This window comes from Pieris napi, chromosome 20 (genome assembly GCF_905475465.1).
Source record: "Pieris napi chromosome 20, ilPieNapi1.2, whole genome shotgun sequence".
Taxonomy (NCBI): domain Eukaryota; kingdom Metazoa; phylum Arthropoda; class Insecta; order Lepidoptera; family Pieridae; genus Pieris; species Pieris napi.
The window spans coordinates 4,959,519-5,084,559 of record NC_062253.1 but is presented as its reverse complement, the minus strand read 5'-3'; the positions used below and the strand labels follow the sequence as shown (position 1 = coordinate 5,084,559).

The 125,041-nt window shown below is 34.9% G+C and overlaps 7 protein-coding genes and 2 non-coding genes across 12 annotated transcripts in view; 6 read left to right on the top strand and 3 right to left on the bottom strand.

Moving 5' to 3' along the window:
• Window positions 1-1,681, top strand: part of LOC125060032 — a 1,740-nt gene extending 59 nt beyond the window's left edge. The window contains exon 1 of the mRNA XM_047664778.1: window positions 1-1,681. This exon is cut by the window's left edge and continues 59 nt beyond it. Coding sequence (XP_047520734.1) covers window positions 27-1,652 — 1,626 coding nt within the window. The 5' untranslated portion in view covers window positions 1-26 and the 3' untranslated portion in view covers window positions 1,653-1,681.
• Window positions 1,682-5,942: 4,261 nt separating this feature from the next.
• On the bottom strand, window positions 5,943-7,986 carry LOC125059895. The gene is made up of 2 exons (XM_047664578.1): window positions 7,624-7,986; window positions 5,943-6,723 (listed from the first exon to the last, which is right to left on the bottom strand). Exons 1-2 carry the CDS (start codon window positions 7,954-7,956, stop codon window positions 6,238-6,240), a joined length of 819 nt encoding a protein of 272 aa, XP_047520534.1. The 5' UTR covers window positions 7,957-7,986; the 3' UTR covers window positions 5,943-6,237.
• A 1,392-nt stretch (window positions 7,987-9,378) lies between these two features.
• LOC125059881 (zinc transporter 2-like) lies at window positions 9,379-35,157 on the top strand. Of its 3 annotated transcripts, none has more exons than XM_047664527.1 (11): window positions 9,379-9,422; window positions 25,917-26,080; window positions 27,045-27,149; window positions 28,532-28,652; window positions 29,313-29,492; window positions 30,550-30,640; window positions 31,700-31,855; window positions 32,577-32,708; window positions 33,890-33,998; window positions 34,830-34,987; window positions 35,019-35,157. In XM_047664527.1, exons 1-10 carry the CDS (start codon window positions 9,394-9,396, stop codon window positions 34,973-34,975), a joined length of 1,233 nt encoding a protein of 410 aa, XP_047520483.1. In that variant the 5' UTR covers window positions 9,379-9,393; the 3' UTR covers window positions 34,976-34,987; window positions 35,019-35,157. The 3 variants fall into 3 exon arrangements, with proteins under 3 accessions (XP_047520483.1, XP_047520482.1, XP_047520484.1); XM_047664526.1 differs by lacking the exon at window positions 9,379-9,422 and adding an exon at window positions 16,857-17,194; XM_047664528.1 differs by lacking the exon at window positions 9,379-9,422 and adding an exon at window positions 22,080-22,213.
• Window positions 35,158-37,100: 1,943 nt separating this feature from the next.
• Window positions 37,101-45,725, bottom strand: LOC125059723 (myrosinase 1-like). Its single transcript, XM_047664266.1, has 10 exons — window positions 45,593-45,725; window positions 44,992-45,101; window positions 42,898-43,090; window positions 41,964-42,135; window positions 40,764-40,971; window positions 40,081-40,175; window positions 39,596-39,727; window positions 39,194-39,364; window positions 38,170-38,411; window positions 37,101-37,270 (listed from the first exon to the last, which is right to left on the bottom strand). Exons 1-10 carry the CDS (start codon window positions 45,637-45,639, stop codon window positions 37,138-37,140), a joined length of 1,503 nt encoding a protein of 500 aa, XP_047520222.1. The 5' UTR covers window positions 45,640-45,725; the 3' UTR covers window positions 37,101-37,137.
• A 914-nt stretch (window positions 45,726-46,639) lies between these two features.
• Window positions 46,640-47,387, top strand: LOC125059795 (protein lethal(2)essential for life-like). The gene has a single exon (XM_047664412.1). The coding sequence runs from the start codon at window positions 46,739-46,741 to the stop codon at window positions 47,306-47,308; it is 570 nt and encodes a 189-aa protein (XP_047520368.1). The 5' UTR covers window positions 46,640-46,738; the 3' UTR covers window positions 47,309-47,387.
• Window positions 47,388-49,752: 2,365 nt separating this feature from the next.
• On the top strand, window positions 49,753-73,000 carry LOC125060044 (protein lethal(2)essential for life-like). 2 transcript variants are annotated; one of them, XM_047664799.1, is made up of 2 exons: window positions 49,753-50,211; window positions 72,828-73,000. In XM_047664799.1, exons 1-2 carry the CDS (start codon window positions 49,845-49,847, stop codon window positions 72,983-72,985), a joined length of 525 nt encoding a protein of 174 aa, XP_047520755.1. In that variant the 5' UTR covers window positions 49,753-49,844; the 3' UTR covers window positions 72,986-73,000. The 2 variants fall into 2 exon arrangements, with proteins under 2 accessions (XP_047520755.1, XP_047520754.1); XM_047664798.1 differs by lacking the exon at window positions 72,828-73,000 and having other exon boundaries at window positions 49,753-50,561.
• LOC125060042 lies at window positions 53,243-54,094 on the bottom strand. The gene has a single exon (XM_047664797.1). The coding sequence runs from the start codon at window positions 54,047-54,049 to the stop codon at window positions 53,384-53,386; it is 666 nt and encodes a 221-aa protein (XP_047520753.1). The 5' UTR covers window positions 54,050-54,094; the 3' UTR covers window positions 53,243-53,383.
• LOC125060055 lies at window positions 66,980-67,098 on the top strand. The gene has a single exon (XR_007118787.1). It is a non-coding gene; the product is annotated as a 5S ribosomal RNA (ribosomal RNA).
• A 46,944-nt stretch (window positions 73,001-119,944) lies between the features above and the next one.
• LOC125060053 lies at window positions 119,945-120,063 on the top strand. The gene has a single exon (XR_007118785.1). It is a non-coding gene; the product is annotated as a 5S ribosomal RNA (ribosomal RNA).
• The last annotated feature ends 4,978 nt before the right edge of the window (window positions 120,064-125,041 follow it).

The window sequence follows — 125,041 nt, the reverse complement described above, 5'->3', positions numbered from 1 at the left end:
GCTTTTCAAAACTCATTTTCTGTGATATGGTGCAGTCGTTTTCTGACTTTGAGCAAAGTAAACATGTAATAGCTGATGTTATAATTTTGGGATGCAGTCTCCCAGGAATCGTTACTGCTCACAAATTAAAGAAGAAGTTTGGGGATTCAATGGAAATAGTTGTTCTAGACCTTGCTACGACCAGAAAAAATGACTCCAAATGCAACGTTGCTTTCCAAGAAGATAGAGAAGAAGAAGAAAGAAAAGATGACATTTGTGAAGGAACAGCTAAAGAAAAACTAGACAATGTCGCTAGATACTACTTAGCTTTATACTCTAAAGAATTTAACATTCCTCTTCCAGACGCAATTATTGCTCCAGATTTCTTTAAAAGTGATCTTAGAAAGCTTTTCGAATGCACAAATGGCAGTATAGTTGAATGTAGAGATAACTTCTACGACTTCGACTATTTAAATTTCCTAGAAAGGTTTGAATTGAATCAATATCAGGAGTTGCTAGATCAACACATGAAAGGTCTTTTTCAGTCGCATAAAATAGACGATGAGTCTGAGAGGCGACAGTTAATGTACTATGATCGAACTGCGATGGAAGAACATCTCTGCAACTCTTTACTCTTTAGTTCATCTAGAGATATTATGCGACTAACAGTGAGACTCGTCTGCGGTGCATCTGCTGATTCAGTATCTCTTTTATTCTACTTACATCAATGTTATAGAAGTGCCAGTGCAAGAAATCATTTCGACGGAGACAACACAAAATTGCGAGAGAAGCTATTAGGATTCTGTCGAAAACGCCTAACAAGCAAACTACAACAGAGTGTGGCCAGCATCACTTATCCTGCTGAAACAATTAAAGAAATCCGTTCCTATTCTCAGGAGCAGGTTATATTAAACGGAATAAAAGGAGAGACGAGCTACATCTGCAGTTTACTTGCAATGGCCTTGAGACCTGATCAGCTGAAAAACATACAAATGGGCTCGGACTTGTTGCCAAGAAAGGAATATGAAATAGCATCGACAATGTGTTCCGGAAAGGCGAAGAAATTTGTTATTCAGTATGAAGATAACTTTTGGAGACGCTACGGTTATAGTGGTGATATTCTCAGTCTTAGAGGGCCAATAATATGGGCAACAGAACGCCCAAGAATGTCGACGACTGGTAGCCAAGAAAAATTTTCCGCGCTTGTTGGCTACTTGAAGGTTAAGGATAATATAATAAATAACAAAGAGGCTGTAGTAGACCAGCTAATTCGATTGTTTGGAGAGGAAGCGGGTGATTTGGTGAGCTATAAGGAAACAGATATTCATGACGTGTTTGTTCCGAAATGTGGAGACTATTTAGGGCTCAGAAAACTTACAACGATTGGATGTAGACTTTTGGAGTGGGGAGCATTAGATGTTTTCGCTGAAGGTGATGTGGCGGCTGCTTTGGAAGCTGGGCATACTGCATACTTGCATTTGTTGAGCTGTTTACGACCACAAGCGCAGACATATGAGGAACTCAGTGCAGGAGAGTGGCCAACGTTTTATACTGACAGTACAGTATCAAGATGGATTGCGGGAATTAATATAATGAAGGGTGTTCGTCTAAGTATATATACTACTTTGTTCTATGTTGGATTTCGTATATTGCAATCGTTTGTGCGTAAATAAATTCTGTGCCGGCAGCTGTTTCAAAAATACCTTGCACTTACATAATTATTTAGAGTCTTGAACTAATAACTAAATAACACACTGGCTAACTGAATGGTCTTACATAGACAGTTCCTACTTATATTTAAATTATGTTCTGTTCCACGTATCCTTTTTCTGTTATTTAAAGTTTATACTCGTACATGTAGATTTCATTGACATGTTTATGATGCAATGTAGATCGCACGTTACATAAATAATTCTCGGAACGTATACCGATCTTAGAACGATAGCTGCCTTATATGCGATCTGTCACCTGACCTCAAGTTTGAAGGTTCATTAAGCAATATATAGGTCAAGTTTATAATGTCGTAATTAAGGAAATGTTATTGTTCTAAGGAAGTTCCAGACGAGATGTGAGCAAAGTCAAGGTTTTGATATTTTGCTACAAAATTTTTGAAAGGAGCTTGCTGTATCGAATTGCCTAGCTTCGTTTAGTTGTATATTTCACATTCGTGAGGTCGGGTTCGAACCTTTGATTTTGTCAATTATTCAAATAAGAAAAAAGTAATTTTTAGGAAGTTGGCGATGTTGATGATTGAGCACGTGATGCGGTGAGTGCCTGGTCTAAATGTGGGACTCATCCATTTAGTCGTTCAGAATTATGAATGTGACCCGTATATCTATAATATATCTCATGAGTAGGTAGGCAGTTAGAATTATCAGGTATACACAAATGAGGAGAACAGCACGTTTATTCGCTGTTTCATTGGTCAACAGAATATTATTGTATATCTATAAATTTGAAGTACAAATTTAAAGATAAGTTTTATTGAGTGTAAGTGGATATCGTATTACAGTGGCCGGAGTCAAGGACAGTATAATGTTGGCATAGAGTATAATTTTGACATAATGTCAATTGTCAATGTTAGACTATACTCTACTGACTACTATACTTTTTAGTTTTTTACATTACAACATAGGTTAGGGGCCTCATGGCTCATAGCTTAGCGGTCTTATTAAGTGGCAGCTAGGTGAGGGGTACCGGGTTCGATTCCCGGTTCGAAGGCAAGTTTTAATTTAATTTAAATTTGTTCTCGGCCTTTGGGAGGGTTGTGCGGTACCGGGCGAGTGCTTAAACCGTACATGGAGGACACGGTCGAATTTCTAAGGCAAGCACGAATTATAAAAATCTTATACAACTTGACGCTGGCTAATGCACAAACCGTGCCAGAGCCATAAAAAACAAAAAAAAACATAGGTTTTTGAAGTTTATGGCGTCCGTTATACAACCGTTATGCAACTTTTTAATAACCAACAAATTATTACAATGAGATATCTATTAATTTTATACATTTATCCGGCGAAATTATTTAATTAATTTTACAATAATCTACATTCTTAAGCTTGTTCATCGAACTGTAGTTTGATCAATGGAGCGTATTAAATAAAAAATTAACTTCCTCTTCCCTTACTAAATAATTACTTTTTGCAACATTTTCCGTTTTCTTTGAGGTCACAGTTTTTTATTTTGGCCTTCTATAAATACAATATAAAATGTTTTGTCTTAACAAACAATGCTCGTGGTATTTAAGAATTTTATTCATTTTATATGTCATATCCCAGAGTATAATAGATCTTCTATTAATACACATTACACAGGAGCCTCTAATCATTTGTCTTTAACTGCCAGTAACTTAATTCAACATTGTTACCCCGGTCATCGAACCCGAGTAATAAATTATAACAATGACACTGTTACAATTGTATGTATATCCAATTTGATATAGGAACAAATTTGATATATTATGGCGTTATGTTTGGAAATATAAATTAAGTAAAACTTAGTAATATAATAAAATATAAATTAAGTACTTAATTCCAAGTTTTTCGTCGTTTGGTCGGGTTTGTTTAGATTTTTATAATACTAGCTGATCTGGCAAACGTTGTTTTGACATGTATATTATTTCTAGGAAACATGTTTTTTAGTTCAATAAACATAACTATCTACTATAATAAAAAATAGGGGTTGAATGTAGAGGGGTGAAAATTGAATATTGTATGTATTTTTGTATGTTGTATCATAAAAAAATAAAAACAAAAAAAATGTCTAAAAAAATAAAAAAATATTTTTTTGGGTTGGATACCACCTATCACTTATGGGTTTGAAAGATAGATAGTAACTGATTCTCAGACTTACTGAATTAGCATAAAAAAATTCATAAGAATCGGTTGAGCCGTTTCGGAGGAGTATGGGAACGAACATTGTGACACGAGAATTTTATATATGTAGAGATTTGACTTGGTTTTCTGACTGTCATGACAGTCTGCCAAAGTACAATATCTGTTACCATGGTAACCTTTTATAGCAATTATCGCATGACGAGCAAGATAATATCTTTAGTCCACATTTTAGAATAATGGCTGATTTACACAGGGTCAGTAGACAAGTCAGTCGCAGCGCCAACGTTGGCGGCCGCGACTGACTTTGGCGAATGCTACACGCTCGATAATTATCGTGATATTTATCGTGATATTTATCTTGTATTTTTTTAGTATACTACACACTCGATACGGATCGCGTCAGTACGACGGTAAATTTCATTGAGTACACTCGTACATTTCGTGTTACAATATGAGTAACAATATTAAGAAAGCTTGCGTTGCCATTATTATTATTATTATTATCAGTATATGCTGATATACATCAATATCCAAGACTTTGAATTGTAAACATTTTCCGCTGCAGCACCAGATCGTTTCAAATCTGTTATTTTTTAAATTATTTTCTGTAGTTTGCCTAGTTTGCATTTGAGGTGTCCCATATGGCCGATTTACACGTATTAAGTTGACTAAAAATTTACTAAATATTAACTTAATTTTAAGTAACTTAACCCGTGTAAACAGTGAATTTAGTAAGAAGTTGCAAGTTAAAATTTAGTTGCAACTAAACAAGGTAGAATAGAATTTTGTCTATTTTTCGGTTAAGTTGGTGGGCGTGGCTAATCACTTGACACGTTTGGACAGGCAAAATTTAGTTAAATTTAAGTGAAAAGCATAAGCTGGCGGAGTCATTGCAAAGCTATGCTTTTGCTTTCGGCGCTGGAAGCTCAAAAACATATCCAAAACTATTAGTCCGATATGCGTATACAACAATTAATGAACAGTAGTAGAACCCCTTCCCCAATGAATAATAGTAGCCGTTTTACTCCTTCGCCTTCTTCAAATACGTATTACGTTGAGTCCCCAGAACCTTCACAATCATGTATTGGAGCATACAATACAGTAAATCCCCAATCAGGAAGAGAAAATCCTATAATATTTTGTTCTGTGGTCGTCCATCTTGAGCGAATAAATGAGTTTAACTAATTATTTAGTATTTTTACGTGTAAACGGTTACTTAAAATTTAGTTAAGACTTGGCAACTTAATACGTGTAAATCAGCCTATACTTATAGGTAATGTTTCTAATACAAGTATGAATTCTCTATATTATTCCGCCTCCATATATGCGCGTCCTCTTCCATCGCTGGCAGAATAAATACTGACGCGATAAATATCGAGCAGAGACTAGACGCTCGATATTTATCGACGATAATTGATACGGATCGTGGATTTTTAGATTTCTAGAAATCCAGCGATCCGTATCACGGATCGTGATACGCATGTACTACACATCGTAATTTTGGATCACGATCCAAATATCACGATAAATATCGAGCGTGTAGCATTCGCCTTTAACTGTTTACATGAAGTAAGTAGTAGTGGTGCGTTGCTCACGATGAGCACACGTGTGTGAAGTCAGTGGGAAAAATGAATTCGCGAAAACAACTGAAACGACGATTTAATTATTTGTTGAAAAAATTATCAATGTTGCTGTTGAATGAGTTTATAGAAATGGTAGAAAATGAGATAACTAAAAATAAACGACAATGGGTAAGAAAATGGATTGACGATGGAAACGAAACTGGTGGCTCTGCTTTGTTGCTGAAGCAATTGCGATTTGAAGATCCTGCGGAGTACAAACTGGCTATCAGGATGTCACCACAGAATTTTGACGAATTGCTGTCAATGATATCGAGCTCTATTCAACGACATGATACATTCATGAGAGAAGCTTTACCAGCCAAAATTAAACTGGACATAACGCTGACATTTTTGGCTTCAGGAATGTACTATCGGTTCCTTAGTCACTTTTATCGTGTCTCAAAACCAGCAATTTCTCAACTAATACCAGAAGTGTGTTGGGCAATATATACGGCACTAAAAACACTTAAATTTTTATTATTAAATTATTAGAAAATGTTGTATTTCTTACAACATCAAAATAGTATTAAGAATTTTCATAGGCACGCATAATCGTGTTAACAGCAGTGTTTTTTTCACTTTCAGCTTCTTCGTTGATCGTGGTGCTGTAATTCAAAACTGAGGGTGTAATAATAACCTGCCTGGGGTTTACAAATGTGGGGTTCGTTGATCGATCGGAAGGATGAAATCCTAAAGAGCTGTTGCTAGTGGCAGGCTCGGCAACCTCTGGCGGGTAAAATGTTATAGTGTTGTCGCTTGATGCAGTCATTGGGTTGGGCTCCAGGGAGTAAAATCCCATGCTACTTGTGCTGCTTGTTGTTGTGTAGACTAGGGATAAAATAGTCAGGGGATGAAGATTGTGCATTTTCTGTATACTTCTTTTGTTGTATATCAGCCAATCTAGCTTTGGATAATATTTTTTGGATCTCTCCTTGTGCAATAACATATTGTTCTTCAGACAGTTTTTTTAGTTGAGCCGCCACATGTTTACCGAAAATATCAGCGTCAGACTCTTCTTCAGATGGTGACATATTAACATCATTTAACACACTTTTTAAGTCCTTTATCATGGCGGCCATCTGAGATATTTTGGAGCGTTTTGATCGCGGAGGCCCAGATTGATTGGGAGCTGTCACAGAATGTCGAACTGGCGTCTGGATGGCTTGAGTTGGCGTTTCAGTAGAATTATCATTATTTTCAGTAGATCTTGATACATTTTCAGCTCCGTCACCAACACCCTCAGCTTCACCCAACTCAGCGTCATCGTTGCTGGTTCCTGAGTTATCCTGTTAATGAGAATAAAATGTAATGTAATAAATCACTAGTTGATGATAATACGTATTTAGGTTGTATTTTTTTTTGTTTACAGATTCCAGAACGAGAGGAAGAATGGAAAATTATTGAAGACGGTTTCAATACCAAGTGGAATTTCCCTTCATGTTATGGAGCAATCGATGGGAAGCATATTATAATTAAAACTCCTCCAAATAGTGGAAGTGAATTTTGTAATTATAAAAAAACCAATAGTACAGTATTGTTAGCACTTGTAGACCACGACTATTGTTTTTCATATTTAGACGTTGGAGCGAATGGAAACGCCTCTGATGGAGGTGTTTTCAAAAATTCCTCATTATATCGTCGGTTGGATTGCTTCCTACAAATAAAGTAATAGTTGGTGATGCAGCATTTCCACTGAAGAATTATTTACTAAAACCCTATCCAGGTACGCAGCTAAGTACTGCTGAAAAAGTCTTTAACTACAGGTTGTCGCGTGCAAGGCGCATAAGTGAAAATGCTTTTGGTATACTGGTTTCTGGGTTCCGAGTGTTCGAAAAAGCAATTCCAACCCATTTGGACACAGTTGATGTCATTGTCTGTGCAGCCTGTGCCCTGCATAATTGGTTGCAAAAGCGTTCAAGTTCCTACATAACATCTACTTGTGTAGACAGAGAGGACAATGATGGACAAATAATAGAAGGAACATGGAGATCGGAAATAAATCCACTACCAAGCATTTCAGAACAACAAAGAGGCAACCATTCCATGACTGCTAAAGAAAAAAGAGACCTACATAGGAACTTCTTTATGACTGCTGGAAGTGTGCCATGGCAATTGGATAGAATTCATTAATTTTGTATAGGTACCTAGGATGGAAATAAAATAAATAAGTTACAATAAATACTTACCATTGTTTTTCTTTTTACAATAGCATTTTTTATAAAGCCGTCCAGTTCTTGAAACCACTTGACTTTTGGGACATATACGTTCCCACTAGCGCCAGATTTGGTGGATTTTTGTATCTTGTCGAGCTCTAAATAATATGTAGCCCTTATAGCTTTAATTTTATTTTTTACTTCAGTAGAAGTGAGCCCTTCGATTTGCATTTGTTGAGCCATATTTTGCAACGCTCTTGACCGCATTTCTTTATTGCGGTAATTTAGGGATTTAATATCCCAAAGGCACTCGTTTTCGCCATATAATTGCACCAATTTTAAGGTTTCGCCTACGCTAAGCTTCATTTTTATCGCCAGCGAAAAAAACGTGGTCACTCTACAACTCAGCGGCAGTGACTAACCACGCACTGACTTGTCTGTTTACACTGTCGCGGGGGTGCGCGGGTGGCGGGGGGCGCCAACTGACTTTAAAATATTCGTGTCCGAATATTCAAGTCAGCGCTGACTTCAAGCCACTGTACTGACTTCAAATCAGTTTACACAGGGTTTTTTACGGGTCAGCACTGACTTGCCTCGAATTTGTAGTCATTTACTGACCCTGTGTACATCAGCTCTAAGGCTTATTACGTTTGCCCATATATTAAAATTTTCGAAAAACTGTTTGCATTCATTTAGAACTTTCATCAAAAAGTCAATCAATGAAGTGTAGTCTGTTTTATTTATACTTTTATTTCAGAAAACTTTCGGCATATGTTGCCATAAAGACAAAAGTTATGAACTCAACAGTTACGATTCTGTAATCCAGTATTAATCTTTTGTAATCTTTAAATCGGGGTCAGATCGTAGAATAATCTTTTCCATGATAGATTTCTTTATCTATGATAAAGGCCAATATGTATTTTATGGGATATTCAGATATATAGTCTTTGGAATTCCATTCCTCTGCCACCGATGTTACTTTTTAAGTTTGACCTTTATGTTTTCTTTTAACTTTAAATTAAATTCTTTCACACACCCACAACCACTGTATGTATTGATGTTTTGTACATTTTCTGTCCGCGATGGAAGACTGCTGACCACAGGAATTCTATAGTCCTATTATAGGCACAAGTCTCTGACAAAGATACCTGCAGCATGTAAACCCGTATAATGCAATATTGTGAAGAGGTAAATAAAATAAATCAGTGGCGCCTCTGGGCCTCAGATCTGAATCTGTTTCATGATCATTTTTAAATCTAATAGGCAAGTAGCCTCCAGTGCCTGAACACGGCGTCGACGTTTTGGGTCTTAGACATGTCGGTTACCTCACGATGTTTTCCTTCACCGTTCGAGCAAATGTTAAATGCGCACATAGAAAGAAAGCCCATTGGTGCACAGCCGGGGATCGAACCTACGACCACTAGGCCACTAGGCCAACACTGCTCAAAAAATAAAATATATTATTATTATACTATATCTATTCCATTAAAACACTCGCTAATAATATTTGTGTGTCTTAATAATAATAATTCTTAATGATTGCTAGGCTAATATATAAATTCATACCCGCTGATTATAATAAAGTAAATATAAACTATAGAGTACGTCAAATATATCGCTTAATATACTATATTGTTTAAGGATTCGACGATGTATTGTGTAACTACTGGTATAATTTTCCGTGAAACCATTGTTATATGCCTCTCAACTTCGTATGGTAAACATTTCAGTATCCACTCGGTTCGTATACACATCGAATCTAAATTATGTTGAAACATGACTAAATATAAGTTAAAAGACAAAATGGACGTGCCACCAGTAGAAGTTATTGGGTAAGTTTAAATATAAGAACTTCAACTTTGAAGCAATTTGTAGGATAATATGTCTGTTAAATTACATGAATATTAACTAAGTAAAAAAAAATCAGCTGGTTAGTAATCATTTATGATGACCAACGATACATGTCGGAAAGAGGGAACTCTTTGATCAAACCATAGATTTTGTAGGTCAAATATTTTTTCGAATAAGTTAGATAATTGTCTTGAGGTTTAACAAAAAAAAATTCAGTTAGTAATAAATATTTGAGAATCATCAAATCAACATATTTTATCCTTGCTACTTCTGTTAGCTACCACAATCGAGAGTTTCGTACAGGAAATTATTGGGCGTCTGATCAAAATAAAGCTACTCACGGAAAATTAGCTTGATAGTAATCAAGTGCAAAAATGGGCGATGGATCCTGGACTATTTATAAAATTAAGATAAAAAGTCCACCCATGTCGAATTAGGACTCTAAACTGGAAGAGAGCATTAATGTTATAAGATCGATCAATTCAACGAAAAAATATTCATTGACATTTAACAATCATTTGTATGGACCCATTCTAAAGCATTAAACATCTGATATTAGTCCTGCTCTAAATATTTGTTCAATGTATAAAAGCTTGTTCTGTACAAAACTCTGCTGCGACCAGTGCTCACTTATGCTTCTGAAACCTAGGTTCTTAACTAGAAGGACGAGCTTGCTCCATAATTTCGAGCGGAAGATTCTACGAATAAATTTTGGCTCTATTTGCGATAACGGTGTTTGGAGTATTCGCTTCAATAAAGAACTTTATAACATCGTTGACGACGCCATCATTGTCCAATTCACTAATACAACAGGCTCAAGAAGTTGGGACATGTCCACCGAATGGCGGACGACTGAACCCCAAAGTCCTTACTGATCTCACAACCTGTTGAAGAGTAAACCCGGTAGACGGACGCTGCGTTTGAAATAATAGGTGTTCGAAGTTGGACGCAAGAAGCACGAAATAGATTGCGATGGCAAAATATACATGCTAAGGCCCACAAAGGGCTGATGATAAAAGGGGTTGCTCGATAGACGAAAAATATGGCACAGAGCGCCCAACGCTTTTTCACAATAATACTAGTATTTTTTGTTCATTACCATTTTCAGCCTAAATTAGGAATTATTTTTCACTTTTTAGTTTGATATGCTTTAAAAGCGTGTTTTTTAGTTTTTTTAAACTATTATTTATTTTTTAGTTAAATTTTTTTTATTTTTTTTCGGATTATTGCATTGTCATCGAGCTTTGACAGGTGCGCAAAATTTGAATAAAATCTGTCCGTTTAAAGTGGGTCAAAATCGAGTCCAAAGGAGTCGGTTACAAACATACATACATACATGCATACATACCTACAGGTGAAGCTAATATAAAGCGTGTAAAAAAGATGATGATAAAAAGTAACTGCCCAGTTTCTCTGATTGGTTCTACCCAATTTTTTAATCTCAAGTTTATTTATATAAATAGTTAACATAATACATAACAATATTCCATTTTATTTCTGTATATTGTTTTGTTGTAATCGAATTACATAATTTTCACGCAATTGCAATGCAAGGAATACACGCGTTTCTGTTATGTGTAACCGATTTCTTTTTATTACAAAGAAGCGATGTCAAATGGGATTTTTTTAGAAATATCTACGCCTAGCAGTTACGACTAGTGTACATTCCGTATAATCACAAAAATGATTCATAAGTCGTATCAAAAGTTTTTCCATATTTTCATCATGCTTTATTTGTTTTTCACACGTTTCCCATAAAGTTGTCTGTTGACTCTCGACATTTAATATACTAAGATTATTCATATATCTCATGATAAGAGACTGAGTAACTGTAATAATATATATGCGACGTAATGTTGACTTATATTACGAACAGTATATTTTGGAGTTCGTATTAAGGTATTATTTTAATAATAAAACCTTTATTTTAACGACTGTTCCAAACTCTTGATAGTGAAGGATAGGAACAATTGATTTAATGTAGATGAGTTTAAAATTCTATATCAATGAAACCTATTGTAAATAAACTGTTAAATGGCACAATTTATATAAATTAGGCTCAGTTTTAGGGTTGCACGTTCTACCAAAAATCGTTCGAAAGTTAATTAAAGATTATCTCTATGTATAAAATCTTATTAAACAGTAAACTAATATTAAAGCAAATACATTATTATATCTCGTTTAGGTATAAATTTTACTTAGTAAAAATAAAATTTCAAAGGAGGAGTTTGCAACTCAAAGTGTTGACGATTTAAATTTATTATAATTTAATACATGACTCTCTTGAACTATATGTTTGTACTTTGCGATAAGTATGATATCAAATAAGGTTGAGTGAAGTCCGGTAACCCAAAATAAGGACACATTTTCTGCGTTTCCGTGACATAATGCAAATGATCAACCCGGGCCGAGATTTATGCTATGCGACGTAATAAAATATGTAATTTATTTCCAACACACAAATGCACAAAAAAGAACAATAACTAACCTTAAAATTGAATAACTAAAATATATTATTAAAAGGAGTCCCTTTAAGCAAGTTTCGAAGATACTGCCAGCGTTCCCCCTTTGAATAGCTAGACTAACTAGAAAATAAATAATTAAAAACAATTATTATCCAATTTTTGTTTTTAATTAAGAGGCATGAAAAGCAGCGTATTTTTGTAAATGAAATAGCTGCGTGACATGTGCATGTTTTCATTTCTCATGGATGACGAATTTTCTTACATTTATTATCATCAGCGTCCTAATCCTATGATATGATAATTGACGTAGAAAGATGTATTTACCATTCTTATCTAGAAGTTTTTCTAGGTTTAGCACTAATTTCTCAGTGCTATTAACTTAATTATTCAACAAATTATTAACATAAGAAGTTACTTTTTCAAACGTTTTTGTTAGTAATTGCGCATGTATATTTTTTTATATAATAGGAAAGCAAAGGAGCCTATGGGACGCACAAAAAGGGCAGTCTTCGCAGCCCATAGACACCCATTTTTAGTGGGTGCGTTGCCGGCCTTTGATGAACTCCACACGAACATTGAATAGTTGGAGGTTGTATCTCTCAGGGAAAACCCCCACCGGGAATCGATTCCACGATTCCACAGTTCGCAAGTTCGCAAAAGATAATGCCTAGAAAACAGTATTATACCTTGCCTATTGATATTCGTTCTCGTAAAAACGAAAAAGGAAACATAAAAACGTCACTAACAGCGATGTCGCTCAGGAATACTATATGTTTAATCGTATTTTTTTTTAATCCGTTCAGAGTCCTAACTGACTTGCGCTCCAATACCTTTAAGGCGTACCTTTTAAGAGAAGTACATAGAACTTATATAAAAAAATTCGGTTCTGTATCACTGTCGCTGAAGTTACAGTGTGCTTGTTGTATTTTTTACTGTGGTTACCAATATTCTACAACTTAGCTGCGATTATAACTTATAAGTAGGTAATGTGTGTAAGTGTTAAATTCCATCCACAATTTTATATTTATTATTTACCGTTATTATTTTAAAAGTAACTAGATAATGTATAAAGAAACAAACCAATAATTAAAAATTAATTTGATATGTATTGATTTGATATTCACTGAAATATACGAATGTCATACACAAATTAAATATTTATTCGTCAGAAACAAACAGATACATGTCTTTAATAGTAACAGACAGAAGACAAAAAAATAAAAAGTTTATTAAAAAAGAAAGAAAAAAGAATATTGGATGTATTTATTTATGCTTTATTACCTTATTCACAAACATACACATAACAAAAATACAAAAATACAAGTAAACATGTTACAAAACTTATAAGGCAACGGGCGGTATGTATCAACAGTTTCACTGAAAAAAAAGTTATATACAAACATGACAGCAGACGGGAAAGTCAAGTAGACCGTATACAAATAATTCTAACAATGAAATAAGTTATAAGGCCAAATAAAAGTATAAGAGTTGTTTCTTAGATGGAGTGCAAAAACAGGTCAACATTCGTGTTCGTATCAAATAAGAGGCGCGCGGTAGACCAAAGACAATTAAAGCATTCTAGTAATACTCTTTAATTATCTTTGATACTACTTATGAGGGGAAATCTCTACTTAAATTATAGTATGCTATACAAAAAAATTAACAGTAACGTACCTTTTCTTCAATCAAGCAGAATAAAATCTCATGTATACCCACTCCTACTTTTTTACATAGTTAAAAAAGTTCATGCTCATAATTAACTCAATAACAATAGTACAAAGGAAAACTACGAAATTAGAATGGTACAACTAATTGCTATTAAAAGGACACGTGTAATAGTAATTTGTAACGCAAATCATTTATGTGTCGAAATGCATTGTTATAAATGGTTTGCAAATAGCTTTTACAAATAATAGAGGTTTCGCTCAAACTTGAAGTGTTCCGTCCGTTGGACTGTCGGCATCTCTTATTTGGATAAAATAAGTTAAACATGTTTGTTTTAAAGTACATATTTGAATTGAATTGATTTAGTTAATGACTCGTATTTCATTCTTGTTTTGAAAAGAAAAAAGCAGTGTTGGTCGCTTCAGCGAGCGACTCTGACCCCTGAGGTTGTAGGTTCGATCTCCGGCTGTGCACCAATGGAGTTTCTGTCTATGTGCGCATTAATCATGTTGACGGCGTGTGTCAGGCACAGGAGGTTGATCACCTACTTGGCTATTAGATTGATAAATGATGATCATGAAACAAATGCAACAATCTGAGGTTGTATTTAAAAAGGTTGTAGTTGTGTTGTTTTTTTTAGAAAAGTAATACCATTCTGTTTAATTATCTGTTGAATTTTGTTGTCGATTGACTGATCGCCCAACAATTAGATTTTTGGTGAATACCACAGATGAAAAAGTAGATTTTTAGTGTCGCATGTAGTGCATAATATATAACATATGACGTGTTAAATATAAAAATTATAACTCATTTCCGTTTATATTTTACGATGAGTTGGAATAAAGATAATCTCGAGAAACAGACAATTATTTCGTATACTAAATGTTTTAATTATAAAGAGATCAAAGATTTAAGATAAGGAATGACGAAATAAATGCTTTAAACGTTGTAAAAGTGTACATTTTATACTATTTTTCCTTAATGATAACAATAAGTAAAAATAATAATCTATTCCATCTGAAGAGTTGTCTTGGTCTACCAAGGTCTAAATAAATTGGAATACTAAATAAATATAACTAAGAAATTATTAGCAATTTTGACTTTAATAATAATCGTTTGTTGGTAGGTATCGTGACTTAATTAAAGAATCACTTTTTCTTATATTATTTATTCCAAAATATGTATGTATGTATAAAATTTTGCCAGTTAGTCTGCCACTGTATTTGCCACGTTATTTTTATAAATGCTGTATATAATGACGGCTCATTGGTCTAGTGGTTAGTAACCCTGACTGCGAATCCATGGGTCCCGGGTTAGATCCCCGGCTGAGACAAACATCGATGTGATGAGTATTTGGTGTTGTGCTTAGGTCTTGGGTGTTTAAATATGTATTTATATGTCTATCTATCTATAATATGTATGTATATCCGTTACCTAGTACCCATAACACAAGCTACACCAGCTTAGCACGGGACTAGGTCAATTGGTGTGAATGGTCCAATTAAAAAAAAAATACTATAATAATGATAAAAAATAACTATGTCGATTATGAAACTTATCCTATCTCACGTCTGTTCTATATATATATATAGGCTTTTAATTTATATATAATAGGCTTTTAGATTATTTACTTCTGTTTTGATTAGTGCACTGAAAGATTCTGTTGCTCTTGACCTATTATTTGGCGAATACAAATTACATTAAGGAACAAAACTTCTAACGGTTAGACAACTATACTCAATGGCAATATGCCGACTTCTTTGGAATCACACACCAAGACTGCAACATATACCTACAGCGCAAACCTACATATAAGCTACCCAAAAATGCACATTCTTCCCCCAACACTTTCTCTCTTTCAGAGGACCTTTCTTTAACCACTTTTTCAAAAACAAAATTTTCACTATTAATCCAAAACTTTATACATTCACTAACAATCTTAAGCAACATGTTTTAAACCTGTCCTACGCTGAAACCGAAAGTATTCTTTTTGTGCAACAGTTGTTTAATTATAAATTGTTTTATTTATAATTTATTCATTCAAGAACCTAAAGTCATTAATATGTCAAATGAAAGAGACTATCTGCCTACGACACAGGGTAACCTAGTGTGGGGGCTAGTGCATTTTCTCTTTTAACCATAAATCGTTTTTTATTATGTGTAATAAAGTTTTTATCATCCTCTTTTCTCTTTTTAATTATCGAAAATATAAGTAGGTATCGTTGAGTCAGTAACGCCATCGCCTTGATCAAGCAATCTCATTATCTGTACTTTTCAATGTAATATATTGTATTATTTATTACTCGAACTTAGGACCTTTACGTAGTTCTGTTCGAGAATGTGTCTGCGGTGACCACTGCGACAGTCGTTAAGTGTTGATAGTTTATATAGTATATAGATGGATATTTAGTAGATAATATTGGTGCTTACTAAGTCAAGGCACGTAATATTGAGGCCGCGTGGCAGATATTTAACCTCGAATGATTTTCCACTATACTCATGTAGCATTATATTTTCAACATACCTTAATTGTCAATTAGCCTATTTGCGTATTTCGATGTCAAGTGTAACGTTAAGAACGAAAATGTTTAGCCGTGTAGACGCGGCGTGGTCTAAAATATGTATATTATACCCTGATTACTGATATTGCAATTTAACGTTTTGTTATTTGATGGAGATTTTAAAAACGTGTGCATAAAAGAACAAATCCCATACATTATTGCCGTAATAATACAAAATGTTATATTATACTGATAAATACTAAACTAAATTCAATAGCTATTATGCTCGCTGTTCAGCTTTTGCTTTTTATAAAGTCTCAATTAATTAATACAATAGAATAACGGAATCATGTTATTATGTTGACGGGAGGTGTGGTCATAATCAAAAATATATTAAAAAGAAATGCTCAATTGTTTATTTGTTTGTGCGAAAAAGTGTTACAGCTAAACACTTCTTATAAAAGTAGTACGGAAGTTCCGCTATTTTTAGAGACACAATGAAACTAAAAATCATTGTTTGAATTATCGTATTGTTTCACATTTTCAAATCAGACCTTCGCCCTGTGTAGTACATTGAATAATTTTTGTGACAGTAAAAAAACTGTTTTATTTACAAGGTAGGCCGTAGCCATTAATTATTATTCGACAGGAAATTCTATTGAAGATCAATACAAAACAATAAGGTTGCGATTTTCTTAATTCGGTCGAGTGACTTTGTTTTGTTTGGATATCGGCAAAACGCTTGGTGTCTGTTTACGAACGTCAGTCTCTCCGCAACGTTCAACAATCGAGATTGACATTCAGTTGACAGCGCGCTGTATTTGTTTGGCGCGAGATGTCATCAAACAGTAATAAAGTTAGCAAAGTTGGTGATAATTATTATCAAAATGATACGAAGAATAATAGTTTGAGTGGTGCGTTCGCGGATAAAAGTGTTTCACAGCTGAATGGGAGATACAGATCAAAAAGTTTGTCGAGTGATAAGTTGAGTCAACTTAATGCAGATCGGGCTGCGATATTAGAGGATGTTGATACGGAATATTTAACAGAAAAATTTGAAACACCCGGCTGTTTAGTTAAAAATAAAATTATGGAACAAGATACACAAGCAACGATTAATGGGTATGTAAAAATATTTCGTTTTCGAGAAGGAAGTTTTCTACCTTCATCTTTAACCACTTTGAAATTTTTACCAAGTTATAGAAGAATCTAAAGCTAACAATATCTAATGTAATGTGGACGGCAAAATATTTCTGAGTTTTAATTAGCATTAAATAAATAATAAAAGCACATTAACTGTACAAGTTAACAATAAATAATTTTAAGAACTTTGAAATTAGAGTTCAAATAAATAATCTACATCTACAAGTTAATTTTAAATAAGTAATTATTAATTTTAATGTAATAAAAATAATTTAAATATATAAAATAAAAATCTCTTGAAGTTGTTACCTGATATTATACACACTTAACAAATTTTTAATAGTTAAGGAAATTCAAATTTTTCAATAAGTATTATTTTATGTAGGTAGGATATAGATGGGAGGTACTTTGATGCCTATTAAATAGCTGTTACCCTTTTTTTAAGTTTACAATACTTCTTCCCTTACAACAATTTCATTTCTGTCCATTAAAAGTTGCTATTTCAGTTGTAATATCATAACATTAATCACCGGTTCAAGTTAACTAAAATATTTTTGTAATGTTGTAATCTTCTGCCTTAAAGTAATCTTTTCTTTCTATGCATATGTGTGGTATGGTGTGTGGTAATAATACCAGTATTAAATAAACTCAAAGTATATTTTATGTCTCATCATTTGTTTCTGTGTTGTAAAACACAAAAAAGAAATTTGGATATCAGCCATATCATAGAATTTATAGAATGGGCCATTGTATTGATATTTTATTGTCTCTTAAAAGTAGCTAGCCTCATTTACATAAAACACCACACAAGTAATTTATCTTTACATCACATATTTAAAAAAAATACTTTTGTACATGTACACACAATTAAATATCGCAATTTTCAATAATTTATGAAAATTTTAGGTAATTTATATAGTAGTAGTAACTTGTACTACTTATATTTTAACTACAAGCAGGTGATACAATTTTCCTTAAACAGTATTTTCTTAAATTGCACATTAAGCTATTATGATCTATTGCATATTATAAAGTTATAACTTTTTCTGCTTCTTGGGAATTTAGTGTCGGGGTAATTGGTCATTACTTAATAAGCAAGTCATATTTAAAACAAAAAAATATGTGTCCATAAACATTGGATGCATCCCTAGATTATGCTATTTTGTTGCACAATACTTAACTATAAATATTTAAATAAATAATTAAACATTTAGTTACTGTTGCAAAGTGCATGTATTAGTATTATTACATTCTTCCATAAAAGTAATACAGATAAGGGGGCGTCCATAAATTACGTGAGGTGTTTTTTTTAATTTTCTGTACCTCCCTCCACCCCTGGTGAGATGTCGTGAGATTTTATTCAACCCCCTCCCCCATCCCCCAATCTCACGTGAGATTTTTCAAAATGTCGGTTTCTTACATAAACGCGTAAGAAGCTATCTTTTTGAGCTCGGAGAACTCAAAATAACACAGAATTCGTACTATTGACTCAAAAACAAACTCAAAACTTACTCAAAAACAAAATAAGTGAAATGTTGAGCGTTTAGGTATGGAGTTAGCGGGAAGTTGCAGAGATGGCCTTAAGGGTCAACCGTTTTCCTAAATTTTTTTCAATCAGAAAAAAAATTGCGTGATATTTGCCGAGACCCCCCTCTCTCCAACGTAAGATTAAATGAGATTTGACTCGACCCCCTCCCCCCCTTAAACACCTCACGTAATTTATGGACGCCCCCTAATGCCTTTATTATCTTAAGGGACATGAACAGATTTCTAATTTTTTGGAGGTAAACTTTTTAGGTCTGTTCCGTAAATTTTTAAGTCTGACCTGGTTATCACGATGTTTTAATAACCAAACGTAGTTTACGCACATACAAGGCAAAAATCATTAGGTCTGGGAATGGAACTCACGACCTAATGTTTGAGAATCGTAGGTCTCTGCTCGCAATCGTTATAAACCGATGATATTATCCACTTGTATACTTCAAATTACGTGAGATTACACTCGGTGCTATTCGCCGACCCTTCATAATGCAAATTGCTGCTCTGTTCACCTATTTGTAATACCTATATTCAACTCTTTGTAATACATATTATATTCAGCTATTTATAATACCTATTTTTATATGTCTATCATTAACAGATCGTTTATGTTACAATTGTTCACGTGTCATATAAACAGTATTATTTTGATATTCGTTCTTAGAAGTATTGACTGATCTTATGCAGGTGACCACGCTTTGGATTTCATGGCTTCTTTGGTCGGACTACACAGCATAATATAATAAACTAGCGACCCGCCCCGGCTTCGCACGGGTGCAATGCTGATACTAAATAGACCTTTTCAATGTTTACAATACTTAGTACATTATGTTGATAAATCTCGTAGGGTTCAGCCTGCGTTTGCAATGTAAGCGGAAGAAATGTAATTATGTATTTACGACATCACATTAGAAACCTCAAAAATAACAGTATTTCTTCACTATTTAATGGATGTTATTATACATATAAACCTTCCTCTTCAATCACTCTATCCATTAAAAAAACCGAATCAAAATCCGTTGCGTAGTTTTAAAGATTTAAGCATACATAGGGATATAGGGACAGAGAAAGCGACTTGTTTTATACTATGTAGTGATAAAACACCAAATACAAGACCAGAATAGCGTACTGCTTAAAAATAAAGAATTTAGTTCCTACAGTGACTTTTAGTTTTCGTTTTTCTCTTATTATAAGTTTAGTTTCGAAGTCACTGTATGTCAATGTTAATTCACTGTATTTAAATTTGTATTAAATCCTAGTTTCTTAAAACGAAACATCTAGAAACAGAATTTTATTTTTTCGTAATGTCGCCTGTGTACTTGACAAATATATTCAAAGACGCGTAAAGTCAATAAACAGTTATCAAATCACAGCCAGATATGGCATCTAGACTTTAATATTTACTCGGGACGCGATAAGTATGGTTTAAGCGTAAGAGATATTTATACCCAAAAAATATTAAAACTAATTCTGTATATAAACAGTGTTTTGACTAAAACACTTGTCTTAAAGATTGCGTTTCTGTGTGTAGCACAATACAGAAAAATACTTCATTTGATTAATTTTGATATATATATATAATTATATATGTCACCGTAAAATTGTAAACACCGTTAGATTGTAATCTATCTCGCGAGATTGTAAACTGTCGAAAGATTGTGAACCTCAGCGTACTGCTTACAATTTAACGTATTATTATTCGGTAGATTGTACTACACTAACTTAGTTATCATTCAAACTTCTTTGGTCAATTACAGATTAATTTTACTTCCCAACAATTTCATATAACTACCGAATAATAATATGTACCTTAAATTGTAAGCAGTTCGTTGAGGTTCACAATCTTTCGACAGTTTACAATCTCGCGAGATAGATTACAATCTAACGGTTTTTACAATTTTACGGTGACATATATATGTAATACATCTTCAATTTTGTACTTATAAGATTGTTTTTTTTTGTTCGCGTTGTCCCCTATACATATCTTGTTTGTATTACAAATATCAAATAAGGCATTTCCGTTCCCACAAAGTAACAAAATATCACATTGCAAACATACCGTAGGTACTTCTTAAATAATATACGCGCTATTTTGATTCGATTTATCAAGAGAAACAGTTTCTATGGAACGATTTAAATACTCCATGTTTTGTATATTATATATATAGAACTTATATAATTCATTTAAAGCTTAAACATTTCATATAACTTATAACAATGACATTCCGACATTTTCATGGCATTTAATGGTATGTAGATATGAGGATTTAGTATGATAATAATGACCTATCGGATAATGAAATACATATAACCATACTCAAAGAAATAGAACATTAGATTAAAATAATACAGAAAACTTCTTTCGGATATTTATAACCCATTACTATTAAATATTACGTATATTTTCAAAAATTATCACTGAATGCGGGCTCGAGGTTATATTACTTTAAAATACAGTTACGAATAACAATACGATTTCGACATAGATCGAATATTGATGTCATACGTACCTATGTTATAGCGATGTTGCGAACATAAAAAAAAGTAATTAAAAAGTATAAAAAAACATTTAATCATATAGGTAACATAATGACTTATGACTCGTCAGTAAAGAAAAACATGTTAATGCTTCTAATTTTACATTTACTGCCAGTTTTCAAATCAAGGGCGTAGAACGGAAGAGAAGAACTGGCAATAATCTCCCCGCCACTCTTTTTAATCGCCATTTTTTTACACAACGTTTGTAAGGAGCTGCAACCATTACACCATGTTCCACATGACATATTAAGTCATTAATAATAGAGTAATTAATTTATTCTTACGTTACATAAAACATACGTTATTACTAATTGCTTTTTCTTTTGGTTATTGTGTTGCTTTTTAGTTAAAATTTGCGTTTTTATATTTTTGTTTTAAAATGTAGACATTTCTTTCCTTGCGTGTTTGTAATTTTGTTCAAACATTGATATGTATGTGTGTAAAAGTAATGTTACATTTTCATGAATTTTAAAGCATGTTGTTTTAAAACTTATAAATAAATAAAATATGCGAATTGTTATTTCACTCGCCGGTTCAATTAAATTCAACTGATTCACATCGTTCAAGTATTACGTAACGCCTTTTTTTGAAATTCTTCTGTATAGACTGTATAAAATTTTAATTTTATACAGTCCTTAATATCACAATATATTAATATTTTTTTTTACTTATAACCTACAACCTCGCGTTCGAGCGCTCGTATACGATAAAACATTTTCTAATGTTATATGGGCGTTATCGGTGGTATTTGCATCACCTTATCTATATTTAATGTTAAGGAGCGCCCTGTCCAATGGTAACGTATTAGTATGCGCCACAAATTGCTCTGAACTAGTGATTTACTCGTCTGGTAATGGATTTGGCGTGATCTATTGTCCGATTGTTTGCAAACATGAGTGAGGAACAGAAACCGTTGGTACTGTAAGTGTTTTTATTGTTTTTCTTGAGAATTATGCCTTCCACGAAGGCATTCTCGGAGACGCTATGTATACAGTGAAACCATATCAGGCTTTAAGTACTTCTTTGAGTACATCTGTCTTCTTTCTTCACAGCGTTAAAAATTTGATAGAAAGAGACGCAAGAGTACTTTAGTATAATGAATTAAACTAATTTAGTTTTAATATAGTAAACTGTAGATCGGTCGGTTAGTCCGTAGCTGAGGTAAGTATTTACATTAGAAGTGATTTAATTAAGTACCACAGCTTATGTCTTATTCATAAACGTAGATTAAACCACAATGTTTTTGTCACGTTTATTTTACATGACATAAGTGTAATAAGGACAATAGTCAACAGTTGTAGTACACTGTTTAATATTAAAATAATTTGCATGAATTAATTCCATGAATAGCCTCTTTTGGGTATTAAGGTCTATTTCGGAGGATCTTGCTTTGACTACCATAGCAACCTCCAATTCAAACCACGTGGCGAGTACCGTTCATATGGTCACACATTACTATGGTCACATTTTATTAGTGGACGGACACGTGATCTTTTGCGATAACCGATTATTTAAGGACTTCAAAAAACCTGGAATAGGTTATAACGTCGACGTGTAGCAGCGTGTCTTTCTTTTTTAAAATCAAAATAAACAATTGTTTATTATGAAACGGACAATTAAGGGGCAGTAAGATCTATAACTATATAATTATTACCTATTTGTGGTTTGATAATTGCTTTATAGATTCTTGAACGCAAACAATTTTTGACGTATCACATTCAAACTGGTGCTAAGTTTCTGAATAATAGCCTTACCTTCAGTCGACTCTGTGGCATGACACCCTTATGTCAATCATGCATTAGATTTGGTATAACCCATACCTATTTGGGAAGCTACAGGTCTTCAATACCTTGAAATAACTTCTATTTCATAATCGTTTATAAATTCTGATGTACCGGACTATGAGATATAATAGTTTATTGATTCTATTGAAGATAACAAAGTAGCAAGTATAGTCTGTATTTAACTAATAATTAGTACTTAGGTACGTAATTGAATTGTTTTCTGTACACGACTCAAATTGCTAAAGTATATAAAAATAGTTTACACCTGCGATGATGCATAAAAGAACAAAAACCAATAACATTTTTTAAGGTAGTAAAGCAAAAATTCTAAAGCGAAAAATTATGGCACATTTAATAGTTCTATAGATGTATGGAAAACAAATGCGTCCACGCACTACACACTTTGTTATTAAGCGGAACGAACGTACGTCGGCAATATAAGTCCCGGAAAATTATGCCGTTATTACCATTATCGTATTTACATAAGTACCGTAAAGTTTCGGATAGAGTATAAAAATATGTATGAATAAAAGAAATGTTACGAAAAATTAATCCGTTGCGCTTTAACGTTTTTAGGTCTGGGCCTTAAGCTTAGGTTTCCTAGAAAAGCGGTGCCGTTAGCTAACGGCCGTCATTTTACGGTTGTTAATAACGGCCGTCTTTACTTTTTAACATAATGCAAAAAAAACAATCATTTTCGCCCATCCAAGTCATGTTCCCACTCATTGTATTAATTAAATATGGGCACCGCTACACGCGAAAAACGTTGAACAGTGAACTAATGTTTATTAACGCTTTGACGGCCGTCATGCAAATGACAGCAACGCTATTTGACGTTACGATAACACTCGACGTTCTCCAGAAAACCTACTCCGATGTTATTTATAGACAACGTATGGGTGACGTCACCCAACGTTACATTACGGCCGTTATATAACGGCACAGCTTTTCTAGGAAACCTAAGCTTTAGATGTCTGTATCTGTTTCATGATCATTTGTCTAATAGGCAAGTAGGTGATCGGCCTTCCTGTGCTTGACATACGCCTTTGAATTATTGAAGCCGGTTTCCTCACGATGTTTTCCTTCCCCGTTCGAGCAAATGTTAAATGAACACATAGAAAGAAAGTCCATTAGTGCACAGCCGGGGATCGAACCTACGACCTCAGCTGTGAGAGTCGCACGCTGAAGCCATTAAGCCAAAATTATATACCATATTATATAATATGCATAGGTGTGATCTAAATTATTTGCAGCTTATGCTTTATTTCAAACATTCTAACCCATCATTCAATAATTTGAATTCTTTATAGTGACATTTTAACTTACCTTGAAAGCAATTTTTATTCATAACTAAATCTGTCTAAATGATACTGTTGGAACATTTCTAATTTGTCTCTTTCTGTCAACTTGTGTAACTATTGTGATGAAACGGGATATAGTTTCATAGTTTAAACATTTATTAATAACTTATTAATAACTTCAACTTGTTATTGAATAAGTTCGTAAAAATATTTACTCATTACTGTGTATCAACAACTAATAGGCAATAAACAACTGATTATTTGTTAACAAGATATTGATAAGATAAATAATTGTTTCTCACACATCCAAAAGATAAATATTAAACTATTAGTGTCCATAGCGTCTGATATGATATCTGATATGGTCTGATGAGCCCATGGGAGTATATCTGCTCTGCACTTAATAATAATAAAACGTAGACATGGTATCGTTTTGATAATTTTTAGGTCAGGCTGTCTTTTATCTATTAGCCAATGGGTTTGAGGGGACCTTTTTGAATTGTACTTAACGAATAAACGAAAATTTTAAACTAGGATTTAAATTAATGCGCAGTGCGCTGACTTACGTGCCGATTAAGAAAAATAATTTAAAACGGATTCAGAAATCTGAGGCCTTAAACCTTAAAAAGTTGTAGCATGATTGTTTTTTGTTAATTTTAATTATAAAAGTTCGGTCTAATCTTTTTTTATGCTAACTTGAAACGGCATTACTTAAATCTAATATATAAAATTCTTATGAAATTTTTATGCATATTCAGTAAATCTGAAAATCGGACAACACCTATTTTTCATCCCCCTAAATGTTAAGGGTTGTCCCACCCCTAAACTTTTATTTTTATTTTTTAGATTTTTATGATACAGCATACAAAAATACATACACTCCTTAATTGTCACCCCCCTACGAACAACCAATATTTTATATTATACTAGATAGATATTTTTATTGAACTAAAAAAAAAATTCCTAGAAATAATTTAGATTTTTTTGCTTTGTGGCGTAATGGACTAACGAAATTTTTTATTCATATTTTGATTTAAATTTACGTTAATTTGATAAAATAAGTATTGATAAATATACTGTTAAGTTTAAAACAGTACGCATAAAATGGGCCGTTACGTCAGTATATTCAAGTAGCTGTAATTCTAAAACTATGTGGTTATTACATTAAATATAAACGAATTTTAATTAAATTAGAAGCACTAATCTTTCATTATAACACAAAATCATACATCAAATCCTTTTTATTTCAATGCAATTTGTCTAATTTAGTCCATTACGTCACTTTATTGTCTTTATTTTTTCTTTAATCAGTCAAAAATATAACGTTTGCCGGGTCAGCTAGTTTAATTATATATTCATTTTCAGTAATTATGTCAAATATCATTATTAATATAATCAGACATGTAGCCAAAACAACAAGCAATATGAAAATTACCCTAGATTATTAAGGTCTAGACTAATCTTGATGCTTTAACAAATAATAAACATATAATAATACACTTGGCATACAAATTAACACTGAAAATAAAACTATTTCAGCTACCAGGATGGTAAGGTGTCATATGGAACAGATAGTCCCGCCAAAGGTCGGCGAGTGATATTCTGCGTTCATGGTAACCCCTCCACTGGCTGCTGCGCCGTCATCGAAACCAATCCAGATGGCGAGGATAATGGAAGAAATGGCAGTATTACTGAAGTTGAAAGTATGTGGTTTATAGATATTGTTTGATGCTTATCTTAATATATATAAATTACGTGTCACGTTGTTTGTCCGCTATGGACTCCTAAACTACCGAACCGATTTCAATCAAATTTGCTCACAGTGTGCAGTTTGATCTAACTTAAAAGATAGCTTACATTACAATTTATACCCGCAATATTTTATTGCAAAATATTTGTTTATTATTTGATAGTCACAATTCTAACAGATGGCGCTGTGTTAAAAGTACCAACGTTTCAAATAAGCTACAATTTATTTGTTTATTTTTATTTATTTACACTTTATTGACATTACCACCAAAAAAGCATGGTGGTCCCCATGACTGGTGTTCTCCTACCGTTTACCTTGAATACGTAACTACTATGTAATAATATCTAAAACCTTAGCCACAGCGACGCTTGGTATTGATGATTTTTGAGCAGTGTTGGCCTAGTGCCTTCAGCTGCTTGCGACTCTCATCCCTGAGGTCGTAGGTTCGATCCCCGGCTGTGCACCAATGGATTTTCTATGTGTGCATTTAACATTCGCTTGAACCGTAAAGGAAATGATCGTGAGGAAACCGGCTTGCCTTAGACCCAAAAAGTCGACGGCGTGCACAGGACGCTAATCACCTACTTGCCTATTAGATTAACAAATGATCATGAAATAGATACAGACATCTGAGGTCCAGACCTAAAAAGGTTGTAGCGCCACTGATTTTTTTATTGATGATTTCCTTGATATGTTTATTCATACCTTTCTTCATTCGGTTTTGATAAAACATAGTCTATATATAACTATTCTATTATTATGAGAACTACTAAACCTTTCCTAATTTTAAATCATGATATATATTAAACATCTTAAGATGCTGGCAACATTCAATAAAAGAAGAACATTTCAGAAATAAATACTTATATAATGAATTAATTGTTAACTGTAAATAAAAAGTTATTATTGATTTTCAGGGCATTGTCACAGATCACGTAATGAAGAAATAGACAAACGCGCGAGAAGAAAACTTATAATAGCCAGTATATTATGTGTTATATTTATGATAGGAGAAATTGTAGGTAAGTACTCCTTTGTAACCTGTTCTATACTAAATTTACTTAAATTTAGTATCAATGTTTTTAAGGAAAAACATCCTGTGTTTCATTTTAATTAGGCTGAAAAGACAGTACTACTACTAGATATCTTTTTTTGGATACATCCAATTCGTTTATTTTTTGTTTTTTTTTTTTAAACTTCTTTTATTGTATAGAGTCTTTATGTGATATTTATAGATAGTCCTATTATCAAAAAAAAATGGCGATAAAAAAGAGTGGCGGAGAGTTTATTGCCAGTTCTTCTCTCACGTTCTACGCCCTTGATTTGAGAACTGGCAGTCAATGTAAAATTAGAAGCATTAATATGTATTTCTTTACTGACAAGTCATAAGTGTACATTATGTTAACTATGTGATTAAATGATTTTTTTATTTTATTTTATAGGTACTAGACTATTATAGGTACTCTTCCAAAGATAGCTTACGTAAACTTATGAAGATGAAAACTTGTAAAGATACGAATAAATAACGCTTATTTTTGAAGTACATTTAATGAAAAATTATTTAAGATTTGGATCGTCAATATCTTTAATCTAACTACTGACCTTCCGTCCTTTCATTCAACTCGTTCATAATCTAGCGAAATATATCAATATTTTCTGTAATTGATAAGATCCTCTAAGTGTCATCCCTTAGTTAACAACAATTCCATAGTTGCCTTTGAAAATTTGACTTGAGATACGAAATCCTATTTAACATACCAACAGCAATCGCTCTCCAATCTGCAATTTTTATGTTTTATTTCCTTGCTTGTTTAACTTCGTTCGCCTTAATATTATTTTTACGTAGCCTTCCTTTTTAATAGGTTACATACCAACATATCCAACATTTTTCTGTGCTACCCCGTAAAAACTGTTCGATTTTTTTAAGAATTAAAACCTCTAAAAGAAGTGCTAGATAAATCATTTTTTTTTAATATACAGTCAAAACCGTTTACGACGACATCATTTAAAACAACATAACGATTATATTGACCAAAATCAAAGGTCGCGGCTGAACTATATTGTAATAGGTACTTAATAATAACGTCATCGTTACGACTATCGGTTTTTACGATCAAAATATATGAGTAGTTCCTTCGATGTCGTTATAACAGATGTTGAGTGTATTTCCAATTTTTCACTCTATAAAACCTTCCTCAAAGATTAAGGAATAAATAAAAAATACTCGAATTGATCCCGCCGTCTTTGAGATTTACACTTAGAAACATATTTTGCGTTTTACTTATTATATAGATTATAATTTTTGTTCACTTTTCATTTATTTATTTTTTCTATAGACGTGTTTTGTCTCTGGTATTATATACATGTAGAGGTTTGCCATCTAAGGGTAAATTTCTCTTTTCAGGTGGCTACATGTCAAACAGTCTGGCAATAGCAACAGATGCCGCGCATTTACTAACAGACTTCGCCAGTTTTATGATATCATTGTTCTCGCTATGGGTCGCCACCCGACCCGCGACTAGACGGTATGTAATTTTAAAAAGCTATTTTTCCACGCTTAAATTGCTGAACTTTGTGTTTGTGCCCTTTTAAATCACGAGAACATTTTAACAAATAGTTTTTAATAAATAAAATCGGCATAAAATATGCCTTAAATTGTTTATCACTATATTTTATTGTATTACAGCCACAGGCGCCTGATCACCTACTGGCCTATTAAGGAGCGTTCAAGTATGACGTAACGAATTTTTTCTTTTTGTAAAACGTTACAATGCGGGGCGGGGATTGAATTACGCGTTATTGTTAATATTATTTTCGACTTTCCAGTACTTTACACCACATAATGGTTACCTTAGGTATAAAGAGTCACTAAATGGTCACGAAACGTTTTACTATACCCCAAGTATACAGAAAAACGTTACGGCGCGTTACATGGGGGGGGGGTCAATTATCTCCAAAAATTGCGTGACGTAATACTTGAACGCTCCCTTAAAAAGGAAGTGATCACGAAATAGATACAGAAATCTGAGGCCACGACCTAGGGTTTTTGCGAAACTAGTTATTTTTCACTAAAATTTTTACTATCAAAAAAAAAATGTATAAATATTTTACATCCGAAACCTTTTACTTCAGGATTTTCACCGTTCTAGTTAAAAAATAGTTTACTAAATGTCTTCCTATTCCAGGATGCCTTTCGGTTGGTACCGGGCGGAAGTCATAGGAGCCCTAACATCCGTTCTTCTCATCTGGGTGGTGACAGGAATTCTGGTGTATATGGCGGTGCAAAGAGTCATCTACAAGGAGTTCGAAATAGACGCGACTGTTATGCTGATCACCTCCGCTGTTGGTGTTGCCGTTAATCTTGTGTAAGTGATTTATTATGCTTTATTATTTGCTTAAAAAATTACCTAGATACAAATCCATTGGCCTAATACTTCGATAAAACTTTAAACTGCTTAAATTATAGTTAAACTGAAGATAACCTAAAACCTTAATAATTTTCTTAATTAAATCTAAGGGAAACGATTAAGTTACTCAATCCCCAGAGACTAAAGCTCATATATATATATATATATAAACTTTTCATACCGTTTGCATACATGATACAAATTGTAAAGTGAAAACAACAACTTGTAAACAAGTTGTAACTTGCATGCTACTAGCTTCAAACTTGTACGCACAACGCTCAAGTCAGCTCATTTCCACGCAAGTAGCAAGCGCAAGCGCATGCGCTCGTCTATTGAGGGAAGTTTGCAGGATTACCTTGTAAAAATGAGTTCTAAGTTGGGATACAGAGGAAACAATAATCTATATACGTATATAAAAATGTTATGTTGGTGTGTTGTGTTGTGTACGCTTCAAAAACTCAAAAAGTTGTGCACCGATCGAGCTGAAATTTAAGCATGATATAAAATCCGCATCAAGGATTGTTTTTATCTATTTTTTCAGTTTTTTTATTGTTTCATTATTTTTTTCCACAAGTATTGCAAAATTTAACTTATATGCAATGTTTTCTTTGATTTGTTTCTCATTTCTCAACCATTCAATCACAATGTGCCACAGCGAAGCGTGGCTGAGTATAGCTAGTATTTATATAATAATCTACTCATGATAAACACTGTTCAACTAGGAGAAATAACTTGTATCCCACTAAAAACTTGTATGCAAGCTGCAAGTTGAACAAAATCGTATTTCCAATTGAAATCACTTGCACACAATTGTGACGTCATACATGCATGCAAGTACTTGCATAATGGAAAGGGCTTTAGGGCTTAGTGACTCCCGACGCAAAAACCAGTGGAGCTACATATTTACTTAACTTTAGAGGAGTCTATCGATGACAACGAGTAATAAAATGATTAGTAAGAAACAGTTTTTTTTTTAATAAAATTCGTATTTACAAAGCTTTTTATAACTTGCCAGAATGGGTTTGACCCTCCACCAGCATGGTCACAGTCACGGCGGTGGTCACGGTCACACGCATGGCAGCGCTAATCCGGAATTGAATAACAAGGTCAGTGTTGGTTACTTCTTGTTTACTCAAATATGTTGTCTGTTGCTGTTGTCTTACAAACTAAAACTGTTGTCTTACATATATTTTACTTTATTCTAATAAGTAATAATTCATCATACTACAGTATTTGTTTGTTTGTATGATTGGACGCACTAAACCCAGGTGCTGGTCCAAACGATACTATTTTTGTCGAGAAACGCCGTATAATATAACATTATGTTACCAATTTTATACAAGTATAATCCTACCCACCTAGTTCAAAATACGTATGCGTAACATATGTACAAGGCCATTCTTAATAGATCTCTCGCCGTGAATAGACATGGAGAATAGATTTCATTAATTTTATAAGACTAATTCCACGACTATTCTGTCACTGGAAGAAATACAATTTTTTATTTATTTGTGGCCAACTTTTTACTTTATATTGATAGCCCTCACATAACTAGGTATTATATAAACTTTAAACTAACCTAATTATTAGTAGCAAGTACTTTTATAGACACTTGTACATCGACAGGTTCCTACTGTCGCATTTTGTACCAAACTATAGTTTTTATAAACGTGTGGGTACCCACACATTTACCAAAAGTTATGTTTAATTTTAGAAGTTTGTCGTATTCCTACCAAATTATTATTGTAATGACAGTTCAAAGAAAATTTTAACTAATTTCTGTCCTATCGTCACATAAATTTATGTTGTATTTTATTAATTCAAATTTAATTAACACAGTGCATTTGTCTGGTTAAATGTATATCAATTATGACTGATTAACCCTAAGTTTAGCTTGTACTTTTTTTACTATTATTTTTATATGTAAGTTTAGTATTGTATAATTCTAGTGTTAAGGTTTTTTTGTTAAGTATTTATGCACAGTTGTAGTGACCATCAGCATATTGTATTTCTTTTTTGCTATTTTTCCATAATAGTAAACCTATTCATTATAACCTGAAAGAAATCACTTGTTAGCAATAAGGTCGTTCCCTATGACTTATATAACCTGTTTTTTTATATGTATGTAGGTAAGGAAATATAAATATATAAAATTAATATTTCAGAAGGAACGATCTGAGTCGGACGCAGAAAGTGTGTCGTCGCATGCGCACGAAGATCACAGGGAGAATATCAACGTACGCGCTGCGTTTATTCACGTACTAGGAGATTTCTTGCAGAGTTTCGGCGTTTTGATTGCAGCTATTGTTATATATTTTAAAGTAAGTATACACTATTTACAGAAGGCTGATCTACTAATTTTTAATTTATTTTATTCACAGTTTTCCAAGGTATCTACAAATTACATATATATATATATATGTAATTTGTAGATACCTTCTCGCGAGATTGTGAACTGTCGAAAGATTGTGAACCTGACGGTTTCACTTCGATAGATTACAATCTAACGGTGTTTACAATTTTACGGTGACATATACATTAGGTACATAAAGAAAAATGCTAATTTTAATGTGGCAATTACAGGCTAATATTAATAAAAATAATAATTAAGATAACTTAAAAAAAAGGGTGCGTGTACTTATGTACGCGCGTAAGAAGTTATACTTCTTTGGCATTATTAAAAATACTTTTTCAATGATTTTCAAAATTAATTACAATTAAATAATCAAACACTGGAAAAGGAGTCATAGTCAATAAAGTTCAATTTACATTAGAAAAATTAAATAAATCAATATTTATTATTATTCTCTTACATTAAGTGTAACATAAATTCTATTATTATTTGAATGTTGTTTTTAAATGATGTCCAATGCCGTAGCATCTTCCGTGAGCAACTTCATTCTGTTAATTTTGTGTCACGGGGCGCGCGCATAGTAAAATTTCACTCTCATCAATTTTTCATAACGCGCCTAAAGAAGTATAACTTCAAAAATATAAGAAGGATCTAAATTATTATTATTAAATATAAATGTAAAATTTCAGCCGGATTGGAGCATGGTAGATCCCATATGTACCTTCCTCTTCTCAGTTCTGGTGCTGATCACAACATTTAATATTATCAAGGACACTCTGCTGGTACTGATGGAGGGATCTCCTAGAGGAGTAGACTTTCAGGTAATTAATGACTATCTATCTATCTATATATATATAATGAAAATGGTCTTCGTTTGAGGCTCAATCACGCCTAAACCACTGATCGTATTTTTATTGCTGTTTTACTTTTATGAAAATTTGTCCATACGGACTTCACCACGGAAACATTCGGGGAGGCTTCCTAGAACCTCTAAACGTCAACATCTGTTAAAAACTCGATTTTCGAAATATTTCAATTTTCTTAGCAGGAAGTTAAAAAGAAGAATAATAAAAATATGAAAAAAAATAAAATAATGAAACATAAAATTTATTTTAATTCGTCCAGCAAAGCGGGCGCGAAACGGCTAGTAAATTAATAAGACCAAAATCATCATTGGTGATGGAGATGCATGGACCGTCACCCTCCAATAAGGGGTTCATGGGCGGATAAAAATTTAAGACATAACTGAAAATGATTAAGACTATTTGTAACAATTACTAGAATTTTGATATTTATTGTAAAGAAATATGACGTTGACGACTCATTGGTCTAGTGGTTAGTAGCCCTAACTGCGAATCCATGGGTCCCGGGTTCGATCCCCGGCTGAGACGAACATCAATGTGATGAGCATTTGGTGTTGTGCTTAGGTCTTGGGCGTTTAAATATGTATTTATATGTCTATCTATCTATAATATGTATGTATATACGTTGCCTAGTACCCATAACACAAGCTTCACCAGCTTAGCATGGGACTAGGTCAATTGGTGTGAATTGTCTTTAAAAAAAAAAAACAATATTGTTAAATTTTTTTAATCGTGACAATTGTTCGGATATATGTTTGAAATAACTTTTAATTTATTATTTAATTAAAATGCACATGATGTGTAGCGTAATTACAGTTTAAGAGTATTGAAGAGCGTTTATGTTCAATTAAAATTATTACTTTCTTGACTATTCATTATTTTATTTTTATTATAGTATTTTTTACATTAAATTCAGTTGTTTTAAGATTTTATGTTTTAATGCTTATAACTTTAATTATATTATTATATTAATTCAATTCACTTGAAACAAGAACTATTATAAAATGTTAACAACTTTTAACTGGCCATTTCTTAAAATAATCATTTTAACGTAGAGGCAAAAACTATTTTTTTAATTTTTTTATAATGTATGCCCATTAATTGAACTTATTCACCTGTAATGTTTAATTTTTTTACAGGAAGTTGCGAATACGTTCCTATCACTTCCGGGCGTGGTTCGCGTACACAATCTACGAATGTGGGCGTTGTCGCTGGACAAGACTGCGTTGGCCGCCCATCTTGCTATACGTACGTATATTTATGGGTTTTTGTAGACATAACATAAGTGTTATTTAGCTTTTAATTTTATAGTAAAAATAAAAAATTTTTTTATAAAAAATATACTGTCCAACATGTACAACTATTTTAGGTTCATCATTTTTATACCAAGAAATATTCCAACATAAGTTCGTCTTTGAAAGTATAATTCCTATTCCATTAAAAAAAAGAGTGTGTGTACTTATGTACACGCGTTAGAAGTTATACTTCTTTGGAACAACATAGTTGGAATCAACAGAAGCAATAATTAATTAATATTTAATAATAATACATAATTATACATATACCGACAATTAACCTCAAATCTATAAATGCACTCAAAACAGTTTATTCAAATCAGTTTTATCACTAATATTCAATATATATAGATATACTAATAAATAATAAATTATTATTAGTAAATACTATCACCGTCGTATATGAAATTGATTTAATAAAAACACCAAAGTAATATTTATTTATTCATATTGTTTAATTGTACTGTTACGAAACACGTGTTCTAAATATAAAAATACTAGAATATACAACTTGAACATAGTTATTATCGATTTTCATGCTACCTAGAACTAACTTCATTCTGTTAATTTTGTGTCACGGTGCGCGCGCATCGTAACAATTCACTCTCATCAATTTTTCATAACGCGCCTAAAGTAGTATAACTTCAAAAATATTTAGATAACTAAAAGTAAAGGAGATCCAAATACCAGCAATTTTAACACGTTTATAATAATTTTTCATAAATTTTGACACAGTTTTTCAATACAATAGTAATTAAACTAAATTTTAATTTATATATTACAGGTGCCGGTGTTAGCCCACAAAAGATTTTGGAACAGGCGACGCGTTTGGTTCACGATAAATACCGTTTCTTCGAAATGACCCTGCAGATCGAGGAGTTCAGTGATGGGATGGAAGATTGTAGTCAATGTAAGATGCCTCAGTCATAAATGTGCCTAAAAAAACATAAAAAACCTTTATTTTTACGCGGTTAACCGCAAAACAGTTCAAGCTACATATCGTAAATTCTATTTCAATACACTTTAGTACTTAATTTCAAAATTACAACGGATTTTGCTGAAACTAGCGGTAAACAGCGCGGTTTCCTGGCCTACCCGTAACAATTACCACTATAGTCGTATTTTTAATTAGAAGACGTCAACTGACGTTTACGGTGTTGTCAGTTTTTAATGAAATAAAAATAGTGTTGTGACAAAGTAAAAACCCCTGAATTAATGATCGCCGCGCCGCGCTTTGTAATAAGACGTCAAAAAACTGATTAAAATAGAAATAATATTATTTTATAGTTTGAAATGATTAATTATTCACACTCATTGTTCATTCATCTGATTGAACAAGAACTGAACGCATCACTATTACTTTAAATATGGCAACATTATTTTGCAAAGTGATATTAGCTACTGTCAGTTGGCTTCGTCTAATTAAAAATACGACTATAGTAAATACATACTGTTAATGCTCAAGTATTTTTCTTGCATATTAAAAATATGGTTGTGAATATTCTTTCATAGTACAAAGTTTCATAGTAAAAAATAATTAACCTATTTATCGGGTATAGGGGTTCTTTAAATCCACTTACGCCCGAACCCAATAATAAATCCACAATCTCAGATTGAGAACAATCTAAGATACCGTGACAGTCGATCGATCTCCTATCTGCATCCCAATAACCAAACCCTACGAAGACAATCCATTTTTGGCGACGGATAAAGTGCTCTTTGTCGTTCCATTTTACCGAGATTTCACTCATATTTGAAAATCAATGTAAACCAAATAAACTAAATAAAACCATACATTAAAATATACATGTGTATGTTTAAAACATAACAAACAGTTTTTTTAATTATTTAAAAAACTGGTGTAAGTTAAAATCTGTTAAAATAATTAACTGTTTAAATCTAGCTTTCGTCAACTGTCATTTTCATACAAAGGTCTATCCATAGACACCGATACGACCTCCCATGGGTAGCTTGTATCGACAGATGGCTATTACAATCCGTCGATTGTCGTCGTCCGGTTATTGGCACATTTGTTACAACATCTGGATTAAAATTACTATCTCAGATGGTGAATTATGGATTAAGATAGTTTATTGGGTTCGGGCGTTATAAAGTAAAGTTCACCGCAGATTATTGTCAAAAGGTTTGCTTTACAATAGACAACAATTGTATGAATACATGTCTAGGTTGATTAATGGCCTTTAGAAGAGTAAAAAACTTCGAATATTTCGTAAATATATTCACGAACCTACTACGTAATTTTCGTTTTCGTAAGTTATCATTCTTAAATTGTATGAGTTTTTTATTTAATCAAATGAATATTTATTATCAACCGATGGATTTAATTGTTTGCTTTATTAGCACATATAAGTATGAGGTGTATTTAATTAAATGTACTTAAAGTTTACAGTTTTCAAATTGAAAGTGTTCAAATAAATAATGTTGATTCAAATAAAATTAAAATGTAAGGTTATACCTTATACAAAAAAATGTTCGTGCCTTAAGGCGATAAATGCAGGGTATAAGGCTATTTCACCAAATATTATGTGCCTTTGAACTAATTATATATATAAGTTAAAGGTACTATTTATAATTGTCAATAATTGTGTTGAAGATTATGCCTGACATAATCTCACTGTTTTTTCTAAATGATACTCTATGGATTGTCTATGGCAATATGGTGAAGTAGCCATTATTAATATTCTTAACGTTTGTTGAGCAAATATAATCATATTTAATTTGTATTATTATTCCCTAGTTGTAAGAGATGAATGATTTTGAAATTAAACAAATTTTATTGTTTCTTTGTGTTTATTTTTAACCTTCGCTGGAACATGTCTAGACTAATTTATTATAGTAAAATACAGTTTTTTGCTCGAATAGGTACATATTTTTCATACATTCTAAGAATTTATTTTATTATTAGAAGACAGTTCAACATATTATATTGTATAGCGCACTTTGTTTTAAAACTGGACATGGCGCCATCTAGCGAACACAAACGGAGACCAATATTTTTTTATTGAAAATTTTTAGTGAAATTAAAAGTCGCGACTCTAGTTCCAGTAAAAACAATATATTGTATTGACAAGTTAGTCCACAACGTACCAAGACGAAGGTATACATTTAGTACGCGCGATTTTTCCATAATACGCCGCTGAGAGTCGAGCCGTTCGAGTTTTATTTGGAGAATCGTAATCTACTTCGTAAAGGCCGAAGCGTTCTCTGTAAAGAAATTTTAATAAATTTGAAAAAGTATTTTGATTACCTAAAAATAATCTATCGAGATCTACTATGAGATCGACAGAACAACACTCAAATATGCGTAAAATATTTGTACGAAGAACTTAATTCTGCACCTCACCACTAGGGGCGCTGTAAGATTATTCGTTTAGGCTTTTGACCAAATTTCACGTAAAACTAATTTCATCGGTTCGAGACATAATTTAAATGCTGGAAGAAATTACCTACAAGAGTCATTAGATTTCAAATATTGTCTCAGGTGATCTTTGATCTGAGTGACGATTCTAAATACGGACTTAGAGTTTGTCCAAGTCACACATGTTGAGACTAAATACTAGAATTATTTCAGTTATATTTACAAAAAAGTATGCATCAGTTTTTTCTCATGGTAAGCCCCAAATAATAACAAACGCATAACTGTAGCCTATAATTCTCTAACTTCTAACGTGGGGCGGCGTGTTAAGCGGGGCAAGGTAATTGGACTCGACGTTTTTCATTATATTCTGAAAATTGTCTAGTGATTTCTTCCTAACGTTTATGTTTAGTAAGTGAAGAATTAAATTTTAATATTAAAAATTATTTATGTAACATAGCCATAACACACACATAATTTTAGAAAGGCTGAGATGGGGCATAACGAAGGTTAGGAAACACTGTAACATGTCTGTATATGGAAATTATTAATACAGTCAAAATCTGTTATAACGACATCAAAGGGACTACACATATTTGTTCGTAAAAACCGATAGTCGTAAACAGCCGATGATGTTGTTATTAAGTACCTGTACAATAGAATTCAGTCGGGACCTTTGACTTAAGTCAATATAAGTATGTTGTTCTAAACGGTTTTGACTGTAATTAAATGTTATTAAAATACTTACGAGAATCCTCTAGTCCATTCAAAATTATCAATAAGACTCCAATAAGTATAACCGATCACATTACATTTGTCTTTAACTATCGCAGTGTGTAGGGCCTTTAGATAACCATCAATGTAGTTAACACGTCTTGTATCCTGCAACCCTGGTTCTAGGGACATGCCATTTTCAGTTACCAACACCAGAGGATTATTATAAGAGTTCTTGATCCAGTTTAACGCTTTTCTAAAGCCCCAAGGGACAACCTTAAACGTAAAAACAATTGAATAGCACCGCCAAAACCGCTGAGGTAAAAACATGGCTGACTTTGTTTGCTTATTATTGGACGGTATTCTATATACTAGGTATACTAGGTTTGAAATACCAGTTGTGGTTCCGATGTTTTTGTATCCAATTTGAAGTCTGTACGGATCGTGTTGTACAATAACTCAGAAATGAAATCCTATAATTATGGAAAAGAAACTATGGACGCGATATCAATATATGTGACATTTGTATAAAACAGAGGTAATACGTGCTGGCTCACTTGGTAGATATTCTGCATATATATTTTATTGGTAAAGAACATTATTATGGCTTATTATTACCAGTCAATAACAGCCGATGTTGGAATTGTCCTGTTTTTTGTGCATCCTTGTTACATCTTAAACATTTCTTACTAATATAAATACGACTAATATAGTACGATGACCTCATACTATGTAGAACCAGTTGCCCACTGAAGTATTTCCGAACCAATTCGACTTAGTGTCCTTCAAAAAAAGCGTATGAATTCTTAATAGGCCGGTAACGGACTCGCGAGCCTTCTGGCATAGAAAGTGTCCATGGCTATCACTTAACATCAGATGTGTTTGCTCTGTTCTATAAAAAAACCCTCTGAAACGCGCTAACCAAGTTATTCCGGTTATTCCAGTATATACAACTTCTCGACCTTAGCAGTACACCCGTTCCTCCAGATTATCAATGTCATTGGTATACGCGAGTACGTGTATTTAGTGTAATTCTTATTAATACATTTACATTGTACCTTTAACCAGGTAGAATTGCTTTTAGGCCACTCCGGTTTCTCCTTTAATATTCCACCCATATCAGTATAAAACGATGGCTGTGGAGTAATTTTAGTATCGCTATAAACAGCCAAGGATGTCGTATAATGGTTCAAACCAAAGAAATCAGCTGATCCTCTAATAATTTCGACCTGTAAAATAATTTATGACGTAATATTCCTATCATTATACTAAAATTGATATCATTAATTTAATAAAATATTGAGAAAGTTACTACAACTGTACATAGACGAAATTTCACAAATAATTTTTGGATGGAATGGAAATTTCCGTGGAATAAAATAAATGTACCGTTTGTTCAATAGCATGACATATAATATAAAAATTTACGCTTAATTTTTTAGTACTGATTATTAAATTACCTCTTCTGGTGTAAATACAGGTAGGCGGGATCGATGAAAGTGTTGTCGTTTGGATATAATGTCGATGCGTTTGCGCATAATCGGCGGATAGTCCCCTGTTTGAGAGAAGATTGGGTGTGCAAACCAGCCAAACTAAAAAATAAATGAGACATTGGATTGATTTTAAATTATTTAATTTTCATATTCAAGTTAAATAACTATTAAAAAAATTAATTTTATTTGTCACTATATTTATTTGTTATAAAGTACAATTTAAAGTCTTATACAGATATTGATACAGTCAAAAGTCAAAACGACTTTTACGACGACATCGTTTAGAACAACATACCGGTTATATTGACCAAAATTAAAGGCTGAATTCTATTGTAATTAGGTACTTAATAACAATGTCATCAGCTGTTACGACTATCGGTTTTACGACCAAATATGAGTAGTCCCTTCGATGTCGTTATAACAGATTTTGACTGTATTTATGATATACTAACTGAAAATTGTCGTATGACTTCTGCCGCGCGTTGATCGTCATCAGATGTCGAAGCTGGCTCTATCCATCTAAAGTCTATTGTTATTCCTACTAAACCTTGGAAGTAAAAAGTAAAAAATTAAAATTGCCATTCTTTAACTATATATCGTTCACCGAATATTTTAATCCTATTTAACAAAATGACGTTTTTTATTATAGTATTTTACTAAAAACGTCTTGGTGATTATAAATTATTTGAAAAATTAAATAATTAAATCCACATTTACTGCCAGTTCTCAAATCAAGGGCGTAGAACAGAAGAGAATAACTCGCAATAAACTCTCCACCACTCTTTTTATTCGCCAAGTTTTTTAGTTTTACATAATGTTTGTAAGGAGCTGCAACCATTACACCATGTTCCACATGACATCTTAAATGATATATAACAATAAAATAAATTAAAAGTAAAGATTTGTTCTCTATCAGAAGGAGGCATGATGAAATAGGAGCACGCACTTAAATTCTCGTGGGAACAATATGCCAATACATAGTCGAAATAACTAACATAACCGCAAACATGAATTCAAGTCCGACCAGTCTGTAGCGATGGATTATTATTTAATTATAAATTACGTATAATTAAATTAAATAATTTACTTATATAACATTACGTAATAATTAAATAATAATCTACCTTTTACATACCTTTTTGTTGCTTAACATATTTCTCTTGATACATTCTATAGACCCGTCCATGTGCTATCAGTACATTGTGTCCGCAGAGATAGTCCTCGAACCCACTGCTTCTAGAACCCGGGGCGTCATCACCACCGTATCCATCCTCACAGAATGATAGTGGCTCATTTACAGTGATCCATACTTTAACTTTGTCACCGAAAGCTTCGAATAGAATCTGAGAAAGGTTAACACTAAGCCAAAAGCTAATAATAAAACGTAAAAGTTTACTTTCCATCAAACTGAATTAGGTAAAATATTATATTATTAATGTAATAAAATTATTTTAATAGGAAACCGTTAACTCTAATATTTATGCCTTCGCAAAAGAGCCTTTAAATTAATTTACAAATAGGCCTTTAGTCTTGACTCTAAAATATACTACAGATACCGGCAAACATCTTGAACAAATGTCCTTGCCTGCGCAGAAGCGGTTTTTAGGTATCACAGGGAGAGGGGGCGGCGCGCAGTGGTGCGCGGGAGCGCATGCGGGAGAGTGACGTGTCGATCGCGTGATTGGTAAATCAGTTGACGTTTGTGCCCGCGCTGCGCAGACTATCCCCCACTCCCTTGTTTAATGTTCAAAATGTTTGCCAGTATCTGTATAGAACATGATAATACAGTGGAATCTCTATAACTCGAACCTCGTTAAGTCGAAACAAATGCTCTTCCCTTGGTGAACTCTTAAAAATGCGGTTTCTCGAATTTTTTAGACTTTGTAACTCGAACAAAATGTTTTTTCCCTACGAAGTATTGATAATACATATTTATACTCTATAACTCGAATTTCAAAACGGAGACTTTACTTGGAATTCACCGAAATAATAGCAGTAAAATCCAAAATGAATGTTCGGGTTCGGGGCTTTCCATCTATTGTTTTTGTCTTGCGCATGCAATTAATTAATACATTCATTTTTTTTTTAGTGTATAATTTACTTAATTAATATGTTATTCGTTTGAATATGTAAAAAATCTATACTTAATTTAAGTTGAATTGTTATTCAAATTCGACTCTACAAATCGAAAAATCGACATAGTGCCTTTGTAAGTCGACATTTTAACAGTTAAATTCGAAGTTCTTGTTAAGTAGAAAACTCGATTTTTTTTTGCATTTCCCTTGACATTCGAGTTATCAAGATTTCACTGTATATGCCTATAATTTGTACTTACTCTTGCATAGTCCACAAAGTAATCTATTATAATAGGATTAGTCCAACCTCCCATATCCTGCAAACTCTGTGGTAGATCCCAATGATACATGGTTACTATTGGCATTATGCCATTACGAAAGAGCTCCTCTAACAGATCATTGTAGTACCTGATGCCGTCTTCATTAACTTCGCTGTAATATTAAAAATATGTATTTTAATATAGTTCTATACAAAATTTAATCTACATATATTGATATAACTTAGTGACCCGTTTGAATACATGTTTCTATTGAAATAGATACTAATTTTAAAGTATAGTCTGTTTGTATAAAAGCGATAACCTAAATACTACCGAACAGTTTTCAGCAATAGATAATTAATTCCTGAAGAAGATTTATATGTATAATTCGTTATGGTTTTATTGTTGATGAGGTCGCAAAAATCTTGTAAAAGTATGTATGTACAATGTACGTGCAATCCACGCGGGGGAATCTGCGGGCAGACTAGTAGAATACTACTGTTTACGACTGTAAAATACTGCCCATAACAGATAAAGTAAATATATGTCTCTAGTCGAGAACTTTTTTCGAGATTACATAAAAAATCGAGTTAAGCGACAGACCCGAGCTGTAACGCAAGTTCGGATCTGTACTTCGAGAGCAAACGTCTATGGCGAGAGAACGTATTTGCTACCGCGACTAATAAATGGACTGCCCAGTCAGTTATTAGATAGCTTAATGTTAAGCAACGTAAAAAACAAGTTGAAGAATTATGTCTATATGCATTTATCGCGCTCCTGCTGTTGTTACATTAAAACAAACCACAGTGGTTTTCAAATGTAATACACCATCATTTAGATCGTAGAATTGTGTAAAATAAATAAATTAAAAAAAGTATATAATTACTTAAACACATCTAAGAACTTTATATTTTGAATTTACAGTTATACGAACTTGGTAAGTCCATTTGGTAGTATCCTCGGCCAAGATATAGAGAAACGATAAAACTGAACACCAAGTTGCTTCATCAGTTCCACATCCCGAGGGAAATTGTGATAGGAGTCGGCAGCGACGTCACCAGTGTTGTGGTCGAATATGCGCTCGGGGTGCGTGTGAGTGTATCTATCCCAAATACTCTCTCCTTTGGCTGAAAGAAAATCAGAAATTATATATTTTCTATAGTGAATGTGACGTTACGAAGTCTAAAACTAATACAGTTATTTTAAAAGCGGTGCCGTTAACTAACGGCCGTCATTTTACGGTTGTCAATAACGGCCGTTTTTACTTATTAACATGATAAAAAAAAACATCATTTTAGCTCGTCCAAGTCACGTTTCCACTCATTGTATTAATTAAATATGGGCACCGCTACACGCGAAAAACGTCACCCAACGTTACATTACGGCCGTTAGATAACGGCACCGTTTTTCTAGGAAACCTAAGCTTTATGCCACTGTAACCACACCGACATTCTGCGGCTTCAATGACATCTAACGATAAAAATCAACCTCTCGACTTTAGCCACTGTGGCTTCCGGGTCGGCCATCAGTGGTGAGACTGGATGAGGAGGTCGGAGTTCAGAGGAAGGGCACAACATTTCCGAACCAATTCGAACCTAATCTTAAAAGTCCGGCAACGCACTTGCGAGCTCTATGGCATTGAGAGTGTAGTGGCGGCAGTATCACTTAATATCAGGTGAGGCCGTTTGGCCCCTGATCTAAAAAAAAATCCTAGATCCACCCTACAAGTTGTTTAGAAAATTGTCATTTGTTGTGTAGGTAAAACGTTGGTATCTCACAAATGGGGCACAAATCCATTTTGCAACAGGCGCGAGCCACTAACTAAACGAATTTGTTTGGCAATGGTCACGTGACCAACGCGCCAACCACGTGAGCTACTGTGCGTTTTCCAATTACAGCACTAGAGCGCATTATGCGGCATAATGCTCAACGTTGAATGTTCCAACTACAGCAACGCTTCGCACAATTGAGCACTCTCAAAACGAATGCTCTCGCGTGCTTCTCGCAATAAATACCAACACAGTGACAGAAAATTGACCAGTGTTTTTCTTCAAGTTGGCATTTATCGAAATTTTCGTTAGTAAATATTATTTATTGTTGAAAAATTTGTTTCGTCGTAGATTTTGAAAATAATAAAAGTTATTTCAAACTGCTAAAAAAAAAATATAAGTATGGATGAAGGTATAAATAGTAACTTTTTTATATTTCACATTTAAAGTATGAATACAATTTTATTTTAAAATTCGGATCTGTAAACAAATTTATTTTACAGGATTATACTCTTGTAGACATTGCAATGGTTTTGAAAAAGTATATAATTTTTTTAGAAATCATTTAAAAAAATTTACTCAAAACGTAAATGATGTAAACTTCTTACATGAAACTATATATTTTACTGTTAATTTAGCTTGTTAAAACCTTATATTCTTTAAAGGTTTTCTCTGATTTCAGTAAAAAAGTGTTAATGAAATAATTTGATTATTAAAATAAGCGTAAAAAGTTTTCAACCAATTATTATTGTTAACCAATTAATTTAACGTTAACATTATTTATACATTAATGAAGTTGCTAACTCTATTCAGAACATTTTTTTTTTCAACACTAGTCAGTGTTGAAAAAAAAAATGTTCTGATTAGCGCACTCTGCTGATGCATTTGAAAACTAATTCACGTTCCAATTAAGCTTCAGCATTATGCGGCATTGTGCGGCACTGAATCGCATTATGCTCTGTAATTGGAAAACGCACACTGCCATTTATTGGGTTAAAGTGGTGTTTCCCTGGAGGGCTTGTTTTGACAACAACTTTAACATCACTTTTTGTTATAGACAAGGAGACAATCAGCCTTCGTCGAATATTACGAGTCTAAGACGATTTCTTCACAGTACGAGCGCTAATTACGCAACTAGACATACATATTTTACACATCCATGATTTTGGGACTTCAGATTGAGGCCTAGTATGCACTAATCACCGATTAATTATAAGTAATATATTACAATAATATGGCGATAAAAAGATAATAGTCACCGGATACATTCCAAGCGCCCTCTATCTGATAAGCAGCGGTGGCCACGCCAAACATGAATTTTTTCGGAAAACATATTTTGGAGTCCGTCTCAAAAGCGTCACTTGAACTTCTGCAAATGTACACATATTCTTTATTTCTCATTTCTCTATAAAAGTGTCCATAGTCTGGCTTAATTTTCCTATGAACCTTTGAATTCAACTTTAGATGAATAAAATAGCACTCGCTGAATTCAAGTATTGTAAAGCTCTTAAAGTATTAGATATGCACTCTAAAGAACTCGTGTTTAATTTGGCCGAAGTTTTTAATTTTATATTTAAATTAAAACGTAAAACATATTATATGATCCTCAAAGCAAGACTTATGTAATATTGTATTAAAATGTAAGTATTTGTGTTGTAGCCACAACATCACCAAATAACAAAAATTAAATGACCAATGAATACTGATATTTCTGGAAGAAACGGATCTAATTCTAATGTATACATTATAATATTTTACAGAGAATTAGTACAAGTATAATGTATGAGTTCATCAGTACACCATAAGGCATGAACTCTAACACCGAAGGGTAATTTTGACAAATAAATGTAAAATTCATACCGAATAATTGCAAGAAATAAATATATAAAACACACACTGGCTGACATAGTGTTACAAAACAACTGATAGCCTGTGACCACGCTATAATATGCTAATAAATTATTATCAAGAGACCGGGATGTCAATGCCTGCGTTTGTCCCCTAGAGATCGGAATATTATCAGCATCAATGCAAATTGCAACTTTGCGGCGTATGTATATAAAACACCTTATATAATACGAAGTCTCTTTGATTATTTTCCGTAAAAACTAATTCCTAGACGAATGTATAAAATGTATACCTACGTAATTAATAATCTTTAACTTCACTAAAAATAAAATGGACCATATATAAACTACATAATATATAAAATTCTCGTGTCGCGGTGTTTGTGGTTAAACTCCTCCGAAACGGCTTGACCGATTCTCATGAAATTTTGTGTGCATATCGGGTATGTCTGAAAATCGGACAGCATCTATTTTTCATCCCCCTAAATGTTAAGGGTAGTCCACCCCTAACTTTTTTTTTAAACTTTTAAATAATTTTTTTTTTTAATTTTATGATTATTTTAAATTATTTATTAAAAAATACATACAACCCCTAATTTTCACCCCTCTAAGATCAACCCCTATTTTTTATTATAAATGATATACATGGCAAAACGACGTTTGCCGGATCAGCTAGTAATACCATAATATAGGCATGAAAGGGTATTTTATCTTTTCAATTACGCAACTAGATGATAAAATGATCAAATTACTAAAATTTTCTCATTTAACGCTGTAATAAAATTGTATTAAAAGTTCGTAAGTCAATGAAAACCATTATACTATAATAGTTAAGTATACTTAAAACAATATTACCCACATATTTTAATAACGTTTCATTTAAATTTATGGAACGTGTTCCTCTACTTGATACGAGAGGTCACTGTTCTCAATAATTTGTTTATACAGTTAAAGAGTAAAGATAATTCTCGAGCGCCTTGCCCTTTCTGGAATGTTCTCAGACATTCGAGTAATTTCTAATAGGTGGCGCTATTCGGTATATAAATCCCGAGCCGACGTCAGTCCGGCAATTGAAAACAAGACCAAACGGCAGTCGGCAAACTTCGAAGTGAGCTCGAGTCGCGAGTGTAGACAAAAGTGTTAATAAATATAAGTGAAAATGTCTTTGATTCCGCACTTTTTCGACGAGAGACCTCTAAGACTCATGGAAAGGGAAATATTTTCGCCAAGCATGATCCCAAACTTCCACCAGACACTCGTTCCTCATAATTTCTTGCGGAATTCTCCATTCCGGCAATGGGAAGATATGTACAGACAGATGGAGGAGCTCACGTCTGTTATGAATCAAATGGCGATGGAAGGTACCAAGATATCTTCAGATTCAGAGAAGTTCCAGGTCAATGTAGACGTCCAACACTTTGCCCCTGAGGAAATTTCAGTGAAGGTCGTCGACAAACATGTTACTGTTGAAGGCAAGCACGAAGAGAAGCAGGACGAACATGGCTACGTTTCCCGGCGGTTCATCCGTAGATATCCTTTACCTGAAGGATGTTTACCAGACACTGTGCAGTCTAAATTATCCACTGATGGTGTATTAACAATCACAGCTCCAAAGGTCTTGGCTATGCCTTCAACTGGCGAAAGAATTGTACCAATCACACCAACGGGACCCATCAAAAAACAAATTGGATCACCTAATGATGAACCATCGAAGGTTGAAGAAAATTAATTATATTTAATTTTTAAGGTTTTTTAATTTAAGACTGAATTTTTTCGTGATCTGTAATTATAGTGTCTGGTACTTGTTAAAAATTACTTTTTGTATAATAATGTATTTCTTTATCTATGTGTATGCTAATGTGGTAATAAAGAAATATTAACATGTATTTATGGTATATTTATTTTTCCTTTTTTTAGTTAAGACCAGTAGGAGATATTGGACAGAACTGTAGTATTATTATAGATTTTTATTACTCCAGTACTAAACACTAACCATAATAAAATATAAAAGCAGACAAAAAATAAGAGAAATTATAAGCATTTAGTCATACATATTTCTGAGGTAGACTATAAATGTAACTGCAATTTAACTGTAATAATAGATTGTCATGTCATTACAATCTAAAAATAGTAGTGTTTACAAATACTTGTATGATTACTAACTGCGTTGAATGCATTTTAATGACCTTGAGGTGATCTTTCCTTGTTTTCACCTGTTTATTAATATTAATTTAGTAAAAGAAATAAATAAGGTACTACTTAGGATAAATGTATTAAATATTTTTTATTGTTTTTCATTCCTTTTGTTATTGTTTGAATGTTTATGTTAAGATTATGTATTACTTTGGATAAATCTTTCGTAATATGTTTTTCATTATATTTTAATTTATATTAGCTAAAGGATTACAAAATTTATATATATTTATTTATATATTCATAACATGTTTAGAAATGAAAAAGCAAATAATGTTATAAAATATCTATTAAAAGGTTTAGTCAATTTGTTCAAAACTAAGAACAAGTTCAAAGATAGGCCCTAGCTGCTAGGGTAAATACTGTTTTCTTCTTTAAAACAATAAAAGGAAGATATCACAAATAGGTGGGGGCCTACCATGAGCTGTTATTGCGAGCCTATTGGCTTATTATATTACAACTGAGATGCATCGCCATCAACCATGACATCGAAAAAATCAGCAAATATAAACATATTTTTATATATGTATTTCATTGGGTGTCTTCTTCTCCAACATGTCTCTCACTTCATCGAGTTTGTCAAGTCAAGTTTAAGCTGTTAAGAAAATATAATTGTTTATATTACCTATATGAATTAGATAACTTATAAAGTCAATTTGTACAGTTAAAAGGAATTTATTTTTATATTAAAGTTAATTATGATTTTTCGAGTTAGTTGTTTTCCTTTTGTAGCGTATGTATTTATTTTTGTAAAACAAATTTATGAACAATACTGAAATTTTGTATACACCAAGATGAAGAATGTGTCAATAATCAAAGCACCAGAAAACATTACGTTTCAAATTTGTCAAAATAGTAGTTTTTTTTAATTAAATAATTATGTATACTAAAACATAATAGCTTATTGTGATAGATGAATTATTTAAAATATTTTAAAGATTTTATTTGTTATAGAATCATCTATCGAAGTATGTTTTACAGTTAAATTTCAAAACTTACATACCTAGATGATAGAAACCACAAGCAAAGTTATCGTTATTTCGTTCGGACAGCGGCCTTGCGATTCCTATACGTTTCAGTTTATAGGTCATGGTATAAAACATTCCTATTGAATTTAGGAACTTAAACCTAACTGGTTGTTTTAAGAAAGACGATCCCTTGAAAAAAATCTGATTTTCCAATCGACAATAAATAGATTCTACTCTTACATCAAAATACATTGTATTAGGTCTGTTTATCATAATAGTCTAATGATAACGAAAAAGAAAATATTACGATATTCAGAGTATTTCAGAGCCATCTAGCGTTTAATATAAAAATATAGATTTATTTTATATTAAAATTTATTAAAACTTACAATAAAGTCCTTATTTCATGTACATATGAAGCAATTGTTGGTTTCAAAAAATTACATCCAATGACCAATCCCATGTTCTACTTTAAAATGCACTAAAAGAATTTTCTGGAAATAGAATATCATAGAAACAACATGCGACATCTATTGTCCAGTAGTAAAAACCTTACGTCATAGCTTACCAACATTTTAAATAAGTTTTATCAAAAATATTTTTTTTAATGATGTAATTGTCCGAGTAACATTATTTGGTGTTCACGTATTACAATTATAAAAATGAAACTCAAATGGTAGTAAAAACTTATACAATCAAAACAATAATAAATATACTAATATATTATTAAAGTTTTCTTAAATTTATGAATACATTTTAATTTTTGAATAATAATTAGAAATATTCAATTTATTTGTTATTTGTCTAAGAATGGCTAAAAGCAAAATAAGAATCTTTTAATGTTAGCCAAATGTGCAATATCTCTGTTTTAACTTAAACTATAGAACACGCGCGTCATGCCTGGAAAGTTCTAGCATAACAGTTTTCTTAATATTCTAGATAATTCGACGTGTTTCCATTCGCTACCAGATGTCGTTGGCATGTATAAATACTTTACCGGCGTTTTATAGCGTTATTCTGTCAAAAGCTAAGCGGGGGATACTGTTAAGCGATATAATTTGTTTTTCGAAAGTTTTCTGTAAAAAGTGAATTAATTGATTCAAAATGTCTATTCATCCGTTCTTCATGGATTTTGAGCGTCCTAGAACACGACAACACTTAATGGATCAACATTTCGGGTTAGGACTGACGCCGAATGATTATTTGACGATTGTGGCTGTGCCGCAAACGAACAATAACTACAACAGACCATGGCGAAATCTAAGGGCATTAAACCTGGATGAAGGATCTACAATTAAAAACGAAAAGAACAAGTTTCAAATCAATGTGGATGTTCAGCACTTCGCTCCCGAAGACATTTCTGTGAAAACTGCTGATGGGTTTTTAGTTGTTGAAGCCAAGCACGAAGAGAGGCAGGATGAACACGGATTCATTTCACGAGGCTTTACAAGACGCTATCAACTACCAGAAGGTATTGAGGAGTCTGCTGTGATCTCTAAGCTGTCCTCGGATGGTGTGCTTACCATCACAGCTCCATTGAAAGCACCACCAAAGGGTTCGAATGAGAGAATTGTTCCAATTGTGCAGACCGGGCCGGTGAAGAAGCAGCTTGAAGGTGTTAAGACTGAGTAGGCGTTTAGGTCTTTCTCTCTACGAATTTTCTGAATGTGTAAATTTTGTGAGACTTCGTGATTGTGATTGTTTCGTGGGCTATTCTTGCTCTGATTTCAGTGAGATGTCATTGAAAAAAGAGCTTATTTTTAATTTTCACAGCAACACCTCATTATTAATCTATAATATAATAATAAACTTTTCTAGTCATGTGGTGGTTTTTTTTAAATTATATTTGAAACTTAGGTTTATATATTGGTAGTTGTATAAATTTTAAATGAGACAAAACTTTGGTGGATTAATATCTAGTTAAAATAAATAAATAGTAGTCCGTTAACATTAATTAGGCAACTGCATTTCAGTTGTATTAAGATGTAAGGAGCAGTTAGTAGTATAATGTTTATTGTTTTGTTTCTTACAAAAAGATAATATAAATAAACTGTTCAGCGATATGTGTCCACGTACGTTGAAATTACATAATTTATTGTAAATTTGTCGAACCACGGCTCTACCTTAAAACAATATCTTGTTTATAAATTAAAGTAAGATAAATAATAATAACTCGATAAATGCCATCTGTTAGTAAATTAAAATTAATTGTAACTGCTAACTAGCGACATCTGTAGCGCCATACATAGTTTTCTATTCTGTCCTGAATGTTTGAATAGTTTACTCTTAAATCGTTAGATGACGCTGATTACATTATAATCTGTTGTAGGAAAATAATTATTTGTACGTTACATTGAGTCTGAAGTGTTTTATTGTTTGATACACATAAGAAGTTAAATGTTACATTTTTAAAGGGTTTTACTTTTTTATAACATGTTATGGTTTGCAATTTTATTCGTGCATTTCCAATATAAAGTATATGCGCAAAAACAATGTTGCGTTAGTATACCTATCACGATTATAGATTATTATGTTAATTTTATGACTAACTTTTTCATGTTCTGAGTCATACTTTTTGTAGAATGTGTTTTTGTTAAACTGCGAGCTACAAAATTTCAATCATTAGACCTTGTAAGACTTCAGATCGGCCTATTTTTTATTTTGTCAACAAAGTTCCTTTTAATTATTGTATAGGTTTTATTGCCTGAAGATCGTAAGATCGGACCAGTTGCAGTGTGGGATTTGGTTTCTTAGGTGTACAGTACTAGTAGGTACATCATTTTTACAACCGGGGCACTAGACGATTTTGGGGTGGGTCATGGGTGCGAGGTACCCCGGGGTACGTAATGATATGATGCTATTTCCTCTGTGTAGATGTGTATAGATATAATGTAAAGCCTATAGTTCACCTTGCATGACATTGGTAGTGTAGAAAATTACATTTTCCTGTTCATAATAACTATGAATGATGCCTACGGAACATAACTATTGCTTTCCGCTATCATGAGATTTATTAAAAATATTAAATTCATACATTCATATAAAATATAAGGATTTTACGTATTTTAATCACTGAAAGGATTCCTATAAAATTAAGATAATAGGACCTGTATACTAGACGTTGTAAAAGGGTTTACACATAAATGGGAAAATTTAACTAAGGCAGTATGAACCGCTAAACATTAGTGCGTTGCTGGCCTATCAGGAGTTTTAAGGACCTAATACATATTTGTAACAAACAGGAGGTTTAAACGATGTTAGGTGATATTATTTAGTCTATATACACTATGTCAGAGGACTCGCGAGTGCGTTGCCGGCCTTTTAAAATTTATAGAGGGTATTTTTAGAGTAAACAAAATTCAAGTTAATACAGAATAATAACTTAATTGGTGATAACATTTTCCTTAAGAGAAAATAATCTGTGTATTTTATCAGTGTTGTTATTACAATTACATTGACAATTATTGAGGAAAATATTACTCTAGTTATCTATGTGCGTCTACAAATTAAAACTTGCAGTTCCAGTAAAGCTACACTGCCTTGTATTATATTTTTTTATGTATATTCCCTACACTTACCTTTACTCAGCTTAATTCATTTTCTAAACATTAAAATATTTGTATTTTACTTACCTGAGTATCACTCAATAAAGATTATCTTAAGTACCTACTCCAATTTTTTTTGTTACTTCATTTAGCATAATGATATGTTAATTAGAAAGAACGTGTATAATTTGGATTTTAATGATATCATTAAAGTAAAAAAACAATTAAAAGAATATGACTGGAATTATAAAAGTTGTCTAAGCGCTAGCAAACTATCATCCCGTTTTTTTTCAAACAAAGGCACTAATGGCTGTGATTCAGCGTGCGACTCATCCCTGAGGTCGTATCTTCGATCCCCGGCTGTACAGTGATGTACTATGTATGTGCGCTATTTACTCGTACGGTGAAGGAAAATATCGTAATGTAAATATAGTTACGCACTTCTTACACTTTCCTCTGAGTATTTTTTTTTCTTACTAGAGTTGAATGGGGTCGCTTTTAGCGATAAGGTTTCCCGTTGTTTTTCAATCATTAAGGTTATCTTTCATTTGTCTTAATACATGGAAGTGTTAATTAATAAATAAAAATATTAAAAATAAAAATATTATTTTTTACAAAAAACATGCAAAGTATTTAAGTTGTATCATTTTTTTTCTCTTGTATGATTGTCGTTGTACCTATTGTTGTGTAATTATCGGTACACGATTCATATAAAACAAGATAATTAAACACTTTGGTTCGTGACAGTATGTAGTTATTCACCGTTTTAATTGTTTTTAAACGGAAAGTATTTAAAATTTCTTATAAAGAAAGAACCTATATTATATGTATTTAACATAAATTTTCCATTGCCTTCATAGGATTAAATTTTTTTTTTGACTAAATACGTAACGAATCTATACTTATTTTATAGTTAGCGCTATCATCAGAAACACCTGGTTCAAATAATACATTTAATTACTTTTGAAACAATGTTTTTAATATCACAATCACTACAAACACTAACCTTTGTTCACATATTCTATTTTTATACGGAATAACAATATATATTTTGTTTCAAATTTTTATTATTAAAATTTTGAATCACTATAACAAAACTTAGTACCTAGATAGCGGCACAAATTCAACATCGTCCTTCAATCCCTCGGAGTAAGTGGTTCCTTCTACCGGGCTCTTCGACGGTATTTCATTGGTCATTAATTCAGAGTCTTGTCCTGATCTATCCAACCCAATATCAGCGTTTGCACCGTTGTCTGTGTTGTCTGTTTCGATTTCTTCACGGCTGTGATTAGGCGCAACAGTTTGTTGATCAGAACCTTCATTTGCACTATTGTTTAAGGGGAATACTATCTTGAGGATGTCATTTTCGTAGGTCCAGTCACCGTTTGCTCCCACGAAGGCGGGCAAGGACCTAGTGATATAGTAGCTGGTTGATCCGGGACCGTTATTATGCTTTGCCACAACTTTCAGTAGTCCCGGTCTGGCCTTGACGGAGATGTCGCTTTCCAGGAAGCCAGTTAGGGGAATTTCTATTTTGTACTCGTTACCCTCGACTCCCTCCTTTGTGACAATGTGGGGTAAATTTCGTGACATTTGCGATATGCTTTGTTCGAGTGTCGCCATATCTCTGCTAAATTGTTGCCAGAAATTCTTCATGCTGAATATATCATCGTTGAACATATTTTCCAGGCTTGTTTCATCGCTGAAGGGGAAGCGTGGGGCTGCGCCGGCGGCGGCCACCAAACCGATTAAGATTAGCAACATTGTCGCTCTGTAGCACTGTATAGACTGACGGCTGCCGTTATTCTGACGTATATATAGCTGCGAGCGGGTCATAGTGTATCGCGTTATCAGTATATTCTGGAGTGTATAAACATCAATTGCGACTAAAAGTAATGTCCGGGGATTATTATGGAAAATACTGTTTATTTAAGAAATAGTTAAACAAGAAATTTATTATAATTATTTAAGTTAATCATTGTAACAAACTTTATACCAAAACTTAAGGGCTTTGTATCATATTATGTATATTTGTTTTACTTTTCTTGCTTTAAACTACTGGACTGATTTTTATCAAGTTTTGTTACGTATCAAATTTATGTATGGCACCACAAAATAAATAATAAATAAAATATGTTTATTATGGAACATAAGATACATGTATCACTTATTCCACGTCATTAAATTTGAATTTGTAGGCATCCCTACTCATCGGCAAAGAAGACAGAGGGTGTAGGCTGAGAGAAAAAGCCGGCGTAAAAAACCCTCGGTAAGTACTCTTTTAAAATACACAGATGCCAGTCTAAACATATTACCTTGACATTATGTGAACTCCAGCATTATTTCTCGTATTTTTTTCTCACGGAAGTCAGGGGTAATGAATACAAAATAGTAGATACAAATAAATAAATACTTAAGCACTGGTACTACATACTACAAGACCCAGTCGTAAAACAATTATACGCGGGAACTAGCTATCAATGATGATATTATTGAAATAAAATGAATGAGTTGAAGAACTGCAACAATATGGGTAGTTAGTTAGCTAAAGTATGATACCGATATATTATTATACGACAGTGGTATTCGGGTCATCCATCGACTGTTTTAGGAACCTACCTTTAATATCTTTAATTCCTTTAAATTATAAAGACTCAATTTACACCACATATTTAAAGAAATGAGATTTAACAAGTCGTATAAATTAAAATTATGATGGGGAGTAAAATTGAGATTAAATGATGTCTGCCTACTAATAATATGTGTATGTAAGAAAGAAAAAGAAAGAAAGAAAAAACTTTATTACAGATCATAATTAAGAATGTATAGTTAAAAGAGAAATTGCACTAGTCCCCTAAAAGAGAAATTGCACTAGTCCCCTAAAAGAGAAATTCACTAGGATTCCCTGTCGTGGAGCTAGTCTCTTCCATTTGACAAATTAATGATTTTAGGTACTTAACTTAATAAATTCTAGAAAACAATTATAATTTTATAATTAAACTACTGTTGCACAAGAATAATACTTTCGGTTTAAGCATAGCACAGGTTTAGAAGATGTCGCCAAATATTGTTAGTGAATGTATAAAGTTTTTAATAGATACTGATTTGATTTGAGAAAGTGGTTAAAGATGAAGGGCCTACGAGGCGTTGGGCGAAGAAAGTGCGTTTTTAGGTAGCTTATATATAGGAATTAGTGGTGTGGTCGGTGTAAGTTATCAAAAAAGTCGGCATATTGCCATTAAGTATCGTTGTCTAACCGTTAGAAGTCTTGTTTCATTGTACTATTTTGAAGTTAGGTAGCGAAAAGGTTTCATATCTTAAGAATGGCGAATAGAATTAAAACTTTGAAATTCGGATTTCGTTTCGACCGAAATAAGTTACTTAGAATTCTTGCGGAGCGGCAGTTGTAAGAATATCGCGAGGCTGAACTGGCTGCCAACAGACCGATCGAAATGATTACAAACATCTTTAAGTGGTAGTTCGACTATGGGTAACATTTTTCGGACTGCATGTAAATCCAAAAAAATACAGGAAATAATTTAAAGTTATGTATGTATTTAAAATATTTAAAAACATGTAACAATTCTGTCCAGTCACCTCTAACCTAGTGATTATCACGACTCCTAGATACAAATACTTAAATCAGGAAAAAGAGGTATTATTTCTTAAAAAATGCCGTCGAATTGTATCTCTTCAGTTTTTTATAAATCGGCCAAAAACAGCCTAGCATTGAAAACTTGTGTATTTTACATACCTATAAATCTTTTGTTGCTTACTATGGAAGAGTTTAATTGCAATAAATCAGTTATTAACAAGTATTATAAATAACAGTAGCATGCAACATGTTATTCCAGTATAAAGTTCATTGATTATAATTGATAATTATCAAATGAACTATTACATAATATTTTGTCCATATAAACAATTTATCTTTACATAGGCAAACCCATGTGTCGCAATTAAAAACGTATACGTTCGGTGTTCTAATTATATGTACCTTAGTACTATAGAATTTAAAAAAAAGAAAATATATAATGCAAAAAGAGAAAAGGGCTACACTACAAAAATAAGAGACTAAACATCGTAACCATGGTAACGGATATGGTAATAATTATTCTTATGTATCCCTCAATAGTAATACCAATCCCGAACTTATTATTGAGTTTTCGCCAAGCCATCCCACAGTTCTTTAGCGCTTTGTGAGAACTATATACAAAGTTTAAACAAAACAATATATATACTGATTGAATTTAAAGAGGAACGGGCCTCTTAATGATAATAATTGTTATATGTACTAATACCATAGTAATTTAGATGCTGAAATTTTCGACGAGATACATAATAATAATGCACCATGTATTATTATTATGTATATATACTTGCCATGAACTTCGGTCAATAACCCCTAGCTCTATGGGCCACGTTTTACACAGATTCAAACTAAAGACAAGCCCCGCGTGCGATTGTGAGGAAAGAACCGATCAAGCGGTGGTTCATTTACTTTTTGACTGTCTGATATCCGAAAGAGCCAGGATCTGGAGTTGGAGACTGGCCTGATATGTAACATGTTGCTTGAGCATAGATCAGAGCTGGACAAATTTTGCCATAAAATTGTCAAATATGTCAGAAAGATACACAAGCACAAGAGGTAACGTGGGTCCCGCCAGCGGGCTCCGACTCGCCCATTAATATCATGAGGATATTTCCGGAGTAGTGTTCGCCTGGGCCCGGCGGGAGACGCCAAGCTTTATTTTAAGCAAATAAAGTCCCTTTTTAGAAAAAGGGAGATTTGACACTCACCGGCTGCCTAGCTTCTCAGCCACAGATCTGCTATTCTATAGATAATATTTAAAATAAAAACCTAGCTATGCGACCATTCTGGACTGGGTAAGACCCACTTCTCTATGCGTCATTGTGTATAGTATCTAGAAATTAATTTTTTGACTGGTATAGAGTAAGTTTAGATTCTAATCTAGTTTTCTACAATAACCCTGTTTTGGAAATATTTTGGATTCCTTGTCGACTAGAAAATATAGCTTATTAACTATGTACCCATACAGTATTTTAAATAAAAATATTTTCCAGGCTGAGTTAAAAGACAACACATAATTTTACTCAGCAAACAATCTTAAGGTGTATAATTATAAAAACAATTAAATAGTTAATTATATCAAGAACATTTAATTAGCCACTTTTATACAAAATCTATGCGGCTGTCACTGTAAGATTTAATTAATGTAAAATAAGTGTCTACTATGTAATCATTAATATCTTCAGGATTCAGATATTTTTCATTGTATTTGAACATAAATAAAATAGTAGTAGCCTGGTACTCAATTAAAATCTCCTTAAATAGCAATGCATTTTGTTTAGTCAGTAATGATGTAAATAATTAAAAAATCGACCAAACTCGAAACATAAATACTTAGATTTTTAATATCAATATTTGAAAGTAATCAAATTGATATAAAACTTCTTTACTGAATATAAACGCGAAATGCATTATATTAGTCGACATTTCGAGCGCTTTTCATTATCAGGGAGAGGCAAATAATAAATTCGTGTTCATATTTATTAAAATACGTTAAATTGCGCAAAACAAAGAAAAAATTAGATAATAATATAATGGACTTCAACTAGTAACTATCTTTTGTTTTGTTAAGATAACGAAACCGTTTGAAACTACATTTCAAATAATAAAAATGGCGAATAAAGCTGTGGGCGGAAATAAACTGAAAATCGTGATAATTATCTAAATTGAAGTCGATTTTTATGTTAATTCCCTTTAACGTCACAGGAAATAAAAAACGCTGGCCGGGAGAATTAATGATGCAATTTTGTTTCCGTTTTCTAATTTATTTGCAAATAATTTACGTCACATTAAGAAATGGAAACTTGGATGTTTAATACCATTTTTAATTTCCCTAATGAGTCATCTACTACCTATATATATACTATCTATTTGTTTATTCGTATCATCACATCTATATCGAGTATTCACATTACTTTAACAATAGTTTACAAAAATATATTTACATAAAACGATAGTTATGATAACGTAATGCTCAACGTAATAAGGTAAACATTATCATAATCAAATTTTGACATGACTTGAAGTTTCAATTAAATATACCTACTAATACTATTTGCACATATAAATTTTTGTCTGAAGTACATTTTGTATTACAGACAAAAGAACAATATCTAAATATAAGATAGATCATTATGATGTTTATTTTATCAATAATTTTATAAAACGTGTTTTAAATACGTTATTCGGTAAGGTGATTAGGAAAAAGGTCAGGTCAGGGTTCCTAGCACTACCATTACAAACATAACACTAAATACAATTTGATATACATAGTACATACTTGAATTTTTAAAATTTTACAATATTTTTATTTGCCTCTTCTCAATATTGCATTTTACGAGTTTAAATGCTGCAGGTATTTGACGATCTTTATAAGAGGTCTATAATAGAATTCCCGTGGTAACAACAAAACGAAACTAAATCATGAGTGGCTGTGTGTGTGTGAATTCTGTAAATGTGTGTGAAAGAAAAGAATTTAAAGTCTACCTCTAATGGCTATGGCTGACAAATTTTCTGTTGCATGTTGCAAATTTAGAAACAGCTACTTTACATTTTGACTGTAAATTCTCTATGAAGAATTAAGTTTATTTTACAAAAATGAAAGAAGCAAAAGCCTAAGAAAGTAGAAAACGTTATGCGAATGTTGTGAGCGAAATAGATTTGGCTTAAGATAAACGTTTGAGTTGTTTGCGAGTATGCTAGATGTCAATGCCAAAAACAGTTCGGACCAATAAGACAAAATTTTCATAATTATTAAGGAAAAATATTATGGCTAACTAATGCTATTATTCGTAGTAGTATGACCATTTTTATTTTTGAAAATTTTTATTGACCTGCGAACATATTATTATGAATTCCGATCCAAAAGAACATGAAAATGTAAAATAATTCAAAAGAAAAAATTGGTGGTGGTATACTTGGTCTACTTTTTACTAAATGGTCTACTTACGGAATATCAGTGACCGGGTGTCTGCCTCATTTATGTTTTTTTTAAGCAATATAAACAACAGCAAGTGATATAGCACACTTTTTTTCGACACTTTTGAAACGCTCTCAATAGAAAACGCAGCGCTACGGTGGTGGCAGACTATGTTTCTGCTGTCAGGGTTTTAAACGAACACTGCATGTCTTCCAAGCATGCATTTCATCATCATCATCACTTTTGAAATATAAAAAAAAACATTAAAAATTCATTACTTGAAAAGTCCTAGATGCCTGCCTTTTTGATTTTTTTTCATTTTGACAAGGTTTCTAAACATCAGCCTTAAAGGCAGACACGAGCAAATTATATTATAGTATACCTGTTTTTCTACATTTAAAGGGGGTGTCAATTGTCAACGCAGTGCTACCAAGGCAGACGTGGTCCTTGTGGTATAATTATCGCTATTATAAAAGTCTGCCATATGAGCAAATCATATTGATATTGACAGCAATAAAGTAATAAACATTCTAGAAATAGGGCACTACGCGCGTGGCAGTATTCCCTATTAAAATTTTCCACTTTAGATTTCTGATAAAGTAATTGAAGCATTCAATTCCTTACAGCTGATATCGTTCTGAGATCGAAGTTTACTACAATTAAAGTTGGGAGTGCACTATCGTGTTACTCGAGCAATGTTGAACGGTTCTATCTGAAAATTCACACTTGCATAGAGTCACATGATTGACTTTGGGGTGGTTTTTAAAGAGTGATACGTGAACACAATGTGGTATTTATTTAGCGGACACTGTACAACCAATGTATGGATATAGGTTATCTACATATAAAAAACGATAGAATATTCTATGGCTTGGATATGAACGTAATTATAACAATTAATATACAATAATAAAGAAATATACTTTTGTTTACATTTCGATTCGATTTTTGGAAACGTTTCTAGATGTAAATATTTTTATTATTATATAATCTGAATATTATTATAATCTGTCCCATATTTTAAAGCTATTTAGAGGCAAAATCATTAAATCTACCGTTGTTTAGTTACAAATGGTGTCTTCAACTTTATTTATATTTATTTACTAAAAAAAATCTGTTTTCCATAGCGTCGACTTACATAACAATAGTAATATAATTCTCAGTAATCAACATTCATTTGTATTTGCTCTCTAAAATAGTCCAAATTATACCTGGTTAGTACATCTGAATCTGCCCACATCGATTTCATTGACTTATCCGTTCAAACTTTGTCTCGTGGCAAAGTCCTTAAATCGCAAAATCCTGGGTGTAAGAGCCGCTAAGTTGAGCGGCAAAAGCTTACAAAACTGTCAACGATTATCTTGAGTACTAAGCTAACCGTATCGTGTAAAAAGGAAGGAAGTTATGCTCTTCGTCTAATCTAACGGAAGATCAGTCGAACCAGTGCTTAACCCGGCGTGGCTGATTTAACAATATTTTATAATATAAGTAAAGATAGTGCAATTCAATATAATTGATTAAAACTGCAGGTTTTTGATAGCTTTGGTTTTCTAACGATTTTGACCGTTATCCAGCATTCTGATAAACGAGCTAGGTCTGAATATCCATAATTGCTCCTCTTAATTTTTTTAATTTACCAGCGGACCCGAAAGACGTTGTCCTGCATGATATTTCAAGCGATTAGAATATTAAACAAAGTATGGAAGTACCGACCGCAGCGCCATCTGCCGGGTTCTGGTTGAAATCTGATTTGTGAATCTAAACCATACAGGGCTCCACCCAAACGCATACAAAAAAAATCATTCAAATCAGTCCAGCCGAAGAGGAGTTCAGTGACTTACACACGTACAGTCAAATCATATAGGGTAATTCCGGGGGAGATGGCCCTAGTAACTATAAAACTGTATTATGAAGGAATTATGATGAATAAAACAGTGAATTCATATAGAACATAAACTTTATTTATTATTCTTATCAAATATTAACGATACATCACTTTCGACAACGCTAACAATATTATTTTAAACTTAAAAAAAAAACTAGGACCGGCCATCTCTCACCGAGTGCCCGGGGGAGATGGCCATAGTGTTCGGGGCTACTAGTAGTTGTACTTTTTTTACTTTTCCCGTTACCCTTGAGATCTTTTAACTCCTTTTTTTTCTTATTGCCGCAGTGAGAACACATGTCATCAAACTCGGTCCAATTTTCGTGCACCCAGAGCTTACAAATACTGCAGTGTATCCAATCTTTAAATCTTCATTCTAGAAATATGTCAGAGGTTATATAGGGATTTTTGTGACATATAAACCAACCTGGAGGCAGCCCATCTTCTTTCATCTATTTTATCAAATATTAAAAATAAATTTAAATTTGGGCATACAATTTTATGGATATCTCTCCCGAAAATACTATGGCCATCTATCCCTATTGACCGGGTGAGATGGACACAGGGCGTAATAAAAGCAACATCTCAATTATGGAGTTAATTTTGAGGCTAGAACACGAGAAAGTTTTTTACTTCACGCAGATATCACGAAAACGTACAAAACTGTCCAAACTTTTTTTTGACCACTTAATATGTCAACCCCTTAGTTTAGATCTAACGTGTTAATGAAAAACAAAGTCAAATAACTTACTTTTTCCTATTTTTTTTGCAAAACAATTCACTGTCACTTGTTGCCGGTGCCGACATGAATGGAACTAAATAAAAAGTATTGACATCTATGAATTAATACTCGAACTTTTTTCTATTGGCCATCTCTACCGTACGGCCATCTCCCCCGGAATTACCCTATATGTGTAAGCTAGCCTATCTTTTATGTTAGATCAAACTGCACACGGTGTGCAAATTTTATTTAAATCGGTTTAGTAGTTTAGGAGTCCATAGCGGACAAACAACGTGACGCGAATATATTAAGATGAATTTCTTTTCTCTTCGTGTATGTTATTTGCCTATAAGTGCTTGTCACGCTGAATCTTGTATTTTACTTTTCTTATGTACCAATGTATCAGTGTGACCAGCTTTGGCAAGTTTTTTCTATGTCTCCTCAAATAGGGATACAAACCAGTTAATAAATAATATTTGGGACCAAACGGTTTCTGGTATCGACATTATATTGATACTAATATTCAGACCTATCAACTTCAGTCCTCACTCAAGTCTATGAAAAGTGGGATTGTGTTATATTTTTAATACATCGTTTGTGAACGCCTTTAAACACATAATCTTATTAAACAAAAGTAAATCAATGAAATTACACCGTAAATCTGTTTTATTGAATGAATTTAATAATTATTGTGCTTGACATTTATTTCATTTCCACGTATTATGTTAAGACTTAAGAGTTTAACTTCCAAATAGCGTTAGCGATATTTGTATGGAGTTATAATTATTAAGTAGTTCTTTCAATATCTGTATAACTGATGTCGCAACATTGGGATCCCGCGGAAAAAAGTCAGCCTTCGTCCTGGCTTTTCACCCAATTAATAGAGTCTTCGAGGGGTCAGCTGTTATAAAGGGCTGAGCTGAATCTTAAGGCTAGAAAATATCAGAAAAATATGCCCTATTTCGTTAAGGATAGCAGCGCCACATGATGTGACTGTAGGGAATGATCACCAGGGCAGTTGCACGAATATACATAACCCGTGTTCTTTCATAATATTTTTTTATTATATATATTTCATATAATTATTTTTGAAGTTATACTTCTTTAGGCGCGTGATGAAAAATTGATGAGAGTGAAATTTTACGATGCGCGCGCACCGTGACACAAAATTAACAGAATGAAGTTGCCCACGGAAGATGCTACGGCATTGGACATAATTTAAAAACAACATTCGAATAATAATAGAATTTATGTTACACTTAAAGTAAGAGAATAATATAAATATTTATTTATTTTATTTTCAAATGTAAACTGAACTTTATTGACTATAATGACTCCTTTTCCAGTCTTTGATTATTTAATTGTAATTAATTATTTGCATGCAATAAAAAACTATTTTTAATAATGCTAAAGAAGTATAACTTCTTACGCGCGTACATAAGTAGACGCTTCCTTTTTTTTCATATTGAGTATCCAGGCTGGATGTAACACTGTTGTCAACGTAACAAAAACCCGACATCCGGATTATCTTTACGGACAGACTCTAGTGACAGTCCCAATCGAAAAAGTAATAATAAAAAACTAATTGAAAATATTGCTATACAAATATATATACGCTTTTCGTGTGTAAATTACATTTATTCATAATTCATCTATATCTATATTCTGGTTCTATACCATTTCTTCGTTCGCTAAGCAATTAATAACATAATTTCAATAAATTCCATTTGATTATACAACACAAAGTTTATGACGTTGAAATCAAATTTTAATCAAAAGACAGCTGAAACTCAAATTAGGAGAATAATTACGATACTGGATTAATTAAGGTCTGTTATGTTACCATAAAGTTTGAATTCAAGATATTGTTCTGTCAGATAACCAAGTATTTCTAACATATCACAGGATGTGACGTCACACTGGTAGTTTGAAAGTTTGACATGTGATGTGTGATTCATCACGATATTAATTATATTAAGAGCTAAATTATATCTTAGACTATACGAATTGCTGTAGTACTTGGCTTCAGGTATCACATCTGTTTTATAGGTGCATGATTTTTTAATTTTTTAATAAGTAGGCACAAAACAAATTACATTATGTTAGCAGAGTGTGGTTGTCATTGAATAATCATGTAGTTGTTGAATAAGTTTATTTGTTAATAGCAGATATTAAAATCAGTACAGTTTATCAAAGTTATAAATGAAAGAAGTAAAAACTCATATTAGTGTAGTATGCAAAAGAACCACAGACTAAACAATATAGACAAAGTAGAACGCGCCAATTTTTTTTTAACACATTACTTCCTACACAGGCGGTGTTACCCGACAGAACACAAGACCATCAATGATTTTAAATTTTAATCATAGTAATTTAATTAAAAAAATATTTTGTTATATTCTAAGTTACTTCTGTGTAATGTATTCTCACGATAATAATCTGTAAAGCTGTATTCGTATTTTACCTTATAATTTCGATTAATAGCTAAGAATATTATGAATGGGTCGTTAAAACAACTTCGAAATAAAGTTTTAGTATGCAAAGGGCCTATAAATTTATAACTTTATAAACGAGAAGTTAGCATAAACGATTGGGAATTGAAAATTATTCAGTCAATTGTTCAATATACGCACGAAATTTATTTGAATATATTTGTATTCACAATTTTCTGTAATTCAAATAAAAAGTGCTTTGAAAGAGACACAAAAGATATTTAACACGTTTTTTTGTATACTAGCGCAATTCGACCTTATTGTTATCTATAACTCTTAGATATAGACACAATTTTGATAAAATAAATCCATAATTTCATTTTAATACTCTTAAGAATAAAATGTTAACGTAACTGCTTTGGAAATATTGAATGAAATCCACAATCAAAAAACGAGCCGTGCGTGACAGAAGTGCCGATATTTGACAATCTAATCTGTGGCAGCAGTTGCTATAACGCATGCGCGGTATTGAGTTGGGTTTGGTGGAATTTTTGAACTTGAACTTCGTGGGAAATTTTATTAACCTTTGTTTGATATATTCACTCGACATTATACACGCAGCAAAATCAAACAGCACTAACAGAATTAACTATTAATTTCCTCAATCAACCCTTGGCGTTTGGCTTAATTCATACAATGTTTTATTTAATTGATTGATTCTTTAATTTTAAGTTTCTGGATCTTACTTCGTATTTGAAAGGCGTAATACTTGATTTAATCATATTTATAAATAGACTATCGCAGTAAGGACAAAGACGAGACTCATCAACAGTTTTATAAATATATCTATGTAATGGTAAATAAAAATCAGAAATCTTTATAGGTATATTAGTACGCTGTTTCTTATTCGGGTGTGTTCAACGAGCTGGATATATATTATATACCGCACTAACCAACCTATGTTTGCCATTTTATAGATATATAGGGTATTATAAATTTTCTTAAGCGAGCTCGGTGTTTTCTGTATTTCAGCTTAGTCGACTTATTATATTACATTTCATACAAGAGAAAATTTGTACCGTAGATTTTGCCGTTTCTATAAGTACTGTTTTTTTTTTAAATTTAATTTTAAGAAATGAATAATTAATTCAATTAATTAATTTTATTTTTAAGTATTATAATATTATTGTAGATTAATTATAGGTAAGTATATAAATGTTTTTGTGTAAAAAATAAACTTGTTACATGAAAAACATTGTTTCTAATAATCTATAACCTTTTTTTATTAAATATTATTTTGTGTTTAAAAAAAACAAAACGAATAGGTACTGAAAAAAATATAAATTTGTTGGATTATGTTCTCAATTGCAAATAATTTAAAACAATAAAACTATAGTGAGAGAAAAGTCAAATCTATTTTACAATTTTTACATTTTGTCAAACTTCAAGTCTTCATGTTTTCCGCCATCTTTAAAAATATATCACGCCTCAGGTTGGCTAATACTGGATAATTTTGACCAAGCAGTGGGGCACGCAACTGTGGTATACACATCTGGAATTGGAGATAATATCACATATGTATGAATATTTCTGCGTGTGTGCAAGATGTTTGCCTTCAAGAAACCAAAATTATAGAATAACGTTTTATTAATTTTTAAATATATACGCCAATTAAAAGGTTTACAGACTAAACAATAATATTATACAGAGAATGCGAGTAGGGTGTGGGTGTGTGTGTAACTGAAGCATGTGTGTTAAATCGACGTAACATCTATTTTACATAAAAATATTAATAATTAAAATTAACCGACTTTTAAATGGAGGTTATCAGTTTGACCTATAGTTGATACATATTATGAGTATGACGATCTTTGTGGGCTTCTTCCGTTATTTATGTGTGCTACAAATTTTTATATGAAAAATTCTCAGAAACTAAAACTCATATCACGGCGAATATTCTGATTTACATTTCGACTCGACATTAATAACATTGACAGGTATTTGAAGCTGGTTTAATTTTTCACTTCACTTGAGCTTTTTAAAATGTTATTACTTAAAATCGATCAGTTAAAAAACTAATAAAAATCAATGCTTCGTTTTTTAATATATGAAACGGCTGTCACGTGGCTCTACAGTTAGTGTACGCTGAGCTTTATCCCAAACATTGTTGACAAATGCTTCGCAGTTATTAAACGGGAACATTTTGTGGTAACCTCTGATCTCCAACGATGTTTTCATCGTAAATGTTTCCTTTTTTTTTGGAACGAAGTTCCTTATCGCGCGTTGTGAAAGGGGGCTAGACGGAAAAAATTCTTACGAAAAGTTGTCACGACACTTTTTTGCTATTTGCTATGTAATAATGTGTAATGTAATACACCGGTTCTCGTCCGATCACCGAAGTTAAGCAACGTCAGGCGAGGTCAGTACTTGGATGGGTGACCGCCTGAGAACACCTCGTGATGTTGGCTTTTTTTTGTAGGGATAAGAAATAAAAATTATATTTAGAGTCACTTAACTAAATTAGTCTTTTTGGAACGAAGTTATCGAGCGTTGCGAAAGGGGGCTAGACGGAATAATTTAAGACCAAAAGTTGTAACGACACTTTTTGCTATAGTTGTTATATTTTACATTTTCGATTTAGCTGTCGCCAACGTCCATACCACGTTGAATACACCGGTTCTCGTCCGATCACCGAAGTTTAGCAATGTCGGGCGAGGTCAGTACTTGGATGGGTGACCGCCTGGGAACACCTCGTGATGTTGGCTTTTTTTTTCGTCGTAAGATTGGTGTCGAGAAAATCTATCATACTGTTATGATACCAATTAACATAATATAAATTAATCGAAAGGAATTTCGTTCCATCCGGGTGTCCCTTGACACCTCTAAAGTTTTTTTTTTCGTGGGGAAATGCGTTACGCATACCCTCCCGCGGCATGGTTGACCTGGTGGGAAAGGGTTATGTGGGACTCGCTGTTGTGCATACCCACTAAAACCCTACGGAGCCACCAGCAATCGCCCAGGGCAGGACACGGTAACAGCGTAGCCTTGTCCGCATCCAACCACGCGATCAGCCGTTAATATTACGGTCCTCTACGGCCACGAATGATGTGGAATGGTCCTTGGCACAGCAAGGGCCTTTCACATCGGCCAATTCATCCTGTTTTATAGAGCTGGGGGAGGCCGGGTACAATGCTTGCAGGGATGCTGACGCATCCCATCTTTTGGACGCATGAGCTCCTGTTCCCCCGCTGGAGCAACTGCGTGCCCAGGATCACACACAGGGTTGCACGGTGCAATGGTGACGCTGTGGTCTCCTACGGCGACGCGGGTGGGCTGCTGGATCATCCTCCCTGGCCCTCTCCGCCTCTTCCTTTTGGTGCATGACGGCTTCACAGAATCTCTGGCAGATTTCCCACATGCCGTCACTGTCCGAGCTTGTAACTGCTACTCTCACAATGTTATCGAGAGTAGCGTCCTCGCCCTGTAGCACGCCCAGTAGAGGCCTCCTTTCCACCTTCCATGCTACGCAATCCTTTAAGGTGTGGAGCGCGTCATCAACAACGCCAGCGTCGCAATGGTGGCAGGTCGGTGCCTCCTCACGCCCGACTACCTTGTGTAAATAGCTGCCGAAACAGCCATGTCCGGAAGGTATCTGCACGAGTCGGTAGCTGAGGCGGCCCCACCGCCTCCTCACCCATTTGTCGAGGTGTGGTCCGAACGCGTTGATGGTGTAGAACCCAGCGCTCGCACTAGCCAGATCCTCCGCCCACTGTCTTATTGCTTCGTTTTCTTCGGCAATTTTCCACGCCTTGATTGCTCCGAGCGCAGGGTCATTACCATTGTGCCTGGCTTCAGCCCTCCTCCAATAAACTTCGCTCAGGGAACCCGCTTCGAGGTGCCAGGGTGTGGTGCCGGCTATAACACACGCTGCGTCATACGAAACCGTGCGGTACGCTCTCGCGACCCTAATTGCGATTACTCTCTGCGACTGCCTGAGGATGGTTTTGTTGTACCGGTTCAGCTTATCCGCCCATATGGGGCACCCGTACAATGCCTTCGCTCGCACTACATTAGCGTATAGGCGGCGACACTCCCTACCCGGCCCGCCTAGGTTTGGCATTATGCGTGAGAGCATACCTGCTGTGGTAGTAAGCTTGGGGGCAAGTGTCGCGAAGTGCGCCTTGAACGTCCACCACGGATCCAGGACCAGCCCAAGGTATTTGAGTGTGGAGCTGATCAGGATAGATACTCCGCCGATGCTTGCACCTTGTGGTGGCGCCCTGCGGTGGCCGTGGAAACATATCGCCTCCGATTTGGCGAGAGCGACTGTGAGACCAAGCTTTCTAATCTCGGACATAACTCTGGCTACTCCGGCAGTTGCGCGTAAGCACGCTTCCTTGTAATCCTGCCCACAAGCAACCACGAGTGTGTCGTCGGCATAGCAGATAGTTGTCACTCCCGCGAGTAGTTCCGCCCTGAGTACCTTGTCGTAGCCGATGTTCCATAGCAGCGGTCCAAGAACGGAGCCCTGTGGAACACCGCATTTGATAAGTCGCTCCCTGATAATGTTTAGAGGGGTAAACCACTCGGCGTCCTGTTAGATACGATGCTATACACTTTTGAATGTACTCCGGTAGCCCGTGATATTTGAGGCCTTCCTCGATACTTTCCCAGGGCAGTGTGTTAAAAGCGTTAGCGACGTCTAACGATATTGCTAAGGCCACACCACCGCGGGACAGCTGCTCTTCGCACACTGCTCGGAGTCGAGCGATAGCTTCTATTGTTGATCGCCTCTTTCTAAACCCGAATTGCGCTTCGTGTATGTTAGGGCCCACAGACTCTAGGTGCTTGTAAATACGACCGGTAATGATCCGCTCGAACAGCTTGCCAGCTTCATCTAGCAGGACTATTGGGCGATACGCTGAGGGTGACTCGGGGGGCTTTTCGCCCTTTCTTAATTGCACCAGTCGTCCAGTCTTCCATGCCAAAGGGAAGTGGCCTTTTCGCAAGCATTCTGTGAGGAGGCATTGATATCGCAGGCCAAGACCAGCGGTGAGGGCAAGAGCCAGGATTCGCCCGTGCACGCCATCAGGCCCCGGCACGGTTTTCTTTGTGGACATCCGCTCTATTGCCGTCTCTAATTCCGAAGAGGATACCTCAGGGATGGTTTCATCGTGTTCGATGCTCCTCCCTTGGGTGCAGATCTGGGGTACTCCGCTCGGGGAAAAGTTTTGCCACCACCGTGGTTAGAAGGTCTGGCTCCATAGTAACTGTAAGAGGTGGGGCCCAGGGGCGCAGTTTATTTGTAACTATCTGGTACGGGCGCCCCCCGGGTTCCCGCTCTATCGTCTCTAGTAGTTCCTGCCATGCCCTTTTTTTTGCTTCAGCAATCGCAATTCTTAGCGCCTGTTAAGCCTCTCTGAATGCACAGTGGGTTCGACCTCTTCAGCACATAAGAGACGCCGTCTGCGAGCCCTAGTGTAGAGGCGACGGGTGGTAACGAAGACAGCCCGTAGTTGGGCGAGCTCCACCGACAACCAGAATACACTTTGTCGGCGACGTCCAGGACGGCTTCTTTGCATCGCGGCGTCGGATATGCACGTCAGAGCGTCACGAAACCACATTGCCTCGTCCTCGGTATTTATAGGTTCTGGATTGGGGCACCAAGCCTGAACAGTTATGGCTAGTTCCGCTTACTCCTTATCTAAGCTTCTAAGGGCCCAGGTTGGGCCCAGTTTTAACGAACTCGGGCTGATTTCTAATATTTCTATATTCTTATATAATAGATTTCGGATATAATGGTGATCTGATAGGGTATCAATCCCCGTTAGGACTTCCAGCGGGACAGATGTTGACTTAGGAATGTTACATCTACGATCGATTCTCCGTTCGCTGGCACGTATGTAGCTTCGGAGACCCTGTTTGCAACTAACAGATTCTGCCCAGCAGCCTATTTCTCTAGCGTGTCTCCCTGCGGTTTGGTCGATCCCCACACCGCAGACTTTGCGTTTAAGTCCCCAGCGACGATTAAATGTCTCGGGCGGCTCCAGTCCACCGCGGTATCTAGTTCCCTTAAGTAGGTTTCAAACTCAGCCAAAGAGCGATTGGGGGAGAAATAGGTGCTGATGATGCACATATCGCTTCCAAGTTTTGCTGCCACATAGCCGTGGCCTTTTCTAACTGGTCCGATGCAGGGAGATCCGTCCGCCGGTGTAACGACGATTGCGGCCAAGCCATCGAGGTCACCCACCCAGTTTCCTCTATCCGGTATTACGTAGGGCTCAGATATTATGGCGACGTTGATGTCCCACTGCGCCAGACTCTGGTGTAGTAGGTATTGCGCTGCAGCGCAGTAAATTATATTACTCTGTAGAAACCGCAGGGCCATATTGACTGGCTACAATTTCGAAGGTGCATTATTGCGCGGGGACTTTGTGGGTGTCTTCTTTTTAGGTGACGAACGGTACCTAGGTGCCCTCACGCTGGGAGCACTGCAACTGCTACCTCCCAGTCTGTGGTCAGATTTCCTGCCCGCCTCCTCGCAGAGCGAGCACTTTGGTTTTGCCCTACAAGCGGCTGCCCTGTGATCGGGCAGACTGCAGCAAAAGCACAGTCAGCTACGATCAGTTTCTGACACGCAGCAGCTGGCTACGTGACCGACCTGCAAGCAGCGGAAACACCGCAGCTCTCTTTGTTTGGCGACACTTATGCTCGCCGCTACCCAGCCGACGAGAAAACGCCCCATTTGCAGTTTCTTGGCGGCTGAAACCGGGCAGTTGGCCCAGGCCGCGCCGAGGCCCGACCGGTCCTGTCGTAATCGGCTGATCCTTATTTGATCAGCCGAGCACTCTCCCTTCGCCGCAATCGCCTCACGCAGTTCATCCTCTGTAACGGAGTCGTCCAGGCCAGAGATACGGACATCGGCGCATCGGACGGGCCGTGTGATCTTGATTCCGCTGTCACTCAGTACTGTTTTGAGTCGGTTGGCTAAGGTGTCGGCTTTTTCCCCACTGCCAGCTCCGTGGATCTGAATTATAGTGGCTCCTGTTGCCGCTTGGCGAAACTTAACGCCCTCAATTCCAGCCTCCTTCAGATCTATTTTAGCCCGTGCTTCTTTTAGGGCAGCGGCGTAGGTAACACCCTTAGCTTCAGCGTCTTTAGACAAAGTGATCACAATTGCAGCGGTACGAGGTGCCTTTAGCGTGGGCAGTGTCCTGGGTGGGGGCTTTTCAGCCTTCGATTTTGCCAACTTTGAAGCTCTCACATTTTTTGCGTCGCGGTTGCCTTTTTTTTTAGTAACCATCGTCCAATCTTCTTAATTGGTGGTGGACAGTGAGGGGCGGGAGGGTGGCAATACAATGGCACTAGCGGGAGAGGGGACAGGGGTATTTCTTTCAAACATTTCTTTTCTCGGCGCTTTTGCCAAACGGTTTTGCTCATTCTTTCCAACGGCATACGTCTGCATGGTTGCATTCCCCCGTTTTGTTTTCGAAGCTACAGCTGTCATCGGTGATTTGGAAGGTGGTTTCGCCTTACCTTTTTTGCTCTTTTTACTCTCAGTCAGAAGGGGAAGGGCTGGCGTCTCCAGGTTGGGCCTTGGCCCGAGATCCTTAAGTTGAGCATTGATATGCTCACCTGCCTATCGGAGGATCCGAGCCTCCAGGTCGTTTACATTGACAGCTGGGTGGTCTTTCGAAGCTTGCAAGATCGACCTCAGCTCGCGCATGTCGCCTTGTAGTAAATTAAATTGTGCACGGAGGCGTTCATTTTCTAGCTGCAGAGCTCGAGTTTCATCCGACAGCGTTTGCACCGCCAGATTATCAGCATACGTTCTGATTCTGAGCAACTGCCTTTTTAAGAGCGGCTACAAATGTACCTTTTAGGTTCATAGAACACCTGGCCACTTTTTCTACGGTAGCCAGGTTTTCTTCGATGCGTCTTCTGGCGTTTCCAACCGTACCCGTCTCAGTGGGTTTCTCATTAAGAGCCGCGAGTTCCGCCTCGGCGGCCTCCCTTATGGCGATCTCTCCTTGTGTACACACAACGCTCCCCAAACCAGCCTGTTGAGGAGCAAGGAGCACATTGATACACGAACAGGACAAAACACAAAGCGCCGAAAACGCCCGGACACCTAAAGCGCCCTCTACCCGGCCGCATCTCGCATGGTTCTTCTAATGAGAACCTGTCGGGAGCGGCTAATAACGTCGTGGTGGTCCCATTTGCTTTCCAGCAGCACGTTCAGGCATACGCCCTGTGGCTGTGCCGCAAACGAACAATAACTACAACAGACCATGGCGAAATCTTAGGGCATTAAACCTGGATGAAGGATCTACAATTAAAACGAAAAGAACAAGTTTCAAATCAATGTGGATGTTCAGCACTTCGCTCCCGAAGACATTTCTGTGAAAACTGCTGATGGGTTTTTAGTTGTTGAAGCCAAGCACGAAGAGAGGCAGGATGAACACGGATTCATTTCGCGAGGCTTTTCCAGAAGGTATTGAGGAGTCTGCTGTGATCTCTAAGCTGTCCTCGGATGGTGTGCTTACCATCACAGCTCCATTGAAAGCACCACCAAAGGGTTCGAATGAGAAAATTGTTCCAATTGTGCAGACCGGGCCGGTGAAGAAGCAGCTTGAAGGTGTAAAGACTTAGTAGGCGTTTTGGTCTTTCTCTCTACGAATTTTCTGAATGTGTAAAATTTTGTGAGATTTCGTGATTGTGATTGTTTCGTGGGCTATTCTTGCGCTTATTTCAGTGAGATGTCATTAAGAAAAAGGGATTATATTTAATTTTCACACCAACACCTCATTATTAATCTATAATATAATAATAAACTTTTCTAGTCATTTGGTGTTTTTTTTAAAATTATATTTGAAACTTAGGTTTATATATTGGTAGTTGTATAAATTCGAAATGAGACAAATCTTTGGTGGATTATCATGAATGAGTTATAGCTGTACTTAATATTTTAATAAAATAAATAAATAGTAGTTCGTTAACATTAATTAAGCAACTGCATTTCAGTTGTAAAGATGTAAGGAGCAGTTACTAGTATAATGTTCCGTTTCTAAAGAGAATATTATTATATTAAAATTTGTCGAACCACGGCTCTACCTTAAAACAATATCGTGTTTATTAATTAAAGTAAGATAAATAATAAGAACTCGATAAACGCCATCTGTTAAGTAAATTAAAATTGAAATTAAATGTAACTGCGACATCTGTAGCACCATATATAGTTTTCTAGTCTGTCCTGAATGTTTGAATAGTTTACTCTGAAATCGTTAGATGACGCTGATTACATTATAATCTGTTGAAGGAAAATAATTATTTGTACGTTACCGGTTACATTGAGTCTGAAGTGTGTTATTGTTTGATACACATAAGAAGTTAAATGTTACATTTTTAAAGGGTTTTATTTTTTTATAACATGTTATAGTTTGCAATTTTATTCGTGCATTTCCAATATAAAGTATATGCGCAAAAACAATGTTGCGTTAGTATATCACGATTATAGATTATTATGTTAATTTTATGACTAACTTTTTCATATCCTGAGTCATACTTTTTGTAGAATGTGTTTTTGTTAAACTGCGAGCTACAAAATTTCAATCATTAGACCTTGTAAGAGTTCAGATTGGTGGCCTATTTGTCATTTTGTCAACAACAACAAATTATTGTATAGGTTTTATTGTCTGAAGATCGTAAGATCGGGCCTGTGTGGGATTTGGTTTCTTCGGTGTACAGTATATAATTTCGGTAACCAGGGCACTAGATGATTTTGGGGTGGGTGCGAGGTATCTCGGGGTACGTAACGATATGATGCTATTTCCTCTGTGTAGATGTGTATAGATATAATGTAAAGCCTATAGTTCACCTTGTTCACATTGGTCGTGTAGAAAATTACATTTTCCTGCTCATAATAACTATGAATGATGCCTACGGAACATAACTATTGCTTTCCGCTATCATGAGATTTATTAAAAATATTAAATTCATACATTCATATAAAATATAAGGATTTTACGTATTTTAATCACTGAAAGGATTCCTATAAAATTAAGATAATAGGACCTGTATACTAGACGTTGTAAAATGGATTACGAATAAATGGGAAAGTTTAACTAAGGCAGTATGAACCGCTAAATATTAGTGCGTTGCTGGCCTATCAGGAGTTTTAAGGACCTAATACATATTTGTAACAAATAGGAGGTTGAAACGATGTTAGGTGATATTATTTAGTCCATATACACTATGTCAGAGGACTCGCGAGTGCGTTGCCGGCCTTTTAAAATTTAGAGAGGGTATTTTTAGACTAAACAAAATTCAAGTAAATACAGAATAATAACTTAATTGGTGATAACATTTTCCTTAAGAGAAAATAATCTGTGTAAGAATCCGTTTATTATGACTCCGCCTATATTGACCAACCGGTTATTATGACGTAATTACACTACGAAGTTTGGTTTTCATACAAAATTCTTTATTAAAAAAGTCGGATATAATGACTTCCCTTACAGTGACATGTCGCTTATTATGACCCATTTTTAATAGATTATGTCCGGTTATAATGACCGACATGATTCTTTACACCTCCGGTAATGTTCGTTGATTCCCGACGACGTTCGGCACGTGCTAAGGAACAACTAGAAAGTGTTGGGGAAGAGGAAGTCGAGGAAGCACCATTACCCACCGCAGAAGAGGCATTAAAAGCTGCAGAATTATTATCACGATTTGTTCACAGCAATATTGAAAATGATAATTTGAACATAGCTATGTCTTCGATACACAATAGTATTAGAGACTGTTTTTACAATAAAATGAAAAAACAAAAGCAGACAAAAATTACAGATTATTTTTAAAAATACACTTGTATGTATTGTATACATTGTATGTGTTATAATGTGCTGATTACGTGCAATTTTGATTTAATATGAATGTATATTGTATACATATGTACATAATAACTATGTTTCTGTATTAAAATACTTAAGTACATACATATGACATATTTACATAAAAAAGGTTTTTCATTTCTCAAAACGCTTTGTATGGCGTCCGCTTATTATGACGTGTTTGTCAATTCCCTTCGATATCATCATAAACGGACTCTACTTTTATCAGTGTTGTTATTACAATTACATTGACAATTATTGAGGAAAATATTACTCTAGTAATCTATGTGCGTCTACAAATTAAAACTTGCAGTTCCAGTAAAGCTACACTGCCTTGTATTATATTTTTTTATGTATATTCCCTACACTTACCTTTACTCAGCTTTATTCATTTTCTAAACATTAAAATATTTGTATTTTACTTACCTGAGTATCACTCAATAAAGACTATCTTAAGTACCTACTTCAATTTTTTTGTTACTTCATTTAGCATAATGATATGTTAATTAGAAAGAACTTGTATAATTTGGATTTTAATGATATCATTAAGGTAAAAAAACAATTAAAAGAATATGACTGGAATTATAAAAGTTGTCTAAGCGCTTGCAAACTAGCATACCGTTTTTTCAAACAACGGCACTAAAGGCAGTGATTCAGCGTGCGACTGTTATTCCTGAGGTCGTATCTTCGATCCTCGGCTGTACAGTGATGTACATACTATGTATGTGCGCTATTTATTCGTACGGAGAAAGAAAATATCGTAATGAAATTTTTTTTTTTTGTAGCTTTTGTCTATAAGATGAAATTATTAATTTTGGTAATTTAGTTACGCACTTCTTACACTTTCCTCTGAGTATTTTTTTTTCTTACTAGTATTGAATGGGGTCGTTTTTAGCGATAAGGTTTCCCGTTGTTTCTCAATCATTAAGGTGATCTTTCATTTGTCTTAATACATGGAAGTGTTAATTAATACAAAAAATATTAGACAACAAAAATATGCAAAGTATTTAAGTTGTATAATTTTTTTTTCTCTTGTATGATTGACGTTGTACCTATTGTTGTGTAATTATCGGTACACGATTCATATAAAACAAGATAATTTAACACTTTGGTTCGTGACAGTATTTAAGTTATTCACCGTTTTAATTGTTTTTAAACGGAAAGTATTTAAAATTTCTTATAAAGAAAGAACCTATATTATATGTATTTAACAAAAAATTTCCATTGCCTTCATAGGATTAAAATTTTTTTTGATTAAATACGACACTAAATACGTAACGAATCTATACTTATTTTATAGTTAGTGCTATCATCAGAAACACCTGGTTCAAATAATACATTTAATTACATTTGAAACAATATTTTTAATATTACAATCACTACAAACACTAACCTTTGTTCACATATTCTATTTTTATACGGAATTACAATATATATTGTGTTTCAAATTTTTATTATTAAAATTTTGAATCACTATAATAAAATTAGTACCTAGATAGCGGCACAAATTCCTAGTCGTCCTTCAGAATACGTTGTTCCTTTTGTTGTTCAGAACCTTTATTTGCATTATTGTTTTTGGGGAATACTATCTTGAGGATGCCATCTTCGTAGGTCCAGTGATAGTTTGCTCCCACGTTGTTGGGCAAGTCCACAGTTTCAAAGTTTCTGATTGATCCGGTACTGAGATTATGAACCGCCTCAACATGCAGTTGCGACATGCCAATCATTGGTATGAACTTGACGGAGATGTCGCTTTTTTGGAAGTCAGGTAGGGGAATTTCTATTATGTACTCGTTGCCCTCGACTCCCTCTGTCTCAACGTGCCGGAAATTTTTCATGCTGAATCTATGCATGGCATTTTCCAGGCTTGTGCTGAAGGGGAAGCGTGGGGCTGCGCCGGCGGCGGCCACCAAACCGATTAAGATTAGCAACATTGTCGCTCTGTAGCACTGTATGAACTGACGGCTGCCGTTATTCTGACATATATATAGCTGCGAGCGGGTCATAGTGTATCGCGTTATCAGTATATTCTGGAGTGTATAAACATCAATTGCGACTAAAAGTAATGTCCGGGGATTATTTAGGAAAATTCTGTTTATTTAAGAAATAGTTAAACAAGAAATTTATTATAATTATTTAAGTTAATCATTGAAACAAAATTTATACCAAAATTTAAGGCTTTGTATCATATATATATATTTGTTATATCCAGTAGGACCGATTTTTACTAAGTTTTGTTACGTATCAAATTAATGATGGCGCTACAGATGCGAGTCTAAACATATAAAGGGATTACCTTGATATTATGTGAACTCCAGCATTATTTCTCGTATTTTTTTCTCACGGAAGTCCAGGGGTTTTAATGAATAAAAAAATATAGTAGATACAAATAAATAAATACTTAAGCACTGGTACTACATACTACAAGACCCAGTCGTAAAACAATTATACGCGGGAACTCGCTATCAATGATAATATTATGGAAATAAAATGAATGAGTTGAAGAACTGCAACAATATGAGTTCATTGATTATAATTAATATGAACTATTACATAAAATTTTGCCCATATAAACAATTTATAGGCAAACCCCGTGTCGCAATTCAAAACGTATACGTTCGGTGTTCTAATTATATATACCTTAGTACTATAGAATTTTATTGTTTATTAGAGAATATACAGGGTGGCCAAAAAGTCGTGGATCAAACGCAAATAGGGGATAAATGAGGTCACCAGCGGCAAAAAATTGTTCTACGGGAGGTCTCTAAGGTCAACCCCTGCAGAGTTATGATTTGTTTTGGTTTTTATATGAAAATTGACTTTTTTTAACTAATTATTATTAAAATTCGAAAATATCTTCATTCTGTATCTTTTCCATAATATCCACTAGATTGGTACTAATGAGTTCTTGCGTTAGACATACTATTTGTAGTTGTTTATTGAGTGTATTGAAGATAATATTAAGTTATACGATATAAAAAATTTTCAAATCATAACTTTTTGTTTACTTCGGACCAAACTGTGAATAAAAATTACTCTACCGAAAAGTGACCCTGTATTACAAGTTTTGGTGCATTTCATAGGGATTCTGAAAAGGTATTACACATGGCCATGAGTCGCCCTAATATCTTTCTTTCTTGGGACCCAAGTAAAGAAAAATTTATGATTTGAAAAAAATTTATATTTTATCACTGAATATTATCTTGAATACACTCAATAAACAACTATAAATAGTATGTCTAACGCAAGAACTGATCAGTACCAATCTAGTAGATATTATTAGAAAGGTACAGGATGTAGATATTTTCGAATTTTAAGAAGAATTAGTAAAAAAAAGTCAATTTTCATATAAAAACCAAAATAAATCATAACTCTGCAGGGGTTGACTTTAGAGACCTCCCGTAGAACAATTTTTTGTCGTTGATGACCTCATCTATCCCCTATTTGCGTTTGATCCACGACTTTTTGGCCACCCTGTATATAACGCAAAAAGAGAAAAGGGCTACACCACAAAAAAGAGACTAAACATCGTAACCATGGTAACAGATATGGTAGTAATGATTATTATGCATCTCTCAATAGTAATATAATCCCGACCTTATTATTGAGTGATTGTGCCTAGCCATGAAACCGTTCTTTAGCGCTGTGTGAGAACTATTTTATTACACGCTTTATATTAGCTTCACCTGTATGTATGTATGTATGTATGTAACGGACAGATTTAATTTAAACTTTGTACACTTATAAAGAATCAGCGACAATATAATAATTTCATAAATTATCTCGAAAAAACAATGAAATTTTTTTTAAGTCCACAAAGCAATACGATTAAATTGAGACAACACGTATTGCTGCTAGGACTAAAAAGTGGAAAATAAATATAGTTAAAAAAAACTATAAAACACGCTTTTAAGGACATCAAACTAAAAAGTGAAAAATAATTCCTAATTTAGGCTGAAAAAAGCGTGTTTTATAGTTTTTTTTAAACTATATTTTTTAAAGAATCTGCTACTGTTTCTATTACATGAATGAATTTTTAAGTGAAAAAACAAAACATATACATTATACAGTATTAAATCTTTATAACGAATTTCAAAGGACTGAGCATTTTAATACGTTATAGAGAGGTTTCATTATAGGGAGCGAAGAATTAGTGTATGGGTATTGGGTCAAACCAAATAATTTTTCTCGTAATTTCGTTATTACAAATGATGTTATAAAGAGTTTTACTGTATATTAGACATACTATTTATAGTTGTTTATTGAGTTTATTGAAGATAATATTAAGTTTTACGATATAATTTTTTTCAAATCATACCTTTTTGTTTACTTCGGACCCCACTGTGAAAAAAAATTAGTCTACCGAAAACTGACCCTGTATTACAAGTTTTGGCGCATTTAATAGGGATTCTGAAAAAGTATTACACATGGCCATGAGTAGCTCTAATATCTTTCAATCGATCATGGTCATCGGAAATCTGAGGCCCAGACCTAAAGGGGCTATAGCACCACAGATTTTTTTTATTGTTTATCAGAATGCCAAATCGTAATATTACTTACTTCTTCACATGATTTGAGAATGGCATCCTGTGTGTGTTTGAAAAGTTATTATAAGATGATAAGAACTCAGAAGGTTGAAGTGAATGGTAAGAGGTCCTCTGGATCGGCAGTAGATATGGGGGCTGGGGGGTACCACAGGGCTCAATTCTTGGCCCTTTCCTCTTTCTTGTTTATATAAATGTACCTGTACCTTTCATAGTAGAGAGAAAACATCAGATAGTATTGTTTGCTGCTGACACGTCCTTGATTTTTAAAATCAAACGACAAATAACAAATTTTGACGATGTGAACAATGCTCTATCTTCGATTGTCCATTGGTTTAGTATGAATAACCTTCTACTTAATGCAAACAATGCAAGGGTTATGGATACTAGACCAATTATAAACGGTGAGGAATTGAATCTGGATGATACAACTGTATTTCTCGTAATCACCATGGATTCAAAACTTCAGTGGTCCCCTCATATTAACGGATTGGCGAAGAGACTTAGTTCTGCAGCCTACGTGGTTTAAAAAAATCTAGCTACTCTATCAGCTAGACATGTTAATTTTAGTTACTTTCATAGCTTGATGACTTATGGCTTATTATTATAGGGTCATGCTGCTGATGTCGAAACTATTTTCATCCTGCAGAAGAGGGTTATTCATGCAACCTATCATTTCAAATGTAGGGAATCTCTTAGAGATAAATTCAAGGAAATTAATATAACTTACCTTTCTTACTTACCTTATATTTATGAAAATATTATGTATAAATACAAAAATAGTGATAAGTTTACTAGAATAGATCATACGCACAATGTTAATACTCGGAACAAACGCAGGCTGCAATTTCCCCGTACTAGACTATCTAAAGTTAGTAAGTTTTTTTGGGAAAAGGGATACTTCTTTAATAAAATCCCAGAGGCTCTTTTATGTCTGCCTTTTAATACATTTAAGAAATGTATTAAAGAAAAGCTGTGTAAAAAGGCATACTATAAAGTTCTAGTTGATAAACGGGCCTGGGACTAGTGCTAGACAGGCTACTTCTAATTAATTTGCGATATTTGTTTTAAAATAAGTGTCGTTTGATGATTTGCTGTTTTAAAAGAGTACCGAGAGTTTTTTACGCCGGCTTTTTCTCTCGGCCTACACCCTCTGTCTTTTTGCCGATGAGTAGGGATGCCCACAAATTCAAATTTAATGACGTGGAATAAGTGATACATGTACCTTATGTTCCATAATAAACATATCATATCAAATATAGCTTCAACGGCAGAGTTGTATATACGGTTGTCATAAATACCATCTCTTCGTCCAGCATCAGGAGGTTCACGACTTGGTCGACGCCATGTTAGGTGCCACATATTTGGCGTCTTTTTTATAAATATAAAATAATATTTCAATGAAAATACCTTGTTTGACTTACATCTGGATATGCACAATGGACTTAGCGAGAGTCCACCAACTAAGTGCGGCGACTGACTCCACCAACCTATAGCCTTAGTACTTATCTGGAGTAAATTTATTTGAAGAAATCATCGTATACAGTTTAAACTCTTTATAACGAATTTCAAGGAACCGAGCATTTTCTTCGTTACAGAGTTTTCGTTATAGGGAGAGAAGAGAAAAAACACCAAATTTAACCAATTACAATAATATATATATAATTGATAGGTGAGAATGGTGCGTTTAGTAACTGAGACCAAAATTTCCAAGAATAATGACACACGTGTTAATGCATTTAACAATAACAAAGGCGAGACGGCTGTTTATGACCTCAGGTGTCTTTCTTAGAAATTCAGCGCTTCAAAAGTTATGTTTTATTATAAAAACACTTAAGTATGTTGTTGATGTCTAAATATGAAAATATTTCTTAGTTATAGAGCTATTTTGTTATAAAGAGTGAATTATTGTTTATTACGTTTTAGAGAGGTTTTCGTTATATCGAAAGACGTTATCAAGAGTTTATACTGGATTTAGAACTTAACATTTCAAATGATGGATCCTGCCCAATTCACTTAAAGGTTTTGAGATTATATCTCAAAAAGTAATACATATCTATATCAACGACTGATTTTAAATGTAAAGTAAAAAAAATCGTGGCTTCGTTTTTCTCCAAACGTTACAAAAACTTTATGTAACTTTAATTGTATAGTTTAAAGCTATCAATCGAGTCATGGCCATAGTTTATTTTTTTATGAATAAACCGAAGTTGTGTATTTATACCGTTAGTAAAATTACCCATTTTGATACTTTTTTTACAGAATACATTAACAAACGCTGTAAAGTTCTAAAAAAGCAAAACTCTATCCATGCTGTGGTACATCAGAAACATTTGTTGTAAATTAATACATATTAACCAAATGATGGTACGCCATCTAGTTATTGTACGGACAAAGAAAGGGTGTATTCGATGATTGTATTGTAAGAAATCAAAAGCCGTCTTAAAATTCAAATCGAAGAAAAAAGTCGTAGTTAAATTATTAGGAAGAAGACAAGCTGACGGAATGAAGAAGGCTTTACAAACTAAATGGAGGTGAGCAGGGCAGTGGGTCACTAAGTAGACAAGAAAACCAGCAGAGTTGGTAGTTAGAAACTAACTTTAGTTAGCTTAATAATGTTGATAACTTTTTTTAGATTTTTTTGGGTATGTGCCTGTTTCATTTTCTTTCAATGTCTATCGATAGAGCATCTTTTTTTTTTGGTACGGACGGACGATTGCCAAGTCGTTCGTACGGCCCACTGCTGCCTTACGATTCTGTAACTCCCTTTTCGAACTCGCTCTCAAATCAGTCGTGAAGCAGTAATTTTATGATTTGGCATTCTGATACAAGCTCCCACCTTATCAGAATTATTATTTTATTTTTTACGAAATTCATTTAAAAAGACACAGAGTTTATTAATTTTCATTTATTACAGTACATGCAAAAATAACAATGACTTAAATTGACGTTTTACATAATTAAAATAAACTAAAGGCATCCATTTTGTTATCGATCCTTTCTTTAAAAGCAATAAATGATTATTGGTCTGCCAACGCAAAGCTGTTTCCCCGAATCTAATCAAACCGTGAGTTTGACAAATAAATTATTGTGATAAGTCTGATTTCAAGGTACGACTCATTTGGTGGTTTTAGTGACTTTAATCATACTTTCCATTCATTGTTGAAGTTTAACTTTAGACGCATTTTTACGGATGATACGTCACGAAGATGTGCAGCGTTTTTGTCGAAGAAAATGGAGAGAGCGATCGAGACCGTTTGAGAGAAAGTGAGAAGTGCGAATTACCTTATAGAAATTCTATTTAAAAATAAATTTCGTATTTATGAATTAAAACTATTTTATATTTAATGAAAAATAATTAATTGAAATCTCAAATGACGAATTGTAAATTAAATTCTACTTCTACTCATCAGGATTACCTTAGGAAATAAAGGATACATATACTAGTTACCTGGCTATCGTAGAGTGGTTTTTATATTTCTGTAGCGTAGGTTATTTAGTGTCAGACATTGCGGAATCTCCAACACGAGATAAGCGACCTTTAAATGATTGTTTATTTTAACGTTATCTTTTTGGTAAGAGCCCATGAATCAGGGTATCTTATATACATATAAAAATGTATGTACTGAGTGTATGTCAGTTAATATATTTTATCGGAAACGTAAGCGTAAATTCCGCGCAGCCTGTATGACAAGATTTAAAAAACCATTTCGGATTTTTTATAGATCCTATAATTTGTTTTAATTATTTTTTTTGACAATTCACACTAATTGACCTAGTCCCAAGCTGGTGAAGCTTGTGTTATGGTTACTAGGCAACGGGTATACATACATATTATAGATAGATAGACATATGAATACATATTTAAACACCCAAGACCTAAGCACTACACCAAATGCTCATCACATCGATGTTCGTCTCAGCCGGGGATCGAAGCCGGGACCCATGGATTCGCAGTCAGGGGTACTAACAAGTAGACCAATGAGTCGTTAATATACCTATATTTATGACTGAAGCGATAGAAGTCCATAGTAACTGGTAAACTAGAAAACTTCATTAAATAACACGCGTAATGTACAGACGTTAGAAGTTATACTTCTTTGGCGTAACAAGGTAATAATATTTTCAAAAATTATATCTTTCGCCTTATTCTACGTTTACCACGGTCTTTCTGGATGTAGCTCAAGCACTTGACAAAGGCAGGTGTTGGACCTGTGTCCCCACGTTTTGCCCAAAACTTCGGTCAATAACCCCTAGCTCTATGGGCCACGGGGCGTTTGGACACTATTTACACAGATTCAAACTAAAGACAAGCCCCGCGTGCGATTGTGAGGAAAGAGCCAGGATCTGGAGTTGGAGACTGGCCTGATATGTAACATGTTGCTTGAGCATAGATCAGAGCTGGACAAATTTTGCCATAAAATTGTCAAATATGTCAGAAAGATACACAAGCACAAGTGGTAACGTGGGTCCCGCCAGCGGGCTCCGACTCGCCCATTAATATCATAAGTATATTTTCGGAGTAGTGTTCGCCTGGGCCCGGCGGGAGACGCCAAGCTTTATTTTAAGCAAATAAAGTCCCTTTTTAGAAAAAGGGAGATTTGACACTCACCTGCTGCCTAGCTTCTCAGCCACAGATCTGCTATTCTATAAATAATATTGAAAATAAAAACCTGGCTATGGGATCATTCCGGACTGGGCAAGACCCACTTCTCTATGCGTCATTGTGTATAGTATCTAGAAATTAATTATTTGACTGGTGTAAGTTTAGATTCTAATCTAGTTTTCTACAATAACCCTGTTTTGGAAGTATGTTGGATTCCTTGTCGACTAGAAAATATAGCTTATTAACTATGTACCCATGCAGTATTTTAAATAAAAATATTTTCCAGGCTGAGTTAAAAGACAACACATAATTTTACTCAGCAAACAATCTTAAGATGTATAATTATAAAAACAATTAAATAGTTAATTATATCAAGAACATTTAATTAGCCACTTTTATACAAAATCTATGCGGCTGTCTCTGTAATATTTTTATATTATAGTAAATAAAATAAGTTTCCACTACGTAATAATTTATATGTACGTACCTTTAGCATTCAGATATTTCTCATTGTGTTTGACCATAAAGGAGCTAATAATGTTTGCTGTTGATAGTTTTCATAAATAAAATAGTAGTAGCCTGGTACTCAATTAAAATCCCCTTAAATAGCAATGCATTTTGTTTAGTCAGTAATGATGTAAATAATTATAAAATCTACCAAACTCGAAACATAAATACTTTGATTTTTACACGCTTTATATTAGCTTCACCTGTATGTATGTATGTATGTAACCGACTCCTTCGGACTCGATTTTGACCCACTTTAAACGGATAGATTTAATTCAAACTTTGTACACTTATAAAGAATCAGCGACAATATAATAATTTCATAGGTTTATCTCGAAAAAACAATGAAATTTTTTTTAAGTCCACAAAGCAATACGATTAAATTGAGACAACACGTATTGCTGCTAGAACTAAAAAGTGGAAAATAAATATAGTTTAAAAAAACTATAAAACACACTTTTAAAGCACATCAAACTAAAAAGTGAAAAATAATTCCTAATTTAGGCTGAAAATGGTAATGAACAAAAAATACTGGTATTATTGTGAAATAGCGTGGGGCGCTCTGTGCCATATTTTTCGTCTATCGAGGAATTATTTTTCACTTTTTAGTTTGATGTGCCTTAAAAGCGTGTTTTATAGTTTTTTAAAACTATATTTATTAATATCAATATTTGAAAGTAATCAAATTGATATAAAACTTCTTTACTGAATATAAACGCGAAATGCATTATATTAGTCGACATTTCGAGCGCTTTTCATTATCAGCGAGAGGCAAATAATAAATTCGTGTTCATATTTATTAAAATACGTTAAATTGCGCAAAACAAAGAAAAAATTAGATAATAATATAATGGACTTCAACTAGTAACTATCTTTTGTTTTGTTAAGATAACGAAACCGTTTGAAACTACATTTCAAATAATAAAAATGGCGAATAAAGCTGTGGGCGGAAATAAACTGAAAATCGTGATAATTATCTAAATTGAAGTCGATTTTTATGTTAATTCCCTTTAACGTCACAGGAAATAAAAAACGCTGGCCGGGAGAATTAATGATGCAATTTTGTTTCCGTTTTCTAATTTATTTGCAAATAATTTACGTCACATTAAGAAATGGAAACTTGGATGTTTAATACCATTTTTAATTTCCCTAATGAGTCATCTTATACTATCTATTTGTTTATTCGTATCATCACATCTATATCGAGTATTCACATTACTTTAACAATAGATTACAAAAATATATTTACATAAAACGATAGTTATGATAACGTAATGCTCAACGTAATAAGGTAAACATTATCATAATCAAATTTTTACATGACTTGAAGTTTCCACAAGACTTATGGTCTTACTACTTGCGTGAATTAAATTTACCTACTAATACTATTTGCATATATAAATTTTTGTCTGAAGTACATTTTGTATTAGAGACAAAAGAACAATATCTAAATATAAGATAGATCATTATGATGTTTATTTTACCAATAATTTTATAAAACGTGTTTTAAATACGTTATTCGGTAAGGTGATTAGGAAAAAGGTCAGGTCAGGGTTCCTAGCACTACCATTACAAACATAACACGAAATACAATTTGATATACATAGTACATACTAGAATTTTTAAAATTTTACAATATTTTTATTTGCCTCTTCTCAATATTGCATTTTACGAGTTTACATGCTGCAGGTTGACGATCTTTATAAGAGGTCTATAATAGAATTCCCGTGGTAACAACAAAACAAAACTAAATCATGAGTGTGTGAATTTCTGTAAATGTGTGTGAAAGAAAAGAATTTAAAGTCTACCTCTAATGGCTATGGCTGACAAATTTTCTGTTGCATGTTGCAAATTTAGAAACAGCTACTTTACATTTTGACTGTAAATACTCTATGAAGAATTAAGTTTATTTTACAAAAATGAAAGAAGCAAAAGCCTAAGAAAGTAGAAAACGTTATGCGAATGTTGTGAGCGAAATAGATTTGCTTTAAAAGTTGTGTCCTTGCACCGTTTGTCAGTTAGTGAGATGGTTTCAAACGTTAGTTTTAAATGTTGCTTTAAGAAAAATTTAAGATAAACGTTTGAGTTGTTTGCGAGTATGCTGGATGTCAATGCCAAAAACAGTTCGGACCAATACGACAAAATTTTCATAATGATTAAGGAAAAGTTTAATTAATGCTATTATTTGTAGTATGACCATTTTTATTTTTGAAAATTTTTATTGACCTGCGAACATATTATTATGAATTCTGATCCAAAAGAACATGAAAATGTAAAATAATTAAAAAGAAAAAATTGGTGGTGGTATACTTGGTCTACTTTTTACTAAATGGTCTACTTACGGAATATCAGTGACCGGGTGTCTGCCTCATTTATGTTTTTTTAAGCAATATAAACAATAGCAAGTGATATAGTACACTTTTCATCGACACTTTTGAAACGCTGTTAATAGAAAACGCAGCGCTACGGTGGTGGCAGACTATTTTTCTGCTGTCAGGGTTTTTAAACGAACACTTCATGTTTTCCAAGCGTGCATTTCATCATCATCATCATTTTTGAAATATAAAAAAATAATTAAAAATTCATTACTAGAAAATTCAGAGTCCTAAATGCCTGCCTTTTTATTTTTTATTTTGACAAGGTTTCTAAACATCAGCCTTAAAGGCAGACACGAGCAAATTATATTATAGTATACCTGTTTTTCTACATTTAAAGGGGGTGTCAATTGTCAACGCAGTGCTACCATGGCAGACGTGGTCCTTGTGGTATAATTATCGCTATTATAAAAGTCTGCCATATGAACAAATCATATTGATATTGACAGCAATAAAGTAATAAACATTCTAGAAATAGGTCACTACGCGCGTGGCAGTATTCCCTATTAAAATTTTCCACTTTAGATTTCTGATAAAGTAATTGAAGCATTCAATTCCTTACAGCTGATATCGTTCTGAGATCGAAGTTTACGACAATTAAAGTTGGGAGTGCACTATCGTGTTACTCGAGCAATGTTGAACGGTTCCATCTGAAAATTCACACTTGCATAGAGAGTCACATGATAGACTTTGGAGTGGTTTTTTAAGAGTGATACGTGAACACAATGTGGTATTTATTTAGCGGACACTGTACAACCAATGTATGGATATAGGTTATCTACATATAAAAAACGATAGAATATTCTATGGCTTGGATATGAATGTAATTATAACAATTAATATATAATAACTAGCGGACCCCACAGACGTTGTCCTGCATGATATTTCAAGCGATTAGGATATTAAACAAAGTATGAAAGTACCGACTGCAGCGCTATCTGCTGGGCTGATTTGTGAAACATTACGATCCAGGGCTTCAACGCATACAAAAAAAAAATCAAACTAGTCCAGCCGATGAAGAGGAGTTCAGTGACTTACACACGTACAGTCGAATCATATATATATATATATATATACGGTGTGCAAATTTGATTGAAATCGGTTAAGTATTTTAATTTTTAGGAGTCCATAGCGGACAAATAACGTGACGTGTAATTTATATATATTAATATAAAGAAATATACTTTTGATTAAAATTCGATATTTGGAAACCTTTCTAGATGTTTTATATTATTAGTATTCTTATTATTATAATCTGTCCGATCGTTTAAAGCTATTTATAGGCAAAATTATTAAATCTACCGTTGTTAAGTTACAAATGGTGTCAATATTTATTTACAAACATTTTTTTTCTGTATTCCATAGCGTCGACTTAGATTTCAATAATAAAATAATTCTCAGTAATTAAAATTCGTATGTATTTACTCTCTAAAATAGTCCAAATTATACTTGGTTGTACACCTGAACCTTCCCACATCGATTTATTGACTATCCGTTCAAACTTTGTCTCGTAGCAAATTCCTTAAATCGCAAAATCCTGGGTGTAAGAGCCGCTAAGTTGAGCGGCAAAAGTTTACAAAACTGTCTACGATTATCTTGAGTACTAAGCTAACCGTATCGTGTAGAAAGGAAGGAAGTTATGCTCTTCGTCTAATCTAACGGAAGATCAGTCGAACCAGTGCTTAACCCGGCGTGGCTGATTTAACAATCTTTTATAATATAAGTAAAGATAGTGCAATTCAATATAATTGATTAAAACTGCAGGTTTTTGATAGCTTTTGTTTTCTAACGATTTTCACCGTTATCCAGCATTCTGATAAACGAGCTAGGTGTGAATATCCATAATTGCTACTCCTAATTTTTATAATTTACTAGCGGACCCGACAGACGTTGTCCTGCATGACAATTCAAGCGATTAGGATATTAAACAAAGTATGGAAGTACAGACTGCAGCGCCATCTGCCGGGTTCTGATTGACATCTGATTTGTGAATCTAAACCATACAGGGCTCCACCCAAAGGCATACAAAAAATCATTCAAATCGGTCCAGCCGATGAAGGAGTTCAGTGACTTACACACGTACAGTCAAATCAATATGTGTAAGCTATCCTATCTTCTATGTTAGATCAAACTGCACACGGTGTGCAAATTTTATTTAAATCGGTTTAGTAGTTTAGGAGTCCATAGCGGACAAACAACGTGACGCGAATATATTAAGATGAATTTATTTTCTCTTCGTGTATGTTATTTGCCTATAAGTGCTTGTCACGTTAAATCTTGTATTTTACTTTTCTTATGTACCAATGTATCAGTGTGACCAGCGTTGGCAAGTTTTTTCTATATTATGTCTCCTCAAATAGGGATACAAACCAGTTAATAAATAATATTTGGGACCAAACGGTTTCTGGTATCGACATTATATTGATACTAATATTCAGACCTATCAACTTCAGACCTCACTCAAGTCTATGAAAAGTGGGATTGCGTTATATTTTTAATATATCGTTTGTGAACGCCATTTAAACATAATCTTATTAAACAAAAGTAAATCAATGAAATTATACCTTAAATCTGTTATATCATGATTGTGCTTGAAATTTATTTCATTGCCACGTATTATGTAAAAACTTTAGAGTTCTTAACTTCCAAATAGCGTTAGCGATATTTGTATGGAGTTATAATTATTAAGTAGTTCTTTCAATATCTGTATAACTGATGTCGCAACATTGGGATCCCGCGGAAAATTAATAGAGTCTTCGAGGGGTCAGCTGCTATGAAGAGTGGAGCTGAATCTTAAGGCTTGAAAATATCAGAAAAATATGCCCTATTTCGTTAAGGATGCACACACTAGCGCCACATGATGTGTCTTTATGGAATGATCACCAGGGCAGTTGCACGAATATACATAACTCGCGTCCTTTCATAATATTTTTTTATTATATATACTTCATATATTTATTTTTGAAGTCATCCTTCTTTAGGCGCGTGATGAAAAATTGATGAGAGTCAAATTTTACGATGCGCGCGCACCGTGACACAAAATTAACAGAATGAAGTTTCCCCACGGAAGATGCTACGGCATTGGACATAATTTAAAAACAACATTCGAATAATAATAGAATTTATGTTACACTTAAAGTAAGAGAATAATAATAAATATTTATTTATTTTATTTTTCAAATGTAAACTGAACTTTATTGACTATAATGACTCCTTTTCCAGTCTTTGATTATTTAATTGTAATTAATTATTTGCATGCAATAAAAAACTATTTTTAATAATGCTAAAGAAGTATAACTTCTTACGCGCGTACATAAGTAGACGCTTCCTTTTTTTCATATTGAGTATCCAGGCTGGATGTAACACTGTTGTCAACGTAACAAAAACCCGACATCCGGATTATCTTTACGGACAGACTCTAGTGACAGTCCCAATCGAAAAAGTAATAATAAAAAACTAATTGAAAATATTGCTATACAAATATATATACGCTTTTCGTGTGTAAATTACATTTATTCATAATTCATCTATATCTATATTCTGGTTCTATACCATTTCTTCGTTCGCTAAGCAATTAATAACATAATTTCAATAAATTCCATTTGATTATACAACACAAAGTTTATGACGTTGAAATCAAATTTTAATCAAATGACAGATGAAACTTAAATTAGGAGAATAATTACGATACTGGATTAATTAAGGTCTGTTACGTTACCATAAAGTTTGAATTCAAGATATTGTTCTGTCAGATAACCAAGTATTTCTAACATATCACAGGATGTGACGTCACACTGGTAGTTTGAAAGTTTGACATGTGATGTGTGATTCATCACGATATTAATTATATTAAGAGCTAAATTATATCTTAGACTATACGAATTGCTGTAGTACTTGGCTTCAGGTATCACATCTGTTTTATAGGTGCATGATTTTTTAATTTTTTAATAAGTAGGCACAAAACAAATTACATTATGTTAGCAGAGTCTGGTAGTAATTTAATAATCATTTAATTGTTAAATAAGTTTTTTTGTTACTATAGCAGAGATTACAATCGGTAAAGTCAGTTTATCAAAGTTATAAAAGAAGGAAGTAAGTGAGTACTGAGTATAGAGTAAAAACTCATATTATTGTAGTTCGCAAAAGAACCACAGACTAAACAATATAGACAAAGTAGAACGCGCCAATTTTATTTTTAACACATTACTTCGTACACGGTGGTGTTACGCGACCGAACACAAGACCATCAATGATTTTAATCATAACTCTATTTATTTAATAAAAAATATATTTTGTTATGTTCTAAGTTATTTCTGTGTAATGTATTCTCACAATAATAATCTGTAAAGCTGGTATTCGTATTTTACCTTATAATTTCGATTAATAGCTAAGAATATTATGAATGGGTCGTTAAAACAACTTCGAAATAAAGTTTTAGTATTCAAAGGGCCAATAAATTTATAACTTTATAAACGAGAAGTTAGCATAAACGATTGGGAATTGAAAATTATTCAGTCAATTGTTCAATATACGCACGAAATTTATTTGAATATAGTATTTGTATTCACAATTTTCTGTAATTCAAATAAAAAGTGCTTTGAAAGAGACACAAAATATATTTAACACGTTTTTTATATACGTAATTCGACCTTTGTGTTATTTATAACTCTTAGATGTAGACACAACTTTGATAAAATAAATGCATAATTTCATTTTAATACTCTTAATAATAAAATGTTAACGTAACTGCTTTGGAAATATTGAATGAAATCCACAATCAAAAAACTAGCCGTGCGTGACAGAAGTGCCGATATTTGACAATCGAATCTGTGGCAGCAGTTGCTATAACGCATGCGCGGTATTGAGTTGGGTTTAGTGGAATTTTTGAACTTGAACTTTTTTTAACCTTTGTTTGATATATTCGACATTTTACACGCAGCAAAATCAAACAGCACTAACAGAATTAACTATTAATTTCCTCAATCAACCCTTGGCGTTTGGCGCAATTCATACAATGTTTTATTTAATTTATTGATTCTTTAATTTTACGCTTCTGGATCTTACTTCGTATTTGAAAGGCGTAATACTTGATTTAATCATATTTATAAATAGACTAACGCAGTAAGGACAAAGGCGAGACTTATCAACAGTTTTATAAATATAAGTATGTAAAGGTAAATAAAAATCAGAAATCTTTATAGGAATATTAGTACGCTGTTTCTTTTTCGGTTGTGTTCAACGAGCTGGATATAATATATACCGCACTAACCAACCTATGTTTGCCATTTTATAGATATACGGTATTATAAATTTTCTTAAGCGAGCTCGGTGTTTTCTGTATTTCAGCTTAGTCGACTTATTGTATTACATTTCATACAAGAGAAAATTTGTACCGTAGATTTTGCCGTTTTTATAAGTACTGTTTTTTTTAAATTTAATTTTAAGAAATTAATAATTAATTCAATTAATTAATTTTATTTTTAAGTATTATAAAATTATTGTAGATTAATTATAGGTATATAAATGTTTTTGTGTAAAAAATAAACTTGTAACATGAAAAAACATTGTTTCTAATAATCTATAACCTTTTTTTATTAAATATTATTTTGTGTTTAAAAAAAACAAAACGAATAGGTACTGAAAAAAATATAAATTTGTTGGATTATGTTCTCAATTGCAAATAATTTAAACTCCTAAACAATAAAACTATAGTGAGAGAAAAGTCAAATCTATTTTACAATTTTTACATTTTGTCAAACTTCAAGTCTTCATGTTTTCCGCCATCTTTAAAAATATATCACGCATCAGGTTGGCTAATAGTGGATAATTTTGACCAAGCAGTGGGGCACGCAACTGTGGTATACACATCTGGAATTGGAGATAATATCACATATGTCTGAATATTTCTGCGTGTGTGCAAGATGTTTGCCTTCAAGAAACCAAAGTTATAGAATAACGTTTTATTAATTTTTAAATATAGTGCTCAAAACAATTAGCGGAACAAGATTTTTCTCCTTTCTATTGCTTAAACTAAAATTAGATTTAAATTAACTTGTACGCTATTTTTTACCTTGGTTATTTGTTAATTACTACAATTAATAAAAAATTCAATTTGTATTTTTTTTATTAAAAAAAAATTAAAATGTGCATTGTAGACGAAAAAGTAATTGGTGATAAAAAAGGTCCACCAAAGAAATATTCTTATATCCTTTGAATATTCGTCTTTAGTGACTTTCAGTAACGTGTGTGGCCTCCATGAGCCCTAATCACGGCTTGACAACGACGCGGCATGCTTTGTATGATCCTCCGAATATCTTCTTGTGGAATTCGCTCCCATTCTTCAATCAACGCTTCAGTGAGCTGCTGCAGTGTTTGAGGTGCAATCGGACGCTTCCGGATGCGCCTGTCAAGCAAGTCCCAAATGTGTTCAATTGGATTTAGGTCTGGGCTCATGGAAGGCCACTCCATTACACGGATTTCCTGCTGTCGTAAGTAATCTGACGTGATGGCTGCAGTATGCGGCCTGGCATTATCTTGCATTAAAAGAAAATCTGGGCCCATACCATATGCTGCGGGCCAAACATGATCTTCGAGCACATTTTCAATGTAAGTTTGAGCACACAAGCGCCCGGGAGCAACGACGAGATCTGTGCGCTCGTCCAAACTAACTCCGCCCCAAACCATCACAGAGCCACATACAAATTTGTCATATTCCTGGACTGCTGCTGCACTGTATCGCTCGCCTGGGCGTCTGTAAACACGGAGACGACCATCGCAACGTGTTAGACGGAATCGTGATTCGTCAGTAAAAAGCACTGGCCTCCAATGTCGAAGTTGCCAATTAGCGTGATTTTGCGCGAACTGTCGGCGAGCTTGTCTATGTTGAATTGTTAGACGCACAGCCCGAACTGGTCGGCGTGATCTCAAATTGGCTTCCAACAACCTATTTCTTACCGTCTGGTCGGAAATTTCTACTATTGTTGGTTTTTCCCTACAAGCGGCTGCCCTGTGATCGGGCTGACTGCAGCGAAAGCACAGTCGGCTACGATCAGTTTCTGACACGCAGCGGCTGGCTACGTGACCGACCTGCAAGCAGCGGAAACACCGCAGCTCTCTTTGTTTGGCGACACTTATGCTCGCCGCTACCCAGCCGACGAGAAAACGCCCCATTTGCAGTTTCTTGGCGGCTGAAACCGGGCAGTTGGCCCAGGCCGCGCCGAGGCCCGACCGGTCCTGTCGTAATCGGCTGATCCTTATTTGATCTCATGAGAACCTGTCGGGAGCGGCTAATAACGTCGTGGTGGTCCCATTTGCTTTCCAGCAGCACATTCAGGCATACGCCCTGTGGCTGTGCCGCAAACGAACAATAACTATAACAGACCATGGCGAAATCTTAGGGCATTAAACCTAGATGAGGGATCTACAATTAAAACGAAAAGGACAAGTTTCAAATCAATGAGGATGTTCAGCACTTCGCTCCCGAAGACATTTCTGTGAAAACTGCTGATGGGTTTTTAGTTGTTGAAGCCAAGCACGAAGAGAGGCAGGATGAACACGGATTCATTTCGCGAGGCTTTTCCAGAAGGTATTGAGGAGTCTGCTGTGATCTCTAAGCTGTCCTCGGATGGTGTGCTTACCATCACAGCTCCATTGAAAGCACCACCAAAGGGTTCGAATGAGAAAATTGTTCCAATTGTGCAGACCGGGCCGGTGAAGAAGCAGCTTGAAGGTGTAAAGACTTAGTAGGCGTTTTGTCTTTCTCTACGAATTTTCTGAATGTGTAAAATTTTGTGAGATTTCGTGATTGTGATTGTTTCGTGGGCTATTCTTGCGCTGATTTCAGTGAGATGTCATTAAGAAAAAGGGATTATATTTAATTTTCACACCAACACCTCATTATTAATCTATAATATAATAATAAACTTTTCTAGTCATTTGGTGTTTTTTTTTAAATTATATTTGAAACTTAGGTTTATATATTGGTAGTTGTATAAATTTGAAATGAGACAAATCTTTGGTGGATTATCATGAATGAGTTATAGCTGTACTTAATATTTTAATAAAATAAATAAATAGTAGTTCGTTAACATTAATTAAGCAACTGCATTTCAGTTGTAAAGATGTAAGGAGCAGTTACTAGTATAATGTTCCGTTTCTAAAGAGAATATTATTATATTAAAATTTGTCGAACCACGGCTCTACCTTAAAACAATATCGTGTTTATTAATTAAAGTAAGATAAATAATAAGAACTCGATAAACGCCATCTGTTAAGTAAATTAAAATTGAAATTAAATGTAACTGCGACATCTGTAGCACCATATATAGTTTTCTAATCTGTCCTGAATGTTTGAATAGTTTACTCTGAAATCGTTAGATGACGCTGATTACATTATAATCTGTTGAAGGAAAATAATTATTTGTACGTTACCGGTTACATTGAGTCTGAAGTGTGTTATTGTTTGATACACATAAGAAGTTAAATGTTACATTTTTAAAGGGTTTTATTTTTTATAACATGTTATGGTTTGCAATTTTATTCGTGCATTTCCAATATAAAGTATATGCGCAAAAACAATGCTGCGTTTGTATATCACGATTATAGATTATTATGTTAATTTTATGACTAACTTTTTCATGTCCTGAGTCATACTTTTTGTAGAATGTGTTTTTGTTAAACTGCGAGCTACAAAATTTCAATCATTAGACCTTGTAAGACTTCAGATTGGTGGCCTATTTGTCATTTTGTCAACAACAACAGATTATTGTATAGGTTTTATTGTCTGAAGATCGTAAGATCGGGCCAGTGCGGGATTTGGTTTCTTAGGTGTACAGTATATAATTTCGGCAACCAGGGCACTAGATGATTTTGGGGTGGGTGCGAGGTATCTCGGGGTACGTAACGATATGATGCTATTTCCTCTGTGTAGATGTGTATAGATATAATGTAAAGCCTATAGTTCACCTTGTTCACATTGGTCGTGTAGAAAATTACATTTTCCTGCTCATAATAACTATGAATGATGCCTACGGAACATAACTATTGCTTTCCGCTATCATGAGATTTATTAAAAATATTAAATTCATACATTCATATAAAATATAAGGATTTTACGTATTTTAATCACTGAAAGGATTCCTATAAAATTAAGATAATAGGACCTGTATACTAGACGTTGTAAAATGGATTACGAATAAATGGGAAAGTTTAACTAAGGCAGTATGAACCGCTAAATATTAGTGCGTTGCTGGCCTATCAGGAGTTTTAAGGACCTAATACATATTTGTAACAAATAGGAGGTTGAAACGATGTTAGGTGATATTATTTAGTCCATATACACTATGTCAGAGGACTCGCGAGTGCGTTGCCGGCCTTTTAAAATTTAGAGAGGGTATTTTTAGACTAAACAAAATTCAAGTAAATACAGAATAATAACTTAATTGGTGATAACAGGTAAGAATCCGTTTATTATGACTCCGCCTACATTGACCAACGGTTATTATGACGTAATTACACTACGAAGTTTGGTTTTCATATAAAATTCTTTATTAAAAAGTCGGATATAATGACTTCCCTTACAGTGACATGTCGCTTATTATGACCCATTTTTAATAGATTATGTCCGGTTATAATGACCGACATGATTCTTTACACCTCCGGTAATGTTCGTTGATTCCCGACGACGTTCGGCACGTGCTAAGGAACAACTAGAAAGTGATGGGGAAGAGGAAGTCGAGGAAGCACCATTACCCACCGCAGAAGAGGCATTAAAAGCTGCAGAATTATAATCACGATTTGTTCACAGCAATATTGAAAATGATAATTTGAACATAGCTATGTCTTCGATACACAATAGTATTAGAGACTGTTTTTACAATAAAATGAAAAAACAAAAGCAGACAAAAATTACAGATTATTTTTAAAAATACACTTGTATGTATTGTATACATTGTATGTGTTATAATGTGCTGATTACGTGCAATTTTGATTTAATATGAATGTATATTGTATACATATGTACATAATAACTATGTTTCTGTATTAAAATACTTAAGTACATACATATGTACAATGTACATATTTACATAAAAAAGGTTTTTCATTTCACAAAACGCTTTGTATGACGTCCGCTTATTATGACGTGTTTGCCAATTCCCTTCGATTCATTATAAACGGACTCTACTTTTATCAGTGTTGTTATTACAATTACATTGACAATTATTGAGGAAAATATTACTCTAGTAATCTATGTGCGTCTACAAATTAAAACTTGCAGTTCCAGTAAAGCTACACTGCCTTGTATTATATTTTTTTATGTATATTCCCTACACTTACCTTTACTCAGCTTTATTCATTTTCTAAACATTAAAATATTTGTATTTTACTTACCTGAGTATCACTCAATAAAGATTATCTTAAGTACCTACCTACTCCAATTTTTTTTGTTACTTCATTTAGCATAATGATATGTTAATTAGAAAGAACTTGTATAATTTGGATTTCAATGATATCATTAAAGTAAAAAAACAATAAAAAGAATATGACTGGAATTATAAAAGTTGTCTAAGCGCTTGCAAACTAGCATACCGTTTTTTCAAACAACGGCACTAAAGGCAGTGATTCAGCGTGCGACTGTCATTCCTGAGGTCGTATCTTCGATCCCCGGCTGTACAGTGATGTACTATGTATGTGCGCTATTTATTCGTACGGTGAAGGAAAATATCGTAATGAAATGGCATGCCAGACACAGGAAGATGATCACTTTCTTGCCTATTAGAAAATTTGTTTTTTTTGTAGCTTTTGTCTATAAGATGAAATTATTTATTTTGGTTAATTTAGTTACGCACTTCTTACACTTTCCTCTGAGTATTTTTTTTCTTACTAGAGTTGAATGGGGTCGTTTTTAGCGATAAGGTTTCCCGTTGTTTTTCAATCATTAAGGTTATCTTTCATTTGTCTTAATACATGGAAGTGTTAATTTGTACAAAAAATATGCAAAGTATTTAAGTTGTATAAGTTTTTTTTCTCTTGTATGATTGACGTTGTACCTATTGTTGTGTAATTATCGGTACACGATTCATATAAAACAAGATAATTTAACACTTTGGTTCGCGACAGTATTTAAGTTATTCATCGTTTTAATTGTTTTTAAACGGAAAGTATTTAAAATTTCTTATAAAGAAGAATCTTTTTTTTTATTAAATACGACACTAAAATCTAAATACGTAACGAATCTATACTTATTTTATAGTTAGCGCTATCATCAGAAACACCTGGTTCAAATAAAACATTTAATTACATTTGAAACAATATTTTTAATATTACAATCACTACAAACATTAACCTTTGTTCACATATTCTTTTTTTATACTGAATTACAATATATATTTTGTTCCAAATTTTTATTATCAAATTTTTGAATCACTATAATAAAATTAGTACCTAGATAGCGGCACAAATTCATAGTCGTCCTTCAGAATACGTTGTTCCTTTTGTTGATCAGAACCTTCATTTGCATTATTGTTTAAGGGAAATACTATCTTGAGGATGCCATCTTCGTAGGTCCAGTGATGGTTTGCTCCCACGTCGTCGGGCAAGGACCAATTAATGTATTTGGTTGATCCGAGACCGATATTATGCTTCGCCACAACGTTCAGTAGTCCCGGTCTGGCCTTGACGGAGATGTCGCTTTTTTGGATGCCAGTTAGGGGAATTTCTATTTTGTACTCGTTACCCTCGACTCCCTCCTTTGTGACAACTTGGGGTAAATTTAGTGACATTTGCGGTATTCTTATGGGCATGGGCATGGGCATGGGCATGGGCATGGGCATGGGCATGGGCATGGGCATGTGCATAGGGATGGGCATGGCATTTCCCAGGCTTGTTTTATCGCTGGAGGCGAAGCGTGGGGCTGCGCCGGCGGCGGCCACCAAACCGATTAAGATTAGCAACATTGTCGCTCTGTAGCACTGTATGAACTGACGGCTGCCGTTATTCTGACATATATATAGCTGCGAGCGGGTCATAGTGTATCGCGTTATCAGTATATTCTGGAGTGTATAAACATCAATTGCGACTAAAAGTAATGTCCGGGGATTATTTAGGAAAATTCTGTTTATTTAAGAAATAGTTAAACAAGAAATTTATTATAATTATTTAAGTTAATCATTGAAACAAAATTTATACCAAAATTTAAGGCTTTGTATCATATATATATATTTGTTATATCCAGTAGGACCGATTTTTACTAAGTTTTGTTACGTATCAAATTAATGATGGCGCTACAGATGCGAGTCTAAACATATAAAGGGATTACCTTGATATTATGTGAACTCCAGCATTATTTCTCGTATTTTTTTCTCACGGAAGTCCAGGGGTTTTAATGAATAAAAAAATATAGTAGATACAAATAAATAAATACTTAAGCACTGGTACTACATACTACAAGACCCAGTCGTAAAACAATTATACGCGGGAACTCGCTATCAATGATAATATTATGGAAATAAAATGAATGAGTTGAAGAACTGCAACAATATGAGTTCATTGATTATAATTAATATGAACTATTACATAAAATTTTGCCCATATAAACAATTTATAGGCAAACCCCGTGTCGCAATTCAAAACGTATACGTTCGGTGTTCTAATTATATATACCTTAGTACTATAGAATTTTATTGTTTATTAGAGAATATACAGGGTGGCCAAAAAGTCGTGGATCAAACGCAAATAGGGGATAAATGAGGTCACCAGCGGCAAAAAATTGTTCTACGGGAGGTCTCTAAGGTCAACCCCTGCAGAGTTATGATTTGTTTTGGTTTTTATATGAAAATTGACTTTTTTTAACTAATTATTATTAAAATTCGAAAATATCTTCATTCTGTATCTTTTCCATAATATCCACTAGATTGGTACTAATGAGTTCTTGCGTTAGACATACTATTTGTAGTTGTTTATTGAGTGTATTGAAGATAATATTAAGTTATACGATATAAAAAATTTTCAAATCATAACTTTTTGTTGTTCATCATAACTGAATATTATCTTGAATACACTCAATAAACAACTATAAATAGTATGTCTAACGCAAGAACTGATCAGTACCAATCTAGTAGATATTATTAGAAAGGTACAGGATGTAGATATTTTCGAATTTTAAGAAGAATTAGTAAAAAAAAGTCAATTTTCATATAAAAACCAAAATAAATCATAACTCTGCAGGGGTTGACTTTAGAGACCTCCCGTAGAACAATTTTTTGTCGTTGATGACCTCATCTATCCCCTATTTGCGTTTGATCCACGACTTTTTGGCCACCCTGTATATAACGCAAAAAGAGAAAAGGGCTACACCACAAAAAAGAGACTAAACATCGTAACCATGGTAACAGATATGGTAGTAATGATTATTATGCATCTCTCAATAGTAATATAATCCCGACCTTATTATTGAGTGATTGTGCCTAGCCATGAAACCGTTCTTTAGCGCTGTGTGAGAACTATTTTATTACACGCTTTATATTAGCTTCACCTGTATGTATGTATGTATGTATGTAACGGACAGATTTAATTTAAACTTTGTACACTTATAAAGAATCAGCGACAATATAATAATTTCATAGGTTTATCTCGAAAAAACAATGAAATTTTTTTTAAGTCCACAAAGCAATACGATTAAATTGAGACAACACGTATTGCTGCTAGGACTAAAAAGTGGAAAATAAATATAGTTAAAAAAACTATAAAACACGCTTTTAAGGACATCAAACTAAAAAGTGAAAAATAATTCCTAATTTAGGCTGAAAAAAGCGTGTTTTATAGTTTTTTTTAAACTATATTTTTTAAAGAATCTGCTACTGTTTCTATTACATGAATGAATTTTTAAGTGAAAAAACAAAACATATACATTATACAGTATTAAATCTTTATAACGAATTTCAAAGGACTGAGCATTTTAATACGTTATAGAGAGGTTTCATTATAGGGAGCGAAGAATTAGTGTATGGGTATTGGGTCAAACCAAATAATTTTTCTCGTAATTTCGTTATTACAAATGATGTTATAAAGAGTTTTACTGTATATTAGACATACTATTTATAGTTGTTTATTGAGTTTATTGAAGATAATATTAAGTTTTACGATAAATTTTTTTTCAAATCATACCTTTTTGTTTACTTCGGACCCCACTGTGAAAAAAAATTAGTCTACCGAAAACTGACCCTGTATTACAAGTTTTGGCGCATTTAATAGGGATTCTGAAAAAGTATTACACATGGCCATGAGTAGCTCTAATATCTTTCAATCGATCATGGTCATCGGAAATCTGAGGCCCAGACCTAAAGGGGCTATAGCACCACAGATTTTTTTTATTGTTTATCAGAATGCCAAATCGTAATATTACTTACTTCTTCACATGATTTGAGAATGGCATCCTGTGTGTGTTTGAAAAGTTATTATAAGATGATAAGAACTCAGAAGGTTGAAGTGAATGGTAAGAGGTCCTCTGGATCGGCAGTAGATATGGGGGCTGGGGGGTACCACAGGGCTCAATTCTTGGCCCTTTCCTCTTTCTTGTTTATATAAATGTACCTGTACCTTTCATAGTAGAGAGAAAACATCAGATAGTATTGTTTGCTGCTGACACGTCCTTGATTTTTAAAATCAAACGACAAATAACAAATTTTGACGATGTGAACAATGCTCTATCTTCGATTGTCCATTGGTTTAGTATGAATAACCTTCTACTTAATGCAAACAATGCAAGGGTTATGGATACTAGACCAATTATAAACGGTGAGGAATTGAATCTGGATGATACAACTGTATTTCTCGTAATCACCATCGATTCAAAACTTCAGTGGTCCCCTCATATTAACGGATTGGCGAAGAGACTTAGTTCTGCAGCCTACGTGGTTTAAAAAAATCTAGCTACTCTATCAGCTAGACATGTTAATTTTAGTTACTTTCATAGCTTGATGACTTATGGCTTATTATTATAGGGTCATGCTGCTGATGTCGAAACTATTTTCATCCTGCAGAAGAGGGTTATTCATGCAATCTATCATTTCAAATGTAGGGAATCTCTTAGAGATAAATTCAAGGAAATTAATATAACTTACCTTATATTTATGAAAATATTATGTATAAATACAAAAATAGTGATAAGTTTACTAGAATAGATCATACGCACAATGTTAATACTCGGAACAAACGCAGGCTGCAATTTCCCCGTACTAGACTATCTAAAGTTAGTAAGTTTTTTTGGGAAAAGGGATACTTCTTTAATAAAATCCCAGAGGCTCTTTTATGTCTGCCTTTTAATACATTTAAGAAATGTATTAAAGAAAAGCTGTGTAAAAAGGCATACTATAAAGTTCTAGTTGATAAACGGGCCTGGGACTAGTGCTAGACAGGCTACTTCTAATTAATTTGCGATATTTGTTTTAAAATAAGTGTCGTTTGATGATTTGCTGTTTTAAAAGAGTACCGAGGGTTTTTTACGCCGGTTTTTTCTCTTGGCCTACACCCTCTGTCTTTTTGCCGATGAGTAGGGATGCCCACAAATTCAAATTTAATGACGTGGAATAAGTGATACATGTACCTTATGTTCCATAATAAACATATCATATCAAATATAGCTTCAACGGCAGAGTTGTATATACGGTTGTCATAAATACCATCTCTTCGTCCAGCATCAGGAGGTTCACGACTTGGTCGACGCCATGTTAGGTGCCACATATTTGGCGTCTTTTTTATAAATATAAAATAATAATTCAATGAAAATACCTTGTTTGACTTACATCTGGATATGCACAATGGACTTAGCGAGAGTCCACCAACTAAGTGCGGCGACTGACTCCACCAACCTATAGCCTTAGTACTTATCTGGAGTAAATTTATTTGAAGAAATCATCGTATACAGTTTAAACTCTTTATAACGAATTTCAAGGAACCGAGCATTTTCTTCGTTACAGAGTTTTCGTTATAGGGAGAGAAGAGAAAAAACACCAAATTTAACCAATTACAATAATATATATATAATTGATAGGTGAGAATGGTGCGTTTAGTAACTGAGACCAAAATTTCCAAGAATAATGACACACGTGTTAATGCATTTAACAATAACAAAGGCGAGACGGCTGTTTATGATCTCAGGTGTCTTTCTTAGAAATTCAGCGCTTCAAAAGTTATGTTTTATTATAAAAACACTTAAGTATGTTGTTGATGTCTAAATATGAAAATATTTCTTAGTTATAGAGCTATTTTGTTATAAAGAGTGAATTATTGTTTATTACGTTTTAGAGAGGTTTTCGTTATATCGAAAGACGTTATCAAGAGTTTATACTGGATTTAGAACTTAACATTTCAAATGATGGATCCTGCCCAATTCACTTAAAGGTTTTGAGATTATATCTCAAAAAGTAATACATATCTATATCAACGACTGATTTTAAATGTAAAGTAAAAAAAATCGTGGCTTCGTTTTTCTCCAAACATTACAAAAACTTTATGTAACTTTAATTGTATAGTTTAAAGCTATCAATCGAGTCATGGCCATAGTTTATTTTTTTATGAATAAACCGAAGTTGTGTATTTATACCGTTAGTAAAATTACCCATTTTGATACTTTTTTTTTTTTTTTTTTTTATAAAACAGGGGGCAAACGGACAGGAGGCTCACCTGATGTTAAGTGATACCGCCGCCCATGGACACTCTCAATGCCAGAGGGCTCGCGAGTGCGTTGCCGGCCTTTCAGGAATCGGTACGCTCTTTTCTTGAAGGACCCTAAGTCGAATTGGTTCGGAAATACCTCAATGGGCAGCTGGTTCCACAAAGTGGTGGTGCGCGGCAAAAACTGCCTTGAAAAACGCTCAGTTGTGGAACGGCGGACGTCGAGGTGATACGGGTGGAATTTCGTACTCTGCCTCGACGTCCGATGACGAAACTCAGCTGCAGGTATTAATCCGAACAACTCCTCTGAACACTCTCCATGGTAAATGCGGTAGAAGATGCAGAGTGACCCCACATCTCTACGCAACGCCAAAGGATCAAGCCGCTCGGAAAGGGATTGGTCGTCGACGATTCGAACCGCTCTGCGTTGAATACGGTCAAGTGGAAGGAGCTGGTACTGGGGAGCCCCCGCCCAGAGGTGAGAGCAGTACTCCATGTGGGGCCGAATTTGCGCTTTATATAGTTGCATGCGGTGGCCCGGAGTGAAGTACCGCCTCGCCTTGCTGAGCACACCAAGCTTTTTGGAGGCTAATTTAGCCTTTCCCTCCAAGTGACCGCGAAACTGAACGTCGTTCGATATGTCAACGCCAAGTATTCCAATGCTGGCTGTGGCTTTAAGAAGAGTGTTTTCGAAAAGAGGAGTAGCGACAAAGGGTGTTTTTTTAGCGGAAAACGCGCAAACTTGTGTCTTCTTGGGGTTAAATTGGACTAGGTTTTGTCTGCCCCAGTCTGAGACTCCACGTAGTAGAGTTTCGACTTCAGACACAAGTTTGTTCCGGTACTCATCGACAACTGCCCGAGAAATACCTGCCCGGCCAGTGTAAAGAATATCCCCAGTGCTGTCATCCGCATAGCAGTGAATGTTGCTAAGTTGCAACATATCATTGATATGCAGAAGAAATAGGGTCGGGGATAGAACACAGCCTTGTGGGACCCCAGCGTTCACGGGTTTAAGGTCGGAACATGCTCCGTCGATGACGACCTTGATGCTCCGATCGGCCAGAAAGCTGGAGATCCAATCGCATAATTTCTCGGGAAGCCCATAGGCTGGAAGCTTCGAGAGCAGTGCTCTGTGCCACACCCGATCGAAGGCTTTCGCTATGTCCAAACTTACCGCCAACGCCTCCCCCTTGGACTCAATTGCTTCCGCCCACCTATGGGTAAGGTATACAAGGAGGTCACCAGCTGAGCGACCACGACGAAAGCCGTACTGAGAATCGCTAATCAACTGGTGACCTTCCAGATAACTCAAGAGCTGGCAATTAATAATGGTTTCCATTATTTTGGAGAACAAGGAGGTTATAGCTATTGGGCGATAGTTGGACGGATCAGAGCGATCGCCTTTTTTTGGGATCGGATGTATCGAAGCGGTCTTCCAGCACTTCGGGACAGTGCCGAGCGAGTACAGGTACCGGAAAAGGCGCGTTAAGACCGGAGCCAACTCAGGAGCACAAGTACGCAGCACAATTGGGGGGATACCATCCGGCCCGCTCGACTTATGAATGTCCAAGGAAGATAGTGCTTTGCGGACAGCACGTTGCCGGAATGTGATTTCCGGCATCGAGGAATCACACCGCGAAATGGTCGGTGGTGATCTCCCTCGGTCATCCAAAGTCGAGTTGGACGCGAAGAGACAGCCCAAAAGGTCGGCCTTCTCCTTCGCAGTGTGGGCCAGAGAGTCATCCTCCCTGTGCAGTGGCGGAATGGAGGGCTGACAAAAATTCCCCTGGACAGCTTTGGCGAGAGACCAGAAGGCTCGAGTCCCTGAAGGGAGTTGGGCCAATCTTTCGCCAAATCTGGCAATGTGCTCTGACTTTGCCTTAGTGATTTCTCGTTTGAAGGACCTGGAGGCTGAGTTATATGCTGTTTTAAGTTCGCTGGTATTGGCATCACGAGATTTCGCCGCTTCCGCCCATGCCTCTCGCTTTCGACGCGAGGCCGCCTTGCAAGAACGTTTAAACCAGGGCTGAGACTTGCCACCGATCGGCACCGCAGAAAATGGAATAAAGAGTTCCATGCCCTGCAGAACCACTTCGGCGACAGAGGCGGCGACGGAATCTGGAGCTTCCGGCGAAAAGCACATAGGCCCCCAAGGGTAGGACGCAAAGAAAGACCGCATCCCGTCCCAATCTGCTGACTTATAGTGCCAAATACGGCGACAACCCATAAAGCGGGGCCGTGAAGGGCGCGTAGATGGCACCGTACTCCGGACCACACAATGATCTGATGAACCCAATGGCGGGTCAACAGAGACTTGATAGTTCTCCGGATGTGAAGTCAGCAGAAGGTCCAACAAAGAGGGTTTATGACCATCCACATCTGGTATTCGCGTAATCGCAGGGACCATTTGTGTCAGGTCGTAGGCTAAAGCAAAGTCGTGAAAGGATCTTCCCGCGTGATCGGTAGTTTCAGAGCCGAGCCAATCGGCATGGTGGGCGTTAAAATCGCCAAGTATCACGATTTCAGCGGTAGGAACCCTTTCGAGCAGGGAATCTGTAGCCATTTGGATGTGCTCAATGAGTCGGTCAGTTTCGATATTTCCGCTATGGGACCTATACAGGCATGCATAGAATCGCGGATGGTCATCGCAGTCTACGCGCAGCCAGAGGTTAGATAGGTCCCTTCCTTCAAGCGTCCCGAGGCGACGAGAACAGATATCCTCTCTGACGTACACGCAAACTCCCGCCCGCGGCACAAATGAATGTTCCAATTTGTACCCCGGGTAGGAGAGGTAGGAAGTATCAGCCGGGGAGGAAATCTGAGTCTCGGTAAGAAAGAGCAAGGCCGGCTTCGCAGTCTCTAAATGGTAGTGGACTGCGTTGATATTGGTATTGAGCCCCCTAACATTTGTGAAGTCCACGGCGAGTGTGGACGGGGGTGCCTTTGTAGGTTTGCTCCGTTTGCCCCGAGAACGAATTATGTTATTTTTTCCGAGCGCAGAATTGCCCCCCCCAGAATACGAAGGGCAGCCTGTGCGTCCACCACCGGGCGCAGAGTGTCCCGGTGTTGGACGCCCAGAGGGGGATTCTCCACCGCGAGCGCGTGTGGTACCCCCCTGGGGTAGATTCTGTCTTTTTTTCTGCACCTTCATATTTCTTGTGGGGGGGGGGGGGGGGAATGGGCTCCGGGAGTCTCTCTCACCGCACGAAACGCGAGTACAATAAGGCAAACTTATTGCATCACTTCACGCCGGTTTTCTGAGAGACAGTGGTACTGCCCCGGTCGTGCCTGCCCATTTGGCTGAAGCCCGAAGGCAACAGCATGGCACTCCCACTAGGAAGGGGTTGACTGATTGCGCTGATGAAATAACCTCTGTCACAGGTTATTTCACCAGTGGGCGATGGGGTCGTCACGTCCCGACGCCGCGAAAACGCAGAATACATTAACAAACGCTGTAAAGTTCTAAAAAAGCAAAACTCTATCCATGCTGTGGTACATCAGAAACATTTGTTGTAAATTAATACATATTAACCAAATGATGGTACGCCATCTAGTTATTGTACGGACAAAGAAAGGGTGTATTCGATGATTGTATTGTAAGAAATCAAAAGCCGTCTTAAAATTCAAATCCAAGCTCCCACCTTATCAGAATTATTATTTTATTTTTTACGAAATTCATTTAAAAAGACACAGAGTTTATTAATTTTCATTTATTACAGTACATGCAAAAATAACAATGACTTAAATTGACGTTTTACATAATTAAAATAAACTAAAGGCATCCATTTTGTTATCGATCCTTTCTTTAAAAGCAATAAATGATTATTGGTCTGCCAACGCAAAGCTGTTTCCCCGAATCTAATCAAACCGTGAGTTTGACAAATAAATTATTGTGATAAGTCTGATTTCAAGGTATAGTGCTTTTCATGAAAGAAGTCCCGCGGTGATTTTTGGAACTAAATTTGACAGGTCGGCAATGTTGTCATTCGTCGATGTTATCAAGTTCGTTTGTTGTGGTAGATTTTTGTGAATTTTTAACTAGCTTAGTGCATTTTAAATATTGATTACAATGCCAAAAGTTGTAAAAAGTTCGTCTCGAGAAATGATATTAAAGGTGAAAGAGTTCTGTGAAGCGGAACATAAGAATCAAGGTGTTTTAATACCACAAAACAATGTTCGGAAGAGAATTGCCGCCATAACAGGTACTTTTTAGAGTTGCCATTTAATATTTTTTTGCTGTATTGATGGGAGTTTTATGATATAAATTCGTTTTTGCGACAAAATTGAACAAATACATAAGTTGATGAAACTAGGTAACTGAAATTAAAACATATATTACATAAGCATTATAAACTTAAGTTATTATTATTTTTAATTGTTCATAATTTAATTGCAGGTGTGTCAGAGAAAACTGTTACAAGAATTACAAACGAAGGTATAACAGCGGTGTGTACTTTGAAAAAAATTGTAACCCAACAATTATGCAATAAAACTCTGAATAAAAAATTGTATTGCTTTTCTTTACCCTATTTTCTCATCTTTTACCTGTAAGTAGGTAGAACACCGCTAATATAAGTAAATAAAAATATACTTTTTACATAACAGAAACATTGTTTCATCGAAGTATGCAGAAAATAATATTACTTGATAAATTACATCTGCTAAATGTAAATAAAATAGGTAAATTTTTTACTCATAAATGGCAACATTACGTCATGCGATTGCAGCGCCGCGTCTGGGGGACTTCTTTCATGAAAAGGACTATACGACTCATTTGGTGGTTTTAGTGACTTTAATCATACTTTCCATTCATTGTTGAAGTTTAACTTTAGACGCATTTTTACGGATGATACGTCACGAAGATGTGCAGCGTTTTTGTCGAAGAAAATGGAGAGAGCGATCGAGACCGTTTGAGAGAAAGTGAGAAGTGCGAATTACCTTATAGAAATTCTATTTAAAAATAAATTTCGTATTTATGAATTAAAACTATTTTATATTTAATGAAAAATAATTAATTGAAATCTCAAATGACGAATTGTAAATTAAATTCTACTTCTACTCATCAGGATTACCTTAGGAAATAAAGGATACATATACTAGTTACCTGGCTATCGTAGAGTGGTTTTTATATTTCTGTAGCGTAGGTTATTTAGTGTCAGACATTGCGGAATCTCCAACACGAGATAAGCGACCTTTAAATGATTGTTTATTTTAACGTTATCTTTTTGGTAAGAGCCCATGAATCAGGGTATCTTATATACATATAAAAATGTATGTACTGAGTGTATGTCAGTTAATATATTTTATCGGAAACGTAAGCGTAAATTCCGCGCAGCCTGTATGACAAGATTTAAAAAACCATTTCGGATTTTTTATAGATCCTATAATTTGTTTTAATTATTTTTTTTGACAATTCACACTAATTGACCTAGTCCCAAGCTGGTGAAGCTTGTGTTATGGTTACTAGGCAACGGGTATACATACATATTATAGATAGATAGACATATGAATACATATTTAAACACCCAAGACCTAAGCACTACACCAAATGCTCATCACATCGATGTTCGTCTCAGCCGGGGATCGAAGCCGGGACCCATGGATTCGCAGTCAGGGGTACTAACAAGTAGACCAATGAGTCGTTAATATACCTATATTTATGACTGAAGCGATAGAAGTCCATAGTAACTGGTAAACTAGAAAACTTCATTAAATAACACGCGTAATGTACAGACGTTAGAAGTTATACTTCTTTGGCGTAACAAGGTAATAATATTTTCAAAAATTATATCTTTCGCCTTATTCTACGTTTACCACGGTCTTTCTGGATGTAGCTCAAGCACTTGACAAAGGCAGGTGTTGGACCTGTGTCCCCACGTTTTGCCCAAAACTTCGGTCAATAACCCCTAGCTCTATGGGCCACGGGGCGTTTGGACACTATTTACACAGATTCAAACTAAAGACAAGCCCCGCGTGCGATTGTGAGGAAAGAGCCAGGATCTGGAGTTGGAGACTGGCCTGATATGTAACATGTTGCTTGAGCATAGATCAGAGCTGGACAAATTTTGCCATAAAATTGTCAAATATGTCAGAAAGATACACAAGCACAAGTGGTAACGTGGGTCCCGCCAGCGGGCTCCGACTCGCCCATTAATATCATAAGTATATTTTCGGAGTAGTGTTCGCCTGGGCCCGGCGGGAGACGCCAAGCTTTATTTTAAGCAAATAAAGTCCCTTTTTAGAAAAAGGGAGATTTGACACTCACCTGCTGCCTAGCTTCTCAGCCACAGATCTGCTATTCTATAAATAATATTGAAAATAAAAACCTGGCTATGGGATCATTCCGGACTGGGCAAGACCCACTTCTCTATGCGTCATTGTGTATAGTATCTAGAAATTAATTATTTGACTGGTGTAAGTTTAGATTCTAATCTAGTTTTCTACAATAACCCTGTTTTGGAAGTATGTTGGATTCCTTGTCGACTAGAAAATATAGCTTATTAACTATGTACCCATGCAGTATTTTAAATAAAAATATTTTCCAGGCTGAGTTAAAAGACAACACATAATTTTACTCAGCAAACAATCTTAAGATGTATAATTATAAAAACAATTAAATAGTTAATTATATCAAGAACATTTAATTAGCCACTTTTATACAAAATCTATGCGGCTGTCTCTGTAATATTTTTATATTATAGTAAATAAAATAAGTTTCCACTACGTAATAATTTATATGTACGTACCTTTAGCATTCAGATATTTCTCATTGTGTTTGACCATAAAGGAGCTAATAATGTTTGCTGTTGATAGTTTTCATAAATAAAATAGTAGTAGCCTGGTACTCAATTAAAATCCCCTTAAATAGCAATGCATTTTGTTTAGTCAGTAATGATGTAAATAATTATAAAATCTACCAAACTCGAAACATAAATACTTTGATTTTTACACGCTTTATATTAGCTTCACCTGTATGTATGTATGTATGTAACCGACTCCTTCGGACTCGATTTTGACCCACTTTAAACGGATAGATTTAATTCAAACTTTGTACACTTATAAAGAATCAGCGACAATATAATAATTTCATAGGTTTATCTCGAAAAAACAATGAAATTTTTTTTAAGTCCACAAAGCAATACGATTAAATTGAGACAACACGTATTGCTGCTAGAACTAAAAAGTGGAAAATAAATATAGTTTAAAAAAACTATAAAACACACTTTTAAAGCACATCAAACTAAAAAGTGAAAAATAATTCCTAATTTAGGCTGAAAATGGTAATGAACAAAAAATACTGGTATTATTGTGAAATAGCGTGGGGCGCTCTGTGCCATATTTTTCGTCTATCGAGGAATTATTTTTCACTTTTTAGTTTGATGTGCCTTAAAAGCGTGTTTTATAGTTTTTTAAAACTATATTTATTAATATCAATATTTGAAAGTAATCAAATTGATATAAAACTTCTTTACTGAATATAAACGCGAAATGCGTATATATGCGAAATATAATAAACTACCCACAGATATAAAAAATATGACTTCTATTAATTCATTCAAATCGAGGCTAAGTGAATATGTTAAAGAAAATTACTTTTAAATTCATTTCTTATTACTTACTTATTACTTACTTTCAATTCATATTTCTTTGTTTACTTTTATTTTTTAAATTTATTGCATGTACTATTGTTATATTTTATTGTGATTATTTTAAGAACGACTACAATGTTACGTTATCTAGAGTATTATTCTCATGTAAGTGACATCTTTTGTCTTTTTTTTTTTTGAGAAATAAAGTCTTTAAACCTAAATGCATTATATTAGTCGACATTTCGAGCGCTTTTCATTATCAGCGAGAGGCAAATAATAAATTCGTGTTCATATTTATTAAAATACGTTAAATTGCGCAAAACAAAGAAAAAATTAGATAATAATATAATGGACTTCAACTAGTAACTATCTTTTGTTTTGTTAAGATAACGAAACCGTTTGAAACTACATTTCAAATAATAAAAATGGCGAATAAAGCTGTGGGCGGAAATAAACTGAAAATCGTGATAATTATCTAAATTGAAGTCGATTTTTATGTTAATTCCCTTTAACGTCACAGGAAATAAAAAACGCTGGCCGGGAGAATTAATGATGCAATTTTGTTTCCGTTTTCTAATTTATTTGCAAATAATTTACGTCACATTAAGAAATGGAAACTTGGATGTTTAATACCATTTTTAATTTCCCTAATGAGTCATCTTATACTATCTATTTGTTTATTCGTATCATCACATCTATATCGAGTATTCACATTACTTTAACAATAGATTACAAAAATATATTTACATAAAACGATAGTTATGATAACGTAATGCTCAACGTAATAAGGTAAACATTATCATAATCAAATTTTTACATGACTTGAAGTTTCCACAAGACTTATGGTCTTACTACTTGCGTGAATTAAATTTACCTACTAATACTATTTGCATATATAAATTTTTGTCTGAAGTACATTTTGTATTAGAGACAAAAGAACAATATCTAAATATAAGATAGATCATTATGATGTTTATTTTACCAATAATTTTATAAAACGTGTTTTAAATACGTTATTCGGTAAGGTGATTAGGAAAAAGGTCAGGTCAGGGTTCCTAGCACTACCATTACAAACATAACACGAAATACAATTTGATATACATAGTACATACTAGAATTTTTAAAATTTTACAATATTTTTATTTGCCTCTTCTCAATATTGCATTTTACGAGTTTACATGCTGCAGGTTGACGATCTTTATAAGAGGTCTATAATAGAATTCCCGTGGTAACAACAAAACAAAACTAAATCATGAGTGTGTGAATTTCTGTAAATGTGTGTGAAAGAAAAGAATTTAAAGTCTACCTCTAATGGCTATGGCTGACAAATTTTCTGTTGCATGTTGCAAATTTAGAAACAGCTACTTTACATTTTGACTGTAAATACTCTATGAAGAATTAAGTTTATTTTACAAAAATGAAAGAAGCAAAAGCCTAAGAAAGTAGAAAACGTTATGCGAATGTTGTGAGCGAAATAGATTTGCTTTAAAAGTTGTGTCCTTGCACCGTTTGTCAGTTAGTGAGATGGTTTCAAACGTTAGTTTTAAATGTTGCTTTAAGAAAAATTTAAGATAAACGTTTGAGTTGTTTGCGAGTATGCTGGATGTCAATGCCAAAAACAGTTCGGACCAATACGACAAAATTTTCATAATGATTAAGGAAAAGTTTAATTAATGCTATTATTTGTAGTATGACCATTTTTATTTTTGAAAATTTTTATTGACCTGCGAACATATTATTATGAATTCTGATCCAAAAGAACATGAAAATGTAAAATAATTAAAAAGAAAAAATTGGTGGTGGTATACTTGGTCTACTTTTTACTAAATGGTCTACTTACGGAATATCAGTGACCGGGTGTCTGCCTCATTTATGTTTTTTTTAAGCAATATAAACAATAGCAAGTGATATAGTATACTTTTCATCGACACTTTTGAAACGCTGTTAATAGAAAACGCAGCGCTACGGTGGTGGCAGACTATTTTTCTGCTGTCAGGGTTTTTAAACGAACACTGCATGTCTTCCAAGCGTGCATTTCATCATCATCATCATTTTTGAAATATAAAAAAATAATTAAAAAATCATTACTAGAAAATTCAGAGTCCTAACTGCCTGCCTTTTTATTTTTTATTTTGACAAGGTTTCTAAACATCCGCCTTAAAGGCAGACACGAGCAAATGATATACTCGTAGTATACCTGTTTTTTTACATTTCAAGGGGGTGTCAATTGACAACGCAGTGCTACCATGGTGGCAGACGTGGTCCTTATGGTATAATTATCGCTATTATAAAAGTCTGCCATATGAGCAAATCATATTGATATTTTGATCGCCAGCTCGCTAACTATATATGACATCCGAAAACGTATTGACAGCAATAAAGTACATTCTAGAAATAGGTCAGTATTCCCTATTAAAATTTTCCACTTTAGATTTCTGATAAAGTAATTGAAGCATTCAATTCCTTACAGCTGATATCGTTCTGAGATCGAAGTTTACGACAATTAAAGTTGGGAGTGCACTATCGTGTTACTCGAGAAATGTTGAACGGTTCCATCTGAAAATTCACACTTGCATAGAGAGTCATATGATTGACTTTGGGGTGGTTTTTAAAGAGTGATACGTTACATATAAAAAATTGATGTTATTAGGTTACATATAAGAAACAATAGAATATTCTATGGCTTGGATATGAACGTAATTATAACAATTAATATATAATAATAAATAATTATACTTTTGTTAACATTTCGATTCGATATTTGGAAACGTTTCTAGATGTAAATATTCTTATTATTATATAATCTGTATATTATTATAATCTGTCCGATATTTTAAAGCTATTTAGAGGCAAAATCACTAAATCTACCGTTGTTAAGTTACAAATGGTGTCTTCAACTTTATTTATATTTATTTACTAAAAAAAATCTGTTTTCCATAGCGTCGACTTACATAACAATAGTAATATAATTCTCAGTAATCAACATTCATTTGTATTTGCTCTCTAAAATAGTCCAAATTATACCTGGTTAGTACATCTGAATCTGCCCACTTCGATTTCATTGACTTATCCGTTCAAACTTTGTCTCGTAGCAAAGTCCTTAAATCGCAAAATCCTGGGTGTAAGAGCCGCTAAGTTGAGCGGCAAAAGCTTACAAAACTGTCAACGATTATCTTGAGTACTAAGCTAACCGTATCGTGTAAAAAGGAAGGAAGTTATGCTCTTCGTATAATCTAACGGAAGATCAGTCGAACAAGTGCTTAACCCGGCGTGGCTGATTTAACAATATTTTATAATATAAGTAAAGATAGTGCAATTCAATATAATTGATTAAAACTGCAGGTTTTTGATGGCTTTGGTTTTCTAACGATTTTGACCGTTATCCAGCATTCTGATAAACGAGCTAGGTCTGAATATCCATAATTGCTCCTCTTAATTTTTTTAATTTACTAGCGGACCCGACAGACGTTGTCCTTCATGACATTTCAAGCGATTAGGATATTAAACAAAGTATGGAAGTACCGACTGCAGCGCCATCTGCCGGGTTCTGATTGACATCTGATTTGTGAATCTAAACCATACAGGGCTCCACCCAAAGGCATACAAAAAATCATTCAAATCGGTCCAGCCGATGAAGAGGAGTTCAGTGACTTACACACGTACAGTCAAATCATATATATGTGTAAGCTATCCTATCTTTTATGTTAGATCAAACTGCACACGGTGTGCAAATTTTATTTAAATCGGTTTAGTAGTTTAGGAGTCCATAGCGGACGAACAACGTGACGCGAATATATTAAGATGAATTTCTTTTCTCTTCGTGTATGTTATTTGCCTATAAGTGCTTGTCACGTTAAATCTTGTATTTTACTTTTCTTATGTACCAATGTATCAGTGTGACCAGCGTTGGCAAGTTTTTTCTATATGTCTCCTCAAATAGGGATACAAACCAGTTAATAAATAATATTTGGGACCAAACGGTTCCTGGTATCGACATTATATTGATACTAATATTCAGACCTATCAACTTCAGACGTCACTCAAGTCTATGAAAAGTGGGATTGTGTTATATTTTTAATACATCGTTTGTGAACGCCTTTAAACACATAATCTTATTAAACAAAAGTAAATCAATGAAATTACACCGTAAATCTGTTTTATTGAATGAATTTAATAATTATTGTGCTTGACATTTATTTCATTTCCACGTATTATGTAAAGACTTAAGAGTTTAACTTCCAAATAGGGTAAGCGATATTTGTATGGAGTTATAATTATTAAGTAGGTCTTTCAATATCTGTATAACTGATGTCGCAACATTGGGATCCCGCGGAAAAAAGTCAGCCTTCGTCCTGGCTTTTCACCCAATTAATAGAGTCTTCGAGGGGTCAGCTGTTATGAAGGACTGAGCTGAATCTTAAGGCTAGAAAATATCAGAAAAATATGCCCTATTTCGTTAAGGATAGCACACACTAGCGCCACATGATGTGTCTTTATGGAATGATCACCAGGGCAGTTGCACGAATATACATAACCCGCGTCCTTTCATAATATTTTTTTATTACATATATATATTTCATATAATTATTTTTGAAGTTATACTTCTTTAGGCGCGTGATGAAAAATTGATGAGAGTGAAATTTTACGATGCGCGCGCACCGTGACACAAAATTAACAGAATGAAGTTGCCCACGGAAGATGCTACGGCATTGGACATAATTTAAAAACAACATTCGAATAATAATAGAATTTATGTTACACTTAAAGTAAGAGAATAATATAAATATTTATTTATTTTATTTTTCAAATGTAAACTGAACTTTATTGACTATAATGACTCCTTTTCCAGTCTTTGATTATTTAATTGTAATTAATTATTTGCATGCAATAAAAAACTATTTTTAATAATGCTAAAGAAGTATAACTTCTTACGCGCGTACATAAGTAGACGCTTCCTTTTTTTTCATATTGAGTATCCAGGCTGGATGTAACACTGTTGTCAACGTAACAAAAACCCGACATCCGGATTATCTTTACGGACAGACTCTAGTGACAGTCCCAATCGAAAAATAATAATAAAAACGAATTGAAAATATCGCTATACAGATATACGACGCTTTTCGTGTGTAAATTACATTTATTCATAATTAATATATATATATATATTCTGGTTCTATACCATTTCTTCGTTCGCTAAGCAATTAATAACATAATTTCAATAAATTCCATTTGATTATACAACACAAAGTTTATGACGTTGAAATCAAATTTTAATCAAATGACAGCTGAAACTCAAATTAGGAGAATAATTACGATACTGGATTAATTAAGGTCTGTTATGTTACCATAAAGTTTGAATTCAAGATATTGTTCTGTCAGATAACCAAGTATTTCTAACATATCACAGGATGTGACGTCACACTGGTAGTTTGAAAGTTTGACATGTGATTTGTGAGTCACAACGATATTAATTATTTTATAATTATATTGAGAGCTAAATTATATCTTAGACTATACGAATTGCTGTAGTACTTGGCTTCAGGTATCAGTACAGTTTATCAAAGTTATAAATGAAAGAAGTAAAAACTCATATTAGTATGCAAAAGAACCACAGACTAAACAATATAGACAAAGTAGAACGCGCCAAATTTATTTTTAACACATTACTTTCTACATAGGCGGTGTTACCCGACAGAACACAAGACCATCAATGATTTTAATCATAGCTTTTAATTTAATTAAAAAAATATTTTGTTATATTCTAAGTTATTTCTGTGTAATGTTTTCTCACGATAATAATCTGTAAAGCTGTATTCGTATTTTACCTTATAATTTCGATTAATAGCTAAGAATATTATGAATGGGTCGTTAAAACAACTTCGAAATAAAGTTTTAGTATTCAAAGGGCCTATAAATTTATAACTTTATAAACGAGAAGTTAGCATAAACGATTGGGAATTGAAAATTATTCAGTCAATTGTTCAATATACGCACGAAATTTATTTGAATATATTTGTATTCACAATTTTCTGTAATTCAAATAAAAAGTGCTTTGAAAGAGACACAAAAGATATTTAACACGTTTTTTTGTATACTAGCGCAATTCGACCTTATTGTTATCTATAACTCTTAGATATAGACACAATTTTGATAAAATAAATCCATAATTTCATTTTAATACTCTTAAGAATAAAATGTTAACGTAACTGCTTTGGAAATATTGAATGAAATCCACAATCAAAAAACGAGCCGTGCGTGACAGAAGTGCCGATATTTGACAATCTAATCTGTGGCAGCAGTTGCTATAACGCATGCGCGGTATTGAGTTGGGTTTAGTGGAATTTTTGAACTTGAACTTTTTTTAACCTTTGTTTGATATATTCGACATTTTACACGCAGAAAAATCAAACAGCACTAACAGAATTAACTATTAATTTCCTCAATCAACCCTTGGCGTTTGGCTTAATTCATACAATGTTTTATTTAATTGATTGATTCTTTAATTTTACGTTTCTGGATCTTACTTCGTATTTGAAAGGCGTAATACTTGATTTAATCATATTTATAAATAGACTAACGTAGTAAGGACAAAGGCGAGACTTATCAACAGTTTTATAAATATAAGTATGTAAAGGTAAATAAAAATCAGAAATCTTTATAGGAATATTAGTACGCTGTTTCTTATTCGGTTGTGTTCAACGAGCTGGATATAATATATACCGCACTAACCAACCTATGTTTGCCATTTTATAGATATATAGGGTATTATAAATTTTCTTAAGCGAGCTCGGTGTTTTCTGTATTTCAGCTTAGTCGACTTATTATATTACATTTCATACAAGAGAAAATTTGTACCGTAGATTTTGCCGTTTCTATAAGTACTGTTTTTTTTTTTTAATTTAATTTTAAGAAATGAATAATTAATTCAATTAATTAATTTTATTTTTAAGTATTATAATATTATTGTAGATTAATTATAGGTAAGTATATAAATGTTTTTGTGTAAAAAATAAACTTGTTACATGAAAAACATTGTTTCTAATAATCTATAACCTTTTTTTATTAAATATTATTTTGTGTTTAAAAAAAACAAAACGAATAGGTACTGAAAAAAATATAAATTTGTTGGATTATGTTCTCAATTGCAAATAATTTAAAACAATAAAACTATAGTGAGAGAAAAGTCAAATCTATTTTACAATTTTTACATTTTGTCAAACTTCAAGTCTTCATGTTTTCCGCCATCTTTAAAAATATATCACGCCTCAGGTTGGCTAATACTGGATAATTTTGACCAAGCAGTGGGGCACGCAACTGTGGTATACACATCTGGAATTGGAGATAATATCACATATGTATGAATATTTCTGCGTGTGTGCAAGATGTTTGCCTTCAAGAAACCAAAATTATAGAATAACGTTTTATTAATTTTTAAATATATACGCCAATTAAAAGGTTTACAGACTAAACAATAATATTATACAGAGAATGCGAGTAGGGTGTGGGTGTGTGTGTAACTGAACCATGTGTGTTAAATCGACGTAACATCTATTTTACATAAAAAACTTTAATAATTAAAATTAACCGACTTTTAAATGGAGGTTATCAGTTTGACCTATAGTTGATACATATTATGAGTATGACGATCTTTGTGGGCTTCTTCAGTTATTTATGTGTGCTACAAATTTTTATATGAAAAATTCTCAGAAACTAAAACTCATATCACGGCGAATATTCTGATTTACATTTCGACTCGACATTAATAACATTGACAGGTATTTGAAGCTGGTTTAATTTTTCACTTCACTTGAGCTTTTTAAAATGTTATTACTTAAAATCGATCAGTTAAAAAACTAATAAAAATCAATGCTTCGTTTTTTAATATATGAAACGGCTGTCACGTGCCTCTACAGTTAGTGTACGCTGAGCTTTATCCCAAACATAGTTGACAAATGCTTCGCAGTTATTAAACGGGAACATTTTGTGGTAACCTCTGATCTCCAACGATGTTTTCATCGTAAATGTTTCCTTTTTTTTTGGAACGAAGTTCCTTATCGCGCGTTGTGAAAGGGGGCTAGACGGAAAAAATTCTTACGAAAAGTTGTCACGACACTTTTTTGCTATTTGCTATGTAATAATGTGTAATGTAATACACCGGTTCTCGTCCGATCACCGAAGTTAAGCAACGTCAGGCGAGGTCAGTACTTGGATGGGTGACCGCCTGAGAACACCTCGTGATGTTGGCTTTTTTTTGTAGGGATAAGAAATAAAAATTATATTTAGAGTCACTTAACTAAATTAGTCTTTTTGGAACGAAGTTATCGAGCGTTGCGAAAGGGGGCTAGACGGAATAATTTAAGACCAAAAGTTGTAACGACACTTTTTGCTATAGTTGTTATATTTTACATTTTCGATTTAGCTGTCGCCAACGTCCATACCACGTTGAATACACCGGTTCTCGTCCGATCACCGAAGTTTAGCAATGTCGGGCGAGGTCAGTACTTGGATGGGTGACCGCCTGGGAACACCTCGTGATGTTGGCTTTTTTTTTTCGTCGTAAGATTGGTGTCGAGAAAATCTATCATACTGTTATGATACCAATTAACATAATATAAATTAATCGAAAGGAATTTCGTTCCATCCGGGTGTCCCTTGACACCTCTAAAGTTTTTTTTTTCGTGGGGAAATGCGTTACGCATACCCTCCCGCGGCATGGTTGACCTGGTGGGAAAGGGTTATGTGGGACTCGCTGTTGTGCATACCCACTAAAACCCTACGGAGCCACCAGCAATCGCCCGGGGCAGGACACGGTAACAGCGTAGCCTTGTCCGCATCCAACCACGCGATCAGCCGTTAATATTACGGTCCTCTACGGCCACGAATGATGTAGAATGGTCCTTGGCACAGCAAGGGCCTTTCACATCGGCCAATTCATCCTGTTTTATAGAGCTGGGGGAGGCCGGGTACAATGCTTGCAGGGATGCTGACGCATCCCTTCTTTTGGACGCATGAGCTCCTGTTCCCCCGCTGGAGCAACTGCGTGCCCAGGATCACACACAGGGTTGCACGGTGCAATGGTGACGCTGTGGTCTCCTACGGCGACGCGGGTGGGCTGCTGGATCATCCTCCCTGGCCCTCTCCGCCTCTTCCTTTTGGTGCATGACGGCTTCACAGAATCTCTGGCAGATTTCCCACATGCCGTCACTGTCCGAGCTTGTAACTGCTACTCTCACAATGTTATCGAGAGTAGCGTCCTCGCCCTGTAGCACGCCCAGTAGAGGCCTCCTTTCCACCTTCCATGCTACGCAATCCTTTAAGGTGTGGAGCGCGTCATCAACAACGCCAGCGTCGCAATGGTGGCAGGTCGGTGCCTCCTCACGCCCGACTACCTTGTGTAAATAGCTGCCGAAACAGCCATGTCCGGACAGTATCTGCACGAGTCGGTAGCTGAGGCGGCCCCACCGCCTCCTCACCCATTTGTCGAGGTGTGGTCCGAACGCGTTGATGGTGTAGAACCCAGCGCTCGCACTAGCCAGATCCTCCGCCCACTGTCTTATTGCTTCGTTTTCTTCGGCAATTTTCCACGCCTTGATTGCTCCGAGCGCAGGGTCATTACCATTGTGCCTGGCTTCAGCCCTCCTCCAATAAACTTCGCTCAGGGAACCCGCTTCGAGGTGCCAGGGTGTGGTGCCGGCTATAACACACGCTGCGTCATACGAAACCGTGCGGTACGCTCTCGCGACCCTAATTGCGATTACTCTCTGCGACTGCCTGAGGATGGTTTTGTTGTACCGGTTCAGCTTATCCGCCCATATGGGGCACCCGTACAATGCCTTCGCTCGCACTACATTAGCGTATAGGCGGCGACACTCCCTACCCGGCCCGCCTAGGTTTGGCATTATGCGTGAGAGCATACCTGCTGTGGTAGTAAGCTTGGGGGCAAGTGTCGCGAAGTGCGCCTTGAACGTCCACCGCGGATCCAGGACCAGCCCAAGGTATTTGAGTGTGGAGCCGATCAGGATAGATACTCCGCCGATGCTTGCACCTTGTGGTGGCGCCCTGCGGTGGCCGTGGAAACATATCGCCTCCGATTTGGCGAGAGCGACTGTGAGACCAAGCTTTCTAATCTCGGACATAACTCTGGCTACTCCGGCAGTTGCGCGTAAGCACGCTTCCTTGTAATCCTGCCCACAAGCAACCACGAGTGTGTCGTCGGCATAGCAGATAGTTGTCACTCCCGCGAGTAGTTCCGCCCTGAGTACCTTGTCGTAGCCGATGTTCCATAGCAGCGGTCCAAGAACGGAGCCCTGTGGAACACCGCATTTGATAAGTCGCTCCCTGATAATGTTTAGAGGGGTAAACCACTCGGCGTCCTGTTAGATACGATGCTATACACTTTTGAATGTACTCCGGTAGCCCGTGATATTTGAGGCCTTCCTCGATACTTTCCCAGGGCAGTGTGTTAAAAGCGTTAGCGACGTCTAACGATATTGCTAAGGCCACACCACCGCGGGACAGCTGCTCTTCGCACACTGCTCGGAGTCGAGCGATAGCTTCTATTGTTGATCGCCTCTTTCTAAACCCGAATTGCGCTTCGTGTATGTTAGGGCCCACAGACTCTAGGTGCTTGTAAATACGACCGGTAATGATCCGCTCGAACAGCTTGCCAGCTTCATCTAGCAGGACTATTGGGCGATACGCTGAGGGTGACTCGGGGGGCTTTTCGCCCTTTCTTAATTGCACCAGTCGTCCAGTCTTTCATGCCAAAGGGAAGTGGCCTTTTCGCAAGCATTTTGTGAGGAGGCATTGATATCGCAGGCCAAGACCAGCGGTGAGGGCAAGAGCCAGGATTCGCCCGTGCACGCCATCAGGCCCCGGCACGGTTTTCTTTGTGGACATCCGCTCTATTGCCGTCTCTAATTCCGAAGAGGATACCTCAGGGATGGTTTCATCGTGTTCGATGCTCCTCCCTTGGGTGCAGATCTGGGGTACTCCGCTCGGGGAAAAGTTTTGCCACCACCGTGGTTAGAAGGTCTGGCTCCATAGTAACTGTAAGAGGTGGGGCCCAGGGGCGCAGTTTATTTGTAACTATCTGGTACGGGCGCCCCCCGGGTTCCCGCTCTATCGTCTCTAGTAGTTCCTGCCATGCCCTTTTTTTTGCTTCAGCAATCGCAATTCTTAGCGCCTGTTAAGCCTCTCTGAATGCACAGTGGGTTCGACCTCTTCAGCACATAAGAGACGCCGTCTGCGAGCCCTAGTGTAGAGGCGACGGGTGGTAACGAAGACAGCCCGTAGTTGGGCGAGCTCCACCGACAACCAGAATACACTTTGTCGGCGACGTCCAGGACGGCTTCTTTGCATCGCGGCGTCGGATATGCACGTCAGAGCGTCACGAAACCACATTGCCTCGTCCTCGGTATTTATAGGTTCTGGATTGGGGCACCAAGCCTGAACAGTTATGGCTAGTTCCGCTTACTCCTTATCTAAGCTTCTAAGGGCCCAGGTTGGGCCCAGTTTTAACGAACTCGGGCTGATTTCTAATATTTCTATATTCTTATATAATAGATTTCGGATATAATGGTGATCTGATAGGGTATCAATCCCCGTTAGGACTTCCAGCGGGACAGATGTTGACTTACGAATGTTACATCTACGATCGATTCTCCGTTCGCTGGCACGTATGTAGCTTCGGAGACCCTGTTTGCAACTAACAGATTCTGCCCAGCAGCCTATTTCTCTAGCGTGTCTCCCTGCGGTTTGGTCGATCCCCACACCGCAGACTTTGCGTTTAAGTCCCCAGCGACGATTAAATGTCTCGGGCGGCTCCAGTCCACCGCGGTATCTAGTTCCCTTAAGTAGGTTTCAAACTCAGCCAAAGAGCGATTGGGGGAGAAATAGGTGCTGATGATGCACATATCGCTTCCAAGTTTTGCTGCCACATAGCCGTGGCCTTTTCTAACTGGTCCGATGCAGGGAGATCCGTCCGCCGGTGTAACGACGATTGCGGCCAAGCCATCGAGGTCACCCACCCAGTTTCCTCTATCCGGTATTACGTAGGGCTCAGATATTATGCCGACGTTGATATCCCACTGCGCCAGACTCTGGTGTAGTAGGTATTGCGCTGCAGCGCAGTAAATTATATTACTCTGTAGAAACCGCAGGGCCATATTGACTGGCTACAATTTCGAAGGCGCATTATTGCGCGGGGACTTTGTGGGTGTCTTCTTTTTAGGTGACGAACGGTACCTAGGTGCCCTCACGCTGGGAGCACTGCAACTGCTACCTCCCAGTCTGTGGTCAGATTTCCTGCCCGCCTCCTCGCAGAGCGAGCACTTTGGTTTTGCCCTACAAGCGGCTGCCCTGTGATCGGGCAGACTGCAGCAAAAGCACAGTCAGCTACGATCAGTTTCTGACACGCAGCAGCTGGCTACGTGACCGACCTGCAAGCAGCGGAAACACCGCAGCTCTCTTTGTTTGGCGACACTTATGCTCGCCGCTACCCAGCCGACGAGAAAACGCCCCATTTGCAGTTTCTTGGCGGCTGAAACCGGGCAGTTGGCCCAGGCCGCGCCGAGGCCCGACCGGTCCTGTCGTAATTGGCTGATCCTTATTTGATCAGCCGAGCACTCTCCCTTCGCCGCAATCGCCTCACGCAGTTCATCCTCTGTAACGGAGTCGTCCAGGCCAGAGATACGGACATCGGCGCATCGGACGGGCCGTGTGATCTTGATTCCGCTGTCACTCAGTACTGTTTTGAGTCGGTTGGCTAAGGTGTCGGCTTTTTCCCCACTGCCAGCTCCGTGGATCTGAATTATAGTGGCTCCTGTTGCCGCTCGGCGAAACTTAACGCCCTCAATTCCAGCCTCCTTCAGATCTATTTTAGCCCGTGCTTCTTTTAGGGCAGCGGCGTAGGTAGCACCCTTAGCTTCAGCGTCTTTAGACAAAGTGATCACAATTGCAGCGGTACGAGGTGCCTTTAGCGTGGGCAGTGTCCTGGGTGGGGGCTTTTCAGCCTTCGATTTTGCCAACTTTGAAGCTCTCACATTTTTTGCGTCGCGGTTGCCTTTTTTTTTAGTAACCATCGTCCAATCTTCTTAATTGGTGGTGGACAGTGAGGGGCGGGAGGGTGGCAATACAATGGCACTAGCGGGAGAGGGGACAGGGGTATTTCTTTCAAACATTTCTTTTCTCGGCGCTTTTGCCAAACGGTTTTGCTCATTCTTTCCAACGGCATACGTCTGCATGGTTGCATTCCCCCGTTTTGTTTTCGAAGCTACAGCTGTCATCGGTGATTTGGAAGGTGGTTTCGCCTTACCTTTTTTGCTCTTTTTACTCTCAGTCAGAAGGGGAAGGGCTGGCGTCTCCAGGTTGGGCCTTGGCCCGAGATCCTTAAGTTGAGCATTGATATGCTCACCTGCCTATCGGAGGATCCGAGCCTCCAGGTCGTTTACATTGACAGCTGGGTGGTCTTTCGAAGCTTGCAAGATCGACCTCAGCTCGCGCATGTCGCCTTGTAGTAAA

Coding starts and splice junctions, on each gene's coding strand:
- LOC125060044 (XM_047664798.1), top strand. CDS start 49,845: ATGTCTATTCATCCGTTCTTCATGGATTTTGAGCGTCCTAGAACACGA.
- LOC125060042 (XM_047664797.1), bottom strand. CDS start 54,049: ATGTTGCTAATCTTAATCGGTTTGGTGGCCGCCGCCGGCGCAGCCCCA.
- LOC125059795 (XM_047664412.1), top strand. CDS start 46,739: ATGTCTTTGATTCCGCACTTTTTCGACGAGAGACCTCTAAGACTCATG.
- LOC125059723 (XM_047664266.1), bottom strand. CDS start 45,639: ATGTCAGCCAGTGTGTGTTTTATATATTTATTTCTTGCAATTATTCG. Junction 45,102..45,592: donor TTATTTCTTGCAATTATTCG/GTATGAATTTTA, acceptor GTACATTTGCAG/AAGTTCAAGTGACGCTTTTG. Junction 40,176..40,763: donor ATATGTTAAGCAACAAAAAG/GTATGTAAAAGG, acceptor TTTACTTCCAAG/GTTTAGTAGGAATAACAATA.
- LOC125059881 (XM_047664526.1), top strand. CDS start 16,908: ATGTCATCAAACAGTAATAAAGTTAGCAAAGTTGGTGATAATTATTAT. Junction 29,493..30,549: donor GGTGTTGCCGTTAATCTTGT/GTAAGTGATTTA, acceptor ATAACTTGCCAG/AATGGGTTTGACCCTCCACC. Junction 32,709..33,889: donor CTAGAGGAGTAGACTTTCAG/GTAATTAATGAC, acceptor ATTTTTTTACAG/GAAGTTGCGAATACGTTCCT.
- LOC125059895 (XM_047664578.1), bottom strand. CDS start 7,956: ATGAAGCTTAGCGTAGGCGAAACCTTAAAATTGGTGCAATTATATGGC. Junction 6,724..7,623: donor TTGTAAAAAGAAAAACAATG/GTAAGTATTTAT, acceptor TCTCATTAACAG/GATAACTCAGGAACCAGCAA.